The sequence below is a fragment of the Lemur catta genome, chromosome 5 (assembly GCF_020740605.2).
Source record: "Lemur catta isolate mLemCat1 chromosome 5, mLemCat1.pri, whole genome shotgun sequence".
NCBI classification, from domain to species: Eukaryota; Metazoa; Chordata; class Mammalia; order Primates; family Lemuridae; genus Lemur; species Lemur catta.
In genome coordinates, this window is record NC_059132.1 from 101,409,947 (window position 1) to 101,518,957 (window position 109,011).

At 40.2% G+C, this 109,011-nt stretch overlaps 3 protein-coding genes across 13 annotated transcripts; 2 read left to right on the forward strand and 1 right to left on the reverse strand.

Moving 5' to 3' along the window:
- The first annotated feature begins 8,989 nt into the window (after positions 1-8,989).
- Positions 8,990-38,353, forward strand: CENPU (centromere protein U). The gene is made up of 13 exons (XM_045552413.1): positions 8,990-9,035; positions 10,715-10,766; positions 12,993-13,110; positions 17,020-17,122; positions 19,198-19,258; positions 19,779-20,012; positions 22,783-22,852; positions 27,922-28,030; positions 33,998-34,076; positions 34,309-34,356; positions 35,566-35,627; positions 36,123-36,279; positions 37,957-38,353. Exons 1-13 carry the CDS (start codon positions 9,016-9,018, stop codon positions 38,068-38,070), a joined length of 1,227 nt encoding a protein of 408 aa, XP_045408369.1. The 5' UTR covers positions 8,990-9,015; the 3' UTR covers positions 38,071-38,353.
- A 27-nt stretch (positions 38,354-38,380) lies between these two features.
- On the reverse strand, positions 38,381-70,320 carry PRIMPOL (primase and DNA directed polymerase). Of its 8 annotated transcripts, none has more exons than XM_045552407.1 (15): positions 70,186-70,320; positions 69,275-69,350; positions 64,071-64,309; positions 62,338-62,435; positions 60,467-60,596; positions 59,073-59,220; positions 53,509-53,796; positions 50,823-50,985; positions 48,314-48,402; positions 46,433-46,522; positions 46,247-46,355; positions 41,627-41,709; positions 41,501-41,547; positions 39,070-39,096; positions 38,381-38,817 (listed from the first exon to the last, which is right to left on the reverse strand). In XM_045552407.1, exons 3-15 carry the CDS (start codon positions 64,248-64,250, stop codon positions 38,575-38,577), a joined length of 1,695 nt encoding a protein of 564 aa, XP_045408363.1. In that variant the 5' UTR covers positions 64,251-64,309; positions 69,275-69,350; positions 70,186-70,320; the 3' UTR covers positions 38,381-38,574. The 8 variants fall into 8 exon arrangements, 7 of the variants coding, with proteins under 7 accessions (XP_045408363.1, XP_045408361.1, XP_045408362.1 ...); XM_045552405.1 differs by having other exon boundaries at positions 64,071-64,306; positions 70,023-70,320; XM_045552406.1 differs by having other exon boundaries at positions 70,023-70,320.
- Positions 70,321-70,531: 211 nt separating this feature from the next.
- CASP3 (caspase 3) lies at positions 70,532-94,978 on the forward strand. Of its 4 annotated transcripts, none has more exons than XM_045552415.1 (8): positions 70,534-70,594; positions 85,344-85,417; positions 86,108-86,175; positions 88,323-88,447; positions 91,177-91,305; positions 91,499-91,674; positions 91,960-92,080; positions 93,227-94,978. In XM_045552415.1, the coding sequence occupies exons 2-8, from the start codon at positions 85,358-85,360 to the stop codon at positions 93,454-93,456; spliced, it is 909 nt and encodes a 302-aa protein (XP_045408371.1). In that variant the 5' UTR covers positions 70,534-70,594; positions 85,344-85,357; the 3' UTR covers positions 93,457-94,978. The 4 variants fall into 4 exon arrangements, with proteins under 4 accessions (XP_045408372.1, XP_045408371.1, XP_045408373.1 ...); XM_045552414.1 differs by lacking the exon at positions 70,534-70,594 and adding an exon at positions 77,978-78,011; XM_045552416.1 differs by lacking the exon at positions 85,344-85,417 and having other exon boundaries at positions 70,532-70,594.
- Positions 94,979-109,011: the final 14,033 nt, after the last annotated feature.

The following is a 109,011-nucleotide window of genomic DNA, read 5'->3' on the forward strand; positions in this document are numbered from 1 at the left end:
AGGTTCCCAGCACTGAGACCATCTGTGCCGACACCCAGTGCTGAGAAGCCTCAGCCCCAGGTTATCCCAGAGCCTGCAGAGTGGGAGACCCGCACCCCGACCCTGGCTGACTTTGCACCCCCGTGGCCTGGAGCAGATGCCTCGGTATGTGTTGGTGCAGATTAAAAGCACTTCTTCCCTCAGCTTGGGTGATTAGGACAATTGACCCAACCCACTCATTATCCATACATTTAGCATAGAAACAAATTCAGGTTTTCCTTTGGACTCTAAATTCCTTCACACTGTTGACTTTCTCAAAGAATGGAAGTCTTGCCAGGCGGACTTTGCTTCTAAGCAGCTTTCTTCAGGTGTAGAGAGATTCTGTTCTTGGCCTAAAGCAAGATTTTTTTTTTTTTCACAAATATGTTTTGCAGGTAACTTCTTAACTACTCTTGTTTGCTAAGATTTTTACTGGGGAAGGGGAACGGTTTTGACTGCCAAATTTCTCTGACCAAAATTGTCCTTGCTCAGTACCAAGGCTGCTGGATTTCCCTCCAAAAACACCAGGCAGGCTTCCTGCTTTGCATGTGGCTTGTTCCAAACCACAGAGTGAGTAATGCCACAGGGGCAGCTGAGCGCCGTGCACCAAATGGGACGCACACTGAGCATGTGTGAAAACCAGTTCCCTCACATTCTGCATAGGTGACGTGTGCAGACACAGAGGGACTCCGGTTTTGGAGGCTCTTGCATTCCCACACCCACTGATACTGCCCTCCCCCACGCTGCTGCGCTGCGGCCAGCTCCTCAGCCCCGCCTGGCTCAGCTGTCAGTGGGCCGTGAATTTGGGAGCCTTCCAGGCCTGTCCCAGGCAGCCTCAGCCACCAGCTCCTGCCCATGCCTGCGCTCTGGCCATTCTCTCCACTCCTCATGCCCACTACTCACTCAGGGCAGAGGCCATCTCTTGCCGGGACAACCGCACCAGCCTCTTAGCTGGCCTCCTTGTCCCCTGTGCTGGTGTCTGCTCTCTTACCCACTTTGTAGCAGGAATGATTTTCCTAAATCACAAGTCTTACCAAGGGATTCTCCTGCTTAATCTTTCAGAGGCTTCCCATGGCTCTTGAGTCTGAACTGTAGTTAGAGGAGGGCTTCGCACACTTTACTGTGCATCACATCACCTGGGGATTTGAAAATGCAGGTTCTGGTTCAATAAATCTAGAATCGGGCCTGCAACTCTGCATTGCTCACAAGCTCCCGGCAATACCAGGGCCTCCTGTTTGTGTACTGTACGTGAAGGAGCAAGGACTGGGAGGACCCCCGCTTGGATGCCTGGTGTCATCTTTTGCCCCCTCCCAACTCTGTTCCAGCCACACTGAACTGATTCATCCTGCTCTCTGCAAAGCACCCTGGCCTGGCTGCTCCTACTCCTTCAGTAGGATTGTAGGCGGCACTTCCTCTAGGAAGCCTTCTCTGATTCTCCAAGCCCTGGAAACAGAGTTGAGCCCGACTGTGGCCCAGCAGTGGTGTGAGGTGGGAGTAGGGTGGTAATGATATTTATGCTAAGTGACAAGGTCAACTGGGTGAGAGGAGCTGGCCTGTGAGGTACAGGGCAGCAGCCAGAGGCTTTCCTTCTAGAGAGGTGCCTATGAAGAAGGTTTCCGCATCACCTGGAAGTCTGTCTGACGGACCCCATCTGCCGATTGCATTCGTGCCTGGGCAGAGAGGGTTCCCGAGGTAAGGATGCCGGCTGCTGGGAACCCTTCACACAAGGTCAGCCTCACAGCTATGTGGGTTTCAGGCCAACCAAAAGTCACATCAGGCCGGGCGCAGTGGCTCATGTCTGTAATCCCAGCATTTTGGCAGGCTGCAGCAAGAGGATCACTTGAAGCCAGGAGTTCAAGACTAGCCCGGACAATATTGAGACCCTGTCTCTACAAAATAAATATTAAAAATTCGCTGGGCATGGTGTCGTGGACCTGTAGTCCCAACTATTCAGAAGGCTGAGGCAGGACGATCGCTTGAGCCCAGGAGTTTGAGGTTGCAGTGAGCTATGATGACACCACTGCACTCTAGCCCAGGCGACAGAGTGAGAACCCCGTTTAAAAAAAAAAAGCGACATCAGAGTGAGCAAGCTCATTCAAAAGATGAAAACGTTTTCCAGGAAGTTCTTTTCTAACCACAGCTTGAGGGAAAGTTATGGAGACAAAGTCTTTACTGTAGAAATTTTATTTCTTTCCTTATTTTTCTCTCCTTAAGAAAATCTTTTTCTTTGGGACATCCTTTCATTTTCTCTTTCTCAGCTTATGCACTCACTGGGTTCTTTTACATCAGTCTGAGGTATACAATGATTTCCTCTGCAGGTTGGGAGTCTGCCATTCCTTGGCTAAAGAAATCCTGAATTTTGCTAGAATGCTTCTGCCAGGATTCCAGTACCAGACTCTCTTAGCCCTTCAGGCAGCTGGGAATGGAATCTGAAACATGTGACATTGCTTGGTCATGATGTACTCAGACCTAGTTAGCCATGTGATCTCAGCTTGGGTAGGAGCAGTGCCAGTTAGGTCTGGAAAAAGTAGAGCAACATTAGTTACAGAGCAAATAAGTTTAGTAGCTGGGTAACAGTGCCAGGGAAATGTTGAGAATCACGTAACATTGGAAGGGATCTAATGTCAATGCAGTTTGCTTCAGTGGAAAAATCTTTCTGCCCTCTAACTTTAAAAGACACCGAGGCATACTTCCTTTCTGGATTTTATTTCCTCTTTTTCTTTTCTTTTCTTTTCTTTTTTTTTTCTTTTGAGATAGGGTCTTGCTTTGTCGCCCGGTCTAGAGTGCAGTGGTGTCATTACAGCTCACTGTAATCTCAAACTCCTGGGCTCAAACGATCCTCCTGCCTCAGCTTCCCAAGTAGCTGGGACTACCATGCCTAGTTTATTTTTCTATTTTTATAGAGACAGGGTCTTTCTCTTGCTCAGGCTGGTCTCCAACTTCTGGCCTTAAGTGATCTTTGATCTTCCAGCCTCCGCCTCCCAGAGTGCTAGGATTACAGGCGTGAGCCACAGCGCCTGGCCTTTATTTCCTCTTTTTCTTAAAGAAAATATCCAAGAGAAAGTTTCCTCTCCTGCTCCCCACCCTTACCCTCCTGGGACAGTTTCAAGTTTGTTTTGCAGTGTCATAGTTACAGATGTTGAGTACTTGGCCTGTGTAAAACAGATAATGACTTTAGTTTGATAAACTGCCAAGTATAGTGAGATATTCCTGTGTACCCAATAATTAGTAGGTGCTGTAGGAAGTTAAATAAGAAAGTAGGAAAATTTGAGAAATAAATTATTTTCCCCTCCACAATAGAAAATCGTATTCTTTGCCTTAAGGGAAGTTTATAGGAATGGATTTGATAAATTATGGAAGAATATCATTTACATGAAAGGGAAAAATTTGTTAAGCAAGAGCAGTTAAAATATCCAGTCTTGGCTGGGCACAGTGGCTCACACCTGTAATCCTAGTACTCTGGGAGGCCGAGGCAGGACAATCACTTGAGGCCAGGAGTTCAAGACCAGCCTGAGCAAGAGTGAGACCCCATCTTTACAAAAAATGGAAAAATTAGCTGGATGTGGTGGCAAAAACCTACAGTCCCAGCTTCTTGGGAGGTTGAGGCAGGAGGATTGAATGAGCCCAGGAGTTTGAGGTTGCAGTGAGCTATGATGATGCCACTGCACTCTAGCCCAGGTGACAGAGCGAGACTCTGTCTCAAAAAAAAAAAAAAAAAAAAAATCTCTAGTCTTATTAATGTTCTTGAACTGAATCAGTATTTACCATGTCTGAAAATGAGTATCTCTGTTCTCCAATTACATTTTCAGATCTCCATTCCTTTTCTTAATCTGCCCTCTGGTGGACACAGTGCTGAACAGAAAATTCTACAGAAATGCTCACTAGAAAAAAGCAAAGAGGCACACTAAGGAATAATAAGCCCTTAGCTGTATCTAGGTACCTCCATATTCTTTACCTCTTGTCTTTATGATAATCCTGTAAGATAAAGAATAATATTCTCATTTAAAATCAAACTAATAATTCAAAAATATGGAACTAATATATACATCAACCCTCTCCACAGGGAAGATATATTTCCATGGGGAAGTGTCCATGCCCAATCACTCAATTTATCCCAAGCATCCAAGAAGTTTTGTAGGTCTTTATTTTCTATAGTTTGTATTATAAAGCAATAGTTTGGTCTTTTGGGTTTTTTTGTTTTTTTGTTTTTTTTTTGCATTTCCCAAACATGAAAGTATATAATTTAAAGACCTGCTACCTACGTGTCCCCCAGCATCCTGAGGTCGCTGGTTCTCTGGTACATCAGAGGATCCTCAGCAGTTGCTCACCAGGTCACCTCCAGGGTCACCTCCAGGGCCCCCGACCCTGCTGCCTCCACTCCTGTGGTCTCAGCCCCTGTCCTTCTCTAACACCCTCGCTTCACCCTGTCCGGAACACTACCCTTCATTCCTCGCTGCCCCCAGACACACTGACACAAGCCTGTTGACTTGGCAAACATTCACAAACAGCAGTGGAAAGCCACCAGCACAACACAGGCACCATCTTAAGCCAGGAAATACTGACCACAGCTTCCCTAAAAAGTAGCCCAACATCCTCCTTGCGGGAGGGCTCGTTTTCTCACTGGCTGCAGCTTCTCCCCTGCTGCACCCTTCCCCTCCCCGCCCCCTCCCCATGCTTTTATTCATGTTTTGTGATGAGCCTTTTTGTTATCCCACCCCAGACTACACTCTACACCTGGCTTTGCATATCCAGAAGCTCGTGAAGGTGTTCTGGTCTCCATACTCAACAACACAGATGACCAACAGAACTTAAAGTTGGCTGTTCTCACACAGCCTCTGACCAAGCAGACTGGAGTCTTCCTCCTGTGACAGTATTGACCTGCTTTATCATCTACACCAACCCGAGACCCTGGAATACCCTTTCTCTCTGACCTCCCCTCACCCAAACTGACCATCACTGTTCTAAGATAATAGTTTAACTGAGAAAGCAGCATGGTGGGGTGGAACCAAGGTGAGTTTGGGTGTTAGAATACCTGGGTTGGAATCCTGGCTTCCCTATGACCAGCTCTACAACCTCGGGCAAGTTTCTGTCGTGAATTTGAGCTGTCTGTCCTGCAGCATCCATTTCCCCCTTTCCCAGTGTACAGACATCCTATTCCAGTGGGAATCCTTGTGGTTCCAGGAAGCTAATGAGTGTATTCCATTTCCCTGGCCCCAGGGTTTGGTTCAGGGGAAGTGTGACAGTTAAAGTCTTGTGTCAACTTGGGTAGGCTATAGTGCCCAATTGTTTTGGTCAAACACCACGCCATGAAGGTATTTTTTAGAAGGGGTTACTATTTTAATCAGCAGAATTTAACTAAAGCAGATTGCCCTCTGTCATGTGGGTGGGCCTCATACAATCAGTTGAAGGCCTTCAAAAAAAAAAAAAAAGACTAGGATTTTCTGAAGAAAGAATTCTCCTCAAGCCTGCAACATAGAAACTCTACCTGGGTTTCCAGCCTGCTTGGTCTGCTCTGCAGATTATGGACTCAACACAGCAACATCCAGTCTTACCTGAATTTCCAGCCTGCCGGCCTGTCCTAGAGATTTCAGGCTTGCCAGCCTCCACGATCACGCTGGCAATTCCTTGAAATCTCTCTCTCTCCCTTCCCTTCCTCCCTCCCTCCATATATATACTGGTTCTATTTCTCTGGAGAACCCTGACTAATACAGGTAGGTACATCAGGCCCTACTCCGGGAGTGCCGAGAGATGGCGAGCCTCTTTCTCTAAGGCAGAGTTCAGTCGTGAGGTTTGCGATGCTGGCAGGTGCAAGCACCAGGCCAGACTCCCGGGATCTACCTCAGGCACCACCACTTTCTAACAGTAGGACTGCTCCTCAGTATCCCCAGATTACAGTGAGATTACAGTGCCTACTGCGTAGGGGTATTGAGAGGAGTAAATGTGTTAATAGATACTAAGCACCTAGAACACTGCCCGGATTATACATAGTAAATGCTCAGTAAATCCGGGAGAAGATGATGATGACAGGGCGAGGACCCAGTCTGAGGAAAAAGCAGATGTACAAGAAGGGCAAGAAAGTGGACTCAGAGCCCTGATGGCTTCTTAAACCTCTGGATCAAACCAAGCTTGACATCCATTCTACCTCTGGACTTCTCAGGAACGCGTGCTCATGAATTCCTTTTGTTATTTAAACCTATTTGGCTGAACGCCTTTCTGTCTTGACAGTTGGATAGTGTCTTTTTTCAGACTCACAAGCAAGTTATTGAAAGCTCAGCACTTGTCCTTGAGGCCACATCAGCAAAACAAGAAAAAATGGTTTGAGGAGAAGTAAAGAGTTTTATTAATTGGCCGGCCAATGAGGAGGATGGAGACTACTGTCTATAATGCCATCGTCCTAATGATAAGCAGAAATACAGAGCTTTTAAAGGGTGGGTTCTCAGCTTCTAATGGTCCCATCTTCGTCCCATGTCTGCCTAAAACAATCTTGTGACCTCCACCCAGAACTTGTGCCCTCCTTCCAGACAGTTCTTTTGTAGCACAAAGAACAAAGGATATTCCCCTGCCCCTCCCAACCACCGACCTGAGACAGGTTTTAGTTCTCAAAAAGAGTGAGAAGATTTTAAAGAGACAAAACATTTTTGCTGTTTTTTCAGGCCATTCCCTCTGCTACATATTCCCCACTGTCGATATTTCCCTTCCATATCTATGGGAGTAGGGATGACTACTCTGTTATGAGCATAAAAGTTCTGACTGTACCCCTTTCTCAGAAAATGGAGCAACCTACCCACTCTCCTAAGGGTGACAACTTTCAGTTGCTCCAGGAACCCTATTTCTACCCATCAATGAGGAACTACCTTCAATACCTCAAGGTGATTTACCCTTCTATGGCACTGACCCAAATGATTCTGAGTAGGGTAAACAAGCATTTCACTGAAGAGGAAATAGGAATGACCCATAAACAATGAAAAGATTCTGGTGCTCGTTGAAGTGGGGTGGGGGGCAAGAAAAAACAATGAAATGATGATCAACCGCAGGGAAAGGCAAACCAAAAACACAAGAAAATACCATTATAACTCACTAGATAGGTATAAAATGTAAAACTCTTGAAATTTCTAAGTATTTGAAAGTATGTGGGTGGGGCGTGATGGCTCATGCCTGTAATCCTAGCACTCTGGGGTGCCAAGGAGGGAGGATGTTTTGAGCTCAGGAATTCGAGACCAGCCTGAGCAAGAGCGAGACCCTGTCTCTACTAAAAATAGAAAGAAATTAGCTGGACAGCTAAAAACATATAGAAAAAATTAGCCAGCATGGTGGTGCATACCTGTAGTCCCAGCTTCTCGGGAGGCTGAGGCAGAAGGATTGCTTGAGCCCAGGAGTCTGAGGTTGCTGTGAGCTAGGCAGATGCCATGGCACTCTAGCCCGGGCAACAGAGTGAGACTCTGTCTCAAAAAAAAAAAAAGAAAGTATGTGGAGCCAAGGAGAGTCTTACACACTGGTCTGCTGATGGTCGTGTAAATTGTATAATCTACAAAACAATGTGTAAAATTTGGCATTATCATGTAAAACTGAAAATGTCTATAGCCTACATAGCAGTAATATCACTACTGAATCTTTCCTTAGAGAAAGACATGCTCTGCGAGACACACATGAGATTGTTTAGTGCTGCATTGTTGGTAATAGCAAAGGACTGAAAACAACGGATGTATCCATACACAAAAGATAAATAAAATGTGGTATAGTTACCTAATGTGATCCACAGACAATGAAAATGAATGAACTACAGCTACATGTGATGTGGATACAATGTGGATAAATCCAAAAGTTATAGCTTTGAGTAAGAAAGGGCACTTGCAGAATACCTACCAAATATCATTTATATAAAGTTTAGAAACATGCAAAAATTAATACATCATTTAGGGATATATCAAGGTAGAAAGGCATAGGAGTGATAAACAGAAAATCAGAAGAGTGGTTATTCTTAGGAGAAGAAGGGTGCCATTCAGAGGGGTGCTCAAGAATTATATAAAATAATGATTTATGTCCCAATACAGTTATGGTTGCATGGGTGTTTGTTTTTATCTTCACATTATATATGTTATATTCTTTTGTATGCATGAAACATGTTATGTTTTTCATTGTAAAATATACCTAACATAAAATTTAGCATTTTAACCATTTTTAAATATACAGTTCTGTGGCATCAGGTACATTCACCTTGTTGCACAACTATCCACCACTATTCATCATCCCAAACTGTGCTTTTGGTGTCATATCCAAGAAATCATTGCCAAGCTCATAAAGCTTTTGCCCTATGTTTTCTTCTAAGAGTTTTATAGTTTTAGCTCTTATGTTTAGGTCTTTCATCCATTTTGAGTTAATTTTTATATAGGGTGTAAGGTAAGGGTTCAATTTTATTCTTTTGCATTATAATAATATTTTAACAGAAAGAAAAGAATCAGAGAACATTAGCTCCATAAGGGGCCCTGCCCACTTACAAATGAAGATACTGGACTAGAGGTAAAATAACAAGCCAAGCTCACACCGCAGGTTAAAGGCAGCAGGGTGCTGGCCGCCAAATGCAATGCGATGCGCTAGACAACCGCCGCGGGGCCCCACAGCTGCAGCTGCCTCTCCGGGTCTGGACCCACCTGTTACCTGCTAGCCCCTCCCCTTTCCCCGCCCCTGAGCTGCGGGCCCTCGCGACTTCCGGGTTTTAGGGGGAAAGGTAAACAGACGGTGCGGGTCGGAAGGAAAGCCCGGAAAAATCTTTGGCGTCGCAGGAACCGTCAGCAACAGGTTGTAAGGCGTGAACTCCAGCTCCGTTATGGTCGGATATCCAGGCCGCGTTTTCCCTTCTCTCCAGGCCGGGGAGGAGCCTGGGCTCGCTCCGGCGCGAAGGCCGGGGGCGGGGCGCGCATGCTCCGCCCGGATTGGCTGCTCTGAGCGGCGCGGGACTTGGCGGGAGCTTCGGGCGGCGCCGGCGCAGAGAGCTGCCCGATGGCGCCCCGGCGTGCGCGGTAAGTACTGCCGAGCGTCGGAGCGCGGGGCTGGAGGCCGGCTTTGCCTTCTTCCTCTCCGCCGCCGTTTGTGCCTCTTGGAGCTGTTCGTGCTGCCGCTGTGGTTCTTGTCCGAGTAGCTAATCGCTCGGGGCCTCGGCGTCCACGCCGGTCAAACGGGTCTATTCATAGTCTCAACCTCCTAGATTAAAGGAGTTACGGTTTAAAACTATCCAGCGGGTAGGAGAGAAAGCTAGTGTCGGCATTGCTTTGTGTGGGTGAGCGTAGTTGAAAATAGTAGGTCTCAAAATACTAGTTTGAAAACAAAATATTAAACAAATCATCATTAAATGTCTACTGTTTGTCAGATATGTTCTAGTGACGTTTGCACTCTAGCCGATGGTATTCGTATTTTGAAGACCCTGCTGTTTTTGCAACACAAACTACAGACTGGAAACTGACACAAATCTCTGGCGGGGGGGCCAAGCGGCAGCTTGTTAAGCCGGCATTCCAGGGTGGGTCGAGCAGTTTATTTTTATCAAAAGGGGCATGTATTTAGAAATAGGTTGCGAAACTGCGCTCTAAAAGGTTAGTCTTCATGGATTCGTGGAGAATTCCCATCCAAGGTCCGGCCTTGGCTAGTTACAGACGGCACACAAGACCGGACGCCGAGCAGTTCCTCCTGGGCGGTGGGAAGGCTGCCTGGAGAAGGCGGTGTTTGTAGGAGCAGGTTTGGGATGGAAGCTGGAGGTGGGGAAAACTGAGACTAAACTCCTGTGGCTCGTGGAGAAGAACTGAAGACGCCCAGTGGAGAAGAGGGTTAGAAAAGAATATAGTAGCCTTGAATGTCAGCTGAAAAGAGTTCAACTGATAGGTCAGTGGTTTTTGTTCTTTTTTTTTTTAAACTCTGGAGTTTGAGACTCGTGAAGCCTATTCATTCCTTCCCTCCAAAACACATTAGTGCACGTACAACAAAAATTTTACAGGTAGATTATCACAGTTGTCTTCATCTTTTGGAAGCCCCACCTTCACTCAGTCTAAGGTAGAGAGCTTGTTGAAGATGTACAACTTTATCTTTTTACCTTATTGTCCAAAGGAGGGAGTGTGAAGGGGTGTAAAGAGGGCAGGCTCTGGATTTGAACTAATGTGAATTGCAGTGCAGGCTTCTCTCCTTCCTGACTCTGTGTTGCTTTGGGCAAGCATACTTCTGTAACGTGGGATTCACTTCTACCTTATAGGACTGTTAAGTTACATGAGAAAATGTGTGTATAAGAGCCAGCTGCAGGATGGAACTGGTGTCAGGTGCTTAGTGTTAGTGTACCTCCCCTTTGCTCAGTTCTGCAGAAAAAGTCGATAATTGCTGATTGGGACCTCAGGGAAACAGGATAACACCATGATTAGGAGTTTTCCATGTCCCTCACGAAAGAGATATGTTATTTTATACACTGATGATAGGATTTGGCCTATAAAAAGTATAATTAAATTTGTAGGGTACAGGTTCTGCTTTCTAAAAGGATTTTTGCCATAATTTAAGTTGCATTGGCTGCACCCTATTAATGTAACTGATAAGGAAGATAATTTGGAACAGGTCACAAGTTAGTGTTTTCCCCAATAATTTAAACATTTCCTAACTCTCTTTTGTGTGTGTGTGTGTGTTTTTGTTTTTGTTGTTTGTTTGTTTGTTTGTTTTTGCTGTTTAGTAGCGCAAGATATTCAAAGAACACTTTAGGAAGAACACATTCCGTGAAAGATGTAAGTTATCTTTTTATGTTTAAATGTAATTTTCTCATAATTGACAATACAAAATAACATTTTGTGGGGACCTCAGAGTTTTTTAGACTTCACTTGGTAAGCTCAATGTTTGTTGTAGTGAAAAAGTGTATTCCTTTCCCTCACACTTTTTTTAATATAAAGGAAAAAATGACCTTTGTGAACATTTTAGAATCTTCTTTTTTCTGAGCCTACGTTTTATTTTCATTTACATAATTGACATCATGTAAAAATTGTACAACTTTCTATATTTTGCTTTTTTGACTTAAAGCCATTACTCCATGTTTCAACAATTATTTACGATTTCATGAAATTCCACTTAGTCCGCATTACAGTTTTAATTTTCTTTAGGATAGAGTCTTAGGATAAATAAACATATGTCAAAGGCAGGTGCATTTCTTTAACACTCTTTATAGCTAATTCCAAATTCTTTTCCAATGGCTTGTCCAGTTGGCACTGGAATTCACATCGTATGTGATACTGCCTATTGTTCAGGTCGCCAGGCAGTTGAGAGTTCTTTCTGCTCTCTGTTCTGCCTCTGGCTTCCTCTGTCTTAGGTGGTCTCTCTCTACACTGTGTGCCCAACCCTCAGAAGATGGTTCTTTTCCTCTCTGTGAAACCCTGGGATGCCTCTGCAAGATTTTGCCCAGTGCTCTGCTCCCACTTCAGCCTTGGCCCACTGGTTCTTTGGTTGTCTTTCTCAGCTTTCCTGCCCTGCCTCTCTGCCCTTGGGAGCTGAAGTCCAGTGTGCCTTGGCAGGATTTCGCTAAGCTCCTTAGCCCTGTTCCCAGCCTTCCCTAGCTGACAGTCCAGAGTGCCGGGAATGGATTTCCTCCCCTTTCCTGTCCTCCCTCCGCAAGGAAGCTGCCTTACTTGTGGTGGGGCCCCCTTTTGCCTTAGGGTGGAAGATCTGCCAGCTCTTTTCTGGCATTCCACCCCCAAGCACTCCAGGAATGATTCTTTCAGTGAGGGGCTGTGAGTGGTAAAGTTTTTGTTTCGTTTGCCAGTTTTGTTTCTTCATCTGTATATCTTACAGAATTGTCTTATTGTCGTATCTGATAATAGTATCCTTCCACATTTTCCAGAACTACTATGGAAGATTTTCTCCTGTATGTTTTCATCTTTCGTTAGGATTTGGGGTAGCAAACTTCATGGGCTTACTAGTATATTGAACTGGAAACCCTGGTGTGTTTCCTTTAGTCAGGAGTTTTTACCCCTGAGTACCCTCAGAACCATTTAGGAACTTTCAGATATATGGAAATATTTCTGGGGTGAGGGCCCATTGCTTTCCCTAGGTCAGGGTCTAGGCAAACTATGGCTTGTGGGCCAAATTTTTTTTTTTAACTTTTAAATTTTAATTTTTTTTTTTTTGTTTAGAGACAGAGTCTCACACTGTTGCCCAGGCTGGCATGCAGTGGTGCGATCATAGTTCACTCCAGCCTCCAACTCCTGGGCTCAGGCAATCTTTCTGCGTCAGCTTCCGGAATAGCTAGAATTACAGGCTTGTGCCACCACACCTGGCTAATTTTTTTTTATTTTTTGGAGAGGTGGGGGTCTCGATCCTCCTACCTCAGCCTCCCAGAGCACTGGAATTACAGGCATGAGCCACGGTTCCCTGCCACCTGTCTTTGTGCAGCCATGCATGCTAAGAATGATTTTTATATTTTTAAATGCTTGAAATAAAATAAAAATATGACATGTGAAAATGATGTGAAATTAAAATTTCAGTGTCTGTAAGTCAAATTTTATTGGAATATATCCATGCACATTCTTTTTTGCATTCTCACTGCCTGCTTTCACTCTGATATGGCAGAGTTAGTGGGCACAACAGAAAACTTGTGGCCTGCAAAGCTTAAAGTATTTACTCTCTGGTCCTTTATAGAAAAGTTTGCCAATCCCTGCCTTAGATTATCAAAGGAGTCTGTTTCCCCAAAAAAGTGTTAAGAATTTATTTATTTATTTGAACTGATGCATTATAATTGTGCATGTTTATGGGATACAATTTGATGTTTGGATACATATATGTGTTGTATAATGACCCAGTCAGGGTAGTTAGTGTATCCATCATCTCATGTATAAGAATTGCTTCTTTGGGCAGAATTGCTTCTTTGGGCAGCAGCGACAGCAAGAATATCCTTGCTAAATAAATCAGCTTGTAATGTTCTTTGTGAGAGCCAATTCAGTGACTTTGACTTTATTCACTTTTAGAAAACTGGTCGAAAGCACAAGCCTTCTGATGTGTTTGAATTTCCTGGTGATTCTGATAGCTCAAGCACTGGCAGGCTGGGTGAAAATGAGAAAGATGAAGAACCTTATGAAACCTTTGGTTAGTATTTTAAATTTTTATCCTAACGTGACTTTAAAGGAACAAAACATAGGCTAGATATAGTAAAAACATGGAAATATCTTCAAATATAAAAATCAGTTGTCTATATATAAATATTAATATAATGTTCTGGGGAGTACTTGGATAATTTGAATTAATTTCTCTCACTTCTAGGTACATTGAAACTAAGAACGTTATCAAAGTAGAATTCTTCTCGTAGTGTGTTAACTGCAATCACGTAGGGACACTTACTATAGTGCTTTGTAACAAGAGGAGTATGAAATATATTGCTTGCTCCATTCCACCAACTGATAGAGCCATTAACTTAAGGAGGAGGAGAGTTGGATAATTTTCTCAGATCTTAAGCTCACTGAGGCAGGGGATGCTTCGGGAGAGCCGGTGGGAGAGCTTCACCCCTGTTCTCTGTAGTCTGAGGGGACAGGGTTGGTGCCCGGCTACCCAAGAGTGTGTGACCTGTCCAGGTGGACTGCTGCTCTCACTACATGTCATTGGCCACACCAGAAGCCAAAAATGATGCAGAGTGTCAAGTGCCCCCACATCTAGAACAGTAGTAGTCAGACGTCTTTGCTGGAATAAGTTTTAAAAGAATTTTGAAAACTTAAGTACTCTCCCATATTTTTCATTTGGCGTCTAAAAATTTTCAGTCTAAATTTTTGTTAATAAAAGAAAATATACATTTTATAAGATGAGAAGTAATCATCACCAGAATATATCTTTTATTATGACTTGATAAAAATGTTTCAATTACTTATCTAAAAGAAGTCAGAATCTGAAAGATCTGAATCTGAAAGAAATCCCATCATTTAAAAAATCGAGATGTAATTCATATACTATAAAATTCAGCCTTTTAAAGTATACAGTTCATTGGTTTTTAGAATATTCACCAAGTTGTATAACTGTCACCATAATCTAATTCCAGAATATTTCTGTCACGCTAAAAAGAAACTCTGTACCCATTAGCAGTTGCTCCCTGTTCCCCCTTCCTTCAGGAAACCATAGATCTATTTGCTGTCTCTACGGATCTTCCATTTCTGGACAATTCACATAAATGGAATCATCGACACTGGTCCTTTGTCACTGAGTTCTTTCACTTAATCTAGTGTTTTCAAGGTTTATCCATGTGGTAGCATGTATCTGTTTCATTCCTAAAATTTTTTATAGCTCAGTAATATTCCATTGTTTGGATATGCCACAGTTTGTTGTTCATTCGTCAGTTGATGCACATTTGGGCTGTTTCTGCTTTTTGGCCATTATGAAAAATGCTGCCATGAACATTCAGGTACAAGTTTTGTGTGGACATATTTTCAGTTCTTTTGAGCACATACCTAGCAGTGGAATTGCTGAGTCTTACGGTAATTCTGTTTTTAACTTTTTGAGAAACTGTTTTACAAAGCAATGCACCACTTTACATACCCGCAGCAACGTGTGAGAATTCCAGTTTCTCCACATCTTCACTAAAACTTGTTCTTATCTGGCTTTTTGATTCTAGCCATCCTAGTGGATATGAAGTGATCTCATTTGAGTTTTTTGTGTGTATAATAAAATATACGAAACATAAAATTTACCATTGTAACCACTTTTAAGTGTACATTTCTGTGGCAGTTAAGTACATTCACATTGTTGTGCAACCATCACCACCATCCATTTCCAGAACCTTTTCCATCCTTTCTAACTGTGAAACTTTACACCTGTTAAACAACAACTCATTCGCATCTCCCCCCCAGCTCCTGGCAACCACCATTCTACTTTCTGTTTCTATGCATTTGAGTATGTCAGTAACCTCGTGTCAGAGGAAGCATGCTGGACTCAGTGGCTCACGAATGTGATCCCTGCTACTGAGGAGGGTGAGGCAAGAGGATTGCTCGAGGCCAGGAGTTTGAGACCAGCCTGGACAGCATAGTGAGACCCATCTCTTAAAAAAAGAAATGGAAAAAAATCAGCTGGGTATGGTGGCTCATGCCTATAGTCTGAGCTATTTGGGAGGTTGAGGCAAAAGAACTGCTTGAGCAATTCGAGGCTACAGCGAGGTATGATTGTGCCACTGTACTTGAGCTTGGGCGACAGAGTAAGACCCTATTTCTTAAAAAAAGAATGGGGGGGAAGCATACAATAACAGTTGTACTTTTGTAAGTGGCTTATCTCATTAAGCATAACCTCTTCGAGGTTCATCCATGTTGTAGTATGTGTCAGAATTTCCTTTTTAAAAGCTGAATAATATTCTATTGTATGTATAGACCATGTTTTGTTTATCCATTCATCTGTTGATGGACCCTTGGGTTGCTTCCACCTTTTGACTATTGTGAACGATGTTGCTATTAACATGGATGTACAAATATCTGTTGGAGTCCTTGCTTTCCTTTCTTTTGGGTATACACCCAGAAATGGAATTGCTGGGTCATGTGGTAGTTCTGTGTTTAATTTTTTGAGGAGTCGCCATTTCCACAGTGGCTGTACCACTTTACATTCCCACCAGCAATGTATAAGGGTTCCACTTTCTCAACATCATTGCGTATACTTGTTTTCTTTTTTGGTTTGGTTGTTGTTTTTAATGGAGATGGAGTCTCGCTCTGTCTCCCAGGCTGGAGTGCAGTGGCACAATCATGGCTTACTGCAGTCTTGAACTCCTGGCCTTAAGCAATCCTCCCGCCTCAGCCTTCTGAGCTGGGATTACAGGTGCAAATTGTTCTTTGTTTTTGTTTTTTCTGGTAATAGCTATCCTAAGCTTAGGGTGTTAAGTGATACGTTGTGGGTTTGGTTTACATTTTCCTAATTACTAATGATGTAAAGCACCTTTTCAGCGTGCTTATTGGCCATTTGTACAGCGTCATTGAAGTGTCTATTCAAACGTTTTGCTCATTTTTAAATTGGGTTCTTTGTCTTTTTATTGTTAAATTATAAATCCAACTGGTGTGACTGGTTCATGTGAAGATTTGGGATTGGTCTATTTCTCTTTTTTCATATTATTCACGGCAGTAGAGTAAGTAAATCCTTTTGCTCAGCTGAAGGCAATACAAAGTATATTACTAACTTTAAAAATTGTGTTTGATATATTCTTTATTTAAGCATCTGTTTATTTGAAAAAATGCCATTGAGATTTGCACTGTCAGGCTAAAATTTGAGCATGAAGAAATGGTTGCCTGGCTCTTGCCAGACTCCCCATAGCGATTCAACTCTGTCACTACTGGCCACAGCTTTTCCCATAAGTTCTCCTCCCCTGCCGCAGTCCTGAGGGTCATCCCTTTTGTTTCTCCTCTTTCCTGAGTGGATAAGAGCACCCTCTTCCTCTTACCATCTCCTTTCGATACCTTTCCATCAAGGCCATTTGCCCTCCTTCTCTTCCTCATTCAAGGTAACTTTTTATGCTGTCTAAAGGTTCTGGTGATCTGGAGTGAAGTGGAGAGGAAGGGAAGTGAGGGAGGCCTGGAGTCTCTCCCCAGGGGCCATTCATTCGCAAATACTGAGTGGCCACTGTGTGCTACGCACTTTGTGAGGTGCTAGTCACAGGAGTGGACAACCACTCGAAGCTTAGAGAGTTTATAATTAATGCAGTGGCCTCCCAAGTACAGTGTAAGGTACTCAATAGGGGTGAGGAAAGAAAATGTTAGACTTCTTATTTATATTGTTTTTTAATCTCATTAAAAAATTTATGTATGATATATAAGTACAGTAATATAGGTTTAAAAGTTATAAATATCCCTGTACGTATGGGTGATATGGTTTAAGTTTTATTGGTGAGGTATGGGATCAAAATATTTAGGATGTGGCCGAATTGATTTTAGTTAGCCATTTAAATAAAGATTGTTTTATACTCCATTGCATGGGAACAATCCTTAAATACCACCTAAACAACCAGAATTTTAAAGTTGTACTGTTTTTTGTCTTTTGAAGATCCTCCTTTACACAGCACAGCTATATACGCTGATGAGGAAGAATTCTCCAAACATTGTGGATTATCTAGCCCTTCAGTTCCTCCAGGAAAAGTAGCAAAAAGGTACAGCTATATGTCAACCATTTGTTTATTTATGGTTAATGGGGTTTCTGAGGAACTCTTTAAGATAGAAGCTAATAAAACTAAAGCTTTTTAAGATCTTTTGAGCCAACTTGTTAAGTGTTTCCTCAAGAGAACTGCTGCCTTTTAGGAGCTCCCCATTTCCTGTATGGGTGCCATAGAAGGCCCCGTGCCAGTTTGGATCCTTGAGTGAGTAGACGCTGAGGCAGAGTTAGGCATGGAAGAGGTTTATTAGTAACGTCTGTGAAGGTTAAAGTTGGAAGAAGCAGCACTGGGCAGAGTTGGCTTTCAATGGAGCTACGGCACTTGTGGTTCTGACCAGCCTGCCGGGGAACTCTCGAGGAAAGGGTCACTGTTAAAGGAGGCCTGCGCCAGGCAGAGTAGCCAGGCCCCGGTGCCGTCACCATGCTTAGTTACTGGCCGGGGACGGCCCGGTGCTGCGTGGGCTTGATGGCTCTGCAGTGGGAGGCTGTCCGCTCACTATAGGGAGATCTGTGCGGTGCCCTTGATGGCTGTCTCCCAGCCTCTCTGGTCACATCCTTTGACTTCTTCCTACATTATCTTTTCTTGAAAAATAGATTCTGTCTGTATTCTGCAGTTTCTCGAACATGCCAGGCTTTACACTACCATGCTGTTACATTCACTTTTCCTTCTACTTTAAATACCCTTCATTCCCCATACTTGTGTTCCTGGAAAAGTACTTTCACAAGTCAGCTCAAGCGTCATACCCATTGGTGCCTTTCCTAACCCCTCAGCCGTGTATCCATTTCATCTTCTCTGTCTGATGTTTGCTGAGTCGTCACTCTACACTATCTTCGGCCTTCCTACTAGACAGTGAACCCTTTAAAGGAAAGCCTTTCGTTTTTAAGGTAATATTCACCATACTTTGCATTTTGAGATTGGTGTTAAATAAATGTATTGAATTAAATGAAAAAATGAAAGAATTTTCGGCCGGGCGCGGTGGCTCACGCCTGTAATCCTAGCCCTGTGGGAGGCCGAGGCGGGTGGATCGCTCAAGGTCAGGAGTTCGAGACCAGCCTGAGCGAGACCCCGTCTCTACTGAAAATAGAAAGAAATTATCTGGCCAACTAAAAATATATATAGAAAAAATTAGCCGGGCATGGAGGCGCATGCCTGTAGTCCCAGCTACTCGGGAGGCTGAGGCAGTAGGATCCCTTAAGCCCAGGAGTTTGAGGTTGCTGTGAGCTAGGCTGATGCCACGGCACTCACTCTAGCCTGGGCAACAAAGTGAGACTCTCTCAAAAAAAAAAAGAAAGAATTTTCATCTCACATCAGAAGTTGAGGTTATTTTTTTCGTTTTCAAAGGATAAAAGAAAGTATTCCCATTTTTATCACCTAATGATGGGCCTCGTGGATTAGATTTTAGTGCAAATTAATGGCCCATACTCCTGGGACTGGTCACTTGGAGGAAGGTGTAGTTCTCTTTTTTTTTTTTTTTTTTTTTTTTTTTTTTGAGACAGAGTCTTGCTCTGTTGCCCGGGCTAGAGTGAGTGCCGTGGCATCAGCCTGGCTCACAGCAACCTCAGACTCCTGGGCTTAAGCGATCCTACTGCCTCAGCCTCCCGAGTAGCTGGGACTACAGGCATGAGCCACCATGCCCGGCTAATTTTTTGTATATATATTTTTAGTTGGCCAGATAATTTCTTTCTATTTTTAGTAGAGACGGGGTCTCACTCTTGCTCAGGCTGGTCTCGAACTCCTGACCTCGAGCGATCCACCCGCCTCGGCCTCCCAGAGCTAGGATTACAGGCGTGAGCCACCGCGCCCGGCCAAGGTGTAGTTCTCAGACACGACCACAAGGTGCTGCAGTAGCGGAACACTGGTACTTAACTTGCCTGGGTGACCTGGCGTGGCCTGGGTGTCGGAAGATGTGGGAGACAGCCAGTAAATCTGGGAAGGTGGCGGCTTGCATGTGACAAGTAGAATATCTCTTCATTAAACTGAGCCTGCTTTCATGTCAGACAAACAACTTATAGAAGATATGTAAATAAAAATGGAATGTGTGCAAGATATTGATGGCTTGTTCTTTGGTACAGTTTGAACACTTCTGAAAGTGAAGCAAGTGAAAACGAATCTGTAAAAATTAGTGCAAAAAAGGTATGTAGGAGTGTTCTCTCTTCTATTTTAATTTATAAGAGTTTAAATTATATTTTGATTGGATGCAAATAGAGAAAATGTTCTGTAAAATATTCATTTCCAGATAGATTGGATGTAGACAGAAAAGATATTCTGTAGCAGTGTTTTTCATAGAGAAAGTATGTTATGTTTTAGAAGATACTTTTACATTTTGTAGGAAAAAGCAAGATATTTTTATATCTGAAGTGTTTTTCATTAAAGAGGTCTCAAATCTCTTTGTACTTTGTCAGTTTTGGTAGCATGCATGGAATATGTTTAGGTTGTGATTTACCAAGGCAGAGTTGGTTGTTGGGAGTGTATATTTGTAGCTCTCTAACCTAGTTTTTTTGTCCTAGCCACTAACTATGTTGCCATCTTCCTATTATGTTCACTTTTGAAGTTTAGAAATGAGAAATATGGACTTCATGGTTTTCTACTTTTCTTAGTAAGAATTATAAGCATTTGTATTTCCTAGACCAGTAATGCTGTTTTCTTCACACAGCCGAGAAGAAAATGCAAGCCTGTCAGAGAAGAGTCTGACAGCACTGAAGAAAGTGATGTAAGAAGAAAAGTTAAATTAGCAGGGAAAATAATTACAGAACATGAAGCTATTCCAACTACAGCATCTTCAGAACTTTCAGAGAAACCAGCTGAATTGGTCACTCCTAAAAAGATAGGACCACTTACTGCCCAGCCCTCTGTTGAAAGAGAGACCCCGGCAACAGAAAATCGACCGGTAAGAAGGTGTCTGCCATTCCCTTGGAGAGAAAAAAAAGTTTATTGAAAAATGTGTGGGAGGAAAATATAAAGCATTTTCTCTCTTCCCTTCAATCTTTTAAAAGATAAATTTTATATTTTTCTTAAAATAATAAAAATAGCCTCCAAAAGAAGCTGACAAATCAGGAAGAGGGAGGGGGAAAGGTGGTGGATGCGCTTAGAATACTCACCGAAGGCGTCTTTCTAGTCCGCTGCAAGCCAGGTTTTTAAATCAAGTTATTAAGCGATGTGGTCAACACTGTCCCACCAACAGAGATGGTGCGAGAGGTGGCCCGCGGTCCAAAAGGGACTGTGCAGCCTCGAGGGCACAGCCCTACATCTGCCCCACTGGCAAGTGGCCACAAGGGTGGTCCTGCACAAATCCCCAAATTTGTTACCGCCCATCTGGGTCCCTTGCCCACCACCCTGTGAAGGCTAACATACTAAGACAGCAGGAGTTGCAGTGGAGAAAGAGTTTCATTTTGCAAGGTGCTAGGCAAGGACAGGGGAGTAATTTCTCAAATCTATCTCCTTGAGAATTTGAGGGGCTAAGATTTTTAAAGGTAGTTTGGTGAACAAAAGGCCAGGGAAGTGGGTCTGCTGATTGGCTGGGGGTGAACTTACAGAGTTGGGAAGCAGAAATTGTCTTCTTGGCTGAGACATTTCCTGGGTAGGTGGTTGCAGGATGCAGGACTTGTTGGATCGGTTCCCACACGTGGCCAGTGGTCTGGTTGATGTCAATGGGTCTCCCTGAATGCAGAGTCTGGAAAACTTCTCAAAGACCAGTCTTAGGTTTTACAATAGTGATGTCATCTTTAGAAGTGATTGGGAAAGTCACAAATTTTGCACCTGTCAAGGAGATGTGACCTTAAGCAGTGAGCAGTTATAGCAGTAGGGAAGTTAGGGAACAATGGCTAGTTAACTTTTAGTATAACTTTTATAGAAATCAGACTTTTATCACTATTCCTGCCTTATGGCCTTAAATTATTTTAATATAGACAATTTCACTGGATTGGACCTTGATGGGGGGGCGGTAATCATACAAGTCGTCTTAGAATCTGCTTAGCACAAACTCCAGTCTGTGTCTCAGTGGTGCATCTGCTCAGAGGTTGCTTTTAGGCTTTGTTTAGGGTATGTCTAGAGTAGGCCATACTCTAGGGCAGTATTAACAGAAAAAACCCAAACTCTGTAAAATAAAGAGGTTTATTCCCAGCCAAATATGTATGACCACAGCCTAGGGACCCACACCCAAAAGTCTTAAGCAAGTGGTCTTGCTGTGGTTGCATTACAGTTTGGTTTTATACATTTTAGAAAGAAAGGAATTGCAGGTAAAATCATAAATCAGTACATGGAAGGTGTACATTGATTGGTTTGGCCTAAAAAGGCAGGACATTCGAAGCAGGAGTTTACAGGTTATAGATGGGTTTAAAAATTCTTGGATTTGTAATTGGTTAAAGAAATGAAGTTTTATGTAAAAGCTTGGACTGTCTTAAGTTAAGGAAGTCTGTTAATCAGAGACAAGCAAATTGTCAAGCAAATTGGTGGCCTACAGGTGATTTAACCTTTGCTCTGCATGGCCTTATGTCCTGTTTATAATTTAGTATCTTACTGTCCAAGGCATCCAACCTTGCTTCCCTTTGTGGCCATGAGCTCAGTTTTAAGGTTTTTCTGGGGTTCCCTTGGCCAAGAGGGGGTCCATTCAGTCGGGGTGTGGGGCTCAGGATTTTATTTTAGTTCACAGCAGTGTTTCTCGATTCGTTTGCATTCTTGCATCCCTAAGAAACCCTTTTAGACTTTTTTCCCCCTTCCGTCACAAATACAATTAAATTTTAATACTACAAGTATACTGTATGTCTCTTTATATACTGGGTCCCTGTGAAGGGTCACAAACCATTTTAATATCGAAGTTTTCAAACCCCCCCACTCCACCCCCTCCCGCAGAACCAGCTGTTGCCCTGTTGAGGACAATATTGACCTGAGATAGCACGCTAAGTGTGGTCTTTCTGCTGAATAGCCGGGTTGAGGTCTGCATTTTCTAATTTTCCCCAGTGCTACTTGTCCTCTCTTACGTGTTACGCTGTTTTCCCATGATAGTCGCTTTCTGGTAGACTTTATGTCTCACCCAGTACATGGACAGTACTCAGTCAAGGACTTTAGGGTAGCTCCCCGACCAAAAGCCCACCCTCTCCTCTGGGCAGCTTATTCCAGGTGCTGCCTCTGCTGAGTGGGATTTCCACGCTCTGCACAGACTTCAGCTTGCTGTGCCCCCATCTAGAAATTGTATGTGTGGGGAGTGACATTCATGGGGCTCACCTTCTGAGTTTCCCTTTTTTTAGGGAACTCAGTCTTGTGTTGCTGTTGTCCTACGCCTAGAGAAAGTTGCCGCTCCCAACCCCCACTTTATGGTTGTTTATGGCAAGAGCTAGTGCAGAATCTGTTGCTTCATCACAGCTGGGAGCAGAAATAACACATGGTTGGTTATCTTAAGTAATAAAAGTTCAACTTCCTCCAAGGCAACGATTGTTGTAAGTCAACTGAAAATGTTATTTTCTTTTTTTTGTGATGGTTTTATTTAATTTTTTGCAATGTTTCCTTATATTAAGTTAGATAATTTATATTAATACAACTATTAATTTAGAACTAAATATGAATTGCTAAAGTATTGAATGGCAGTGTTTGATAACAGTCTTAATCTTTGTTTTAAGACAAAGAAAACTTAAATATAATAAAAACCTATGCTTTTTTTGTAGAAAAGTCAGGAAAAAGGGAAGATGTCTCGTGGCACAAGAGAGAAATCAAGTAGTGAAACTACAGACTCAGGTGCAGAATGGTATTTTATACTTTGTCACTCATTCAAAAATTTAATGGGAAAAAAACTCTTGTTAATTTGTGAAAGTAGTAAATTGTAAATACGTAAAATTGCCTCTTTTAGAAATTAAGAATATGTGACTTTGGAGTAACATTTTTTTTCTAACATTTTGTCATGAAAATTTTCAATGTACAACAAAGCTGGAAAAATGTTTTAGTATATATTCATATATCCATCACTTAGATTTTACAGTTAACATTTTATTATACTTGCTTTGTTACCTATCTATCCACTAATCCATTTTAATTTAATACATTTTAAAATAAATTAGATGTCAGTAGTTCTGAAATACTTCAGCATGCACATAATTAACTAGAGTCCAATGTTTGTTTACACTGTTTTCTTTTAATGTAAAATGTACATACTGCAGGTGGTCCCGAGGACAAACCGAGCGGCACACAGAGAGTCAGAGAATCAAGGCTTATTCGCCAGCGGGCTCAGAGGGGTCTGACCACCAAATTCTGAGCCTCGTCTACCCAATTTTTCCCACCTTTATTAGTAGGGGTGGTCCAAGGGGTGGGGTCTCAGGTGACTAATGTCCACCAGGTAATAGCTTTAGTGTTATGCTGATGTGCCAGGTAATAGGTTAGTTGATGGGCCAGGTGATAGGTTAGTATTATGCTGATGCGAGTCTTCCATGAGGGGTGGGGGTGTCAGGTGGCTGCTGTGCCAAGTAATAGATGGGGGTTTTCCTTAACAATACAGCAGTGAAATGCCCAACTCTTAAGTGTATAGTCAATTGAGTTTTGGGAAATGCAAACACCTGTACTATAGTTTTGCCTATTCTGGAATTTCATATAGATGGAATCACATAATATGTACTCTTTTTATTTATTGATTGTTTTATTTTTATCCACTTTCTGTCAAGGAAACATAGTATGTACTTTTGTACAGGTCATCTTTCAATTTTTTCACTCAGCATAATTTTTTTTTGAGAATTCATCCATGTTGTTTTGTGTGATTTTTATTCCGTTGTATGATTATACCATAGTTCATCCAGTCTCTTATTGATGGACAACTGAGTTGTTTTTGGGTTTTGGCTATTATGAATTAAAGTTGCTATGAACATTCTTATGTTTTTGTGAACATGTTTCCATTTCTCTTAGTTAAATAAAAAGGAGTGAAGCTGCTGAGTCATAGGGTAGGCATATGTTTAATTTTACAAGAAACTGCCAGACTTTGGAAACTACATTCCAAAGGTAGTTGTATAATTTTATATTCCCACCAGAAGCTGCACAATTTAAAATGTTATTAAAAATATAATGAACAGCTTCATAGGAGGTATAACTTCTGGTGTTCTGTTGCACAGTGAGGTGGCTGTGGTTAACATTATTGCACTGTGTATTTTAAAATAGCCAGAAGAGGATTTTGAATGTTCTTACCATGGAGAAATGATAAATGCATGAGGTGAGGGATATGCTGTAATAAATACCTGGATTTGATTTCTACACAATGTGTACATGTATCAAAACTGTCCTCTATAAATATGTACAATTATTATGTGTCAATTAAAAACAAAATTAAAAAAAGAATCCAGGGCCTCCAAAAAAAATAGATGAAAAGGAGAAATCTGCCCTCCACTCCTGACTTACAGCACCTAAATATCTAGAAAAACTTGAGGCTAACAAAGCTGGCTTTTGAGGGAAAAAAACTAGAATAATCCTATGACTATCAAATTCAATCAGCAATTAAAAATCTTTCTATAAAAACAAACTAACAAAAAACACCCAGTTCCAGATAGTTTTATAGGTGAGTTTTAACAGACATTTAAGGAACAGTTAATTCTAATCTTAATGACAATGACACCGAAAGATAGACCAGAAAGATGCCCATGCATATATGGAAACTTGATGAGTACATGACAAAGACAGGATTGCTGCTCAGTGGAGTTTTCCCTGTAGAGAAATGAAATGATGAATGAGACTTCCTCTGACTGGCAGCATAAATAAAAAAGCAGTTCTAGGTGAATTGAAGACTTAAATGTCACAGGTAAAATTGGACAGTCTTTACAAAAAATATAGGAGTATTAATAAAAAGACAACCTCGTAGAAAAAGGGCAGATGGCACCAGCAGATTTTTACAGAAGAGGAAACAGTAAAACATTTGAAGGGAGTCCATTCCTAATTACAGATTATAGTTACAGTGAGACACCGTTTTTGCACCTACTAAATTGGCAAATAGTTCAGTCTCTCAATTCCAAATTTAATGAAGATGTTATCAGTGGGAATCCTGAACGACTGCAGGTATAAAGAGCTATAACCACTTTAAAAATCATTTTGGCATCTCTCTTGTAAAGTTCAAAATAGGCAGACTTCGAAACCTAGCAGTCGCTGTGGGTGTATTTACTAGAGAAATTCTTGCACGTGTCCATGAAACGTGTATGTGAGTGCTCCTAGGACTACCTGTGGTGCTAGCAAAATACTGAAAACAGCCTATCACAGTAGAACTGGATAGATGAAGGAATCGTGGTTATATTTATGTGATGGAATGGAATACAAAAGCAAAACCTTTGCTGGTACATTAACAAATATAAAAAGATCAAAAACATGCAAAACTAAACTTTACATCCCTTAGGAATATATTCACATTTGGTACAGTTATAGTGAAGAATAACATAATAAACCCAAAATTCAGAATGGTGGCTACTGACAAGGTTGGGGATGCATTCGCGTGGGGATATGCAGAGTGCTTCAGTGTCTTGTTAAGCTGTACTGTGGTCCCAGGAGTGTCCCTTTTATTATTCATCTTTATGTATTGCACACACACAAAAAAATGTTCTCAGTGTATAAAATAACTCATAATAAGTCAGTCATGGTGCCGAAATTAAAAATGTTACATAAGAATGGATAGGTTGGATAGAATGGTTCTTAATTAAACTCTAGCTGGACACAGTGGCTCACACCTGTAATCCTAGGACTCTGGAAGGCCGAGATGGAAGGATTGCTTGAGTTCAGGAGTTTGAGACCAGCCTGAACAAGAGCAAGACCCCATCTCTACCAAAAAAAACAAAAAAAATTAGCTGGGTGCAGTGGCTCACACCTGTAGTTGCAGCTACTTGGGAGGGTGAGGCAGGAGGATCACTCAAACCCAGGAGCATGAGGTTGCAGTGAGCTATGATGATGCTGCCGTCCAAAAAAAAAACCCAAAAACTTTTTAAAATATCTTTCTATTAACCCTGAGAGCGTAAGAAAGATTTTAGTTGGACTGATAGGGTCTTCAGATATTGTGTCTTTTATAAAAACAGGACTACTTTTTACAGATTTTTCTAGAAGTCCTGGTGAGCTGAGCTTAGGTAAGCAGGGATCTGGGACCCGGGGGCAGCGGCTGCACTGGGGTGAGCAGTGACGTAGGCTTGGCCTGGATGCGTTGTCTTGGTACCTTTTACTAACTTTGTTCCTGTTTCTGTTTTGTAAATAAATAGCAACAAAACAACGGAATGTTTACTGTGTGCCAGTCATTCTACTGAGTGTTTAATGTCATCCTTTTTCTAATCTTTACAATAAACCCATGAGGTATAGGTGCTATTTCATATTTTCTCCATTTTTGAGAAAATTGAGATTAGATCAAAAACCTTGTCTGAGCTTGCACAGCTGTAAGTGGACTCAGCCATGTATGTATTAACACACAAACTACCCCAAAACTTAGTGATTTAAAACAGTGCTCAGAAAACTATTGTCTACAATCCAAATTTGGCCCATTGTCTGTTTTGAAAATAAACTTTCATTGGACCACAGCCAGATTCATTGGTCTGTGTATTGTCCGTGGCTGCTTTCATGCTACAGTAGCACAGTTGAGCAGTTGGCCCGTAAAGCCAACAGTATTTACTGTCTGACAGTTTACAGAAGTAGTTTGCCAACCCCCAATACACAACAACCATTTTATTTGCTCACAATTTTGCTTTGGGCAATCTGCTCAGTTGGTGCCTGAGCTGGGGGTGAAAGGTCTAAGAGTCTCTCTTAATATGTCTGATGCCTTGAGCCCCCTCATGTGACCTCTTTTCATGTGGCTAACTTGGGCTTCCCTGTTGTTTGGTAGTCAGAATTTCACAGACAGTTGACTTCCAGGAGGGAGCATTTCAGGAGGCGAAAAGCGGGCAGAAGCTGCAGATCTCTTAAGACCTGGCCTTGGAAGTTGCACAGTGTCACTCCATGTGTTCTTTTATTCAAGCCAGTCCTGGGGCTGTCCCAGGTTCAAAGGGAAGGAAAACAGGAAAGGGTAGCAAAGAATTTGTTGCTGTTATTAATCCACCACAGCCAAGAGGTGTGCTCAGGTCAGTGTGAATCCGAGATGAACTCTCAGCATGTTTATCAGTTTTGCAGTATTAAATAAGAAACTAATTATGGAAGAAGAGTGGACTATCCTATCAATGAATCATGTTAACATTATGTAAAAAAATTGAGCATGCTTTAGAAATTGACTGATTATAACACTGTACAAATGTATAGTAATTTATAGTTTTGTAAATAAATGGCAGAACATGTTTTATTTCTTCCATTTAATTGAGGAAACTGGGCCTCTAGAAGGTTAAATGACCTGCCTAAGATCTCATGACTAGTAAGGAAGAAGTTCAAACTAGAACCTAGGTCTTCAGATTCCTGTCCAGTATATTACTGTGTATTACTATAATTATTTAAAATAATACACTGAGTGATCTTGATGTAGTCTACACATGGCCTGACAGATTAAAATTCAGCAAATGTAGCTTACAAAGAGGAGCTTTATCTCCAGTAGTGTTCATAACAGCAGACTATTCAATAAAGGCACATCAAGGTAATTAAAAGGCAGCAGTGCTTTTTGGTTGCTTCAGAAATGGGAGAACCAACAAGATAGCAATTAAGAGTATAGACAGGGGTTTGTGAGACTGTGCCCTGGGATAGGAAGTAAGGAGTGAGTCCTATCCGATTCTGCCTAGCTATCTTTTACAATTTGGTGGGACTATTTTTGTTTCAGGCTTTTAGAACCTGGACCTACAGCAAAATTATGAATCAGTATATTAAATTGACTTATCTTAATATTCTAGATACTTCCGACCTTGTAAATATTTGGTGTCTAGAAGGAAAGAAAACCAGTGATATCACAGAGTTGGATATCGTTTTGCCTACATTTGAGAAAACCCTCCTACAGTATAAGTAAGTCTTTTGATATTATGATGTATCCACCTAATAAATTTCCTTTGTCAGAAATTTTTGCTCATCCCACAGTTTTTGATATGTATTATTTCACTAACATGATGAAATAGTTTTAGATATTTTTACATTTTCATTATAACTTTTTCTTTAATACTTTGAATTATTAGAGTATGTTTTTCTATGTCCGAATATGTGACTTTTTAATTTAAATTTTTGTGTTAACTTTCTATCTTAAATATGTTGTGGTAAAAGATCATAGTCTGGTGATACCTTTTCTTTTTTTTTTAATTTTGAGGCTTTCTTCATGGCCTAGCATATGATATGGAATCTCTAATTGTTGGATCTACTTAGAATGTCTAATTATTGGATCTATGTGGAATCTGTGATTATTCAGTTTTTCCTGGTACTTCTATCAATTTGTGCTGTATATATTTAGAGACTACTGGGAACATCATGTTTAAAATTTCTGTCTTAAAGATTGAACATTTTATCATTATGTAGTGACCCTCTCCATTCCTAAACATGCTTTTAGGAATGTTAAGATCTACTTTACCTGATGCTAATTTTTGTCATTAGCTTTCTTTTGTGAGCATTTGTCAGATTTTACATTATTTTTAATTTCTTTCACTTCCAATCCTGTGTGACCTTAAACCTTCATGTTTCCTCTTATAAATCTTTTTATTTTTAATTTTATTTATTTTTTAAAATTATTGTGAGTATGTAATAGTTGTATGAGTACATATGATGTTTTGATACAGGCATACAATGTGTAAATCAGGGTAATCAAGGTACCCATTACCTCAGGCATTTATCATTTCTTTGTGTTAGGAACATTTCAATCCCACTTATTAGTTATTTTAAAGTATGCCATAACTTACTGTTGACTGTAGTCACTTTGTTATGCTATCAAATATTATTCATTCTAACTAACTATATTTTTGCACCCTCTGAATCTTTTTAAATCCTATGTGTCAGTCTTTGAATTTCAACTGTTCAGTTTAGTCCATTAACATTTATTGTAATTATCAGTATATCTGGAACAGTATATTAATATATTGTTTTTACTTTAAAGTCTTTGTTCTACTCTTTGATGTTTTTAATCCTTTTTAACTTAAAATAATTACATTTATAACTCCTCACTTTTTTTTTTTTTTTTTTTGAGACAGAGTCTTGCTCTGTTGCCAGGGCTAGAGTGAGTGCCGTGGTGTCAGCCTAGCTCACAGCAACCTCAAACTCCTGGACTCAAGTGATCCTCCTGCCTCAGCCTCCCAAGTAGCTGGGACTACAGGCACGCGCCACCATGCCCGGCTAATTTTTTCTATATATTTTTAGTTGGCCAGATAATTTCTTTCTATTTTTAGTGGAGATGGGGTCTTGCTCTTGCTCAGGCTGGTCTCGAACTCCCTTGACTGATCCTCCCGCCTCGGGAGGATCCCAGAGTGTTACGATTACAGGCGTGAGCCACCAGCCTGGCTTCCTCACTTTTAATATTAGAACTTTGGCATGAGCACCTATCCCTTGGTCTTTTTTCCATTTCTCCCATTCCAAACTACATAATATTTATGACACCTGGAGACTTAATTCTGGATTAAAGTAAATAAAACTTCCCCCTTTTTGTCTTATAGTAGCCATTCTAATGGGTGTAGCATGGTATTGTGGTTTTGGTTTGCATTTCCCTTGTGATTTTGAGCATCTTTTCATGTGCTTGATGGCCATTTGTGTATCTTCTTTGGAGAAATGTCGGTTCAAGTCCATTTTTGATCAGATTGTTTGGATTTTTGTGGTTGAGTTGTAGGAATTCTTTATATTCTGGATATTATCCTCTTACTGTAATAGATAAATGGTTTGTAAATATTTTCCTCTGTCCCATGAGCTGCCTTTTCACTCTTTTGTTTCCTTTGTTGTGCAGACATTTTCACGTTTGATGTAATCCCATTTGTCTATTCTTTTGTTGCCTGCACTTTTGGTGTCATATATAAGAAATTATTGCCAAATCCATCATGAAGCTTTTACTCTACATTTTCTTCGAGTTTTATAGTTTTGGGTCTTATGCGTAGGTCTTTAATCTATTTTGAGTTAATTTTTGTATGAGGTAAAGATCCAACTTCATTCATTTGCATGTGGATATACAGTTTTCCCAGCACCATTTGTTGAAGAGACTATCCTTCCCCATTGTGTAGCCTTGGCACCCTTGTTGAAGATCATAAGCCGTCAGTATACGTGAAGGTTCATTTCTTGGTTCTCTGTTTTGTTGGTCTGTGTGTCTGTCTCTATGCTGGTACCATCCTATTTAGATTACTGTAGTTTTAGTTATATGCTTGGAAATTAGAAAGTATGAAGCTTCTTGCTTTATTTTTCTTCTTCAAGATTTTTTTGGCTATTTGGGGTCCTTTGATATTCCACATAAATTTTAGGATTTTTTTTCTATTTCTGTAGAAAATGCCATTGGGATAGCATTGAATCTGTAGATTGTTTTGGGTAATATAGTCATTTTAACAATATTAAGTTTTCCAATCCATGGGCGTGGAATGTCTTCCCATTAATTTGTATCTTTAATTTCTTTCAGCAATGTTTTGTAATTTTCAGTGTACAAATCTTTCACCTCCTTAGATAAATTTATCCTAAATATTTTATCCTTTTTGTTATCGTAAATGGAATTATTTTCTTAATTTCCTTTTTGGATTGTTTATTGGTAGTACATAGAAACACAACTCATTCTTTTTGTTTGTTTTTTGAGATAGTCACACTCTGTCTCCCAGGTTGGAGTGCAGTGGCACAATCACAGCGCATTGCAATCTCCAACTCCTAGGCTTAAGCAATCCTCCTGGCTGAGCCTCCCAAGTAGTTAGGACTATAGACACATGCTACCACACCTGGCTAATTTTTAAATTTTTTTGTAGAGATGGGGTCTCACTGTGTTGCCCAGGCTGGTCTCAAACTCCTGGCCTCAAGCAATCCTCCCATCTTGACTTCCCAAAGTGCTGGGATTATAGGCATGAGCCACTACACTTGGGCACACTGGTTTTTTTTGTTTTGTTTTGTTTTGTGTGTGTGTGTGTGTGTGTGTGTGTGTGTGTGTGTGTTGACTTTGAACCTGGTAACTTTATTGAATTCATTTATTAGTTCTAACAGGCTTGTTTGTTTGTTTTGGTGGAATGGCCAAATTAACCTTCTGCCTTAGGAAACTAGAAAAAGAAGCAAATTAAATCCAAGGTAAGCAGAAGAAAATAAATAATAAAAATTAGAGCAAAAATCAATGAGATTGAAAATAGGAACTCAGTGGTAAAAATCAACGAAATCAAAAGCTGGTTCAGTAACCTTCTAGCCAAGCTAACTAAGAGAAAAAGAGAGAGGACACAAATCACTAATATTAGAAACAAAATAGGGGACATCATTAGAGATTGAACATTAAAAGGATAATCAAGGAATAATATGGACAACTGTATGCCCGCAAATTTGTTAATCTAGATAAAATAGACAAATTCTTTGAAAGATATAATCAGCCAAAATTCCCATAAAAATTTGAACAGACTATCTAAATACGTCTATATCTATCAAGGAAATTGAATTAATAGTTAATGACCTGCCCAAACAGAACTCACTAGTGGGCTTATTAGTGAATTCTACCAAACATTTAAGGAAGAAATTATACCAGTACTCAGAAAAGTTTCAGAAGACAGGAGCAGAGGGAATACTTCCTAACTTATTCTATGAGGCCAGCATTATCTTAATATTAAAATCTGATAAAGACATTACAAGAAAACAGACCAATATCTCTCATGAAAATAGGTGCAGAAATACTCAATAAAATATTAGCAAATTGAATCCAACAATGTATAAAAAAGAATTATTTTCTTCAGTGTTCCATGGAGGCAAAAAATGGAATTAAAAAAAAAAGAATTACAAACCATGACCAGGTAGGATTTATCCCAGATATGCAAGGCTGGTTCACCTTTTAAAATCAATCAATGTAATCTGTCATATCAACAGGCTAAAGAAGAAAAATCACATAGTCATAGTAGATTCAGATAAAGCATTTGACAAAATCTAATACCCATTCATGATAAAAACTCAGTAAAGTAGAAGGGAACTTTAACTTGATAATATCTACCCAAAAACCCTGTACAGCTTACATCATACCTAATGGTGAGAAATTAGAAGCTTTCCCACTAAGATCAGGAACAAAACAAGGATGTCCCTTCTTACCAGTCCTTTTCAACATCGTACTGGCAGTCCTGGCTAATGCACTAAGACAAGAAAAGGAAATAAAAGGCACACAGATTGGGAAGGAAGAAATAAAACTGTTTGTTGTCAGATGACATTATTGTCTATTAAGAAAATCTAAAAGAATAGACCAAAAAGAAAACTCCTGGAACTAGCAATTGATTATAGTAATGTTGCAGGATATAAGATAAATATACAAAAGTCAATTGCTTTTCTATATACCAGCCATAAACAAGTGGAATTTTAAATTATAAATACAATACTGTTTATATTAGCACCCCCCCCAATGAACTACTTGGGTATGAATTTAACAAAATATGTACAAGATCTATATGAAGAAAACTATAAGAAGAAATAAATAAGTGGAGATAATTCCATGTTTATGGATGGGAAGGCTAAATACTGTAAAGATGTTGGTTCTTCCCATCTTGATCTATAGATTCAATGCAATCCCAATCAAAACCCCCGCAAGTTATTTTTGTGGATATCAACAAAACAATTCTAAAGTTTATTTGGAGAGGAAAAAGACCCAGAATACCTAATTCAGTATTAAAAGAGAAGAACAAAGTTAGAGGACTGATCTATTCAACATCAAGATTTAATATAAAGCTACAGTAATCAAGACTGTGGTATTGATGAAAAAATAGACAAATAGATCAATGAACAGAATAGACAGCCCAGAAATAGACCCACACAGATACGGTCAAAGACAGTATCTTTGACAAAGAAGCATAGGAAATACAGTGGAGACAAGAGTCTTTTCAACAAATGATGCTAGAACAACTGGACATACACATGCAAAAAAAAAAAAATCTAGAACACAGACCTTACACCTGTCCCCAAAATTAACTCAAAATCAATTATAGACCTAAATGTAAAATGCAAAACTCTAAAACTCCTAGAAGATAACATAGGAGAAAGTCCAAATGACCTTGGATTTGGCAACAATTTGACCATGACACCAAAGTCACAGTCCATGAAAGAAAGAGTTGATAAACTGAACTTCATTAAAGTTAGAAATTTCTGCTCTACAAAAGACACTGTCAGGAATGAAAAGACAATCATAGACATGGAGAAAATATTTGCAAAAAGTGATATATCTGATAAAGGTCTATTATGCAAAATATACAAAGAACTCCTAAAACTTGGCAGTAAGAAAACAAACAACCCGATTAAACTGGCCAAAGACCAGAGTGTGTGCTGCGGCACCAGCGCTGTAGGTCTGCCGTCCAGCCGTGAATGAGCCAAACTGGGAAAAGCACAGCCTCGCCACTAGATCTCTTCTTCCTGAACAGGAACCTGAACCAGTTTCTTTGTTTGAGTCAGCTTTATAGTTTCTGAAGAACTACTGATTTATGGCCACTTACAGTTATTCTTGCAGTTGCTAACAGGCAAGGAGGGCGGAGTAAAGCCTACTGGTTGTTTAGATCGAGTGGTAGGAAAAGCCTGGGATTAGCTGTAAGCGTTTGTGGATCACTTGGTACTGTGAGCGTGCCAGTGTCAGGGAGTTAAGATTACCTCATGCCAGAGGTCTCAGGGGAAAATATTTTTGTTCTTTTTCTTTTGCTGAGACATGTTTTTTGTTTAAGCCTAAGGAAGGGTTGCAGGCTAAACTTTGCCATCTTAGATATTTTTAAACAGTATATGCCAAATTGTGTGTGTATGTTTATGTGGTAAGCAAATGAAACACACCTTTCAAAATCCTTTATGGTACCTTTTTTTTTTTTTTTAACTCCTCTACAGACGAAGAATAAAATCCAAAATTTGTAAGGAAGCCATCAACAAATTTTATTTTAATGTTAAAGAGGAACTCGTCAAAATGGTAAGCTCACTAACATAAATTTGTTGGTCTAAAAATGTTTTGACTGATCCTGAGGCAGCATACTACATGTAGTCTTAGAAAAGCTTGCATTTGCTGGCAATATGGTAAGAAACTCATTAGAAATACCCATATTTTACAGAACTGTTTTTAAACTAATTATGTTACTATGTAAAGCTAATTAACATTTAATTGTGGCAAATGCATGTGAATATTTATTTTTTGTTTTGTGTAGCTTGAAGATGCCAAGATGTTGAAAAAGCTGAAAAGGAAGAATGCTAAGGTAAATCACTTATGTGATTACAGTCAGTCATACACGATACTAACATACATAGAGTTAAGTAAATACTTGACTCTGGGTTGTGTAACCTTTAGACTTTATAAGATTTTTAAATCTTTCTAGTCAGGCTGTTACTTGGTAGATCATCTGGTTGATCTGGCAAGTACTAGGCAAGCCAAGGAATGGTGGGGGTCCTAGTCACCTTTGTTTCCTAAAGCTGTGCAAACGTCTAATTATTTTTATAATTGAAGACAGAAATTTAAGCCCTTTTTTAATGTCCCAAAGTTAGCCTAAAAATGGCTATCAAGTACAATATGACTGCTTATGTGGATAAGTATTAAGTAATGTGTCTTTATTGCTTTTGTGGACGTCAAAAAGCAAAACCTTTTCGAATAAAGAACTGTCCCAGGTAAAAGGACAGCCTGGGAAGGACACTGGGTTAGGGATGAGGAGACCTCATTTCTAGTCCTGGTTCTGCTGCTTCAATGTGGCGCCTCCTTGAAAACTGTCCACCACGAGATGTGCAGCGGGGACGAGCCAGCCGGCTCCAGACCCTCCCTTCTCGTCTGTAAGGTTGGGCCAGATGACCTCAGAGGGGAGTACAGGGCTGGACAGCCCGCCCCACCTCTACATTTATTATAGAAGTGGGCTTGAAGTGTACACATTTTCCTTCCAGTGATTATAGGCCTTAGATTTTTTTTTGTTTTTCTTTCATTCAATTTTAATCTCATTGGTCATTTCTGCATTGCTTGTACGCAAGTGGGAACATTCTGTCTGAAATGGAATATTAGGTAGTCACTAAAAGTGATGGCTGAGTTAATAAAATTTATGATATTGAAATGTTCTTTTTAAAATACAAAGTGTATCATGGCACTCCCCTGCTTCGGCATCTTCCTAGCGCACCTAGATAAAATCTCCCGGTTCTTGCCTTGTGGGTCACAGGGTCTAATAAGGACCTGGCCCCCACCTTCCTCTTAGGAGTTGCCCTGAAGTAGATGCCCCTGCTGTTCTTTTCCCTTATAGAACATGGCACAAGTTGTAATCATTTACTGTTTGTAAGTAATGTCTGTCTGCCCCATTAGACCGAAGTCCCATGGTGGTAAGAATTGGGTCTGTCTTGTTTCCTACTGTACTTTAATACCTGGCACAGTGTACGTGAGAGTGCTGATATTTACAAAATTCATCTAACACAGAAATGATTGTATTACTTAGATGATTTCAGGTATCGAAAAGAAAAGGCAGCGTTTAATTGAAGTCCAAGATGAACTGCTTCGGTAAGATAATATCAAAATCCTGTTTGAGAACTTACTTAAATACAATTGTGTCATTTGGGGGAGTAATATTTGCTGCCCTGTCATGTTAAAGCCCCTGGCCACCTTTGAGGTCGGATGCTCAGTGAAGGGTGGCCGTGCTGCCTAGTTGCAGAACCCTTAGCAAAGGAGAATTCAGCACTGATCTGTCTCCTAACAGATCTCTCAGCCCTGGCCTGGGAGGCAGCCTAATTAGAGTTTTAATGTATAGACTCTAGCATTCCACTGCCTGGGTTTGAAACCACACTCTGCCATTTACTAGCTATGCAATCTTGGGTGAGTTACTTAACCTCTCAGTGCCTCAGTTCGCTCTTTTAAATACAGACGTACTACCTACACCTCATAGGGTTTTGTGGGAATTAAATGAATAAATACACAGAAAGTGCTGAGCATTAAGGGGTACTAGGTGCTGTTATTATACTTATGTCATTTATTTTTGGAAAAATATTTTGGTTTTAGGTTAGAGCCACAGCTGAAACAACTACAAACAAAATATGATGAACTTAAGGAGAGAAAGTCTTCTCTTAAGAATGCAGCATATTTCTTATCTAATTTAAAACAACTTTATCAAGATTATTCAGATGTTCAAGAGAAAGAACCAAAAGTAAAGGAAACGGTAACTCCTATTTTTACTTTTTACTGTGCTTCCCAGAATGATCAAGGGCATTTGCGTGCTAGAGTACCAGAGGCTTTGAGGAAAGATACATGCAGATGCAACATTAGAGTCCACCCAAAACAGCATCACTATAAAGCAGTGAAGATTTGTTATACCCTCACTTTTCGTAGCTATTTAATGAAGGCTAGAAGAGTAGGAAAAAATCCAGAATCACTGATTTTTTTTTTTAAGGTATTTACACTTCAGAGAACTGGATTTCATCAAGGGAAGTGTATACTCTGTGTATAAGTCTCAGTTAACAGCCACATTCTGCTTTATAAGACCACTCAGACATGTTTGAAAGACACTCTTTTGTTCTTTGTCTAGCCCTTGTTCAAAGTATCTTTTGTATCTGAAAAACAAGCCATTATCCCGTATAAACGGTGTGATTTTAGAAATTGAGAAACAAAACATACAGTCGGAAAAAATGTGGAATATTATTGTTTTAATAAATTTTGTAGTTGCTTCTGGGTTTGTACTGCAGGCCATCCAGCAAAGATTAATAGAAATGTTTACGTTACAGAAAAAAGTATGTATTTCTATACCTAATATTTTACATAAGATATTTACATATAATCAAATATAATGGATACATGTACCTTCTGATCAGATTTGTATTCTAAATTCAATTTTACGATTTTGACACCTAATTCTCCTGAGCCTAAGGTTCATATTATAGATCGGGAAATAGTTTTGTTTTTTGGTACTTAGCTAGTCTTATGCTTATTATTTGGAGTTAGGGATTTGATTATTAAATTTGGAGAAATTAATAGTATCATTAATTCAACTTGAACATAATTAATTTGGTTAAAACTGAGAGTGACTCGGCCTTGTTTGGAATGTGCCACTCTTAAGGAGCGTCCTAGTCTTTGCAGTAGCTTGTACTTCTATTGTAGCATCTGTCCTTTTGCCTTATAGAGTGTAGGTATTTGGGCATATGTCCTACCTTGTTTCCTAAACATCTAGTACCCCCCCAATGGGAGTTATTCCCCTTTACCCTTCCCTGAGAGCGGGTGCCCAGGCGCATGCCACCACACCCTGCTGATTTTTTCTATTTTTAGTGGAGACAGGGTCTCACTCTTGCTCAGGCTGGTCTCGGACTCCTGAGCTCAAGCAATCCTCCCAACTCGGCCTCCCAGAGTGCTAGGATTACAGGCGTGAGCCACTGCGCCTGGCCAGATGTTTGGTTTTTCTTATGAACTTTTATAGACCTGGTGTTCCTGTTCCATCAGTTCTTACAGTAAAAGTAAAACCCACCTTGCAGTTTTTTTGTGTTTTAAAATAGACACACAAGATCAAGCAGACCCCACAAGCAGAACGGCCCAAACCAAGTCTTGACCTGTCTTAGGCATGATTTTCTCTTTTAAATAATTTAAACAGTTCTCATCCCAAACAACTAGTTGGTTCAGAGATCAGTTCAGGCTTTGCTGAGCCAGTTCCCTTGCAAGTTTATGTTATCAATTATGTCCCAAGGAAATGGATAAAAACCACCTTTCTCAATGGGCCTAGTTTAAAAAATGAAAGTATTACAGTTGATGGAAAGCTCTATAAAAATGGGCATTGGTCATAAGACTGAACTATGTAAAGCCAGGGTTAAGTTTTTGATACTTGTTAATCTAAATTATTTTGTTTCAACAGTATGATTCATCTAGCCTTCCAGCTCTGTTATTTAACACAAGAACCGTTTTGGGGGCTGAAAACCATCTGCAAAATATCAACCATCAATTAGAGAAGCTCCTTCACCAGGAATGAGACCAGTCTACTAAAATGTGCCTGTATAAAGATGAGTCTCGTGCCATTGTCTGTTACCTTCTGAAACTGTACTTTTATAAATATTCTTTTTGAAGAAGTACAGCCTAGTCACCAGAATTTAATATTATTTTGCCCAAATTAAATGTGAACAATGTGAAATGTCTAATAGTTTTAGAGGCCATAATCTAGTATCTTGAGTAATAAATTTTAAAATGTTGACACCTGATCAATCGGCCCCAGACATGTAAGTTTTAACCTATAAATAAACTTGTGTGAACAAAAACTAATTTTGGTTAATAAAGTTTCTACCGAATTTAAGTACACCAAGGCTAATTTTCAATAAAACTGGTTTATTTCAGTAAAAAAAAAAAACCTGAAAAACAAAGTGATACAACTTAGTTGATATAAATAAGTTTAATAAGTTAATTTACTGTTTATATTATCAAATCTCACAGACTTTGGGCAAATTAAAGCCTGGTTATGTAAGTGTCCATAGTTAATTAGCTACTCTTGTAATACTTCTATAATTAGTTCATCAGGAATTTCATCTACTATACTATTGTAACTAAGAAGACTGTTCTCTGCAGCTTCAGCTAATTCAGCATCTTCAGTGGCTTCTAAAAAATAAGCATCATCAATGCCATTATCCCAGTCTACATCAGAAGATGCTGATGACTTATTAGGTGACTGTTTGTGAGGATTCTTGGTTTTATTGTTCCTAGTTTCATCTGCTGGAAACTCCTCTTCCTTTATTTCAATGGAGAAAGGTGGGAGAAAGTGGGATAGAAAAATAAAGTTTTAATCAGAATACTGATGGTTTCACCATATACTCACTCTATATTGAAGAATTGATCATTACTTAATACCTTAATTCAAAAGATATTAAAATGAATATGCTGGAGGAATACTGTCTCCAATATAGTCACTGTGGGAATGAGTGCACTCTTTCAAATGTTGCTGCCATTCAGCTCACTCTTAAAACTCCAAATTTGAAATTACCTGCAGTTCTGTGACACTTTTCAGTATCTAAAGATGGGGATAGAGCAAGGGCAGATTTAATTTTTTAACAATTGGACAGTCCAGCTAAAGACAAATTGGAAAAAACATTTGTTATCTTGACAATGGACTGACTTACTTGCCTAATTTTAAAGTATTTTAAAAATTAAGAGCATGGATTAAGAAAATTGTTACAAAAAACAATTTTGGAGCAATTGCCAAAATAGGACTATGGATTATATATGAGATAATAGTATTGTATCAATGTTAAATTTCCTGAATTTAATAATTTTACCATTGCTATGTATGAATGTCCTTAATGCTTAAATATTAAGAGATGGAGGATTTTGATGTCTGTAATTTATTCTCAAGAGATCCATCAAAAATAATAATGCATATGTGTGCAGTAGAGGGAGAAAACAAATGTGGCCAAATGTTAAAAAATGGCAAATCTAGGCAAAGGACAGGAGAGTTCCTTACTCTTGTACATTTCTGTAGGTTAGACATTTTTAAAATTTCCAATCAATATTTAGGTGATCAGTACACCAATAAGATGATCAATGCAATAGAAATGTAGGTAAATAACACTAGTAATTTGGTTTAAAATACTTAAAAACGGGATGAAGCAGAAATGATCAAATGTTAACTGTTAAAACTGATAGGTACATGAGTGTTCATTATATTTTATTTAGCTTGTATTATTTTAAACAAGTTATGTTCCAGTAGCAGTAAAAGTCCTTTCAACTTGGCATTTCTGATGTATTACTGGATAAGCAGAAAAAATACTTCTTAAAAATCCACTGAAACCACACTCATCAAGATAACATTCTAACAAGGATGATACATTCCTACCCCTCTTAGAGACAAAGTTTATTTTAGGAAATGTAATTTGTTCTTGGTTATTTCAAAACCAAGAACAAATTACATTTGTTCTCTCTTTTTAACCTAGTAGTTAAAAAGAGAGAGAATTTGGCTATCATTTTATGTCCAGGTCTTACAGACCAAGGATGGAGTTTTTGCAGGAGACATTTTTAAAATAAGATTGAACAGATACCAGGTTGAGTTTTCTAGAACATAAACTCAAGCACTTATTCAGCTTATAGCAGGTAACTTTTATTCTAACCAAAACACTATAAAGGGAAAGACTGACAGATGTGTAAACAAACAAAAGGTAAAATTTAAAAGTTTAACACATTGACTGCCACACTAGAAAAAAGATTTTTTTTCCCTGGGGCCATTGTGTTTTATTTAAACAAAAGGATCCTTTCTAATTTGTCACTTTTTGCTTTCTGTGCTTGAGTTATATCCAATGCAATTCATGTTTTTAGAATTAAACTGTCACTTGATGTTCTTATTGTCACAATTAAGATTTTCACGAACCAAATGCATGGTTTTGCTTCATGAGGCCCAAGGCTCAAAACTAGCGTGAGTTAAATACAACTCACATGGCAGTTATTGTGTTAAAATATGTCCAAAAAAAAAGTACTTAAAAAAAATCTTGCAAAAAATACTAAGATTATAACAGGTATAGGCAATTCAGAATAGAAATACAAATAGTAAATCTGGAAAAAGTTCATCTTCATTAAGGAAATGCAAGTTAAAACAACTAAAATTCCACTTTTTGCCTACCAGGGTGGTATCGATTAGAAGGTAAACATTAGCAATGTTAGCCAAAGCATGGGTTAATAGGTGGCTCTCAAATTAATTACTTGTGGAAGTCTAATATCTTGTTATTTTTATGGAAAGCAATTTGGTAATAGGTACTACTGAAAATACTTGTGATACTTTAAGTAGAAAAATACCCTCCAAATAGTATGTATACTATGACTTAAAAAAAAAAAAAGCATACACAGGTAAAATTCTGGAAGATATATCCTAAAACATTTATATAGTTTTCTGTGGCCAAATTACAAGTGAGGAAGATTCTTTCCCCTTTTGCTTCTTCTGTGTTTTCTAATTTTATGTATTTTCTAATTCATTTTATAATGCATGTTAATTATTTTGGTAAATAAAAGTCTTTATAAGAAAAATGCTGGTTTGGCAATCTGGTAATATCTACCAAAATTAAAACTGCATATATTCTTTGGCAAAATTGTAGAAATTCTTTCTACAGATATAGTTCAAAGAAACACAAAGATGAGAACTTTGGTTTACTCTATAAAACAAAAATATAAGAAACTTCGTAAATGTCTGGGACTGGTTAAATTAATTATACAATTTCCCATGCAGCAGTTAAAAAAAAAAAAGAGGTACATATCATCAGATATGTGGTGAGATGGCAAAATTGCTACAGTATATTCCTAAGTGAAAACAACGTAGCAAACACTGTTTAAAAGCTATCTGGACACACACACACACTACTTATAGCTCATTTTATACTATTACTGTACCAAGAACTACTTTGTAATGAAAAGACACTAAAAATTGCACTTACGTCTTGGAAAAGAAACAGGAGACCTACTTCAGCAGGTAGTGGAAAACCTGAATCAGAAAGATAGTAAACTGTTTTATATAGATGCCTAATTTTTACTTTGAGAAAAATGCAAAAATTAATACTCACAGTCAGATTTGAAGTTTTCTGCTTTACATACAGGATCATGACATTTTTGATACCAAACTTCATTTTTCAGATCAACCAGAATCCTTTATTTAAAAAAAAAAAAAAATTATTAATACCAAGACTAGATAGAAAACAAAATTCAGCTGCATAATGTTTACAAAAACTATGCCTAAGACAAAGGAAAAAAAAAAAAAAGTAAATGGATGAAAGTAGACACCAACCAAAAGAACACTGGTTCCCAAAAATATCACACAAAAACTTCAGGGGAAAAAAGTAGATATTGACGAAAGTTCCCCCCAGGAAGATAAAACAATTCTTAATCTGTATCCTCCAAATAATATAGCTTCAAAATATGTGAACAATCCTAGCACTCTAGGCATGGTGTGGTGCACACCTACAGTCCCAGCTACTTAGGAGGCTAAGCCAGGAGGATCATTTGAGCCCAAGAGTTCAAGGCTGCAGTGAGCTATGATGAGGCCACTGCACTCCAGCCTGGGCAACACAGCGAGACCCTGTCTCAGATTTTTTTTTAAAAATGTGAATATAAAACTATAAGCATAAATCTACCATAAATCAAGATTTAAAAAAAAATTTTGGTAATTTGTAGATCAAATAACAGTCAAAAAGTTCAATGAGAATAAAGAAAATGTGAATGACCAATAAATTTGATGTAATGGGATGTAATGTGAAGCAGCTCTTTATAATCATATATAAAACAATAATAAAAATTGACTCCATGCCAACTATAAAGTGAATCTTACCAAATTTAAAAGCATCAACTCACACAGAACACATTCTCTGACACAAAGCAAATTTTAGAAATAAAAAGCTAATAGAAACCCATAATTCAGAAATTAAAAAACATCTCTAGGCCAGGCACAGTGGCTCACATCTGTAATCCTAGCACTCTGGGAGGCAGAGGCGGGAGGATCGCTCAAGGTCAGGAGTTCGAAACGAGCCTGAGGAAGAGCAAGACCCCATCTCTACTAAAAATAGAAATTAGCTGGACAACTAAAAATACACATATAGAAAAAATTAGCCGGGCATGGTGGCGCATGCCTGTAGTCCCAGCTACTCGGGAGGCTGAGGCAGGAGGATCGCTTGAGCCCAGGAGTTTGAGGTTGCTGTGAGCTAGGCTGACACCACGGCACTCTAGCCCGGGCAACAGAGCCAGACTGTCTCAAAAAAACAAACATCTCTAAGTAACCAATGGCTCAAGGAAAAATAATGGAAATTTAAAAACACTAAGACTTGAGTGGAACTGGAAATCTACATATTAAAAATATGTGAGATGAAGCTAAAATGACTTGAGAGGGATATTTATAGTCTTAAAAGCTTACATTATGAAAGAAGAATGGCTTAAAGAAATGAGTTAAGTAACTAACTTGGAAAACGAGTAACAGCATAAACCCTAATAAAATAAAAGGAAGTAGTTAAAACTAAAAAGAATTAACGAAGTCAGAGTTTGAAGATAATGAAATTACAAGGTTGATCAAAAAATAAGACAAAGACACAAATGTTATTAGAAATTAAATGCATCATACATAAAATTTAAGAATATCATGGCAACTTTTACCAGTAACTTTGAAAATTTTGGTTGACAAAGTACTGAATAAAATATGCCAAACTAAGCAAACTTAACAAAAAACCTAAACCACCCTATAACCAATAAAAATAAAAACCTTAAAAATTTGATTAAGTAGTTTAAAATCTTCCCACATTTACAGAAAAGGAAACATAAAACGGCTTATGTTCAGTGGGGCAGTTGGTGAGGTGGGGGCAGGGGGTAGGGAGGTGGTGAGGAACATGTACCCAGGAGAGAAAACAGCAGGGCACCTAGTCTGATCTCCTCATGAACATTCTAATAGCAGACTTTCTAATAAACGGACTACTGCTGCAGCTCCCCAACTACACTAAAGCACCCTGGGGCCACTGAAGGATATTTAAATTTTTCTAGAAAAACACAGTGATACTTGGCATTTGTCAAGTACCCAGAAGACTACTTGCTTGCAGTTCTTGTCTTCAATATTGCATCACACTTCATTCCTTTCAATGACGTCCCCACCTTTGAAGAGCTGGGGTTTGGGGTGGTGGTTGTGATAAAAAGTACCATCAACATCGATGTGGAGTCAGGGTGTCCAGTCTGATTCCAAGGTTTAGAGGTTATGCAATACCCCAAAGGGCACACATCCCATTAATAAGTAAGAGTACTTAAGAATGAAATAAAAGTATTATGTTCTTTCAATGTATGAATATTATTTTTCAAACCGCTACTAAATTGTTAGTACATAAATACTTATCAAGTTGTTTGCAAGTAATGCATTAACAGAGCTCTTAGGTATTTCTTTCGGCCTTGGAGCAAATGTGAAATAAATGACTAAGACACCAGGGGCACCAGAAACCAACAAAATGTGGGAACCTCTATATCAAATGCTAGGAGCACAGACCTCATCTACAGAATGCCTTTTGTAGGATATTTCTAATTTTAGGATTGCATGTGGTAAATAAACCTAGAGTCTATGGATTTATGAGGCATGGTTTCCTGGAACTGTCACCCATGCTACGCCACCGTATGGGTATAAGTACGGATATCTCACAGCCTCCATGCTCCCTGCTGTGTGCAGTGACTGCTCACTCTGCCAGGTTCCCCTGAGTCAGAGAGAGGAGGGATCTGGGGAGCCGTGCCAGCTGTCCCAGGCCTTGCTCTGCCCCACCTGTGCCTCTTCATTCCTTATATCCTTCCTTCACATTGTTAGTAAAGCTGGATACGGCATAAGATCTGATTCTCGGGAGTGTGCTTCAATAGCCTAATCGTCAACTTCACTGGTAATCAGGGAAATTCCAATGAAGACCACAACATTGTTTTATACCTACCAGATTAGCAAAACAAATCTTTAAAATCTAACAATACTAAAGTGGTGGTGAGAATATGGAGCAGTAGAAAAATCTCAAAACACTGCTGGCAGGAGTATAAATTAGCACAACCATTTGGGAAAACAATTTATTATCTAGTAGAATTAAACATGTATATATTCTATGACACAGCAATTCCACTTTTAGTACATGCTTTGAGAACTTCTTGCACATCTGTACTAGGTGATATGTACAAGAAGGCTCATAGCTTCATGGTTTATAATAGCAACCCAAATGTCCAATGTAGGACAACAGATAAACTGGCATATTTATATTTATATAATGGCATACCATAATGAAAAATAAACAAGCAACAGCTACTTATGGAGACACGGATGCACCTCACAGATACAATGCTGACCAAAAACTAAGTGAAAGGATGCAATTCAAAAACGTGTGTAATTGAGGGGATGGGTGGGGGGGTGGGAAAAAAGTCCCAAAAACATGTAAAATATATTGTTATAAACATACATGCAAAAAATCATAAAGAAAAGGAGATTAACACAAAATCCAGGATAATGGCTATAATCTCTGAGGACAAGAAAAAAGGAAGACAATGGGAATGGGCCCACAAGGTGCTTCCGAGATTTGGTCAAGTTCTGTTTCTTAAGGTGGGTGGCAGATAGGACAGGTGTTCCTATTAGTGTTAGTCTTTAAAATGTACATACCCTTTATATGTACTCTTATATGTGTAATGCATTTCACAGTTAAAAAACAGTCGATTATGGATACATAATACAACTTGGTGTGATCATCAAATGGTAGTGATGTTCTGGTAAATTAATATGCATAGAAAAAAAGGACAGAAAGATACATCAAATTGATAACTGTAGTTATCACTGGGTTGTGGTGATCTTTTCCTTCCTGCTTTCTTGTTACAGCTTTGTGTACCGAGTATCTAGTTTCTGAGGGTGTTTTCCTAAACTGAGTTAACCTGAGCATATCAAGTACGGCACTGGATCGTGCTACCCAAAAAGGATGCAGGATCACCTCCCCACGCATGGCACATGTGCTGTACATGCCTGACTATACCGCCGTCTCTGCTTTGACATGAAATACAAAACACGGCAAGATTTCTCATATCACAACTGAAAACTACTGGGTTTTTATTTTATCTCCATTCTAACTATATGCCTTTATTGTTTAAAATTCTATTTGTAGTTTTACTTCATTCTTTACTTCTCTTTTTGCCAGGGCATTTTAAAGAAAATTCCTAAAACAGGGCCTGGCATGTACAGCAAGCATTCAGTAAATATTAGTTCCTTCAATATCATGCTTTGTTGCGAATGAGTTAGCACAATCTGAACCTCCACCGCTTCACACTCACTGAGGAGTCTCCTTCTTGCCCAAATCTGCCCAGTTTCAATCTAGATTCTATAAGGTGTCAAAGGGCCAGTGGCAACAGGGAAGGAGAGGCGCATTTTCCATCATTGTTTCTTCGCCTGTCCCCTGCGTTCCCCTCTCTAGCCCTACTCAACTCTACCTTAGTCGTCTCAAGATACATTAAAGGGTTATTTTACCAAATAAAATACAAATAAAGCTGACATATGCTAGAAGCAAAGCAATGCAAATATTACAAAACACCAAATTCAACAAGTATAAATTACAACTAAATTTGTTACAAAAATAAAATTTTTAGACTCTAAAGTTATAAACACCTAAAATACAATATTGGTTAAATATACACAAATCAATAATATTACTTACATGATATTGTTACTCTTGTGGGCTCTTCCAATGTTTTCACACCAGCGATATTTACAAATATCATAAACCAATAATTCTTCTGGGAAAAAGTAGTTCCAACGCCGAATTCCTAAAATGCAAACAATGTTTCTAAAGGCACTGTTACTCTATCATATAACAGTTCATAAAGAGTAAGATTAGATGTACCTCCTTTAATGCCATTTTTATTCACCAAAGAAAGAACAAAACGATCAACTTCAGGATAGGGTGAACACTGAAAACCTTCAATGGTCTCTACTGCAACAGAGAGAATAATTATAAATTATAATAGCTAAAAGTTAAGAAGTAAAATTTTGATGAAATTGTTGTTTAGTACAATAATGTGTTTTGCAAACCCTTAGTTCTTTATTTCCCTTTTTGTAATTTGCCTTTCAGTCAGTTCATGGGCTTTTGTTACCCTACATTGAAGCAGATAAAATTCAAACATCTCAATTGGATCAAATGTTACCTAATTTTCATAGAAAACATCTGAAATACTTTCAACTGCTGTCCCCCTTCTGGCCAAGAGAAAAGCAGCCCCTCCCGTCCAGGAGGGGCCTCGTTCCATCCGCCAGGCCTTGGTGCTCACGCCAGGCCGTGGCCCTCTCCTGACACCCATAAACGAGCTCACAGAACTTAAGGCCACTCTGTGGTCATGACGATTCAAGACACAAACAAGACCACTCTGTAATCATGTCTGAACACAGATAAAACAGGAACATTTTCCAAACCACAAAAATGACCAGACTCCCCCTAATCCTAGCTAACATAAATAACTGCTGCTTCTTTACCAACTGCAGCATTAGGCTTTCTCTACTCTGCCTTGCTTGCTTCAAGGTAAGGTTTATTAAGATACCCAATCATAGAATTGTCCCTGACAACATCGAATTCAGAACAAACCCCACATTTCCTGGTTTACTCCCCCAAATCACCTATTCTGAGCCAGGATCCTATGAAGTCCTTTCTGACACCCTCTTGCCGAAATGCCTCACGGTTCCCAGGGTTTGCATTCTCCATTGCTTCCTGAGTAATAAACTCGGTGCTCACTACAGGTGTGTGCCCTATGGGCCTTAGCTAGAGGGCGCTGACAATTCAGTTATACCGTGTATCTAAGAATCTACTGCAGTAATTTAGAACAACCAACTTAAAATATTTAAATTTTAAAGACAGAAAAATCTAGTGTTCTTAAAATGAAGTCTATATTTCATTTGCAAAAGTAATATGCATAATTAGAGAAATATTAGAAAATATTTTAATGTAGAAATGAGAGAAATAACTCCAAATCAATGTCTACAAATACATGGCAAATAACCAGAAGAAAATTAACATATAAGAAAATGTTACCCATATTTTTCAGTATGCTTGTGATTACACCATACATATAATTTTAGAGTTTACTTTTTCTCTTATCATAAATGGGTGTTTTCCATATTACATATGCTTTATAAATTTAAATTTAATGGCTACAGAGTATTTCATAGCATGTAACCAATCCAATTTAGTTGTACATTTAGATTGTTTTCTGTTTTTCATTATTATAAGTAACGATATGCCAAAACGTGTATAAAAGTGTTTACTGGAGGGTTTATATAAGAAATCTTAGGAAAAAAACGATCTGTTCTTCAGTACAAAAATGGCTAAATTATGATAGACTCAGACCATGAAAAACCATGCAACTATTAAAAGAATGAGGAAGATCTCCCTATACTGGAAATACAGGAAAAGCTCTGCTGAGTTATGTAGGAAACAACAGTAGCGGCTCCCTATCTTTGACAGGGAGACTGTGGGGAGAAGGGTGAAAGAATTTTTAGTTTTTGGTATGTGTTTATTTTATATAATAAACCCACATTTTTGTACTTTTTAAAAAAACACCATAAAATGAAAATTAGTGAATACTTTAATAAACATCTTTTTTACATTTTTTACATTTTGGATAGAAACCTAGAAGTAGTTTTAAATGATCAATGGATATGAATACTTAAGATTTAAAGGCAAAATAGATTTTTTGATCCTTAAATTTTGACAGAAAAATTATTTTCTTAAAATTACCTGAAGTGCTGTTACTGTTACAATATTCAACTCCCTTTCGTTTATTCTGAGGTGTGTCACATGTAAGAATTTTTAAAGTATCTGAGAATCTGAAGAAGAAAATATGTAAAAGAAACAAAGATAACATTCTATTAGAATTAAAGAGGCATAGCTACAGAAAGGAAACGAATTTCAAATAGTTCCATATTAAAATCCTTTGGGCCAGGTGCAGTAGCTCACATCTGTAATCCTATCACCTTGGGAGGCTGAGGTGGGAGGATCACTGGAGCCCAGGAGCTATGATTGCATCACCACACTCTAGCCTGGGTGACAGAGCGAGACCCTATCTCCAAAATAAAGAAATAAATAAAATAAATCAAAGTTTACAGGAGGATGTGCATAGGTTATGCAAATAATACGCCTCTTTTATACCTAGGACTGAAGCATCCTTGGAGTTTGGTATCCACAGGGGTCCTGGAACCAACCACCCACAAATACCAAGGGACAACTTCGTAATTTTATTCACCAAACACAGAGCCTTTGAAATTTTTGTTACAATAATTTTATTATAAAAGTTTGACTAATAGGAAGAAATGAAGAAGGAAAGAGGGATGAAAGCAAAGGGAAAAACTGATTAAAATTGGCTGAGGAAAAGGTACGTTCATAATCATGAGGAGTTTAGCCTCTATTTCAGGAAGTAAAATACCTGGTATTTACTTGGATACACAAAAGGCAATTTAAGGTAACCCTGTTCAGTAGAACAACCCTTCACTTTTGTAAGAGTAATATTGAAACTGCAAAAGAAATGGGATTTTGTAATCGGGAAATTACCTACACTTCAGGCTGTACTGCAGGCTAAAAATATTGCTTTCCCCATATGTGGTAAAAAGAATGTGACCTTATTCTGGTGCCAACAACAGGGGCAGCAAAAGTCATATGATTTTTATAATACCTCTAATATCACTTCTACAATCTGGGATACTGCTGCTACTGACTGACATTTACTGAGCAGACATCGTGTGCTGGGCACAGTTGTAAATATTTTACACATTCAGTTCTAACTTAATTATCTTAACAACTCCATGAGGTAGGTGTTATTATTATTTTCATTTTAAAAGTAAGGAAATTGCCCAGGCGTGGCAGCTCATGCCTGTAATCCTAGCACTCTGAGAGGCCTAGGCGGGAGGATCACTTGAGCTCAGGAGTTCGAGACCAGCCTGACCAAGAGCGAGACCCCGTCTCTACTAAAAACAGAACAAAATTAACTGAGCATGGTGGGCGCATGCCTGTTATCCCAGCTACCCAGGAGGCTGAGGCAGGAGGATCACTGGAGCCCAGGAGTTTGAAGTTGCAGTGAGTTATGATGATGCCATCGCACTCTAGTGGGACAACAGAGCGACTCTGTCTCATTCATAAATAAATAAAATTAATTAATTTAAATAAATGAATGAATGAGTGGATGTAAGGAAACTAAGACTTTGACCTTATGTCTATGTTATTAAAGGAACTCAAAGAGTACAAAAATATATTAAGAAAATAATCCATCTTCCCACCCTCCTGGGTCATGGCTATTAACTGTATATCTTGACACAGCTATCCCTACAGCAATGTATTTTAAATATTATCACAATTAATTTCTATAGAATTTCCCCTTAAAATTATATTTAAGGAAGGCAAAGGGAAAAGAATTATAACAAGTTAATGGGAAGTCAGTCGGAACCTTAACCACGTGTTTTGGGCTCACAGAACTGCCAGCCCAGAAAAAATGGAGATGAAGACAAATACAGTAAGTCCTCACTGAACAGCATCAATGAAACATCATTAAGTGAAACAACTACAGCAGCGCCTTAAAGTACATCATTTTGTTCTACATCATTTTGTTATAATGTTGGTAAGGGAGGACTTACTGTATTTCTGTTGAAAGATGACTTTCACACTTTTTAAAAATGAACAAAACATGGGAACTTAAAAGTTCAACAATGGAACTGACAATAAATAAGGGTACGTCAACATAAGAGAAAATCATATACATTAAAAGTCTTGTGTACAGCTAACTGTTGGCAAATTATTAACTTGGCAAATATTCATGACACAATGTTGAGTAGAAAAAACAGGTCACATAACCATATAAATAATGGTCTCAAGGATATTTTTAAATAAAGGAGCTATGTAAATTATATGTGTGCATATACGAAGAGAAAATGAGACATTAACAGTAATTATATTTCCAAGTATAAGTCATATTGTTTTCTTCTTGATAGAAGTGACAGTCATTTTAGAAAAACTGGAAAATATATTGAATATAATTATAAAAAGATATAAAGAGAAAACTGGTTAAAAATTTCCTTTTCCTATTATTTTTCAGTTAATAGAGAAAAGAGAACAGTTAACTTAGAATTTTAAGAACTGACTTTCTTTTACTTAATGTAGAATGAATTTACGCGATTTACGTTTCAGGTAGTACACAATGACATTCACTATTTCATACATATTCATGAATATACAATGGTTTGATGCTGGTACTACATACCTGACATTGCTGACCAAAGAAGAAAGAAAATACTGATATTCTTCGGAAATATGTTTTGACTGTAGAGGAAAAAATTTGTTATCTTCAGCAACCTCCAAAGCCACACGCTTTCCTATTTTTGATGATTTATAGAGCCGAAAATTTCTATTTCTTGTATAAACTCCTACATCAAAAATTAATAAAACAAAATTAATACATGTTTTCTATCACTAGTTTTACAGTCAACAAATATTAAATTATTTTTGTACAGCATTACCAGTAGAAACTATTATTTTCTATACACAGCTATAAACAAAATTAAAGCCACATAGGCAGTCCCTGGGGTTTCGAAGAGATAAGTTCCTGAGAATGTTTTTAGGTCGGGTTTGTATGCAACTCAGATCCCCAATGAACAGTGCACATACAGTAACAGTAATGACAATAAGAATACTATAATGGTTCATATGTAGTAACAGTAATACACTGTAATACTATAATAATAATATTACTACTACTGCCCCTGTACTATAGTAAGAAGTTACAGAAACTACTGTGCTCTTTAAGATCTGGGCTAACAGGAAACGTTACACTTATTTTGATCTTCTAACCAAAACAATGATAACCTTTCCATTTCAATAATTAATCCACTATGCTGCTCAGTAATAACTGATGCTTGCCTTTCCCATGTTCCATTATCCTTATTTTACCCTTTATAATTGTTCTGACAGTCGAGCAACTAAAGCCTGATCTTTCGCAATGAATGATGGCGTCAGGCCTTTCTCTAAACAATTATTTCTACTTTTGTTTCCACTGTAATCACTTTTCTCTCCACTGCAGACCCCCCTGGACTTGCAGTGGACTTTCACTTTGGAGGCACGGTCGTAAGGGTAACACAAACTCACAAAATTGACTGAAAAAGTTAAGTAAAAGTGACGCTATACGGAAACAATGAGACTAGCCATGATCGTGTAGATGCTGCGCCAATGAACCACTTATGCCATGAGGCCTGTTTACATGCACGGAAGAAACTAGTTCCCGAATTATTAATTTAACTATTTAATTATAAATTATCCTTATGGGGAGCCTTAGGAACCCATTTATAAGTACAAAATGCCGAAAGTCAGGCAGGCCTGGTGAGCTACTTCTTGTCTTGGGTGGTGTGGTGACAAGGGGCATCCGTTCCACAAGAACGCCTTGACCCAGGTACTCACCAATTACGTATTTTTCTATACGAATGTTGAGCTTCAGTCAAAAAGTTTCTTAAGAAGATTGTGTCATGTACTATTAAATCTCTGAACTTCCTGAAGGACAGTTTAGGGAATGATTACGTGCCATGCTCTTTTGGCACGTAAATAAATCTGGGTATGCTCCTGAAAATATTTCTTTCAAGAATGTCAAGGAAACTTCCTTGCAGGTCCAGTAACCTCACTTCCAAGGACAGAGCTGCCATGACCCCAGGGATTCTGTCCGGGGTCTCTAACACCGGGGTAGAGTCGAGCATATTCACTGGCTAACGCTGCTCTCCCTGCACTGACTTTACGCTATGCCCTAGTTTACCAGACTAGTCCAACCTGGAGATGGCGTCCTGCTAATAAAACAAAACCTGTCATTTGGAAGAATGCTTCCCTACGTGTAACTCACATGATTGTTCTACCTGGCACTCGTCTTGACTGTATTTCCAAATTCTGGCATTTGATTGCCAGAGGTACTAGAAAGATACACAATACACAGGAACGCTTCTCTAATCTTGGCGCCACTGTTGCCCTGGGAGTCTTGTGTATAACTTAATCCTACTTCCCCTTAACTGTTGGACATTGAAGCTCTCGGAGGTGCTCAGTCTAATGGCAAAAATGCTGCTCTTACAGCTTTTTAGCTTTTCAAGAAAGAAGGTGGGACCTCAGTATAAAAACGAGGTTTAGTTCACCAAATTGGAGCTGTTGCATTCGGGGTCCTGGTTGGCCTGTGTGTCGAATTAGGTTGCAGTCCTGTCAGCCCAGCGCATCCTACATGCTCTGGTTCCGAGACCAGGGCCAAGCAGAGCCAATGTTGAGTTGAAGAAGTCACAAGTTTGATCACAGCAAGAAAGCTGAAGAAACAGCTCCTGCCACCGTCACAGAGATCTTTAGTGAAGAGCACACCCAGGCTTACTGTGCTACATGTGAACTGTTTTTATAGTGTGTCTGTTTTTAAAATTTATGTAATCTAATTTAACCTCTCAGCAGTGTTGGAGGGTGCTGGTCCAACAGGCCCCTGTCAAAACTCCCTTGACAAGCTGGGCATGGTGGCTCACACCTGTAGTCCCAGCTACTCAGGAGGCTGAGGTAAGAGGACTGCTTGAGCCTGGGAGTTCGAGGCCAGACTGGGCAACACTGCAAGACCCCATCTCTAAAATTAAAGACCAAAACAAGACTCCCTTGACAGGAATCCTCTGGACACTTAGAAGAGAAGCCAGCCACAACCACTGTCTTTTGGAGCTCGGGCCAGCCTGGTGCTTATGTTCCACAGGGACCTCTCCAAGGTCTCTGAACAGAAACCTAGTAGATTCCCAGCCCCTGAGCTCACTGGTCACATCCTGTGAGTGGCTGGACTGTCACTGTGGAGCAGCAGCGGATGCGAGAATTCTGAGCACAGTAACTAGTGGCACTGACATGTTTCTCAAAAAAGTACCCACGACAGTCTAATAGAGACAGCTGCCAATTTTACTTACCTAGATCCACAAAAAGATGCTTTTCTCCCATGTTGCTCTTCACAACTAAAAACGAAAGCTCAGGACTGCTGTGCTCAGCTGACCCCCTCCTCTCCAGTTTCTCTGAATTGAACGTCCAGCTCTCTCCTATATCCTTATCTGTGGATGTTTTGTTAAAGGCAATTCCTTGTTCTATTGGCGCTTCAGAGAAATGGGGAGACGCATGGCCTGCTGTCTCTGGAAGGCTACTGTCATCCTCATTGGCAATTAAGTGAAGAGCAGGCTGCAAAATTTTTCTCACAAAATTACCTAAGGAAAAAAGATACAATGGTTAATCTGATTCTTTTTTTCCACAAACCATAACTTAAGACCTGGGCACAAAACTACACGTGACGATTTCACACACATAGTAAGCCTTCTTTTCTTCATTTCTGAATCTGAAACTGAGCTGTCACCATAAACTATAACATGCCTCTCCTGCTACTTCCTTCCTCTTATGCAATCTTACTTTTTCAATTCCTGTGGACGTGGGAGCTTGGTGTCAGCTGTAAACAAATCATAAATGAAGGGAAGGTTGGTTTGAGAAGGTGTGTCAGCGTTGCCAGTACGGGCCTGAGCCTAACATGCTGTCTCCAAGAAAACAGCACTTTTATTAATACAAATTGAGTGGAGTTATCTTCACAATCATTGAGTAAAGAACGGAGGGTTCACAGGAGGAAACTGCTGCTGAGGAGCTCTGAGAGAACCTCTGCGACTCTTCTGAAGTCAAGACGTTGCAAATTTCTCAGGAGCTTATTCTCTCTCCCACCTGCTGGGACATCCCCCCCAAGGCCAGACTTCCACAGCTGGCAGCTCCAAGGTGGTAAAGTGGTTGCTTCTCCCACCACGCTCGAACTGGTCACGGGATGGGCTATGGCCTTGGAGCTGGAGTCCACAGCTAAAGCAATTCAATACGTTTATTGTACTTCAATGTTTATCCTAAGAACTCTGAACAATAGGGGGTCCTATCTGTACCATGAAAAGTACATAAGACAATCTAGGACTTCTTTAAACTTACATATATTATTATACGATGAAATCCAGTGATAATTTGGCTATTAAGTTGCTTTGTTAGGTAGTGAGGGATTCCGGGTCTCCTAGGGATGAAAGTGGGTGCTGTTGCCCCCGTCTTGGTCCTGCCCAATCCCAATTCTCCATACCAGGGACAGGAGGGAATACCCTACAAATCTGCCAATCAGAACGTGGCACACCAGAAGCAACAGAGTGCAGAAGACTCTCTAGCCTACAGGCCAAGCATCACAGGTACCACTGAGTACGGAAATTGAACTATAACAACCTGCATGCATAGTTTAGGCTCAGGTCATATGACTCCCAATTGTCCGATCAAAGTGGTTCCTTTCTGCACCCTTCCTTCTGCTCTCCCTTTGCTGAGACAATGGGTCCTGTTGTCATCTGTGGTGTATGCACCATGCTCTGTAAACCTATGTCTTGCTCTTGCCCTATAATCCTATCTTTCTCTCCTCAGTAAACCTCATTTTCACGCTTGCCTAGCTTTGGTGTGTCTGGTCATTCTTCAGCCATGGGCGCGCCAAGAACTGACATTCAGACCTGACATTTAAAACCTGACAGCTTGGTGTGTAACAGTACTGGAGAAATGCAATACTGTAGGAAAAAATTAATTTTAATCTCTAGAACCATTATAGTCTGGGTTTATTCCTCACTTTAGTCACTAGAAAAGCTTCAACTCTTAAATCATAACTTACGCATGCTCTAAATTCAAAATTCTCCTTCTCCAAATTAGAGTTAATTACTTCCTTACTAAAAGAAACAAATCCAATTTCTTACAAAGCACTGAATGTCAAAATGAAAGCAAAAGCATTTGATCTTGGCAATGATATGCCTCTGTAGACATGACTGCTTCTAGAATGTGGCAGAGAAGGTAAACACTGAGTGAAAAGAAATCACAGTATCAAAGGACAACAAAGCAACATAAACATAAATTGATAGAGTTAATTTTCCTGGAAACTTAGAATTACATCTCCTAGACCCTAGGCAATAAGGTAAGGCTGGCATGGTGGCTCATGCCTGTAGTCCCAGCACTTTGGGAGGTTAAGGAGGGAGGATCACTGGAGCCCAGGAGTCCAGGACTGCAGTGAGCTATGATGGTGCCACCGTACTCTAGCCTGGGTGACAGGGTGAGACTCTGTCTTAAAAAAAAAAAAAAAAAAGGCCGGGCGCGGTGGCTCACGCCTGTAATCCTAGCACTCTGGGAGGCCAAGGCAGGTGGATTGCTTGAGGTCAGGAGTTCGAGATCAGCCTGAGCAAAAGTGAGACCTCGTCTCTACTAAAAATAGAAAGAAATGATCTGGCCAACTAAAATATATATATATAAAAAATTAGCTGGGCATGGTGGCACATGCCTGTAGTCCCAGCTACCCAGGAGGCTGAGGCAGGAGGATCACTTAAGCCCAGGAGTTTGAGGTTGCTGTGAGCTAGGCTGACTCCACGGCACTCACTCTAGCCCTGGCAACAAAACGAGACTCTGTCTCAAAAAAAAAAAAAAAAAAAAAAGGAAAGTGAACGCATGGTTGCAGAAACGGCTGTGAGGGTGGCACTGAGGCAGCCAGTAGGACTTTGAGACTTGGCAGGGAGCTCATGGCCAGGACATGATGACAGTCACCAGCATCAACACTAACACACTGGCTCCCAGCAAACTACTCGGCTTCCTACTTCCCTTCTCTCATCGCCCCCAGCCCTCATTAAGACAGGCACTACCTTATTAGCTGGAATAACTCAAAAGAACTAATCATAGAAATTTCAGGTAGGATGGCAAACTGGCAGAAGCGTATTTTTAGGTAGATCAAATTCTGTGACCTCTTACATGCAATTTACTTTCCCTTTCTGCAAGGCTGACCATGGGCACTGGAAATGCCATCAGGGATACACTGAGGGAGAGGAATCGGAGGGAAACCGTTGCATACTTCATAATTCTCGGCATCTCTGACTCTAGCTGTTCATAGTTTTAAAGGCAAGCACCTTAGATGATACCCCACTTTCCAGGCCTAAGTCTCTCATTTTAGCCACACTAGACTCCCAGTGCTCCCCAAACTAGCAACGCTTTCTTATCACTATACTTTTGCTTATGCTGTTCTCTCTGACAGTAAAGTCTTTCTTACCTTTGTTTGTATGATGATACCTTATTTAAAGCCCAGGTTGAACATCATCGGCTTTCAGAAGATATCTGTAGCAGAGACTGCTAGTTACCTTGCAAATTTCTATTCTCCTCTTCTTCCTGAGCAATAGATTCTCAGTTTTTAGCCTGTGCCTAGTAGTTGCAAACCAGAGTGTAAAGAGTAAATAGGGCCGGGCGCCGTGACTCACGCCTGTAATCCTAGCACTCTGGGAGGCCGAGGCGGGTGCATCGCTCAAGGTCAGGAGTTCGAGACCAGCCTGAGCAAGAGTGAGACTCCATCTCTACTAAAAATAGAAAGAGATGATCTGGCCAGCTAAAAATATATATAGAAAAAATTAGCCGGGCAGGATGGCGCATGCCTGTAGTCCCAGCTACTGGGGAGGCTGAGGCAGGAGGATCGCTTGAGCCCAGGAGTTTGAGGTTGTTGTGAGCTAGGCTGACGCCACGGCACTCACTCCAGGGCAACAGAGCGAGACTCTGTCTCAAAAAAAAAAAAAAAAAGAGTAAATAGGAAGCAAAGAAATAGCTTGCTTAGGACTCTGCCTCCACACCCTGACAGCAGGTCCTCTTTACCATCCATGCATTTACTCAGCAAATGTTTATTTAACACCTACTTGTAATTCTTAATGTTGCAGTTGTTCTAATGTTAATATCATTGATAACAATATTATTAGTATGTGCTAAGCTCTGGAAATGTAATAGTGAATAAGAGACAGTCCCGCCCCTAAAGAAACATTAAGTAGAAGAGAGATGACAAAGGGGACAGGAAATGGCCTCAGGAAGTGGTAAATACTTTCCCACAATGAACACTGGATGCTCTCTGCAACCCAGAGGAACTCACCTAACTCTTAGAGTTTGGATGTAAAACAGCTTCTCAGATGACTTGATAGCTACGCTGAGTCCTAACAGACCGGGTGAATCTGGAGGCACACCTGTTTTGGCAACAGCACCAAAATGTGCAAAGGCCCAGGGAGCTGAGAAAATGTGGCCACAGTGCAAGCAGGTGAGAAGGGCAGGGGGGTCAGAGATGAGGTGGGAGCACAGGGGACCTCGCAGTGCACCCTAAGACAGCTGTGCTTCCTCCTGAAGGCAATCAGTGACCACCGAAGCATCTGAGGCAGCAGTGTCACCAGCTCACTCCAGCTAGCTGACGAAATAAGTGGGTTGAGACATACTGAGGTTAAAGATAACACTAACATTTCTGCTTGAGCACACATCACAAGAGAAGGTTTTGAGGAGAACACGGAGAGCTCAGCGCAGGACACGCTGAGTTTGCAGCGTCTGTGTGGGGAAGTTTGGCAGCCAGTTGGCTGCAAGGGTCGGGCATCTAGGACAACAATCTGGGCTGAAGATAAAGATTTGAGAGTCAACAACACAGATGATCATCAAAGCCATGATAGCGGATGACTGTCAAGGGTAAGGATAGAGTGAGAAGACGGTCAGGGACAGATTCTACAATTACTAACATCTAAGGGATGAGAGGAAGACACAGAGAAGGAACATCTCACTAAGCTAACAGAAAACAGGGGGATAAGAAGGAGCCCTGTGTACATGGCACACACTAGGTCTCTGGGACCAATGTTACCCTAAATCTAGCAATTAGGTTCCTGGCTTTTATGCCAGTCCCTTGGTGACCATGTTTATGCTTTACCCTAGGTGGCCATGAAACTGTAGACACTTATAGCTCTGAAACGGATGACCTGTCACCCGAGCTTCAGTCAATCGTTTGCTGTTTGGACCCAGGAATACTTGCCCTATCCTTGCCTTGATAAACACTCAGGATTTTGGCTTCTATTCAGACTCTGGTTTTTGGTATTCCCATTCTGCCTACGTGTTCTCTTCTGGACTGACTCTGTTTTACACCTCAGCCTGTATCTCTAAATGCCCGGTCCTGGGACAAAATACTCAGGTCACACTTTCAGCCTTACGCATCTACACCTCCCAACCCTGAAGTTCGGCCTAGAACAATAAACAAGTCTTCCTTGATATGACCTGGGACCCAAGTCCCAAAGCAAGGCTGAAGAAAAGGTCAGAAATCCAGATAAGAGGCGTGATAGATAAGGCTTGAAAACAAAAGGCCTCTCACGAATAATCAGAAAACTGAAATGGATCCTGTTGGAGCAGAAACCAGTACCAGGACATGCACGGCCATCCCAGTATCTATGATGAGAGGTGCTAATGCCAAAGGTGTGCTGAGTAGGTTAATGTGCCCGGAACAGAAGGATAAGTCTAGAGCTAAGGGCAAATCCTGAAAACATGAAAAATCACGTTTCCTTTTTTTAGGATAGGTTCCCAACCATAAAACTTGATAAGTACTTACAGAATTTTGAGAGGAATAGGAAAATATGAGTTTTTAATACAACTCCATGATTTTTAAAAACAGTGTACTTACCTACATGAATGTTATCTTTAAATGCCACATCATGGAGCTGAAATATTAAATGGCGGCTAAATTTATCATCGGTGCTAGAATCCAAGTTCAAAACATCTTCAGCTGAACAATTAACACTATATAACTCTTGAAGCGCTTTACACACATGCTGAAAACACAAGTTAAATGTAAATAATTTACACTTTTTGTTTTAAAAATTTTCTATGAGCAAAATTCAAAAGTCTTGGTACAAGTAAGTGTAATGAGAAATAAATAGATTTTGATTCACTATCAGAATTTCTACAATATAACAATCTTACCAATTTACTTAAAAATTGAAATATATTTAAATTATTATACATGTTTATGTTAAAAAAATTCATAGGTTCCCAAGATTAAATCACAGGGCTGGGGAGAAGGGTGAGAGGAGGCGGGGGAGGGGCAAAAAACTACCTAATGGGTATAATGAACACTATTTGGGTGACGGGCACACCTACAGCCAGGACTCAAGCATTACAAAAGTGATCCATGTAACCTAAAACATTTGTACCATATTAATATTTTGAAATAAAAAATAAAATAAAATGGGTCATCTACAAAATTGTTATCCAGTTAACATCTAAAAGAAAAACTGACTCATCAATAAATGTTAATAGCTACTCTGAGGCCAAATAATAGTCAATACAATTTTAATACAACTTTATGCAATACAATCTTAAAATTTCTTTGGAAATAATTGTAATAGAACTTAACTGCATAAGCGCATATTATTCCTTTTTTAGTAACTCCTGGTTGACATAGCTAAGTCAAAAATAAATACTAGAACTACATTCTTTTCACTTGGTTAAAAATAGTGGTAACTGTGTTTGTAGAAAAGGTTTTACCAACAGCTAGCTGTAGAGCCTTCGGTAGGAGTTAGTCTCATCTAAGTCTTAATTTCCTCATTTTTGAAAGGATAAGATAAAATATTTTCCAAAATCCCTGCCAGCTGAAAAATTCTAATACTATTTTCAGTCAAAATTTTCTTGAGGTTTATCTCCATACCCAATTTTCACAGTAAAAATTACTTTGCCTAGCCTTTACCAGAATCAGCAATTTGTAATGAAAATCAGAGAATTACTACATAATAAAAAACAGAAAATTCCCAAACTGCCATCTTTTTCAAAGCTTTTTTTTACCAGATAGAGTAATATTATATTATAAAATATATGAACATAAATTGAAATCTCCTTCCTTTTCACAGTTTACTTATACAAGTGATACTGAAAAATCAAAGTCAAAGGAAGAGTAGCAAGAAAATGGAGCAGAGATAGGAACCTACATATTACAGAGGCTGAGTTCACAGAGTCAATGAGTAAATGAATGAAGAGATGAATGGCTCGAGAGAAGGAGAAAAACTCGAGTGTGCCATGTACCTCAATGAGTAATGCAACCATCTTTTTCCCATCAGCTCCTGGATTGGCAGGTTTCTTAAATTCTAAGTCGAAGTAAAGTTTGCATACAGCATTTTCAGGAATAACTTCATAGCAGTGCAAGAGATTTTTTCTAAATTGAATAATTCAAGATGATTAGACTTACGTATCTTATACCTTTTAAATCATCAAAGTTGATCTTTTATCTCAAGTATGGTGTTAACTTTGCTTTAACTACATACAAGTATGAAATGACATGATAAAGTCAACGTGTTTACCATAGGTTTATGGCCCACAGTAATAAGAATTTCCATCAAACAAGATGTAACAATTGTATTCTGTAACATTATTTACCTGGAAAATACAATCTCATAGTGTTTCTTATTCTCAGATGATTCTGCTATTGTATAATACCTCTATATTTGTTTTTGGTCTCACCATGAAACAAATTTTGAGAAAAGAATGTTCTTTCTCACACTGGGATCCCAGGATCACATATTCTCGGGATTCCCTGAATTTTCTATGAGAATTTTTAAATTTTTTATTTGCATTAGGAAGATAATATTGTAAAAATTCGTTAAAAAAATTCTGAATCACCTGACTTTAATAAGCTTTCAATGTTCATGTCTTCAGTTACCTTCTTGCTGGCAAGAAGAGAACCGACTTTGACATGGGTTAACAACGGAAGCTGACTTAACATGTAAATGATAATCTGGGCTAAGTGACGCTCAGATGGCATCCTACACAACTAAAGTATCTGTAGTAATTTGGAAAAGGAAAAGGGATAGGGGGATGTATTATCATGCAGCACAGGTAGTACAGGAACTCACTACTCACCACACACACACACACACACACACACACACACACACACACATGGCCTGGAGCAGTCAGTACCATATTAACATTGCAAGATGAGATTTAGTTTCAGCAAAACATGTCATGATTTTAATTCAACTCTAATGTTGCATGTTTATAAATATAAATAAATTTAGTTTTAAATTTGAAGCTACTTAAGCAACACTGTAATAAAAGGGTTTTTTCCCTACTCCCACCCAAAATACTTATAAGTCAATACAGAGCATCCACAACAATTTGGTCTCTTTTTCCATACATTTCTCAAGTCTGAGAAACAGCTGAAGAGATCACTCAGTTAAAATAATAAATAACTTAAAATGATAAATAATAAAGATAAAGCAGATATTTCTTTATTATTAGATAATTAATAATATAAGTATTCACTTGTGCTTTATAGTACGCTTGTTTCCAAAAGAGAAACTTCAAAATTCCCTTTGGGTGCATCCATGTATGTGTGTATGCCTATGGTTATTTTCTCCCGGCACCTGGTGAGATAATCAAGTGTTGCTGTAACAGGGGAATTCCAGAACTCAATTCTAACAGTAAAGGAGTTGATAAGGAAAACCCCCATCTATTACTTAGCACAGCGGCCACCTGAGACCCCCACCCCTCACAGAAGACCCACATTAGCATAATACTAACCTAACACCTGGCCCATCAGCATAATACTAAACCTATTACCTGCTGCAGACACTAACCTATTACGGCAGGCATCAGACACCTGAGATCCCTCCCCTTGGATCACCCCAACTTAATAAAAATGGGAAAAATTGGGTAGACAGGGCTCAGACTTTGGTGGCGAGACTCCCTCTGAGCCCACTGGCGAATAAACCTTGATTCTCCGACTCTCTGTGTGCCGCTCGGTTTGTCCTTGGGACCACTCGCTGTAACACAGTAACTAATCATGTGCTCAAGAACTGTGAAAGCCAATTCAGCCTGAATTAATTTCATCAAAACTATTAGATGAAGGAAATGCAACTTTAGCTTAAATGTGTTTTCTGTTACACACTACTTACCTGGATTTATAGTAAAACCAAAGTTCAGTATAGGTTGTTACAAGGTAAATACGTTGTCCATCTTCCACTTTGCATTCCAAAGCAAATACATGAACGTCCTATGTAAAATCAAAAATAATATTCAGAAAAATTCACAAAATGCAAACCTAAATTCAGCTGTTGCTACTAAATGTTCATAAAGAATATCATTCAAATTTTCAGAAACTGGAATTTGAATACTTACTAAAAACAGGACAGTCACTACATCTATACCATTCAAAATCTAATTATTTAATTTTTAATCATTCACATAATACATGCACAAGGTAAAAATAATTTGAATATGCAGATTAAAAAGAGAAAAATAGAAAAATCATTCTTTATTACTCTAGTTTGACTTCCTAAGATAGTTTTATTTCTTAGTTTATGAAATTAAACTTATTTTTCAAAACTACCTAAACAGTATTATAAATGATCTGAGCTAAAATTAATTCTCTGGTACATATAAAATGTGGGAACCAATTTTTTTAAAGGTTAATTACTATGGCAATGGATTAAATACCACTGTTCATGACTGCTGCCATAATTTCTTCCAATAATGGAATATATACACAAGTTCTTTTGTTTCCACTTAGCTAAAGGTAGCTGGTGAGCTTATTTTCATGCATGAGAAATGACACAAGGACTCAGGTGCTTGACTCTATCAAAAATCTTTTTGAATGAATTTTAGACTGGTGATTGGGAAGTCTGGCAAGCATTTACTCTTTTTAAAAATTCAAGTTCAAATGAATCTGTCAGTATTTTAATTTCTGATGCCTTAATTAGGTTTACAAAAAATGGTAAGAAAGATAACTCTTTTATTTCCTAAACTATTCTTATGAGATTTGCATGAGTGTCTCTTTCCTGGGAAGAGGGATCTTTCTTTCTAAGACTTCTAGCACTTTGAGCTTTTATAATAGCATCAGTGATCAGACTCACAATACATTTATGTTAGATTTCATATATGAATCCTATCTTTTCTACTTCTTTATATTCCCCCCAGTGACCAACAAAAAAAGAATGTGCAATATACATCTGTTGCTTGATTTGTTGTTTTTTGAGCACCATGCTCTTTGCAAGGCTGGCATGTAGCAAGCACTTCTTTCTCCCACTTACTTAATGTATTGGCAATAAATATGGTCATCCTTGCTCTAAGCATAATCTTTAAATGTCATTACAATTTTTTTTTTTAAGAGAGGGTCTCACTCTGTTGCCCAGGTAATAGTACAGTGGCGTCATCATAGCTCACTGCAGCCTCAAACTCCTGGGCTCAAGGGATCCTCCTGCCTCAGCCTCCAGAGTAGCTGGGACTACAGTAGCGTGCCACCACACTTGGCTAATTTTTTTTTATTTTTCACAGAGACAGGGTCTCACTATGTTGCCTAGGCTGGTCTTGAACTCTTAAGCCTCATGCGATCCTCCCACCTCAGCCTCACAAAGTGCTAGGATTACAGGCATGAGCCACTGAACTCAGCCTATAATTTTTTTAAACTAACTGGCACTAGATATGCCATTCTTTTTCATTACAAATATAAACTACATGGTTATTGATTGGTAGAGATATTTTTTCTAAATCACATGATAGTAAGGTTGCCATTAAATTCTCTTGGTAGAGTGCACAGCCTGAACTGAAGAAAAATAATAGATTTTTGTTATTGTTTGAAATCTTAAGTTATAGTAGCTCTAAAAAAAGAGAAAGAGAATGAGGTAATTACTTCTTTACAGCTTCTAACAAAATTAAAAGCTTGAGTTTGTCGATGAAATAGTTTCCAAATGGAGGGTGGTTCTTCTGGCTTGGATAATCTTGGTTTATACAGTGAGGACAACGGTTTCCTCTCATAATGAGATGCTCGTTCTTCAATTTGCTTCAGTTTTGCTTCCCATTTTCCATTCATTGGTTCCGAAGTATGGGGAAAATAAATCCTATCCCATGCAAGATTTCCATCAATTACTACTAAAACAAACAAAAAAGGTCATTAATTTCCTTATTTAGAGCATATTCTGCTTGATAAAATTTCAAAACTCATTTCCTGGTTTACTTTACATTTTATTCTTTGCATGCAGTTTTACCATAGAATAAGAACAAGGTTGGTTGTCAGAAATCCTTAGATTCTGGCTCTTCCATCTAATAATGTGATGACCTTGGACAAGTTAATAAAACTCCCTGAATCTTAGTTTCATTAACTGCAAAACAGGAGTCAGTATCTTCTTAAATACTTTACATACTTACCTTGAGGATAAATGTGGTAAGATACATACGCAAATGTTCTCTAAATTACAAAGCCTCACGTAAAATATAAGTGCTTTTTGTTTCTTTACGGTTTTTATTATAACCATTTTATTGCATCACACGCTACCTACCTGGCCCCACTGGTACTACCACCTCACCCACCATTCTTCTGCTATTATTCCCAGTGCAGAATTCATTTCTAAACATCAATATGCAACTCCTAGTTCCCCATTCCTCTGTTTCTTTCCAGTTCTCCTCTTCTCTCCCAGCACGACTTGTTTCTTTCAGTTGGGAGAATAACTCCATGTGTGAATGAATGGAGATCATGATATTGGCTAGTTTTGGGCGTCTATGGTGATTTTTCTTTCCATACAATACTTCCATGTTTGCCATGCCAAGGTAAGGGGCCACGCAATACTCACCCAATTTGGGATTAAGATTTATTTACAAAGGAAAAAGGATGAGTTTTTAGAAAGTTGGGGGGGAGGGGCTTACACTGTAGATTAAAAACAGCCACAAATCCCTTGCCATTTTTCCCTTCTTAGATGAAGAGATGTCATCTAAGCTCACTCTCATACAGGCTCTGGGCTTGGCCATATCATATGACTTGCTTTGGGCCAATGTCACATTGACAAATGTGAAGCAAACAGAGGTTTAATATGTGCTTTTGCATCAGATTCGGTTATCCTGGAGTCCTGCCCTGAGACTGTCATGCTATATATGGAGAAGAACCAAGGCATCCCAGCCAACAGCCAGCATCAATTGTTAGGTATGTTGAGTTAGGCCATTTTGGATCATCCAGCCACCATCTGAATTCAATGCCCTAGGGAGTCCAGGAGAGACCTACAGAACTGCCCAGCCAACTCACAGAACTGTAAGAAAAAATAAAGCCATATATACATATATACTTTTTAAGCCAGTGAAGTTTTGGGCTGGTTTTTACACAGCAACAGGTAACTGATATAGTTCTCCTCTTCATTAATATCATCTATGTCATAATTTACCTATGTGGAAAACAGATATATTAGGGTTTTTTAAGCAAAATAATAATATATACTAAAGCTTTTAAGGGTAAATTCCTTTGTGCTTATCAAGTTGACAATTATTTTCTTGAATTTTAGCAGAAAACTCTGTAGCCACACAAACTCATTGGCAAATAATATATTCCCTGGAAGGAAAAACAGAATCTCCCTAAAAGATTAAGAGAGGGTAGAAATATCATGACCTTGGTTAGGGATAAAGGCATATTATTCATACATTTCAAATTTGATATCAATCATAACAGGCCTAAGAAAGATTATTCTCTCAGAATTATACCTAATCTACATGAAAATTATTAATTATAAACCAAGAAACAGAAATAGAATCCTAAAGGCATCAATGTAAATTTCAAAACAGCTATGCCTAAAATATGATTTTATTGGAGGAGATGGAAAAATTTTGTAAAAAACTGCTTAAACTTGTCAATACAAAGTGATATGATATGGCTCCTTATTTCTAGATAGATTCTAAGTGTTCAGTTTACTTTAATCTGCTTTTAGATAAACCTAATTGAGAAACTGACTTCTTTCTATGAAACTTACTTTTAACAAAGTCCATTGTTTTATTCATATCTGATTTCTTCAGATATGCAACCATATCTGACAGAATACAATCATATCTGAATCACAGCTAGTATCTAACCAATAACTGACTAGAAATCACTACGTGGATTTTCACATTTGGAGACACTGACATCAGGAAAAATCTTCTTGATTTTGTAAACTCCTGACAGGACCATGGGAATGTGTCATACAAGAATATTGTGGAGTCACTATGAAAACCAATTTAATACTCACTGGATGGGGGAAACCTGGAGCATCAAGAGAGGAAACAAAAGAGAAGTTCAGTACGTGTCATGCCCCTGTGAGCTTTGCACAGCTTGACAATTTTAACAGCTGGGGTGAGGATCAGAAAACAACTGGTACTCCCGCTATTCCACCAGGAGGGCTGAATGACAAAAGCAAAGGAAATGGAGACCAGGAAGGCATCTGGCATTCTAGCTGGGGACTATCATATTCCTCATTCTTACCCTCTGGGAGAGTATGTCACCATATTAGAAATGCTTTTAATTCCTGGTGGGAAAGAATGCTGTCTTTCTTTTATTTAATTGTGTATCAAAACTCCTTTTCACTCAGGAACCATAACTATTTTTGGTAATAGTTTCCAATTTCCAAATGAAAATACTTACTGTATTTTAAAAGAGTAGATTTAAAGAGCTCTATTCGCTACTTCTTAACATTGCACCAAATGCTTATTTAACCATGTTCCATACCAATTTTACAATTAAAGGTGGTCAAGCTAGAAAAAAGGCTGGGTTAGTCTTTTTTTAAAATAACTGTAGTGGGAGAAAGGGCAATTCGGATGAAAATGGGGCGATGACTCAGAACTAAGGAGCCCTGGCTTCTCCGGGTCTATGCCCAGACTTGCCCAGCTGTGACACTTGATGGCCTGGTTCCCAGGAGCAGCTGGACTGGGGTCACCAGCTCTATCATCACTGGCTTTGGGGGGTGGGGGGAACTGAAGCTGGCCTGGCTATGGGAGGGAGCTCACTTCTCCCTCAATTTGTATTCCTCGGCTGGGTGCAGTGGCTCACACCTATAATCCTAGCACTCTGGGAGGCCGAGGCGGGTGGACTGCTCGAGGTCAGGAGTTCAAGACCAGCCTGAGAAAGACTGATACCCCATCTCTACTAAAAATAGAAAGAAATTATCTGGCCAACTAAAAATATATATAGAAAAAATTAGCTGGGCATGGTGGCGCATGCCTGTAGTCCCAGCTACTCGGGAGGCTGAGGCAGGAGGATCGCTTAAGCCCAAGAGTTTGAGGTTGCTGTGAGCTAGGCTGATGCCACGGCACTCACTCTAGACCGGGCAACAAAGCGAGACTCTGTCTCAAAAAAAAAAAAAAAAATTGTATTCCTCAACTCCAACTTCTCCCTCCATCCTGAGATTAGATTCATCAGTATTTTGTGTTTTCTGGCAATACTCTAGTCCTAGTATTTAGTAATATTCTGGTAATTGACAATGTTTTCTTAATATAATTCCTTTTCTGGCCCCTTGCAATGCATTTATACCATTTCTCCCATGCTAAAGTATTCATCAAAAAGTATGTTATCCAGGGCCAGGCGTGGTGGCTCACACCTGTAATCCTAGCACTCCGGGAGGCTGAGGCGGGCGGATCATTTGAATTCAGGAGTTGGAGACCAGCCTGAGCAAGAGTGAGACCTCTGCTAAAAAAATACAAAGAAATTAGCTGGACAACTAAAAATATATAGAAAAAATGAGCCAGGCATGGTGGCACATGCCCATAGTCCCAGCTACTCGGGAGGCTGAGGCAGTAGGATCGTTGAAGCCCAGGAGTTTGAGGTTGCTGTGAGCTAGGCTGATGCCACGGCACTCTAGCCCGGGCAACAGAGTGAGACTCTGTCTCAAAAAAAAAAAAAAAAAAAAAAAGTATGTTATCCAAATTCATTTACAGAAATATAATTACATAAGTTTACTACCCAGGTTAATAACATCTCTTTAAAAAATGAAATACAATAAATGACAATAAATAAATAAAATACAATAAATGACCAAATTTTCTTTTTATTCCTCACTTTAGTCACTTTCATTTGGCTATGAATGCTTGAACAGAAGTAACTCGTAGTTAAATTTCCCAAAAGCCTCTTGTAAGAGGTAAGAAAACATATGGCAATACATTGTTGTTTTCCAGTTCCTCCTGTCTATCCTCCCCACAGGATCTCCTATTCAAACAGCACATCTTAGCCAGACTAATCACCCTTAAACCACTTTCGTAACTTTTCAGAGGGATACTAATGATTCATAATGTGAACTAAAATAAAATCTTAAGCCTCCCAGCCAACTGAATGGACCCCCTTCTTGGCCAAGAGGATCCCCCCACAACCAAAAAAAAAAATCTTAAAGCTGAGTTGCTGGCCGTGAGGAAAAGGGAGGTCAGAAATGCCCTGTCCCTTTTGGAGTTATTCTGTGTAACAATAAGATACAAAATCATTAACAGGCTTAAGGCCATGTAAGACCAAGTTTAAATCCACCTGCAGGTCATCAATCTACTCAACAGATCACTGAGTTCCTGCATAGGTTCTAGCTTGTCTCTGATTAACAGACTTCCTTAACTTAAAACATTCTAAGCCTTTCACAGCTTCATTTCCTTAACCAATTACAAATCAAGGAATCTTTAAACCTACCTAAAACCTGTAATCCTCTGCTTCGAGATGTCCTGCCTTTTTGGGCCAAACCAATGTATGCCTTCCCCGTATTGATTTATGATGACTTTACATGTAATTCTGATCTCCCTGAAAGGTATAAAACCAAACTGTGGCCCAACCACAGCGAGACCACTTGCTCAAGGTTTCTTGGACGTGGCTCTCTGGGCCATGGCAGCATGTGTTTGGCTCAGAATAAACCTCTTTAAATTATTTTTAGAGTTTGGGTTCTTTTCCATTGATAATAGCATCACTTAATTCACCCTACAGTTTACCTCGTGAAGTCTAAGCTCCCCTCTAGAATCTGGCCCTCAGTCACTTAGCTGTTTTATTTCTTAACGTTCATGTTCCGACTTCTCAGTAAAAACCTCTTCCCCGCTCCTGGAGCTCTCCAGAAGCCCCTTTGCACATGTTTCTCTCACCTGGAAGGCCTGGCGTTGCCCTTCCCGGAGTTGTCCCCTTCCTGGCTCAAATCAAGTTGTCACCTTTGGTACACCTCTGTAAAGAGAAATTACTGGGCTCAGTCAGGAAAACACTGCCTCCGGCCTATTTTGTGCTATGATTAAAATTTCTCCAGAGTAAGTAAATTAGCGTAATTTACAGGAAAACAGAAAACTACCGCTGGTGCTTTATCACTTTTGTAAGACAGTTTAGCACAGGAAGTGGTCTGGCCCTCAGAATGGGGTAAGGAGGTCTTGTTCAACATGTTACACTAGTCCCCACCTGGCGAATCACGGCCTGGCCAAGCCACTGGTAGGTTTCGGAGGGAATCCTATTCCTCAGTTTTAAGGCAACAGAAAAATGACCGCCAACCACTGGTCTTCCCCCAATTGGTAGGGATAAAAAAAAAGGCCTAAGTTTTAATCCTACAACTCTCCCTTTAGCAAGAGCTAACTACTTAACCTCCTTAAACTTGGAGAGGGACCGGAATCCCTACCCTGAAGGATGGTTGAAAGGACGAAATAAAATGTTATTACGGAAATGTAAAAGCACGGAATAAGCACTCAAAAATGGTAGCCACATATATAACTCTGTATATTTATGTACGGAATATAACCTCTGACTCATACCCGAACAGACACAAATGCTGGGACAGGCTGGTTCTACCATGAGGTTCCTGACTTAAAATGCTACGAACTCCTTGAAATTTGACGCAGAATTTGTGCTCACGTGTGTTGGTACAGTCTCCTGCGAGGATTCACAGTTGGTGTCAGGCTCTGAAGCAAGTTCGTGCCGCAAAACAGGCCGGGAACCAGCAGGGCAGTTAAGGCTTTTGATTTCAGGGCAGGGAACTGGGGTAACCCAAGGACATGCGAGGGGAAGCAGAGATTACCAGTGCCGGCCGGCTGCCCGCATTCCCGGAGCTCGCGCGGGGCGGCAGCGCCCACCCTGGCCCTCTTCTCAGCGGGGCGCACCCCGCCTCCCTCCCCCGAGCTGCTCACCGCCCGCAGGCGCCAGGCGGAAGCCGCGTTCCCCGGGCTGCAGACGCGGCGCGGGCCCCCAAGCGGCGAGGAGGGCGGGGCGCGCCGCAGCGGGAAGGCGGCGCCGATCCCGGCGGGGCGGGGTTCGAGCGCGATGGAGGGACGTGTCAGGGCGGAGCAGGGCGCGCGGGGCCGAGAGGGGCGGGCCGGGGGCGGCGCCGGCGGGCCCGGCTCCCGAGCTCTCCTCCTGGGGCCGCGGGCCGCGGAAGCCTCCAGACGCGGAGCCGGGCGAGCGGCTGCTGGCTGGGAGGCGGCCGTGCGGTGAGTGCCGCCCTCGCCGCTTTTGGCCGCGGCGCCGTCTGCCCTGGGCCCGCTGCCACCGGCCTCCCCAGCCCGGCGCCGCCCCGGGGACCTGCCCGGGGCTGCGGCTGCTGCAGGGAGCCGGAGGAGATGAGCACGTCTGGGCGGCGGATCCTTTGTTTTGCCACCATGACGGGGGCGGGGGCGAGCGCTGAAGCCTGCGGAGCAGGAGGCCGCCCCGGGGTGCTGGAGGCTGGGCGCGGGGGCCGAGACCCGCGGGATGGGAAGCCGGGCCGGGGGCACCGAGCTCGGGCGGTGGGAGGTGCGGGGCCGGGGACACCGAGCTCGGGGGGCGGGAGGCCTGGCGGCCGGGCCAGGGGCCCAGGAGCCTGGAACTGGAAGCGGGAGGCAGCCGGATGCTGGAAAGGCGACCCGAAGACCCAGGCGTGGATCGGGAAGGGGGGAGCGGGCGGCGGCCCGGTGCTGACGGCGAGGCACTGGCCCTCGGGGCTGCTCCTCCCTTTGTTGGACGAGGGTGTTTGGTCTTTGCTGCCTTCTGTGTCTGGAGCCCAGATTTTCTCGTATTGACTGTGTGGTTTAGTTCTTCTAGAGACCTAATTCGAAGCATTAAACTCCAATTGTATAATAAATCCTTGCAGCTCGTACCTGTGGCTGTGTATCCAAGGCCAAAGTCGGGTGTGGGCAGCCTTGAAATCCCTCAGGCCACGTTGAATTAGAGTGCTTTTCTCACACTTGTCACTCTTGTTTTCAGTGGGTCTGCTTGAGAAGTAAGTGGGACCCAAGCAGGAAATCAGAAACCATCCCTCTCAGCTCTCTCTCGCCCACCCCGCTTCTTCCCCAGTTCTAGTCACCAAGCCTTGGTGACCTCCAGTATCTGCCAGATCTGGCCACTCTCCCATCTCTGAGGTCAGCCACACTGGGCTCTCACCCGACCACACCAGCCTTTGCCTCCCCACTTCCAGTTCATTCTTTACACACAGGCAGAGGGAAAGCGGGCCTAGGAGAAACCCAGCCCTTAACTAGTTAACAGAGCCCAGCACTGGCTGGATCCTGAGAACCCTCCCCTGCCTTTATCTTCATTTTGGCGCAGGGTCCCCTCAAACCTGTTCTCTACCTGAAACACTTTTGCATTCCCTTTCTCACCCCATCACATGTGCTTAGAATAGGAGCTCCTACTTATGTTTCTGCTCTCATTAAACAGTTCAAGGCACATGTCATATCCTTTGCGGTTGTTTGCTGTCTTCCCTACCAGATGGTAAGCAGATGCCATGAGGGATTCACTTTGTTTATCATGGTGCATCTTACTGTCTTTCCCCAAATCCAGGGCCTGGCACAAGTGAATGCCCATCCATTTGTGTTTTTACTTAGTATTATTCTTTTTAATAACTATGCCTTATCTGGAAAAAGTAAATCTGTATTAGGATCATTTAGCAAATTATAATTAAAATGTGGATTAGAAAAGAATGGTAGAGGTGAAATACGGAGTCACTGTAACAGTATGAACATGCAAGATAGGAGGGGCTAAACAAGGAGGTTAGACCAGCCTGTATGAAAATGTGCTCAGCCACTTTGTGCTCTGGTTACATGGTCTCTGAAAATGACATGTAAGGCTTAAATCATCCCTATCACAACATGATATTTGAGCTTTGGTTTTGCTTTGCTGTTTTGCAAAAGAAGGCTTTTGAAAGTGAAAATGTATTTTAGTGAATGAATGAACAATTTATTGGAGTGTGGCTATAAAACCTGTTCAAAGTAAACGAAATGAAACATTGGACTTTATTGAATCAGATTTGCTTTTGCTGTCCTGAAAAAAGGCCTTGCCTCCTGCCATTTGAAGAGACTGGCATCTTATCTGATATAGGCAATTAAATGCTGCTTTACTGTTTTGCTTTCAAACCAATTTACCACAGTCTCCTATTGCATCATCCACCTTTTAATGTTACAAAGCAATCTTTATTTTCATGAATGACATTACACTGATTCTGGTGCTTAGTATTATTAATAGATAGTTCTTCAAGCTCTTCCCCAAAGATAGGAAGCACTGGTATTTGGGCCTTAAATAAAATGTGGGAATTCTTAGATTTATGTAATATTAGTTATTTCACTGCATGTTTTGTTCTTGCCTTCACATATTGCCTATAGAGCTTCTATATTACAGTAGAGTAAGATAGTTGTCTGGTCTGGCACCTGCCTTGTTTGTTGAGCCACTTTTCAATACCAGTGAACATTGATATTAAATATAAACCCTGAATAGGGATAGGACCTTTGTGTCTTCCACTGCTTTATACATTCAGAGTCTAACACAGCATTCTGCACATAGCAGTGTTCAGTAAATTATTAATGGTGCAAATATCAAATGAATAAATGCTGCTAACTCTGACTTTTGACAGTTTCAAACCTTCTACAGGCAGGATTTCTTTAATCAAGTGTTTTTAAATCCGAATCTAATTCTACAAAGCAGTGGTTCTCAGTGGGAGTGATGAGGCCTTTGTAATTTTTATAAAAGGCATCCAAGATCCTCCATTCTACACTTACTTCATACAAAATATTTAGGTCTGCAAGGACTTTCCCATTTTCTCCCTTTATCATCTTAGGACTTCATTTGGAAGAGGGGACTACAGACCCCTCACATACAGTAAGTACTATGTTCTCTCTGACTTGTGCCATAAACTCGGAGGCTTTGAATGGTGGCGAACGTTCTATTCTGTCTTCCTGGTTATGTGGCCCATGCCAGAAAAAAGGAAAGGATGGTTTATTTGTTCATATGGTACAACTGAACTTGGTTTATTCTGTATTTAAGTTCACTTTCCTGTTTGCTTGTTTTTCTAATAAATATTAACATATTGACTTCACCAGGCCCAATGACAATAACCACTTTGGTAATTGTTATATGTCCCCAAAGAAATTCAGAGACTAGATGGGAAAAGATTTCAATAAAACCTCTATACATTACAGGAAAAGTGTTTTCTTATCCAAACTATTGTGAAACAGATCTTCTTTCTGTTTCATTTACTAAATCTGAAAATGTGACTGCTTTTTGAGACTGTCCTGTGATAGATAATAAATATAACCCTGATCTTTTTCAAATTGTTTGACAGAAGTGTAGCCTTCCCAGAAGTCATACAGGAAATGCTTCACCTTTCTTTTAGTGGCAAATAGAGACAGAGAAAATGTGTCTTAATGACTTACACTGAATGCTGAACATGTAACTGGTTATTTTACTTTTAGAAGTAAATTATCCAGTTGCATCAGAAGTGCCACCATCATTATATTTTTTCATTAATTAGAATTAAGTGTACTATATGCTATTTTGGTATCTCTGCAGTCAGTTTCTATCATGTTATTTATGCTGTTTATCTCATCTTAATTAGAGCTTCTGAGATTATGGATTTTTGTTTCCTTCCTTGAAATTTAATAGTGTCACTCCTGAATGGTATTAAGTGGTCTATGGTATAGTGGGCCCTGCCTTCTTGAGTCAGACAGATCATAGTTTGAATGCTGGTTCTGTAACTTAAAAGTTACTTAACTTCTCTAAGCCTCAATCAATGACCCATAAAATGGGGATCCTTATGCTTCAGAGTGTCAGTGAGAGGACTAACTAGAAATACCTGTGAACATTTTTGCTCTGGGTCTAGCTATATAAGCCCGCAGCAAGGGGAACTGTCTGTATACAACACTTTGTGCATCACATGTGGCACGGTTCCTTTTGTTTGGCTACTGTTCCGATAAATCTTATACATGTTTTTTAAAAATATTTAGATTCATGGAGATGATTCAGAAATGAACAATTTTGGATCACTGTCTCATTTGATATTTAAAAACTCTTAGGGATGAGACCAGGTTTTATTGCTTAGCTCAGAGATTCCCTGTAGGATAGGGACCAAGAACAGCCTAATGATGGAAAGCAGATTAGCTGATTAAGAATCTCTGAAACTGGTTATACTAATTTAATATCTCATTTTGAATCTTCTACCACAGGCACACTTTCAAACTTTCATTCTTTCATAACAAATTGGGTTTCTTTTCAAATTGTTAATATTTATAGCTTAATACAGATATTTCAATTTTAGAAATTTTTATTCCTCTACCTTAGGTCTGTAGATAATGTATTCTGCTTTACTTTGTTAGTGTAATGAATAATTAGCTGACCACCATGTAAATAGGGAAAACATTCCAACTTTTTTCTTCTTTAGGAAAATACAGTTTGAAATGTTTAAATATCTATTTTAGAGGGACAGTAAATTTATACTGGCAGCATTTTTTAACTTTTGAAGATCTGACCGTTGTAGCTTTGATGGCAAGTGTTGAAGGGATTCCAGGAACTAGGGAAGTGATTGTGAGACCTGAGTCTGTCAGTTGGTCTACTTAGAACTTGGCCATGACCTTGTATATGTTCAGAAATTTGCTTTCTTATCATCAGCATCCTGAATTGACGCAAAGAATTACACACATCAGCACAGTTAGAAGGAATTAGTGTTAAGTCCATTGCTGTGCCAGCATACGTTTTTTAAACCCCAGTTATTTTCCCTGTTTGTGTTTTGCCAAATGAATATGTTCTAAGAACCTAAACTCCTGTTACCATTTAGGTCAGTAATTGTGTTCCTTAGAAGATAATTTTTTGTCCTTCTGAAATGAGATCACCATCTCCAGAATAATTTGTATCCAGCTGGGCATTAGCTGCTGGAGGTGAGGTAATGCTAAGTGTAACACTTACGTGTGCTCTGCAGGAACTGAAGCTCTGCTCCCAAGAGGACAGATCTGGTGCATTCACGTGGAAAAAGCAGATGATGACACGTAGAGAACAAATGTGCACATGTCTAATACTATAAGGATTTTATTTACCATCATACAAATTTTTAGTAGTATATCAAGATCAACTAATAACTATAGCCGTATATGTTGTTCAGTTACCAATAATGAAAGAAACTAAATACATTATAGTATTTGTTCCAGAGAAATTCTTATAAAATACTAAGGCATTATTTTAAATCCCATTCTAAAAGAATTCATGTTTTTCTTTCAGCCACCAGCTACATTACTAAAACTATCGTGTATCTAATATCAAATGATTACCTTATAATTACTTGTATTGTGATTGATGTATCTGAAATTTTTCTTAACTTTTAATAATTGATTAGAAAGTCGGTTTGATGTATAGAAAGGAAATTACTCTTAATACTTAGATGAAATCTTACACAGGTCTGAGCTAAGAAGCAAATATTATAAAATTCTGGAAAGCTGGTCACTATTTAAAGCTACTGTTACCAGTCACAAGGAGGGAATAATTTTATCCCACAGCTTTATTGCTGGCAAGAGACAAAAACTTATTAAAAGTCAGTATTTCAGTCCAAGAGTTACTGCGATGTTTGCAGGAGTGTTCCAGAGGAGACCTTTAGGGCCTTGGTCACTGGGGGGAGCTGATGGGCACTCAGGTGTTCCTGAGCACATACTGTGAACCCTGCATTTGACAATCTCATTCAAACGGCCAATTCAAGGCAAACCATGGGACTGGAAAGGACACTGTCAGGAGCTTCAGGTTCATATTCAGAAATCATTATCTTTATTAAGTCCTATTTCCTATCTTTTTTATTACCCTTTATTTTGTAGAGCAGTTTTAGGTTCAAAGCAAAATTAAGAGGGTGCAGAGGTATCCACTATGCCTCCTGTCCCCACACATGCACAGCCCGCCTGCGTTATCAACCTCCTGCTCCTGAGTGGAAGATTTGTTACAAACAATGAACCTACACTGATACCTCCTTGTCACCCACACTCCCTAGTTCATATTAGGGTTTACTCCTGGTGCTGTACATTCTCTGGGTTTGGACAAATTTTCAGTGACATTTATCCACCATTATGGTATTACACAGAGTAGTTTCACTGCCTTAAACATCCCCTGTGCTCTCTATCTCCCTCTTAATCTCTGGCAACCACTGATCTTTTTATTGTCTTCCCAGTTTTGCCTTGTCCAGATTGCCATATAGTTAGAATTGTACAGCATATAGCTTTTTCAGATTGGCTTCTTTCACTTAGTAATAATGCATTTAAGTTTTCTCCATGACTTTTCATGGCTTGACAGCTCATTTCTTTTTAGCACTGAATAATATTCCATTGTCTGGGTATACCACAGTTTATTCACTCACTTACTGAAGGACATCTTGTTGCTTCTAAGTTTTGACAGTTATGAATAAAACTGCTATAAATATCTGTGTGCAGGTTTTTGTGTGGACATAAGTTTCAGCTTCTTTGGGTAAACACCAAAGAGCACATATTTACCATATGGCTGGTTCATATGGTAAGAGTGTGTTTAGTTTTATAAGAACCTGCCAAACCGTCTTCCAAGATTGCTGTAACATTTTGCATTCCCATCAGCAACGCATGAGAATTTCTGTTGCTCCACATCCTCGCCAGCATTTGGTGTTGACAGTATTCTGGATATTGGTTATTCTACCAGGAGTGTAGTGGTGTCTCATTTAATTTGCATTTCCCTGATTTGTGGAGCATCTTTTCATACGGCTTATTTGCAGTATGTATATCATTGATGAGGCCCATTGTATTTTCATTTCATTTTCTATAGTTTAGACATAAAGTCTTGAAACAAAGATATTTTCTCATGGGTTGTAATGCAGTATCAATACATCATTTGTTATGTATTCACCTGTGTTTCTGGACTTGTTAGCCACCCTGTAGTGTTCTCTCAGTTAACCAAATTAACCACACCTTGTTCCTCAACCACAGATGGATAATTATTTTGTCTTGTGGTTTGCTCACTGGAATGGACATGCATAAGCACAAGTTGGTCTCCATAGTAATTATGGTTCAAGATTTCCTTGTACCTAATACATATTTATTGTATATATGAAAGAAAAAGAGAAAGGCAGGTAGACTGGAACACAGTACAGAGCATGGTGCAGACAAGGAAGGGTTGCTATTGTACTTCGCTAGCAATAGAATACCCCTACTTTTGTCACTCTTGAAACTGGGCTGAGAGTTGAAATTGCCTAGCACAAACCTGGTCGATGCAGTCTGCCTTTGTTGATATTATTTTATAAAATAATATTTGTTGCTATTTTTTAACTTTAAAAGCAATGCACATGTTATAGAAAAATTAGAAGATAGAGAAGAATATTAAGGGATAAATAAATTGCCAGTAATCATCACCAAGAGATAGCCACTGTTAATAAATATGTTAATATGTAAAGAGGTTGTGTAAGTAACAGAACCTTGCATATATTTTCATTGTCTAGTGTATATTTTCATTGAGATGATGCTTTTTTTTTTTTTTTTTTTTTTGACAGAATCTCACTCTGTCACCCAGGCTAGAGTGTAGTGGCGTGCATCATCATAGCTCACTGCAACCTCAAATTCCTGGGCTCAAGCGATCCTCCTGCCTCAGCCTCCTGAATAGCTGGGACTATAGGTACGCACCACCACGCCCAGCTGATAATTTCTATTTTCAGTAGACAGGTACTCACTTTTGCCCTGGCTGGTCTCGGCCTCCCAGAGTGGTGGGATTACAGGTATGAGCCATTGCACCCAGCCTGAGATGATACATTTTCATAGACTGTTTTCACTTAGCCTGATATGAACATTTCCTATGTCCTTGGTAAGTTCTTCAAAAAAAAACTTATGTCTGTATTAGTCATTGTATGGATGTACCATAACTATTTCTCTGTTCTCAGATTCTCAATTTGGGGATGAATAATGCATATTCTTTCCTTTCCTTACTACCCCGAGCCCCTGGGGTTATTTTCTTAGGATGCATTCTTAGTAGTATAATTTTGCCAAATCAGAATTTAAGGTTTAGGGAGTAGGGGACATGTTGTCAAGAGAGTCTGAAGAGACCTTACCAGTTTATGTTCTTTTCAGTAGTGCATGAAAATACCTATCTCATGCACTTTTGCTAGCATTGTGCAGGATTAGTGTTTGGTATTACTTGGTAATGAGTAAGTGCACATGAGATTATAGAATGAGGACATTTTGGGATTCTTGTCTCATAGTTTGTCTTCTAAAATATAGGGAAAATTGGTGCAATCATAGGAGACGTACCTCATTCTCCTTTCTATCAGATTCATCAGCCTTCCTGTGTTGTGTCAAGATACCTTGTCTTCTTTCCCATTCCAGCAGATAGGCTGTCCGTGTTCTCGTCTGAGGTGAATTCCTCTTCATATATAAGCTGGATGCCCAAGCCTTTTCCATCCCTTCAGGAACTTCACTCTCTACTCCTGCCTTATTAATTTCTCACTTTCTCATAAGCATAAAAACATACCTTAACGTGGACTGTCTTAACAAAACAAAACAAGAAAATTCCTCTACCCCTTGTCTCTTTTAGTAAATAAAATTTATAGGAGCTCCGGGTGTGGTGGCTCATGCCTGTAATCCCAGAACTTTGGGAGTCCATGGAGGGAGGATTACTTGAGTCCAGGAATTCAAGACCAGCCTGGGCAACATAGCAAGACCTCATCTCCAAAAAAAATAAGAAATGTTAACTGGGCTTGATGGTGCACACCTGTAGACCCAGCTACTTGGGAGGCTGAACTGGGAGGATTGATTGAGCCCAGGAGTTTGAAATTGCAGTTAGCTATGATCACAGCACTGTACTCCAGCCTGGGCAACAGAGTGATACTCTGCCTTCAAAAAAAAAAAATCATAGGAGATTGTTGGTTTGGGCTCAGTTCCTACACTATGCCCAGTAGACCAAACCAAAATGGAGCTACTTGTGCTCAAGTTCCACACCACCAATCTGAAATCAAGTTGTTTATCTGATTTTCCAAGACATCAGTAGAAAGAGATAATCCTCAAACAGGCCAGTTTTAGCTGGTATGATAAGGAAATCCCCTCTACCTTAACCTTTATAAAGAAAGTAACATTGAAACGACCAGTGTGGTTTTTGTTCTCTGTTTCTGCTTTCTTTGGCCCCTTTCTTCTTATTTTTTTACAGGCAATGTCTTGTTCTGTCTCCCAGGCTGGAGTGCAGTGGCATGGTCATAGCTCACTGCAACCTGAAACTCCTAGGCTGAAGCAATCCTCCTGTCTCAGCCTCCCTAGTAGCTAGGACCACAGGTGCATGCCATCACACCTAGCTAATATTTTTAATTTTTGTAGGGATGGGGTCTTGCTATGTTGCCCTGGTTGGTCTCAAACTCCTGGCCTCAAGTGATTCTCCCACCTCAGCCTCCCAAAGTGCTGGGGTTATAGCCATGAGCCATTGCACCTGGCTGCTTCAGTCCTTTTCTGTCTATAAAGCCAAACTCTTGTGCTCATCAGAACATTCAATTCTATTTTATAGAATGAGGTGTTGCCCGATTCTAAATCACAAATAAAAGCCAATTCAATCTTTAAATTTGTTTTAATTTTGTCTTTTGACACCTACTATTCTATTTCTCCTTTGCCCTTCACAGCAAAACCAGAAAGGATTGTTTCTACTCACTATTGTCTTTACTCACCTTTGTTCTCACATTCTCTCTTCAACCCACTACAGCAACATTGGTCCTTTTCAGAAAGTTAAAAACTTGGCTGTTGTATAAATATAAAATGAACATGTGTGAACTATTTTATTCAATTAATAATTACAGGCTCACACCTGTAATTCCAGCACTTTGGGAAGCTTAGGCAAGGAGGATCACTTGAGACGAGGAATTTGAGACCAGCCTGGGCAACATAGCAGGACCCCATCTCTTCAAAAAATAACAAATGTTAGGTGGGCTTGGTAGTGCACGCCTGTAGTCCCAGCTAATTAGGAGGCTGAGGTGGGAGGATTGATTGAGCCCAGGAGTTTGAGATTGCAGTGAGCTATGATCATACCACTGTACTCCAGCCTGGGCAACAAAGTGAGACCCTGTCTTAGTAATAATGGGACCAGTATGATGATAAGCCCAGTTCAAAGGAGAATTTGAAGAACAAACATAGATGTAGACAGTTGGGTATGATGAGATGAATACGATAATAGATACCAAACTGGTTGATATTCTGTAAGGCAATAAATTTAATGTGGGGGGGGGGGGTCAATCTCTTCCTTAGCATAGAAATCAATTGCATCATTACAAGACAAAATCTATTTTCATTGTTATAGACAAGGATTGTTTGCATAACTATCTATTTTCTATGGCTTAACTTCCTACAGAGTTGTAAAGTAGTCTAGCGGTAGGTTAGTCAGAAAGAGTACAACCTACAGAATCAGATAATCCCTCCAGATCAGGGGTCCCCAACCTATGGTGAATTGTATTTCATTTATTTTTTTTTTTAATTTTTTTGAGACAGAATCTTGCTCTGTCACCCGAGCTAGAACACCATGGCTGTCAGCCTAGCTCACAGCAACCTCAAATTCCTGGGCTCAAGTGATCCTCCCACCTTGGTCTCCCAGAGTGCTAGGATTACAGGTGTGAGCCACCATGCCTGGCCTGTATAATTATTTCATTGTATATTATTATGTAATAATAATAGAAATAAAGTACACAATAAATGTCATGTGCATCCGTGGGAAAATTGTCTTCCATTAAAACCGTCCCTGGTGCCAAAAAGGTTGGGGACCAGCTCTAGATAATGCCCAGCTGTGCATACTGAAATGATATCCAGTAATTGTTTTTGCCCATTTCCAAGTCTTAGACCATTTTTCCTGATAGTCCCCACCATACCAGTGACATTCTTGACAAAGCTCGTGATTTTCTTTTCTCATCTAAATTGGCCTCTTAGCAAGATTTGAAAATCTTGGACTCGCTCTCCTTGGAGAGACTTCTGCATTCACCTGCTTTCTCCTGTTTCACCCACTTCTCTTTAGTCTCTTCCTGGCTTTGATTCCTGTAACAGACCTAAATACCAGGAACCCCCAGTGTATCTCCAGCCCGATCTGTACCGAGTGCCAGACTCCCTACATCCACTGTTCAACTGTAATTCAAGCTACCATCATCTCTGTCTGGACTATTCCAAAAAGCTTCTCATTGGCCTGTTTGCCTCCATTCTGGCCTCCTGCAGTTGATTTTGCACTCAGCAGCCAGAGTAGTCTTTTTAAAGCATGCTGTCCCTCTTCTGCTTAAAATGTGCCATGGTTTCTCCTTGTACTTAGAATAGAATCAAAGTTCCTCTCATCTCCCAAGACCTTATTTGCTTATTTGGCCTTACCCTTCCTATGTCGTTTCCCTTCACTGCTCCCCTTCTTTCAGCCCGCACTAGCAGAACTGGGCTGCTTTCTGCTTGTGAATACACCAAGCTCTTCCAGGGCCTTTGTCCTTGCTAGTCCTTCCCTGCAAGGTCAGCCTCAGTTGGCAGCCTCTGTGTCACTGAGATCTCAGTGTAAATGTCACCCCGGCGATGACTTCCCTGACCACCTTAGCTAAAGTAGCCCACACTCCCAGTTTATTACTTTATCCTATTTTATTTTCTTTGTAGCTCCTACCAGTATCTGAAATCTTACTATCAATCTACAGTAGTCCGTCCCCCCATCCACAGTTTGACTTTCCTCGGTTTCAGTTACCACAGTCAACTGTGGTCCAAAAATATTAAATGGAAAATTCTAAAAATGAAGAATTCATAAGCTTTAAATTATAGGCCATTCTGAGTAGCTGTATGTGCATCACGCTCCATCGCACCAGGAACAGGAATCATCCCTTTGTCCGGCTTCTTCATACTGTGCACTCCACCTACCTGTTAGTCACTTAGTAGTCACCTTGGTTATCAGATCAACTGTCAAGGTATTGCAATGCTTATGTTCAAGTGACCTTTATTATTGTTGTTAATCTCTTTGTGCCTAATTTATAAATTAAACTTTTTCGTAGTTATGTATGTATCAGGAGAAACATAGTATATACAGGGTTCATATAAGGTTCAGTACTATGAGGTTTTAGGTATCCACTGGGGGTCCTGGATTCTATACTTCTTGGATAAGCGAGGACTACTATGAAATTATTCTCCTCTCTAGTGTGAACACTTCTTTAAAGTAGGAACTTTGTCTTGTCTTCCACTCTGTCCTGGTGCCTAGAATGCTACTTGCATAAAGTATGTAAATATTTGCTTACTAACTAAAAGATGATTCATCCCAGCTGTGCTCACATCCTCCCTTGGTTTTCTGGAAAGCCTACAGGAAGTAGGATGGTAGAAAAGCAAGGAGCTTTTTATAGAAATGCAAAACATGGATGGGTTTTAGGAGAAAGTGCAACACTCCCCTCTTTGGATAAATTGAAATGGTGACACTTAACTCTTCTCTGTATTCTTTCCCCGTCATAGCTGTACACAACACTGGGGGAGACGGGAGAAAGGAACTTAGCTTTCAGAAAGGTAGCAATTATGTTTTCCAAGAGACTTTGAAAAGGGAGCCCTTGGAATAGAGTGTCAGTTTAGGAAGATAAAAAATTCCGGGGATGTATCACAACAGTGTGACTATACTCAATGCCACTATACTGTACACTTTAAAAAATGGTTAAAATGGTAAATCTTATGTATATTTTACCACATTAAAATTCAGACCGGCCACTATCCCCACTGCTATTCAACATAGTGCTGGAAGTCCTTGCGAGAGCAATCAGACAAGAGAGCAGAATCAAGGGTGTCCAAATGGGGACAGAAGAGATCAAACTCTTACTCTTTGCAGATGATATGATATTGTATCTAGAAAACTCCAAGGATTCAATCAAGAGACTCCTGGAATTGATAAATGAATTAAGTAAAGTCTCAGGATACAAAATCAATACACACAAATCAGAGGCATTCATATATGCCAATAACAGTCAAACTGAGAACCAAATCAAAGACTCAATACCCTTCACGATAGCAACAAAGAAAATAAAGTACCTAGGAATACATTTAACTAAGGAGGTAAAAGACCTCTATAGGGAGAACTATGAAACACTGAGGAAGGAAATCGCAGAGCACGTAAACAGGTGGAAAACGATATCATGCTCATGCAGTGGAAGAATCAACATTGTTAAAATGTCTGTACTACCCAAAGTGATCTACAGATTCAATGCAATCCCTATTAAATTACCAACATCATTTTTCACAGATATAGAAAAAATAATTTTACGCTTTGTATGGAATGAGAGAAGACCCCGTTTAGCAAAAGCAATTTTAAGCAATAAGAACAAAATGGGAGGTATTAATTTACCAGACTTCAAACTATACTACAAGGTTGTGGGTTATTAAAACAGCTTGGTATTGGCACAAGAACAGGGACACAGACCAGTGGAACAGAATCGAGAATCCAGACATAAAACCATCCTTGTATAGGCATCTAATCTTTGACAAAGCAGACAAAAACATACTCTGGGGAAAAGAATCCTTATTCAATAAATGGTGCTGGGAAAACTGGATAGCCACGTGTAGAAGACTTAAACAGGACCCACACCTTTCACCTCTCACAAAAATCAAATCACGGTGGACAACAGACTTAAACCTTAGGAGTGAAACTATTAGAATTCTAGAAGAAAATGTGGGAAAGGCTCTTACAGACATTGGCCTAGGCAAAGAATTTATGAAGAAGACCCGAAAGGCAATCACAGCAACAACAAAAATAAATAAATGGGACCTGATTAAATTAAAAAGCTTCTGTACAGCCAGAGAAACTGTCACGAGAGTAAATAGACAACCTACAGAATGGGAAAAAAATTTTGCATGCTACACATCCGATAAAGGACTGATAACTAGACTCTATTTAGAACTCAGGAAAATCAGCAAGAAAAAAATCAAACAACCCTATCAAAAAGTGGGCAAAGGACATGAACAGAAATTTTTCAAAAGAAGACAGAAGAATGGCCAAGAAACATGAAAAAATGCTCAACATCGCTAATCATCAGGGAAATGCCAATCAAAACCACAATGAAATATCACTTAACTCCAGTGAGAATGGCCTTTATCAAAAAGTCCCGTAACAACAAATGTTGGTGTGGATGCGGAAAGATAAGAACACTCATACAGTGCTGGTGGGACTGCAAACTAGTGCAACCTCTGTGGAAAGCAATATGGAGATACTGTAAACAGATACAAGTAGACCTACCATTTGATCCAGCAATCCTATTATTGGGCATCTACCCAAAAGAACAAAAGACATTCTATAACAAAGATATCTGCACCCGAATGTTTATAGCAGCACAATTCACAATTGCAAAGATGTGGAAACAACCCAAGTGCCCATCAATACATGAGTGGATTAATAAAATGTGGTATATGTATACCATGGAGTACTACTCAGGTATAAGAAACAATGGTGATATAGCACCTCTTGTATTTTCATGGAAAGAGTTGGAACCCATTCTACCAAGTGAAGTATCCCAAGAATGGAAAAATAAGCACCACATGTACTCATCATCAAATTGGTTTCACTGATCATCACCTAAGAGCACATTTAGGAATAACATTGATCGGGTGTTGGGCAGATGTGGGTGGGGGAGGGGATGGGTGTATACATACATAATGAGTGCCATGCGCACTGTCTAGGGGATGGACACGTTTGAAGCTCTGATTCGGGGGGTGGGGAGGCAAGAGCAATATGTGTAACCTAAACTTTTGTACCCCCACAATATGCTGAAATAGGAATTAATAATAATAAATAAATAAATAAATAAAAGGTTCTTTTAAAATTAAAAAAAAAAAATTAAGGCTGGACACAGTGGCTCATACCTGTAATCCCAGCACTCTGAGGCCAGGAGTTTGAGACCAGCGTGGGCAACATAGCAAGACCCCGATCCTACAAAAAAAAAAAAGATTTTTTTATTCTTGTTTTTTGTTTTGTGTTTGTTCTTGTTTCTCTATCTTCTTTATTTAGGCAGGTGGATTACCATGGGAAATACCTTTGCTTCTGGAAACCCAGAGAATACCTGGCAGAACTCCGGAAGCCAGGTAGAAGGAGCTGGCTTCTTTGGAGACAGTATAAAACAGAGTGGGAAGAGAAGGAGCTCATCACTTAGCTTGTGACTGCTGACAAAGTCACTTAACCACTAGAATCTGGGTTTCCTGGCTTTTAGAATTATTGGGAAGATTACAGATGAGAGCCTAGCAAAGTACTTAGTATATATTAAGTGCCCAATGAGTGGTAGTTGCTTTGCTTATAAGGACTGTTTCACTGTGTAAGATATAATTGTTTGATGGAAGAATGAAAGCAGAAACTTTAGTTTTTATTTCTAGGTTTCCTAGACCATTCCACTACCCTAAATGACAGTTGGGATTCCAAAACCCAGTTTAAGAGTAAAGATTATATGGAAGTTTGGGATTTTTGGTACTGTATCTCTTGGGAATCCTCTATCTTGAGCTGGTGAGGGTATACAAATGTAAAAGTTCATGAAGCTGCACACTTCCATCTGTGTACTTTATGTAATTCAATATGTGTAATTCATAGCTCAGTTAGAGAGATGCTAGCTACATCGTATGTGCTATTGCAAAGGATCCTTTACCCCAGATCTGACTCAAAGAAATCTTTAATAGTAGAGGTGAAAGTGGGTTATTAATTTGAAGAAATAATCACTGAGATAATATAATGTAGTGGTTTTATGACTTTTTTCTTTATTAACTTTCATTTTCTTTATATTCTAGTTAATAAAACTATCCATGGAGAATACTGAAAACTTAGTGGATTCAAAATCCATTAAAAATTTGGAAACGTGAGTATTTAAACGGAGTGCTCTATAATCAGAAAAATGGGTATGTGAAGAGTATAGCAAGCTTTGAGGAGTGGGAAAGCAGAAAGAATATGGCTCTCAAGCCAGGGAGACCAAGTGGACTTCCTACCTCAGACAGCTGCATAGCTTTACGTAGATTAATTTATCCTCTCTGAACCTCATCTATAAAACGGAGGTAAAAAACTTTCACAGAACCATGGGGAGGATGAAGGGAAAGACCCACAGTTGGAGACCTCGTCCTGGAACCAGAAGAATGCCACAGGAGAGGCAGAATTCACAAGTCTGGTGCTCTGTACCTTCCCAAATCACTAGGTTTATAGCTTTTATGTTTGGGGTAGTTTTTAGTTTGTTGACCTCTGGTTTATGAGGTTTTTGGGGTTTTTTTGTTTTTTTAATTATAAAGCCCGGGCCGGGCGCGGTGGCTCACGCCTGTAATCCTAGCATTCTGGGAGGCCGAGGCGGGTGGATCGCTCGAGGTCAGGAGTTCGAGACCAGCCTGAGCAACAGCGAGACCCCGTCTCTACTAAAAATAGAAAGAAATTATCTGGCCAACTAAAGTATATATAGAAAAAATTAGCCAGGCATGGTGGCGCATGCCTGTAGTCCCAGCTACTCGGGAGGCTGAGGCAGTAGGATCGCTTAAGCCCAGGAGTTTGAGGTTGCTGTGAGCTAGGCTGATGCCACGGCACTCACTCTAGCCTGGGCAACAAAGCGAGACTCTGTCTCAAAAAAAAATAATAATAATAATTATAATTATAAAGCCCATACTACAGGATCCTACTTATGAGTTTTTAAGACTAAAATGCAATGCCAATTTTCAGTCTAGAGAAGAATTGACTAGTTATGGGTTATTTTTTACCGGTTTTTTTCTTCCTTTTTGGAATATTCTGCATATGAATGCTTATAATAACTAGCAGAGGGGGAAAGGAAGAAGATAAAAATTCAAACACTCTTCATTTAATTCAGGTCTGTTATTATTCATTTGGGATCTCTTGTGATACTTTTAATTCTAAAAGTTTATTTCTGAGACCCAGTAACATTATTCTGGACCGCCCTGAGAATTACAAACTAATTTTATTTAAACCAACAGTATTACAGCGATACTATTAAAAAGTTACCAATAAAGATTTCATAATGTTTAGCAAAGGAATTTTTCTAAACATTAAACCTTTGAAATACAATCCCATTTTAGAGAGTTTATCTGTATGACCAAAAGATCAAGTCACTCAACTTTCAGGGTTTTGGTTTTCTCTGTAAAAGTTGGGATTCTTCACCTCTACCTAAATGTAATAATTCTTTTCTGACCTTGACTACTTTAATATACTACTTTTATAGCAGTATTTTTTAAATTGTGTATAATGTGAAATACTCTAAAATCCAGTGCATTAGTACATGGACTTTAAGGGTCAATGTTTGGCTATTCCTAGACCTACTTTTTCCTGATTCTTGGTCTAGATTAGAGATCAGGCTTGTGGTTTGTTTTTGTCACATTTTACTGGAATACAGCCACACCCATTTATTTACATATTGTCCTGAGCTAGTTTCACCAGCAGGATTGAGTAGCTGCAACAGAGACAGGGTGATGTGCAAGCCTAAAATACTTAATATTTGGGCCTTTAAGAAAAAGTTTACTGATCCCTGGTCTAGATAGTAGAGGTTTTAGGATAAGTGACTTTTTATATTTGCATTTTGTTAATTTCCTATCATTTCAGGATAATTTTTAAGATTTTACTCTTACCTCAAAGAATAAAATATTTCACGAAGTTATAAGAAATTTTTAAATTATAAAAGATATTTGATGAAATTTTACTAAAATTTAGAGGAAAACGTAAAGCATAGACAAAAAGCTGAACTGTGAAATCCACCAGATGATTGCCTTCCTCCTTGGCTCTGACACAATATCTGCATAACCTTCAGCATATTACTGGCCTTGTGGCAGGTCATTTCCTCTGTTAAATGTGTTGGTGTGAAATTTAAATGAGGAAAGGCTTATAGCACAAAGTACATAGCACTGGCACATAACACGTAACAACTGTTATCTGTTCTTACAAGTTATAGAAGTTGTATTAATGTAAACGGAAGGGTTGGTCATTTCTGCCTGTGTACGCTATTGTTTGATTTCCAAACAGAAAGATCATCCATGGAAGCAAATCAGTGGACTCTGGAATGTCCTTGGACAATAGCTACAAAATGGATTATCCTGAAATGGGTTTATGTATAATAATTAATAATAAGAACTTTCATAAAAGCACTGGTATGTATCTGACATAATTTTTGATCCTTTTCAAATATTTGTGCCATGTGTTAATAGGTTTGATATAATATAAAAAGCAGTGTTGATGTGTAATTAGACAGTAAGCCAGGGCACAGATCGGCGTGAGGTCAGATAGGGCAGGACCCGCGGGTCCTACAACACCACGTGAACTCTTAACTCTTCTACCCGGTTCAGTCTCCTCCTCCCAGCAGCCGGCCTGTCCCTGCGCTGGGTGGGCCTCCTCTGCCCTGCTTCCCTGTAACCCTTGCTGCTTTACCCTCCTGCCTCTGCTTTTATCCCAGTGGAAGGTTCTCACCAAATAGTAAGTGGTAGGACTGCGAGGCACATCACAGATACTGTCTCACTTTATTTTTACAACAGGAAATAACTCCTGCTAGATTCTGAAAGGTTACAAGCCTTGCAGTCACACAGACAGTGTAGTTGCAGACAGGGGTCGGAGCCTTGTTCTGCCTGACTTGAAAGCCTGATCCCTCCTTCCATCTTCTTCTCTGCTTTGCTTCTTTTATCTTCACGGGCTCTGTCGCCTTTTTCCCCTTACCCTGCAAAGCTGACAGGGACTCCTCATCTTAAAGAGACCTGTCTTCTACCCTGCTTCTCCCCGATTCCTCTGCTATTTCTCTCCTTTCCTTCTTCTTCAATTTTGAATACATGTAATTTAAGCTGGTCCTTGTCCCTTTTCCCCATTCCCTCTTGAATCTTTCTCCACCGAAACTACTCCCCAAATGCACTGTGGCCTGAATGCCAGACCCGCTTCTCAGCCTGTGTACCATGTACAATTTGAATCTAATACTATATTTTAGAAATTTTTTTAGAAAATATAGAAAATAAAATCCTTCACAGTCCCCAGAAAACTAATTAACATTTTGGTGTTATTACTTGATATTTTTTCTTGACAGTTTTTTTTTTAAAGCTTGATTTTATTTGTAATGTGGAAGCAATATTGTGTCCTGTTTGTTCCACTTATGGCATTTTTTTCCCCGTGTTGCTGCATAATTTTCATATCTGTTACTGTAATGATTATATAATACTACAAGCCCTAAATATAAATGCTATTCATTTACTTTGCATAATTTACCATTTGAATGAACGTTTTAACTGTTTCCCTGTTTTTCATTTTTAAGTTGATGCTGTGATAATTCTTTGAATTGGCATATTACTCATATTAGACTTAATTTTTAACTAGAGAAACTAGATGCAGTAGATCTAATTTAGGGCACTCCCTACCAGAATGGTTTGAAAATGGAAGAAAGCCAGATTACGCTGGGGAGATAAGCAGAATTTGGTGTTAGATTCGTTATAAGGAGTGAGAGGGGGAGTTGAAAATGGGTCTCTAAATGGCACCATTTTTATCACTTTTGCCTGTAAGTTGAGATACCACCTTCAAGCATTAAATTTAAAAAACTGGTTTATTTTTGCTTTATGAATTTTATGATTTTACTTAGTTGTGATGCCCTCTTCCTATAGAATTTTGCCCTGTTTTAAAAAACAAACAAAAAGCATGTCATTCCACCACCACCTGTCCCCCAAATATTTAGACCAATAGTCCGGGTAGTACCTACACTGAGCTCCTTTCCTCGTTTGAAGTTTGGAGGCCAGGTTCCCACAGCATCTCAGGCAGTCTGGTGTTTTCTGTTCTGTGCAGCCCACAAACCTTGTCACAGCTGCCTGGTGTCCTCAGCCTTTCCAATGACAAAACCTTGATGATCTCATTTTAATTTGATAAAAACAATGTATGCTCACAATAGAAATTTTAGAAATTACAGATAGGCAAAAAAAGAAGAATGAAAATCTCTCATAATCACACTACCCAGAGATAATTAATATTTTGGAGATATATTTAAACTTTTTGTACGTAGCCTTCACACAAATTTACTCAATTCTGTGGTGTGTATAGTCCCACCAACATTTTAGCATTTTGAAATCTAGCACATCATACGGTCACCCTGTACATTAATGTGAAAGGTGCTGTCGAGGAGTGGTAGGAAGCTGAGGAGCCCTGGGTACAGCCCCAGCACCAGCTTTGTTACTGTGGACCAGTTGTCTTACAGCTGCATGTCTCATATCTGTACAAAGGAAGCCAGCAGGGATAACTGTCTCGTGGTAGTTGGAAGGCTTTCAGGGAGATTACCCATAGCAGAATGCCTCATGACAGTATTAATGTTTGGGTTTTTTCCCCTGGAAAGATAATATGAAAGTGGTAATACAATCTTAAAATTGTCAGGAAGTTAGAATCAAAGAAATGCAGTTCCTCTGAGTGTGTGAGATGTGTGTATGTATTGCATATATAATTTTTTCTTAGAAACAGGATCATGTGTTTTCTGGTCTTTTTTTTTTTTTAAAACAATGACCATTTGTTGGCAAAATTTTATCTACAAAATGACAGCATAGTACCCCATTATATACATAAATCATAATTTATTTTTTCAAACCCGTTAGGCATTTAAGTTGTTTCTGTTTTTTACTGTCTAAGCAGCTGTGAAAGATCGCCTTGTGGCTATAACACTGATAAAGCTTATATTATGAAATGTCTTTTAAGCTAAGAAACTAGAGAGATTTTGTGTTACCATGATCAAAACAATTAGACTTTTCTGAGCATTTAAAGGGAAGAATCTGTTGTGGATTTTGTGAATTGCTGAATAGTTCATTTCATTTCAAAGTAGTTTTTCTTCTGTCGAAATGCAATTAAAAGTAATTCTTTCTGTTTCAAGGAATGTCATCTCGGTCAGGTACAGATGTAGATGCAGCAAACCTCAGGGAAACATTCATGAACTTGAAATATGAAGTCAGAAATAAAAACGATCTTACACGTGAAGAAATTGTGGAATTGATGTGCAATGGTAAGAAATAATTACCATTGACTTTCGTTGTTCTATTTTATGTTATGATCTAGCTATATTTGTACATTTAATAGAGTGTGAGAATTATGGAATTATACTCACGCTGTCTCAAGTTCTTCATCTTATTCCCATAAGTATATCTGAGCTTGTTGAATAAAGTTGAGTTTCTTCTTGTTTGTAAATATCTTTCCAGTTTCTAAAGAAGATCATAGCAAAAGGAGCAGTTTTATTTGCGTGCTTCTAAGCCATGGTGAAGAAGGAATAATTTTTGGGACAAATGGACCTGTTGACCTGAAAAAAATAACAAGTTTCTTCAGAGGGGATTATTGTAGAAGTCTAACTGGAAAACCCAAACTTTTCATTATTCAGGTAATGTGTAATTGAGCAATTTGGCTATTGAGGATTAATCGGGGATTAATTTACTAAGTTGTAAATTACCCAAAGGATTTACTCTTCTTCCTGAGGCTAATGAACTGTTGTTACTTTTTTGTTCATTTAAACCACCACTTAGATATGGAGTAAATTTTAATTTTAGACTTATATCAAAAAGACTCAGCATAATTAACATCCACTTTTACACAGCCCTCCCATGTCTTAGAAATAAGTTACGCGTGTGCACACAAGTATTTTTTAAAATAAATCTTTAATGTCCAGGCCTGCCGAGGTACTGAACTGGACTGTGGCATTGAGACAGACAGCAGTATCGATGATGACATGGCATGTCAGAAAATACCAGTCGAAGCTGACTTCTTGTATGCATACTCCACAGCACCTGGTAAGAAAGTTACACGTAATGTTACCTGTAGATTTTAAATGAATTACAGTGTGACTAACTGTAGAATTAAATGATCAAGAGTATGTTACAGAGACTGTCAAGATTTTGATATCTGTAAAGAATGGCTGACTTGTCTATATTTTAGAGTACCTTAATCATAGAGAAATCTCAAAAAGTTGTCTTTAGGCACAAGTTTGGCTAAAAAATATGCATATCTAAGAGTAGACTAACACAATGTCATCCATGAACTTAACACCAGATAGTATACTATATGGCCACAGAGTAAAAGAGAGGTGTGTTTTCCAGGAATTCTTTGGAAGATAGGAAATAAAAAACATAACTATGTGACTAGTATAAGAGAGGATAGAAGTTACAAATGACATATGAATATGCTATTACCTCTCCTTTTTTGCAGTTGTGTTCCACATCATCTTAAAAAGAAATATTTGTTGATGATACAGCTAACTCAGAATGTTGGAGAGTTTAGAAGCTTAACGTTAAATGTATTTGTAAACAGTGTTAACATTTTTAAATATGCCCAATATGGTTTCCATTATTTTCCAGTCATCTTCCTGGGCGAAGTACTTCTAAGTTAAAAGCAATGAGTCTAATAGCTAATCTGAAAAAAAGTACAATAAATATGCTATTTTCTCCTGGGGACTTTTTGAACACTCTGCAATGTGTTTATTATACTTCATTCAGATGCCCTATAGACAGCCAGGACACTCAAAGCAATTTACTTCTTGGCTAAATCAGTATTAAAATAAGATAGCATCTGATTGAAACACCATGCAACTCATAATGGTCCTTCCTATTCGTGTTTGTTTTTGCATCTTCTTATCTTCTGCATGTTTACCATTCTTGCCTATTGGAAGGGGAGCCCGGAAAGTAAAACTTTCAGTAATTTAATGGTGATGTCAGTCCACGATTCTCTTTTTTTACTGAAAGCAGAGGTGTATGCACAGCACACATTTTCTTCCCCTATAGCATTATTTCTCCGGAAACCAAAGGTGTAATTTTCTGTTCTTTTGGCTAATAAAACTGATGGAAGTTTATACTTATTTTTACCTTTCTGATTACATAGTAGTCTATAGAACCAACTAAAATCAGATATTCATGGTATCTTGGTTGTATTTGGCCTTCTAGGTTACTATTCCTGGCGAAATTCAAAGGATGGCTCCTGGTTCATCCAGTCACTTTGTGCTATGCTGAAACAGTACGCTCACAAGCTTGAGTTTATGCACATTCTTACCCGGGTTAACCGAAAGGTGGCGACAGAATTTGAGTCCTTTTCCTTAGACTCTACTTTTCATGCAAAAAAACAGATTCCATGTATTGTGTCCATGCTCACAAAAGAACTGTATTTTTATCACTAAGGAAATGGTTGTTTGGGTTTTTTTAGTTTGTATGCCAAGTAAGACAGTACAACTGATACTGTATTTCCTGTTCTCATTTAAATCTAATCTAATGCTCCAGATGGTACTTCGAAACATAACCACTTCCATGGTAGTAGAACCAATACAAAGCTACCTCAGACTCAAAATCAAGTAGTTGAAATTGAATTTAATTAGGAATAAATAAAAATGGATAATGGTGCAGTCCTTATGAAAGGAAATGATTGTAAATTTACAACTTTCATAATTAGCAAAAAATGCTATGCTATGAATTTTTAAGTAATCATGAAACATTGCAGTGAGGAATTTTGACGACATCCTCCCACTTAGGAAGGTGCGTTTTAGTTTTTGTCAAACTATAAAAATGATTATGTGGAAGAACTTAGGGACCCGTGGGCGCAGTCAAAGGCTCTAACCTGTAGTTTAGAATTGATGTACAAAGATAAGTCAACTGTGTTTTTAGACCATTTATCTAAGGTTATGGTTTTGTGATGTTTGTCCTGAGCATGTCTTTGTTATAAAAAAAAAAAAAGTCATCGTTTACTATTGAAAAAGAAAGTAATATTTTATTTGAGAGGAAGTACAAGCAAACTAAGTTGATGCTTTTAAGAGTAAAATGTAGCATTTATAAGGGGACGGAGCTACAACCATAAGGTGCTGAAATGCAGCTGATCTGCCAGCATATAAGTATTTGTTCTGTGCACATCAGTTGAGCTTCACATACCAGCAAAATATCTGAAGAGCTATTGTGTAAAAACCTCAAACTGTTGATTATTAACAGGATAACACGAAGAAATTCTATAGGAACATACTAAAATACAACTTATATAATAAAAATGGAATGTGAGGAAAGAAAGTTGGTGAGCCGGGCTCTCTGGAATTAGAGAGCAGGTGGTTGGAGCCTGAGCAGAGACACACACAGCCTGCTCCGTGGGAGGCACCTTCGGGAAAGACCACCAGCTAGCCTCTTCATACGTACTGATGTGCGTGGAGGATGCCCCAAGGCACAAATCGCCAAGTAAGAAAGTGAGCCAGATCAGAAACTTCTGGAATGGAAATTTTTTTCAAAGGTGGTACATCACAATAAAAATTATAGTATTCTTCGTAGTAAAATTTTTAAGCATGTTAAGTTATTTTTCTGTTGAAGTTTATAATCAAAGGAAAATAGTAGTACTGTTTTATACTGTTCGCTGGCATAAGAGGACCATGGCAACAGGACTCTAGAAGTCATCCCGCCGGAGCCCCTCCTCTGGCCCGTGGGGAGGTGCAGGCCCCCACTGCCTCGCTCCTGGAGGCCCCGTCTGGCATTTCACCTGAGCTTTCTTTTTGCTCAAAGAAAGGAATTCACATTTGTAAATGACAGCCATTTGTTTTGACTTGACCTGTAACTTTTTCTAAGTAAGTGCAGCATGGAATGGTACCTTGAGATGTGTTCCTGTGTGACCATTTTATAAAAATTTATTTTGCATTTTTATTTCAAAATACACTTTCAAACTTAAAATTACCAACGTGTTTGAGTTTTCTTGTTGTTGTTCTGTTTGGAAGTTAAAATATTTTTAACCAAGAGCTTAATTCAGAAGAGTGGAAGAGGAAGCACCAGGACCAAATGACATGTTGAGGTGGTGGCAGTCACTGAATAGGGTGAGCACAGCTCTTAGGTGTCCCCGGTCCTCTCAGGAGGTCCTGTTCCTAAATCCACTGCAATGCCAGGAAGGACACTAGCTTTGCCTACATCTCAGTCCCTAAATATGACCATATTTTTGAATTTGAAACATTTTCCACCACGTACATTTTAAATAGGGATAATGGGGAAAGGGGAGGAAAACAGCCTAAGAGGGACACACAACAAAGCACTGCTGGGTGCCCTGGGGAAGGGACACTCCCTGTTACCCTACATGCTTAGAAGAGGAACATAGGAAAGTGGAGCTGTGGGTGGTTTTAAATTTCTTCCAGTGTTTCTGTAATGAACATATATTACTTTAAATCAGAAACAAAATATTAATAAAATTGTCCTAATTAGGAACAGGGGGCTCCTGTTTCTGAGGAGTAGAGCGTGTCATGAATGAGTTCTTTAAGCCCCTGTTAAAGCTGTGATTCTGTAACGTATTGGGGGAAATATGGCCCATTCTGATCTCCCTGCTATATAAAGAGGTCGCAGATTCTAAAAAGAAAAAGACCAACAACGTAATAGAAGAATGGGCCACGGGCATAAACAGACAGTTCACAGAAAGAGCCCAAATGTCCCTCAAACCCAGGTAAAGATCTTAATCTCCATCATAATAAGAGAAATGCAGATTAAGGTATCATCTGTCATCTATCAGATGACAAAAATCCCAAAGTTTAACATATGCTGTCGGCAAGGCCAGGGGGAAACTGCACACTCTCATGTTGGTGGGAGTGAGAAATGGTGAAGTTCCCTATGGAGAGAACCTGTCACATCACTTGTCTTTGCAGTAGCAGTCTTATAGTTGTCACAACCACAAGGAGCTTTCGGCCTAGGTCCAGTTGCTCATCACACAAAAATCCAATTATTGAGACAACGAGAAATGCCAAGAAAAAAAGGAATTTTTAATAAGACAGACGGCAAGTCTTGTATGGAGAAGGGAAGATGCTGCCTGAAATCCATCTCACAGAATAAGGAAGATCATGGGCTTTTAAAGAAGGGGCCACGTGGCTTGGGACAGGTCATCTTATAACTGACAAGAGGCTATTTGCCACATGTTGGGGGCACATTCTGGGGGCTGGTGAATCTTGCTGTCAGAATGCCTGCCCAGGGGCCTTCAGAATCTCAGCTCCTTTGTCTTGCAGAAGATCCACCGTTTCTGGGAAACAGCTCAAAAGGTCAAGTAGTTAAGGGAGAGGATTATTAAAAAACATAGGGGTCATAGAGATTGGTTTATAGAGCCAATTACATTATTTCTTGAAATCCAGCCTACCCACACACCTGTATGCATACAAAATTATGTACAAGCTTTCCATCGCAACATTGCTTTAACGGTAAAAATGGCAACAACCCAGCTGTAAAAAAGATGGGTTATACACTGGTGCATCCGTACAGGGGAGAGAGGGAAGGAGCTAGAGGGGAAGGTGAGCTGAAAGGGTTTTGGGTTTTCTTAAGTGGGAGAGATTGGTGCATGTTGAAATGCTGGTGGCAGAGATCCAGCCAAGAAAAAGACTGGAACTACTAGAGGGACAGTCACTGACAGCACAGTGTTCCTAGGAACCCCAGTAAGGGTAAATCTGAGCATAGTTGTGTAACAGTAGTAAGGATCTGCAAAGGGCAAAATGTTTTACAAGTTATCTCTTTAAACCCCTTCCCCTTTTTGAGGAATTAAAACCTGCATTCCTGCCTGAGGCCAGTGATCAGAGGGGCAGAGGAGTGTTCTGTGTTCTAGTATCTTAAGCCACAGGAGGTGGCTCAATGAAACTATCCAGACAGAGGTCAGGAGATCATCTTCCCCGGAGCTGCTATAGTTAAATGGCAATAGCCCTGTTAGATTCGTCCGTGTGGATGTTCCCTGGTCCCCAGGTTCCCAGTGTCAAGAATGAGTACTGGTACCAAGTCCAGCCAGTGACAGAGTGATCACAAACACAGCAACTTAATACAAACAGTTTATCACATAAAGAATGAAAGTAAAGGAAGCTACACAAAGGGAAAATACGTTCCAGAGAGAGTGGAACGGGTCAGTCTCCAGGAGTGAAGAAAGATCCAGAAGGGTGAGCACATGCTGCCCACTAGTTTGTCCCGCCTTTCCCCTGGCAGGATTGGTTGCCATTTCCCACCTTTGGGGGTGATTGACAAGTTGGTGTTGTATAACAGATCCCATGACAGGTCACACAACAGGGTAGGTTATACAGCAGTTTCCCTTTCTGTGCATAGGGAATTTTTACTGTGTATGTTCTCATCAGGGAACAGTTTTAGGTGCAGTTTGGTTTCTAGCTACAGTTTAATGCCTGCTCTCCACCCTTAGCCACTTCCTTGCCGCCTGTTTACTCTCCACCAGACCTAACAGCCTGAAGCTGAAAAACCCGTTTAAAAACCCTGTATTTCTGCTTTAAGGGGAAACATGTTTCTTTAAGATGAGAATCTGCCATCCTCATTGCCAGCAAATGAATAAACTTCTCTTTCCTTTTCTTCAAACAACTTGTCCTCATTCTTTGTTCGGCCTCAGGGACAAGTACTGACTTTCAGTAATGTTTGGGGGTGGCAGGAAGAGAACTTTTTTTTGACAGGGAATGTATGAGAGGCTGGGTGTGAATGAAGCTCCATGTGTAGTCTTTATAGGAGGAAGTTCCGTTATGACAGCTTGTGTGTTTTCTGTGAAGCAGAGGACAAGGACTGTTCAAAGCTAGGGAGGTGATAGTGAGATCAAGGGTTAGAAGAGCAAGGAAGGTTTGAAACAGTCCGTGCCACCAGTGGGAATGAGTTGACCATAGAAGATTAGTAAGATGGCTCTGCAGTGCTTGGGGGCCCAGTTGAAAGCAACGATGATGAATCACACTGGTACCAGCCTCCTGTTGTGTGGTTTTATCCAGCAACACTCCGCTGCTCAGGTATTGACATGGATAGCCCATATTCCACTTTGGGCTTTTGCCCACATTTAATAAAACAAGACAGAAGCCACAGACTTCGGGGTACTGCAGAATGACTTACTGAATTGATGAACCACAGAAAATAACATAGGTAGACAGGGAAATGAAAACAAAACGGGGCTAATCATAAGGAGTAAGAAGCGGGTCCATGGTGTGATGGTCCAGGTGAATTTGAAGTGTGCTGGGAGCGGCGGAACACTGAGATTGATGGAGATTGGTGAGAAACACGTCTGAATGGAGGTGGGCAAACTTGATCATTAAAAAGATGGGACTGACTCAGGAGAAGAATAAAGTGGCATGGAAGAGACAGACCATTTGGGAAATGAAGTCATGGAATTAAGGGGTGGGAATGTTTCCAACATTTCCCAACATGGGTGTTCAGCAAGCAATGGAAAGCTCACACAGGACAGGAACACACCTGGGGCTCTGCCCCATGCAATATGGAACTTGCTGCTTCCCTGGAACCTCAATACCAGTGGCACCTTCTCAAGCAAAGTGGCCTTACTAATACCCCAAAACCTCCCCTACGGATATCACCCTGTTGACCAGAAGGAGAAGGTGGAAAAAAAGCAATTGGAAGTTCATATTTAGAGCTGTCTTTCTCAGACATAGAATGTTGCATTTTGGGGCTCACTCCTGGGAACTAAAAATCTTAAGTCCCCCAGCTGACTGAATGGACCCCCTCTTGGCCAAGGGGACCCCAGAAATACCCTAAAGCTGAGTTGCTGGCCATGAGAAGGGAGGTCAGACATGCCTCCTCATGTCCCCTTCCCTTCTTGGAGATGTCCTCTGTATTAATAACTCATTAACAGCCTAAGGCTATGCAAGACAAAGCTCGAACCACACCTGCAGGTCATCAATTTACTTAACAGATCACTTGAGTCTGGGTATATATTGGGGGCTTGTCTCTGACTAACACACTTCCTTATCTTAGAACCTTCCAAGCCTTGAGACAAAGCTTTAATTCTTTGATCTCTAGGAGTTCCTTATGAATAACAAAAGTCACTCCCATCACTCCGGAAATTCTAAGGGTTTTAGGAGCTCTGTGCCAGGAACCAGGACAAACACCAAATATATTTCTTATTATACCACAGGTATATATCAAAGCCCTGTGACTAACAACTCATCTCTGTACCTGTAGGCAGTGCATGCAGTGATTATTTTTAGTAGCAGAAACGGCCAGAGCAGAAGCAGCTTGGTGAAGGTGGAGGATGGAGGAAGGAGGACCCTGTCAGGGAGGTGGTAGAAGTGATCAAGGCTTGGAAACTTGGAAGATGCCTGCAGGGAGACACAAGGAAAGAGACAGAACCTAATATTCTGTGAATCATTTGTATCTAATGTTATATAACACTTCCACGTGAGTTTATCTTTCCATATTATCCTATGTTCGTTTATAGTATTTAATTTCTTGACCTTCAAGTTCTCCAAGGCCCTTGCCCATTTTTCAAGCTTTCAAAAAATAACTGATGATTCTGCTCAAAACCTAAAGGTAAGTTTTTTGTTTCCCGTTTTCTAATCAGAACATAATATAGCACCGTGTAGAAACAGTTCTGTTTCCAGCCAATGCTGCTGTGTCTCTGTTCTGAACATTTGCCTCCAGAGCTCTTGTTGCTGATGCAAATTCAGACAGGAAGGACTGAGAAATAAAATTTGCAAGTGGTTTCTGTTGAGAGTTTCTATTATGTGTAAATATGTGAGAAGGAGTTGCATTGCCTGGGGGTGGGTGCTGGAGGCAGGCTGTAGCAAAGCTCTGCTGTGCTTCTACATAGTCTTGCCCTGCCTCAGTTTCCTATCTGCCCTCCTAGCTCTCTGTCCCCTGCTATGAACTGGAGACGTGGGAAGGAAGCAATTCAGATTTGTCTGGTGTGTGCATATCAACTGTGGTCTCACCACCTGAAGGAAACCAAATACTTCACCCCAAAATAGATTTCTTTGACATATTTTGAGATGGCTATTTAGAGGGCCTGCAAGCAGACATGGCCCCGAACACCTGTCTTCTGTGAGGGAGACGTGCATTTGTACAGAAAATCTGCACTGATGCAGCCAGGGTGTCTCCAAGGCCCTCCCTTGTCCAGATCTAGGAAAGATTAACTGAGAGTCTGACATGTTGAAAGGTCTGAAAGAAAGTTACCATCTATTCTCTCTGAGGGCTGCTACCTGTTGGGCTTCACCTACGTACAAGACCACCTTTGCTAACCAGGCCCTCTCTGCTCTCCCTCCCATAACCTGTTTTATCACCATAACCTGGTTTTGGCCTTGCGCTGAGCCCCCATTCTTTCTGTAACCTCAAAATGGTATAAACGCATCAACCATCTGACCATTTCTTTAAGTTCTTATATTTTGTAAGACTCCCATACACATTAATTAATTTGCCTTTTCCCCTATTCATCCGTCTTTCCTGAGTTGATTTTTAGTGAACCTTCGCTTTCCAAGACCACTAAAACAAGATGCTAACACTAGCTGATCAGGAACCTGGCCACATAAAAACCAGACCTATCCGGATTCAACCACGTGAAGCCAAAAGGAACCCCTACACTCACTTTACCCAGCCTTGTCCCTTATTATAAACGCATTTTAATGCTAAAAATCATGGCTGGGGTGGAGATTTAAAAGCTAATGAGACATGCAATGCAGGAAGAAGCGTGTGATAGAACTATGCAGGTGCAAGACAATCTCCACCGCTACATGCTTACACGTGACCCTTTTCTGCCCAAGCCTCTTTAAAACTCTCTGTGAACTCCCCTCAGGGAGGCAGCCTGAGGGTTTTTCCTCTGTGCTGCCTCCCTTGTGTTTGAACACAAGCCTCAACAGAGCCTTGTCTGGGACTGCTGTTTGACCTCTTGTTATTGAATCATTTCTATTACATGGAGAGCTCAAGGTAACAGAACCATGGTAAGTTATTCTAGATCTCCATCACCGTTTGACATTGTCATTGAAAATGTCAGTAAGACCAAGGAAACTTATTTAGCAACATTTATATAGCTTATCGATACTTACATAGCTCTGCACTTTGTGCCAGCCTCTATGCTAAGTGATTTATAAATATTAACTCATGTAATCCTCTTATGAACATTATGAGATATCCCTAATTTACTGAGGGGAACCTGAAGGAACTTGACCAAGGTCACAGTGCATCATTAAATGTCAGGGTCAAGATTTGAACTCAGTAGTCTTGCTATAGAATCTGTGCTCTTAACCACTACGCTAAGATACCTAGAGAGTGAGAGAAATTCTGCATGATGATGGCAGCCGTGTTATCAGGTTTAGCCCTAAATGTGCAGACATTCCCTGGCGTAAAGGATTCGTTCAACATTACTGAATGCTTGCAATGTACACGTCAGGCATTGTGGTAGGTGCTAGGACTACAGAGCTAAAAGACACATTTCATGCCCTTGAGGAGTTTCTCAGATGGTTGTTGAGACGAACGGGAAACACCTGTATGATATTGTAAACTATATATTTGGTCTTTGACCCTGTTTCCTGGCAAACAACTCTTAAAATCTTTAGAGTCATCTTTAGAATCTCCAAAGTGATGTCTTTTCCATGCTAGTGATTGACTGGTGGCTGGCAGCCCCTAGGTAGCTCCAGGATGGGGCTTGTCACCAGAAAGACCAAGGCAGGATTAGAGGGTTGGGATGTTCAGCCCTCACCCCAACCTCCAGGGAGAGGAAGGGACTGAAGGTTAAGCCCATCACCAATGGCCAATGTTTTAATCAATCGTACTTAATAATGAAGCCTCCATAAAACCCAAACAAGTACAGGGTTTGGGGAGCTTCAGGATAGCTGAACACAAGGAGGTTCCTGGAAGGTGGCATGTCCAGGGAGGGCATGGAAGCTCCACGCCCCTTCTCCAACACCTCACCCCTTCCTCTGTGTCCTTTGCAAGGTGGGGGAGAAGGGAAAACTTCCCCAGTGCCCCTAGAAATTTTGCTGAAAGATCAACTCACAATAAGGCAGATTAAGAGAAAGAGATTACAAATGTATTTACTGTCCACACGAGGAGAATCACAGAGTGATTACCTAATATCCCAATGGGGTCCAGAAATTTATATACCCTCATTTTAGAAGGAGGGGATGAGGAATGTAGGCAATTCTGTTGAGGGGCAGTAAATGATTAGTAGGGAGGATCAGTAGACACTTGGGAGAATGAATGGATGGGGGAAACAGATTGACTTGTAAATGGTTCTCTTTGGAAATTAAATTAACCTGAGAGACAGGTAGTATTTTAAAAATGGGTTGGGCCAGGTCTGGTTGCATTTTTTATATTTCCTGCAATATACTGAGATAAGAGGGAGGGGTTGGAAAGACAATTGTTCTTCTTGATGGGTTGGTCCATCTGGTCTTTATGGAGACAGAGGGGAAGCCCCTTCCAACACCTGTTGATCTCTGAGGGCCTTTAATTCAAAATACTCTTTATCCCAAGGAGTCTTATTTGGGGTGAAATTTCCTGAGCTCCTTCAGTGATATAATAATCCTGTAAATGTAAGTGTTTCCCTGAGTTCTATGAGCCACTCTAGAAAATTAATTGAGCCCAATGAGGGTGTCATGGAAACCCCAGTTTATAGGCTGTCAGACACACAGGTGGAACACCCAGCAATTTGCAATTGGCATTGGAAATGGAGGGGGAGGCAACCTTGGAGACTGAGCCCTCAACCTGTGGGATCTGATGCTATCTCCAGGTAGACAGTGTCAGAATTGAATTGGAGGGCGTCTAGCTGGTGTCTGCTGCAGTCTTGCCTGGTGTGGGGGGTTTTCTGTGTCATATGAGAGCCTTATCCTAGGGACTTAATTATTCAGCCTCTTAATCTCTACCTATTTATCTATCAAAAAAGAAAGTAAAATCAACCTGGATAAACTCAATACCTTAATAAGGCCAGGTGGTGGCTCACGCCTGTAATCCTAGCACTCTGGGAGACAGAGGCAGGCAGATTGTTTGAGCTCAGGAGTTCGAGACCAGCCTGAGCAAGAGCGAGACCCCGTCTCTACTAAAAAATAGAAAGAAATTATATGGACAGCTAAAAATATATATAGAAAAAATTAGCCAGGCATGGTGGCGCATGCCTGTAGTCCCAGCTACTTGGGAGGCTGAGGCAGGAGAATCGCTTGAGCCCAGGAGTCTGAGGTTGCTGTGAGCTAGGCTGATGCCACGGCACTCTAGCCCTGGCAACAGAGCAAGACTCTGTCTCAAAGAAAAAAAAAAAATACCTTAATAAAACATGAGTGACTGGTCAATCCCAAGGCAGTCACAGTCACTGGATAGGCTACATTCAACTCAACCACATTGGATCCAAGCTCCCTGGGGAGTTTAGGTCTTAAGGAGATGGTGCATCCTACTTCCCCCCAGACTGCACAGGGACCAGGCCAAGTTAGCAGAACTCAGCTTTTTAGGGTCTGCTCTTAACATCCATGTGGGGTCTGGGAGGGAATGTTGACTTCCTCATTGGGTGTTCCAAAAGCGGTGAGTGTGGCTAGGAATGACTATCACAATGTTGAACATGCCTGGAATCCATTCCTTAGCCCCCCTTTTGTCCATTCATACCCACTGCTAATACCACAAATCAGATTTAGTGCCTCAGAAAAGAAGTGGTGTACCATCTTCATATTGTTGTTTTTTTTTTTCAAGATCATATGGGAAACATTTATTGTGTATTTATTGCTAGGAAGTATCTGTGGAAAAATTAAGCAAATGAATAAATGTGTGTCTAGGATACAGAGTCATGCTCGATGAGACATTCTACAATATGCGCATTCCAAATGCCTTTGTGTGGTGCAATAAATCTCCTTCTAGATGCAATGAGGTCTGGAGTTCTACAACCCAAGCATGTGACACTGGGGAGGGAGGAGTTGGGCCAAAAGGCTGGGAGGGGGAAATCCTGTAAGTGATCATGCAGCCCAGCCCTGGGCAATTACAAAGGCTTTTCCTGGCAGGCCTGGGGGGAAGCTGCCCTCCCCACCCCAGACTGGGCACACAGTCGGGAGTCCTCCTGGCTGGCCATGACCCTACACATATCTATCTGCAATCCTGGCTCAAACCCACCTCTCAGAGGTCCCCATATCTGGGAGCCCTGAGCTGAGGCCTTTCTCAGAGCCTCTACCGAGACCACCTTTCTGGGGGCCTTGAAGACATTTCTCTTTGCTCTCAGCATCCAGTACTTTCACACTATAGCCCTTCTCTCCCCACCCCTGTAACTCTACAGCAGCCTTTATTGGCGTTCCCCCAGGGGGCGGTGCTGATATTTGTGCTGATCCACCCAACCCGCTCCTGGGGCTGTTCCGTGGGCAGAATTGGAATGTGGGGCACGGGCACTCTGTCCACGTGGCCTCTGCCTACTGCTGCAGCAGGTGATCAAAGCCTCCACTTTGCTTTCATCTCAGGTGTGTCGTCCTTACCTTATCAACCTCCTGGACACCTAGCAGCTCAGCTCTCTCCAGCCCAGCTCGGGACAGGGAGGAGGTTAAAGCTGAATATACTTTCTAATTGTGACTAAAAGGTCAGCGTTAGAACTACCCTAGCAAAAGTAACCAAATAAATAACCTGGGCGGAGAAGCCCGTGGCCACTGCTGCTTCCCTGGCATCCTGGCACCACGGCCACCCTGATAAATTATTGGCCACATCAGCTTCAGCTTGATCACGTCATTGTTTGTCAATGAGTAGCATGTGGGTAAAGTTTCCACAAGGAAACTTTTTTTATGGTTTCAAAACAGTCAATATGAATAACTTTTTTAAAAACCACACATTATACCTTAAGCGTTAGCTTTTTCTCTAACTAAAGTTAGCAGCTTATCAAAGAGGCAAATATCATAATGAAAGGGAAAGTGATGCTTTCTATTTAAGATTGCTTTGAAAGAGAATTGCAGGCCAGATGCTGTGGCTCATGCTTGTAATCCCAGCACTTTGGGAGGCCAAGGCAGCAGGATCACTTGAGGCCAGGAGTTCAGGACCAGCCTGAGCAACATAGTGAGACCCTCTCTCTACAAAAAATTAGCTGGGCATGGTGTGCACATCTGTAGTCCCAGCTACTCAGGAGGCTGAAGCAGGAGGATCACTTGAGCCCAGGAGTTTGAGGCTGCAGTTAACTATGATCATGCCACTGCACTCATGCCTGGGCAACAAAGTGAGACCCTGTCTTTAAAAAAAGATAGGCAAGGAGTAGCTACACAAGCAGGCGGCAGAGTTGGTTACACGGAGGCTGGGTGATAGTGTGGGTTGGCCCTTATGGCTCAGAAACAAGGTGGAGGGGAAAATAGGAAGAAGCATTTTGACAGGGAAGGTTCATGGGCTTTGGAGTCAGCAAGATCTGGCTCTGAGTCCTGTCGTCTCCACTCAATAATTATGTAACCCTGGGCATTTTTGCCAACCTCTAGGAACCTCAGTTTTCTTATTCATACAATGATTATTACAAATAACATTATTTACATCCTTACTTAGTTGTTATAAAGATTACAACTGTGTATAAAGTCCCCGGCTTAGGACTTAATAGGCAATCAGCTCTGTCCTACTTGAGGGCTCATGTTTCCTAGGGGATCTTCCGTGGTTCCCACTCGATTCCCGGAGCTCCGTCGGTTGGATCGCTGCCCTGGTGTGTGCTGTGCTCCAGGTGCGGGTGGCAGCGCAGGGAGCTGGGGGGATGCTGGCACTGAAGGGTCCCTGCCACACTCCATTTCCTATTGATGGGTGACAATTTACCACAAACGTAGTGTCTAAAAACTACACAGATTCATTCTCTGGAAGTTTCTGTGATCTGGAGTCAGGGCACGGTTTAGCTGGATCCGCAGTTTGGAGTCTCACCAGGCTGAAATGCAGGTCCTGGCTGGGCGGGGTCCTTATCTGGAGGTCTGACTGGGAAAGGGACTGTTTGCAAGCTCGTGAAGACTGGGGCAGAATCCAGTTCCTTACGGTTGTGGGACTGAAGTCTCTGTTTTCTTCTGGCTGTTGGCTGGGGCCCTGTCAGCGTCTGCAGGCCACCCTCACCCTGGTCACGTGCCCCCTCCACGGGTAGTTCATGACGTGGTTTTGCTCCTTGAAGGCCTGCAGGAGGACCTCTCTCACTTCAGACATCTCCTCTTCTCGGGGAAGGCCTGGACTCTCAAAGAGCTCACCTGATCAGGTCAGGTTCACTCAGGATAATGTCTTTTCTTATCACTTCAAAGTCAATTAATTAGAGATCTTAGGTACATCGTAAAATTCCTTCATGTTTGCCATACAACCTAACCTAGTTGTAGACGCATGTCCCACCCCACACGAGGAAGGGCATCATACCAGGCAGGTACACCTGGCGGCAGGGGTTGGGGACCACCTTGCAATTCTGCCTCCCCTGCCTGTTTAGTCAGACCAGCTCCAGGACAAGGCTGAGCCTCAGAAAGGGGTGAGCAACTTAGTAGATGCCTTGTGAATCAGCTCCTGATTCACTTGGAATTCACCAGGTGAATTTTCCTCTTGCCAGATTTACATATTGCGCAGAATCCCAGAAAAGAGTTCTAGGTGCCATACCCTTCTTGCCATACATTGTCTCTCTGGCAAATGTTATGCCCCAGAGGAAGCATCTCATCACCCCGACCCCTTCCCTTCTGTCTCCCCACAGAACATCCTGAGTTGTGACACGCAGCCAGGGCAACACAGGGCACATGGCCTGGGGGCTCACTTTGGAAATACCCTCAATCTAACTGTGGGGACACGAAGGCCCCGACAGGACCAAACTCATCCAGCCCTGCCCTAGGCCTCTTGCAGAACTGTCTTGGCTGAGCTTTCCATGGGCTGGCTGGGCCTGGCTGTCCGAGGAGAGACGCATCAGTTGATTAGGGTTCCTGGCAAGTGGTCTTGTGAGTGGGCGGCGACTAGAAAATGGAAAAAAGACTAGACAGTGTGGGTGGGCTGGGGCATTTTCCACATAAAAACTAAACTCCTGAGTGACTGCTGCTGTAAAGAGAAAGACATGTTTAAGAATTGTTTTCAAATTAATTGAAGTTGAATTAATTAATTGAATGGAGGAGCATTTCTTTAGTATAAAACCTTATTTCTCATTTATAATAGAAAAAAATTTTGTATTCATATTAATAGGCTCCATGAGACAATCACATTTGAAAGTAATTTACAAGGTCTCTCAAGGTCTGTTCGGGTTAAAACAGCGACAGCATTATCCTGTTCAGCATCCTCTGTCTAGATCACCGACACCTGACTGCTCTATTGCTCTCTGCTACCCTCACCCTCCAAAGGGCTTTCACGCCTCTTTTAGGCTAAGCTTTTTAATGAAAAGTGGCAGTGGAGTTTTCCCTTAAGGAAGGATTCGCTATGCTAACAGGGTTCAGCTTGAGAAAGACTTGTGGGATTCAAAATTCAGAACTTAAAAGTCAAACAGGAAGAGTGGTCTCTGGTGTGCACAGGGCAGCCCAGAGCCTGTCTGGCCCCGTGCAAGGGGATTTGAAGAGCTGACAGGGTGTGAGTGTGGGCAGGTTTCAGTGAGTAGTGCTTGTGGCTGAGCCTGGCACTGAAACCATGCTGGCTTCAGAGGGGCTTTCCCCAGAGCGGGGAGCAGAGGCAGAGCCCAGTAATGTGAAGGAACCAGAATTCTCATGCACTGTTGTTGGAAATGCAAAATTGGGCAACCGCTTGGGAAGTCAATGCAGCTGTTTCTGATAAATTTAAATGTGTACTTACTGTGTGAGCCAGCCATTCTACTCCTAGGTGTTTATTCAAGAGAAACGAAACTGTAAGTCTACAAAAGTTCAGAGCACCTTTATTCGTAATAGCCCCAAATGAAGACAACACAAATGTCTACTAAAGAGAGTGAATGGACAAATTGGGGTGTGGTCATACAACAAAATAGTACTCACCAATAAAAATGAACAAACTAACTGCTAACACAACATGGATGGGTCTCAGAGGTATCTTGCTGAATGAAAGAAACCAGACACCAGAGTCATACTGTAAAGGAAAAATAAAATCTTGGGACCCCCAAAACTCATAATGCCAAAAGGGAGACCGAGCCTGAGAACTGAGTCGTGCGGCACTGCTATCCTCACCCCAAAACAAATAGCGGGAATTCATGCGTGAGCCAGGTTCCCATGACAGCAAAGGGCCTGTGCCTCTCCACGTGGCTGTCCTCGCAGATTGCTTACAGAGAGTGGCCTTTCAGGGTATATGGCCCCTGTAAAACACGCACCTGCCGGTTATAACCTTAGAGCTACAGCCCCAATAAATCCCTGAACCTGAGTTCTGGTAAGTTTCACACTGACAGTATCGATTGCAAGTTTATTTCCACAGATGTGAATAAAGGACAGCTGAGACCAGCCACACCTCTGCCTGTTCGGGAGAAGACTGCATAATCAATTCTCTTTCCTCCTGCTCCCTTTTTGAATGTTCACCCTATCTTATGAAAAATGCAGATTTACTGAGTACTAGTTAGAGCTTCACAAGAATGTAATCGTTTGCCACACTGCCTAACCCTCCCCTCTCCTTTCCTTCTGCATGGCTTTCTCCTTTAAGTACCCTGTTCCCAAATCCCTGGATGGAGAGCCCAGGGCACAGATATGTTGGGGACCTATGCTTATCCCAGGCATGCGTCCTTGGACTTTGGCTTAACAAACCTCTTTGAAGCTTGACTCTGGGTTCCAGTCACTCATTATTTAAGCTATCAGTACTGCATAATTTTGTTTGTATTAAGGTCCACTTATATAAGGGCAAAAACTAAGCTATAGTGAGAGAAATCAGGTTAGTACTTGCCTGGAGTAGGGATTAGGCTGTCTAAACTGCAGAGGGGCCCAGGTGAGACTGGGGGGCAGGAAATGGCAATGTTCTATGTCTTGGTGGTAGTCATAGCTACACAGGTGTAGGTATTTGTTAAATATTGCTGAACTGCAATCTTAAAATGAATGCATTTTGTTGTATGTAATATATTCATTATTGTGTGACTATCAAACTCTAATAAAGTCAATTTTTTAAAATGA

Excerpts from the sequence above, each read along its gene's own strand:
- CENPU (XM_045552413.1), top strand. The coding sequence starts at position 9,016 with ATGGCGCCCCGGCGTGCGCG. Across the intron at positions 9,036-10,714 it reads ATGGCGCCCCGGCGTGCGCG|TAGCGCAAGATATTCAAAGA; the intron begins GTAAGTACTGCC and ends TTTGCTGTTTAG. Across the intron at positions 36,280-37,956 it reads AACCAAAAGTAAAGGAAACG|TATGATTCATCTAGCCTTCC; the intron begins GTAACTCCTATT and ends TTGTTTCAACAG.
- PRIMPOL (XM_045552407.1), bottom strand. The coding sequence starts at position 64,250 with ATGAATGGAAAATGGGAAGCAAAACTGAAGCAAATTGAAGAACGAGCA. Across the intron at positions 62,436-64,070 it reads TTGTTAGAAGCTGTAAAGAA|GACGTTCATGTATTTGCTTT; the intron begins GTAATTACCTCA and ends GATTTTACATAG. Across the intron at positions 41,710-46,246 it reads CACAAGAGTAACAATATCAT|GATTCTGGTTGATCTGAAAA; the intron begins GTAAGTAATATT and ends TTTTAAATAAAG.
- CASP3 (XM_045552415.1), top strand. The coding sequence starts at position 85,358 with ATGGGAAATACCTTTGCTTCTGGAAACCCAGAGAATACCTGGCAGAAC. Across the intron at positions 91,306-91,498 it reads TGTGGAATTGATGTGCAATG|TTTCTAAAGAAGATCATAGC; the intron begins GTAAGAAATAAT and ends ATATCTTTCCAG. Across the intron at positions 91,675-91,959 it reads CCAAACTTTTCATTATTCAG|GCCTGCCGAGGTACTGAACT; the intron begins GTAATGTGTAAT and ends TTTAATGTCCAG.